This window comes from Ipomoea triloba, chromosome 9 (genome assembly GCF_003576645.1).
Source record: "Ipomoea triloba cultivar NCNSP0323 chromosome 9, ASM357664v1".
Classification (NCBI taxonomy): Eukaryota; Viridiplantae; Streptophyta; class Magnoliopsida; order Solanales; family Convolvulaceae; genus Ipomoea; species Ipomoea triloba.
In genome coordinates this window covers 10,905,353-11,007,395 of record NC_044924.1, presented here as the reverse complement: position 1 = coordinate 11,007,395, position 102,043 = coordinate 10,905,353, and the positions used below count along the sequence as shown (strand labels likewise).

At 34.4% G+C, this 102,043-nt stretch overlaps 12 protein-coding genes across 26 annotated transcripts; 6 read left to right on the top strand and 6 right to left on the bottom strand.

Moving 5' to 3' along the window:
* The first annotated feature begins 11,678 nt into the window (after positions 1-11,678).
* LOC116028538 (phenylalanine ammonia-lyase) lies at positions 11,679-14,108 on the top strand. Its single transcript, XM_031270271.1, has 2 exons — positions 11,679-12,058; positions 12,169-14,108. The coding sequence occupies exons 1-2, from the start codon at positions 11,679-11,681 to the stop codon at positions 13,916-13,918; spliced, it is 2,130 nt and encodes a 709-aa protein (XP_031126131.1). The 3' UTR covers positions 13,919-14,108.
* A 2,398-nt stretch (positions 14,109-16,506) lies between these two features.
* LOC116028336 (adenosine kinase 2-like) lies at positions 16,507-19,815 on the top strand. Its single transcript, XM_031270019.1, has 12 exons — positions 16,507-16,644; positions 16,988-17,041; positions 17,161-17,207; positions 17,331-17,362; positions 17,445-17,546; positions 17,760-17,827; positions 18,064-18,140; positions 18,218-18,315; positions 18,479-18,549; positions 18,637-18,703; positions 18,787-18,970; positions 19,438-19,815. The coding sequence occupies exons 1-12, from the start codon at positions 16,562-16,564 to the stop codon at positions 19,578-19,580; spliced, it is 1,026 nt and encodes a 341-aa protein (XP_031125879.1). The 5' UTR covers positions 16,507-16,561; the 3' UTR covers positions 19,581-19,815.
* Positions 19,816-22,168: 2,353 nt separating this feature from the next.
* On the top strand, positions 22,169-26,888 carry LOC116030187. Of its 4 annotated transcripts, XM_031272352.1 has the most exons (4): positions 22,169-23,720; positions 25,380-25,680; positions 26,128-26,515; positions 26,626-26,888. In XM_031272352.1, the coding sequence occupies exon 1, from the start codon at positions 22,266-22,268 to the stop codon at positions 23,628-23,630; it is 1,365 nt and encodes a 454-aa protein (XP_031128212.1). In that variant the 5' UTR covers positions 22,169-22,265; the 3' UTR covers positions 23,631-23,720; positions 25,380-25,680; positions 26,128-26,515; positions 26,626-26,888. The 4 variants fall into 4 exon arrangements, with proteins under 4 accessions (XP_031128212.1, XP_031128213.1, XP_031128211.1 ...); XM_031272353.1 differs by lacking the exon at positions 26,128-26,515 and having other exon boundaries at positions 25,450-25,680; XM_031272351.1 differs by lacking the exon at positions 26,128-26,515 and having other exon boundaries at positions 26,631-26,888.
* On the bottom strand, positions 25,367-25,744 carry LOC116029545 (auxin-responsive protein SAUR50). Its single transcript, XM_031271594.1, has one exon. The coding sequence runs from the start codon at positions 25,742-25,744 to the stop codon at positions 25,367-25,369; it is 378 nt and encodes a 125-aa protein (XP_031127454.1).
* A 5,883-nt stretch (positions 26,889-32,771) lies between the features above and the next one.
* Positions 32,772-39,252, bottom strand: LOC116028499 (telomere repeat-binding protein 2). Of its 9 annotated transcripts, none has more exons than XM_031270221.1 (8): positions 38,983-39,252; positions 38,034-38,115; positions 37,202-37,254; positions 35,848-35,920; positions 34,672-35,603; positions 33,925-34,146; positions 33,719-33,775; positions 32,772-33,195 (listed from the first exon to the last, which is right to left on the bottom strand). In XM_031270221.1, exons 2-8 carry the CDS (start codon positions 38,038-38,040, stop codon positions 33,082-33,084), a joined length of 1,458 nt encoding a protein of 485 aa, XP_031126081.1. In that variant the 5' UTR covers positions 38,041-38,115; positions 38,983-39,252; the 3' UTR covers positions 32,772-33,081. The 9 variants fall into 9 exon arrangements, with proteins under 9 accessions (XP_031126081.1, XP_031126082.1, XP_031126085.1 ...); XM_031270222.1 differs by having other exon boundaries at positions 35,863-35,920; XM_031270225.1 differs by having other exon boundaries at positions 34,672-35,701; positions 37,202-37,250; positions 38,983-39,250.
* A 1,366-nt stretch (positions 39,253-40,618) lies between these two features.
* LOC116030294 (translin) lies at positions 40,619-42,798 on the bottom strand. The gene is made up of 7 exons (XM_031272511.1): positions 42,404-42,798; positions 42,127-42,223; positions 41,931-42,046; positions 41,715-41,759; positions 41,475-41,500; positions 41,115-41,250; positions 40,619-40,922 (listed from the first exon to the last, which is right to left on the bottom strand). Exons 1-7 carry the CDS (start codon positions 42,747-42,749, stop codon positions 40,819-40,821), a joined length of 870 nt encoding a protein of 289 aa, XP_031128371.1. The 5' UTR covers positions 42,750-42,798; the 3' UTR covers positions 40,619-40,818.
* A 1,201-nt stretch (positions 42,799-43,999) lies between these two features.
* On the top strand, positions 44,000-45,343 carry LOC116028601. Its single transcript, XM_031270362.1, has 2 exons — positions 44,000-44,516; positions 44,909-45,343. Exons 1-2 carry the CDS (start codon positions 44,001-44,003, stop codon positions 45,305-45,307), a joined length of 915 nt encoding a protein of 304 aa, XP_031126222.1. The 5' UTR covers position 44,000; the 3' UTR covers positions 45,308-45,343.
* A 5,312-nt stretch (positions 45,344-50,655) lies between these two features.
* On the bottom strand, positions 50,656-58,869 carry LOC116030508 (putative white-brown complex homolog protein 30). Its single transcript, XM_031272768.1, has 14 exons — positions 58,360-58,869; positions 58,183-58,259; positions 57,402-57,674; positions 56,662-56,725; positions 56,413-56,559; positions 56,221-56,255; positions 55,170-55,243; positions 53,971-54,830; positions 53,106-53,402; positions 52,360-52,779; positions 51,696-51,844; positions 51,313-51,602; positions 51,087-51,220; positions 50,656-50,984 (listed from the first exon to the last, which is right to left on the bottom strand). The coding sequence occupies exons 1-14, from the start codon at positions 58,608-58,610 to the stop codon at positions 50,828-50,830; spliced, it is 3,228 nt and encodes a 1,075-aa protein (XP_031128628.1). The 5' UTR covers positions 58,611-58,869; the 3' UTR covers positions 50,656-50,827.
* A 6,343-nt stretch (positions 58,870-65,212) lies between these two features.
* On the bottom strand, positions 65,213-65,656 carry LOC116029544. The gene has a single exon (XM_031271593.1). The coding sequence runs from the start codon at positions 65,654-65,656 to the stop codon at positions 65,213-65,215; it is 444 nt and encodes a 147-aa protein (XP_031127453.1).
* A 7,142-nt stretch (positions 65,657-72,798) lies between these two features.
* On the top strand, positions 72,799-75,805 carry LOC116030827 (serine/threonine-protein kinase PCRK1-like). Of its 2 annotated transcripts, XM_031273169.1 has the most exons (6): positions 72,799-73,041; positions 73,187-73,208; positions 73,545-73,943; positions 74,155-74,415; positions 74,522-74,644; positions 74,929-75,805. In XM_031273169.1, the coding sequence occupies exons 2-6, from the start codon at positions 73,206-73,208 to the stop codon at positions 75,442-75,444; spliced, it is 1,302 nt and encodes a 433-aa protein (XP_031129029.1). In that variant the 5' UTR covers positions 72,799-73,041; positions 73,187-73,205; the 3' UTR covers positions 75,445-75,805. The 2 variants fall into 2 exon arrangements, with proteins under 2 accessions (XP_031129029.1, XP_031129030.1); XM_031273170.1 differs by lacking the exon at positions 73,187-73,208 and having other exon boundaries at positions 72,800-73,041.
* A 6,039-nt stretch (positions 75,806-81,844) lies between these two features.
* Positions 81,845-88,319, top strand: LOC116029374 (OVARIAN TUMOR DOMAIN-containing deubiquitinating enzyme 12-like). Of its 3 annotated transcripts, none has more exons than XM_031271352.1 (11): positions 81,845-82,095; positions 83,723-84,157; positions 84,244-84,416; positions 85,416-85,489; positions 85,655-85,709; positions 86,073-86,147; positions 86,567-86,640; positions 86,762-86,810; positions 86,905-86,989; positions 87,585-87,641; positions 87,991-88,319. In XM_031271352.1, exons 2-11 carry the CDS (start codon positions 83,842-83,844, stop codon positions 88,053-88,055), a joined length of 1,023 nt encoding a protein of 340 aa, XP_031127212.1. In that variant the 5' UTR covers positions 81,845-82,095; positions 83,723-83,841; the 3' UTR covers positions 88,056-88,319. The 3 variants fall into 3 exon arrangements, with proteins under 3 accessions (XP_031127212.1, XP_031127214.1, XP_031127215.1); XM_031271354.1 differs by lacking the exon at positions 81,845-82,095 and adding an exon at positions 82,131-82,265; XM_031271355.1 differs by lacking the exon at positions 81,845-82,095 and having other exon boundaries at positions 83,923-84,128.
* Positions 88,320-89,906: 1,587 nt separating this feature from the next.
* LOC116029543 (transcription factor PCF1) lies at positions 89,907-91,017 on the bottom strand. The gene is made up of 2 exons (XM_031271592.1): positions 90,835-91,017; positions 89,907-90,748 (listed from the first exon to the last, which is right to left on the bottom strand). Exons 1-2 carry the CDS (start codon positions 91,015-91,017, stop codon positions 90,164-90,166), a joined length of 768 nt encoding a protein of 255 aa, XP_031127452.1. The 3' UTR covers positions 89,907-90,163.
* Between the last annotated feature and the right edge of the window lie 11,026 nt (positions 91,018-102,043).

The window sequence follows — 102,043 nt, the reverse complement described above, 5'->3', positions numbered from 1 at the left end:
ACATCAGCACCTAACATTTAGCTAGGAGACAAAATTTTTTTTTTTTGACAATTTCATGCAAATCATGGATATAAGAAAAAGAAAGAAGAGAAAAGCGCCTAATGGCGCATGCAGCTATCTGCCTCATGGCCAGCAGTGCCATTCTATTGCTCAATATCAGCCATATCGTCGTCATAGGGAACAACTGTGCTAGTGAAAGTTCTAGCAATATCAGGTGGATCCTCCTTGTACCCATATTCAAGTTCTGCTATGTGAGAGGACTCTGGTACATCATTTGAGTGGTAGACCACTGTACTCATGATCTGTTTACCTCGGTTTGAACCCCTAACCACAGTATGTTCGGATTCGGCAGTGGCTCGCCTTGGAGCATCCCCGCGACCGCCTCTGCCCCTAGATATCCCACGACCAGCCGACTTGTATTGTCTTGTATGCTCCAAATGTGGGTTGAAATTCGGAGACACATTCCTTTGCCACTGGTTTGTCACCCTCTAGGGATGATGGTTGGTACGAATTCTCGGGAGGGATGAACTAGCATTCACGTTTGTCTTGGATTTGTCAGTGGCAATATGGGGAATGCCAGTCACTTCCTCCTGTAACTCGTCCAGTATTGCAAATCGTGAGCTAGTCTCCGGATGACTCGATACCCCATTGTTTGGTGTGGCTTGGTGTGAACCTGTATTACGGTGTCCAGCAGATGGCTGAATACCTCCTCTCCGCTGAACACTTCTTCCCTTTCTTGCAACCAACCCTCCTCTCCGCTGAACACTTCTTCCCTTTCTTGCAACCAACATCCAAGACCCAAAGTTCTCTTTATAATCTTGCTTTGGTTCTTTGACTGGTGGAAAATCTTTTCGAGCAGTTTCAGCGGGGGGATGATTTTCCTGCTCACCCATCGACATTGCCTCCTCTGTGTTACGACCTTCAGTCATCTCATCCCCACATTGTCCTTGCTTATGACCATACATGCCGCAATTAAAGCAAACGAGATGAATACCTTCGTATTCGATCGGCCATACCTCTTCATTTAGAGTGAATTTCGACAACAGTGGTTTAGTCATATCCACTTCAACACATAACCTTGCGAATTTTCCTATAGAAGTCAGGCTTGTAGTAGTATCAACTTTGATCGGACGACCTATCTCTCTTCCAATCTTCATCAAGAATTCCTCCTCAAAGTATTCAATCGGTAATGCCGGAAATCTAACCCATACCAGTAGTTTGTCTGTCTTATTGCGCCTGGGGTTGAAGTTGGGTTCCCATTCTTGAACAACTAAGTAATGATCCAGTATGATCCAAGGACCATCATATTTGGCATACTCATAGTCTCTAAGCGACTCAAATTTAGCCAAGAAGTAGTCAGAATGGAGGGCGATGAGTTCGAAGTTTGCATCTGTTTTCCACATTCGCTGGAGTCTCTGCAGCAGGTATGAATAGCTCACTCTCCTTCCGAGGACTTTTATGATTAGGGAGCGTCGCCATGGCCTTCGCAGTCTTTCTTTTTCCTCTTTGGTAACCAGAATCACTGGGTAATTCGGATCTTTCTTGGCTTCATCCATTTCGTCATCTTCAGACACTATTTCCTTCTTAGCTGAATCGCTCTGCAGTTTCTGGCCCCACGCTTGATTGGGTGTCTCAACCGGAGTCCGCCATTGGGACGAATCCGGTGATTTTAGCCCAGTTGAGAGGGGCGTTTCTTGGATGATTCCTACGGAGGGCAACAACGCAGCAGCTTCCATTGATTTCCTGTCTCTTTTCGTCTTCTTAGTGTTCCTTTCGAGTAGGTCTTGAACCTCCGGCGGCTGAGCGGTCGCCGCCGGTGAGGCCATCTCGGAGAGAGAATCCTATATAAATTTGATACTTATATTTATATTTTTATAAGTTGATTTGTTTAATTGTAACTTTTTAAAGTTTGAAGACCTAATTATTTTTCATAAAAAGTTCAATGGTATATTTGATTTATTTTATACTTTTTGTTATAATTTTATAAAAAGTATTACTCCACGTTTTTACTATTAAAAAATAATACATGTTTCACATAAAACGGTCATACACAAGTTTTTGTGTTGCCCTAATCTTATTCAATCATTATTGCATGGATCATGATCTACACGGCTATATAGACCACATTCCAAAAACACGTAAAGTACATTATTTTAACTCATAAAATACATTATTCTAACACATAAAATACATTGTCTTACCCCAGATCAATATTTATTATTCTAACACGAGTGCGAAACAATAATTTTTTTAAAAAAATCAAAACGATGTCGTTTTGGACCGTGGTCCACACAGCTGTGTGGACCTAATTTGCCAATCTTCTTATATGAATCACATTGTTTACCTACCTAAGTCTATAGGCATTGCATGTCTTAATCACTTTGGGGAAATTAAGCTTCCTCCATTAATATATAGTGCATGTACCAGTTCACACAAGGCAAGAACAAGAATGGGTAATACAGTCAGCCTATAACAAAAATGTAGTTGTTGTTTCATTGCGTAGTGATCTTTGCAAGTAACAACCACCAAGAACTAACAACCTCATCTCAGCAAATAATTACTTTACTTTTAATTTGTCCCTATTTAACGTTTGTGTTGTTTTCAAAAAAACGTTTGTGTTTGTTGGGGGGAGTTGTTGTAATAGTACTTGGTGGGAATGGTGCAGAAATAATGAAACAACCATTACTTCATTGAATTTATTATTCTTAGTTAAGCCAATCATCTCTCACGTACCTTAAATATGGTTAGGTAGTGTTGGAGTTTTTCTATATTACTTTGGAAAATTCAACTTACTTATTTCACAAAATTATATTCTTCCGTCATAGCATATATTTGTTGAGTAAAAAAACAGTTATCACTAAAATAAATAAATAACTAATCAATGTAAAAATATATATGTATCAAATCGAATTGTATTATTGTTATAAAGTTACTGGTCACGAGTATGTGTGTGACAAATATAATCTTCACCTTAGCAAACCTCTAGTATCATCTCACCAATATAATCCGCTAACAGCTAACTATTGATTGTCAACAAAGGGTCTTGTCATGTTAAATTAAAGATAAATGTTGTAATTGTCTTTTTGATGTGATCATCTAGGTTAATAGATAGTGTTGGTCATATTTACCAGCGGGTAATTCTTAATAGACACTTCATCTTCTTTAATTTTGGATAACCTCCTACTACTTGTTCATCAATAAAAAGATTTTTTTTTGTCCCCATAGACAACTCAATTGGTCACAGGGGTGAAGTTTGGGAGTAAAGATCAGAGATCGATGATCACCAGCGGTAGAGGGGGGTTCTTGTGCGCCTTTAAGGTTGGGGATTAAACCTTTTGGGAGCAAATAAAAAGATATTTTTCAATGCACAGTTTAATTGGTTAACTGATCCAAAATAATATTGAGAAATTTTACTTTGCTAGCCGTTGTACTAATGTACAAACATTTGGGGACATATAAATCTGTTGAGGCACATCCTACTATTTATGTTGTTCACCAATCTTCAAGACAAGATCAGACTTTCAAGTTTGAGGATCAAACAATTGTTTAATTTGTGGTTGTTATTATATGTGCATAAATGCCAAAGGTCTTGTGGTCAAGCGGCATGAAGTGATTCTCCCTAGTGGGAGGTCATGGGTTTGAGCCTCAGTGAGGGCAATGTTGACTTTGTTGGGCTTCAATAGATTGAGAAAGTATATGGACAGATACTACATGTAACAGGGTCAATAGTATTCAAATAAAAAATTATATGTGCATAAATAATTGTAACTAATTGGTTTGGCATAAATGTTCTGGTGTTTTGGTTTTCAAAAAAAACTGGTTTGGCATATTAATAACTTTAAAAAGATTATAATTCCATTATTATAAAATGGTAGGTACGCATTTATTTATTTATTATTTTAAAAAAAAAAAAACATTCATCATTATGTGTGTTTGTGTCAAAATCATTAAAGAAGTGAGGCTAGCAATTCGCCACAATGATCCTAGACATCATGATAGCTTGAATTAAGGGTGTGTTTGGTTGGTGGGTTTAGGCATAAAGAATGTGTATGAAAGTGATTACTAATGTTTGGTTGATAGGTTTTGAGAATGCTATTATGGGTTTGGAATACCCCGTTAATGAGAAAACTCATACCCTTATTAAATAAGGTTTCATTTCCCTTTCTCATTTCTTCCCCAACTATTAATAATCAATCTCATTACACCCAACTACCAAACATGCTAAATACGTTCACAAAAACCCATTACCCTTATCAAGTATTTGATACCCATGTCGATTCCGATTCCCATGTGCGAACCAAACACACCCTAAGTAAAAATTGGTATCTTTTATTTACAAAAATGTCTTTGTTGCCCCTCTAACTAATAAATGAGCACGATGAGTCAATGAAATAAATCAGTCTAAGCAACTCCTACAGAAAATAAACTTAGAACCTTGTGGTTGTTGGAATTTTTAATTAAAATGACTTTTTTAGTGGCTATTTTGTAGTACAAATATTTGTGGAATCCACTTTCGATTTGGGTCGGGTCAAGGTGGACCCGAGTCCTTCGTAATGAGACGAAGATATTGATATATTGTACGCTCAAAATGGATAATAAGTGAATGAGAAATTGATTCTTAAAGTGAACCTATCTGAGAGAAGTAAAATTTGTATTGCTAATTGTGTAGCAAATTCGGAGAATGCAAGAGGAATTAGCACTAAAATATGCTAATTTAAGTGCTAATTAAGCATTGTAATAGTGCCATTAAGCACTAATTAAAGTGCTTAATTAAGCACTTAATGGCGACTTTTGATTTGCCTTGGGCAAAAGCATCGTAGGTACGGCGCTTAATTTATCACCTGCAAAAGGTACTTAGCTTTGCTCAGCTTTGCACTTGCGAAAGATACTTAGAACATCTATATCAGTGAAAAATGGGTGGTTTTTGAAATAGTATTTAGCCTAGTTGAAAGAAAGAGAGGGTAGGAGAGAGAGTGAAGAGATACTTCTGTTAAAAATGTATATAAGGGTTAAAAATGTATAATGTAAAAAAGGTTATGAATTTTCCTAAAAAGATTTCACATTCCTAAAGGATTTCTATTCCTAAAATGAGGTTTTCCATTCCTTTTGAAAGAGTGTTTTTTCATCACATTTATAAATACCCAAGAAAACTCTAGGGATCATAAGGTTTATGATCTCTAAGTTTTCCAGTCTCCGGATCAGGAGGTGATTTAAGGGAGACATTCTTGATTATTCAAGTTAGAGATTACATCCTCAATGGAATCAAGTAAGCCTTTATCCTTATTTTTATTTTAATTAAAAATTCATGATCATGAACATTTTGGTTGATTGATTTGATTTACAAGCGATTCAATGTTAATTGTGCTTCTGCATTCAAGTTATAAGTGCATAAAGGATTTAATTAACATTGTTCTGATATCAAATGTTAATTAAATCCTTTATGCGCTTATAACTTGAATGCGGAAGCAATATTAACAATGAATCGCATGTAAATCAAATCAATCAACTAAACAATGTTCATGATCATGAATTTTTAATTAATTAAAATAAGAATAAGGATAAAGGCTTACTTGATTCAATTGAGGATGTAATCTCTAACTTGAATAATCAAGAATGTTTCACCTCTCTGATATGTATACCTTAATCACCTCCTAATAAGACATTGATGTCCCACTCGAAGGGCTTAATTAGAGTCATATAGCTGAGTTTAGTTTCATCTAATCTGCTTCTTCCTTTTGTTATATTACCAAACAAAAAATTCTTCAAATATATCAATGAATGGAGGAAGTTTGCTAGTGCTTGATTGAATGGATAAATATAGTGAAATTAAGGATAGGAATATAGAAAGTGGATGAAAGAAACAAATAAAAGTAAATTAGATAGAAGGAAGCTATTGAGGACTTATGTTCAAAGTGGTTAATTATATTGAAGTGGTGGGAAAAGATGCATTGCATGTGTTGACTGTTGAATATATACTTTGATTTCTGGGTCAAGTCATCACCACTTTGCAAAAAAGTTATAGTAAATGGAAAATGATGGGAAATTATCAAATGCTATTTGATGTGTGGACTCACTTTAATACACCAATAATGCATAACTATTTGTTTGGTGGAATAGATGCATGAGGTTGCTCGGAAGCACACTAGCTGAAGGTAGTTGGCTGGATCTTTTCTGTAGAGAGTATTAATTACTATTCTTTTCTTTTTATTTTATTGAAAAATATAAAATTAAAAATGTGAGTCAATTGTCTTAGTTAGTGGATTTTCTTCAGTTAAGATTTTGTCAATGGGCGTCATATTTTTTTTAGGAAAGTTCCTTAACAACCACCATGCCGTTGATACTCAGGTTGTTATGCTATAGTTCCAAATTTACCTTGCAATGTGGACTCATGTTCATGTTCACAATTTTAGTACTCTATGTTCATAATTTTGGAACTGTTAGCAGTTTTTAAACTCTATGTTCACAATTTTTTAACTATATATTCATGATTTTTGAACTCTATATTCACAATTACAGAACTCTATGTTTACAATTTCATAACTCTATAGTTACAATTTCATAACTCTATAGTTACAATTTCATAATTCTATATTCAACCGTATAACACAATTTTTGAATCTATATAACAAAATTGTGAATATAGAATTCAAATATTGTGAATATTAAGTAATGTAATTTTGAATATAAAATTCTAAAATTGTGAATATGGACCTGGGTCCATCTTGCAAGGTGGACCCGTGTCCATAGCATAATTTGCCTTGATACTCTCTATGGACCAATTGTTACCATGGTCCATCACCTTGGTCCAAAAATTATGTCTGCAAACTGCAGTTGATATATTATGTATTTGTAGTTAATCGTTTATGTGTCTGTAAATAAATTAAAGACACATAGCATATTAACTACATACGCATACAATGGTAACTGCAGACAAATAAATCGTTAACTGAAGGTATTAAATATATATTAGCTGTAGACACATATTATGTTCACAGTCATATTATGTGTATGCAGTTAACATACATATTATGTACCCGCAATTACCATTTTATGTGTCTGTAACTAACATGTTATATGCTTTCAATTTATTTACATGTATATAAATACTTAAATAGTTAACTACATCTATAAAATATCTCAACTACTCTTGACACATAATTTGAATATTATTTTGAACTAGACTCTACAATGCAAGGTAGAGTGGTAGACCCTGGTCCCATGAAATTAATTTGCCCTCCTTGGACCTCGGGGTGTCAAAATGCGACAAAATTCACTTCCCTACAGTTCCACATCAATTAAGCTTCCATCTATTCTTAATTTTTTTTAATATAATTATAACACTATATATATATATATATATATATATATATATATATATATATATATATATATACATCAATTAAGCTTCCATCTATTCTTAATTTTTTTTAATATAATTATAACACTATATATATATATATATATATATATATATATATATATATATATATGGATGAGTCCTAGGCAATTGCCCAGTTCACCCTTGCTTAGGATTGGTTCTGCACGTGTTCAGAAATGCACTAAGGTGTGATGTATTTGTAAATGTACAACACCCTGGTGAATTTTCGAAACACATGTTAGCACATTTGTGAATACATATTACATAGTGGTGTTAAACTCCACAACCAATAAAAGCTAAATTAAAAGAAAATTTTAAAAGAAAAATATAGGAACAATCCGAATAATCGTTTACGAAATTAGAATACGCGGGTATATGTCCGTGAATCTATAAAATACCTTTTCTAAAGGTGACAACGAAGATGGCATTGTTTTTAAGACACGTGATTTCCATGATTTGCATTTCATATATAATACTCTGTAATAAAAAATGATATATTCAACTCGGGACTCGTGATCTAAATCAATACAGGCATGATCGACATCGCAGTTGGATTTCAGTTTTGAATCACTGATTCACTTTTATGAAAAATATATAACAAATTGGAATCTTTTAGGAAGGGTTCGAAATTGACAATTTCGATTTGAACCGTGAATTAGAATCAAGCTTCTTTTTTTTTTTTTTTTTTGTAAATTATATTTTTTATTTTTAAAATAATTCAAATTTGACAACAATTGCTTCCATCGACGCTCGAACTCACTCCCATCATCCATGTGAGAGTGTAAATTGGGACACCAAGTGCTACTAGACCACAAGGTCTTTAGCACCTATATAGTTCTCTTACCTTCTCTTTTATTATATATTTTCAAGAGTCATTGACTTTCTCATAAATCAGAATTTGAAATCGTCCGTATGATTCTAGTTCAGTTTCTACCATGCACGGTTATGTTTGACCTAGATCGAATCGAACCATGATCATTCCTACCAATACTCGTAATTTAAAATTCTCTTTTTAATGTTTAATTTTATACTAATATATCAAATTTATATATTTTAAAAAATAAATAAATAAAACTTATTATTACTATTACACACCCAAAAAATACAAATTAAAAATGATAAGAAATAATTTAATGATTAAAAAAAGATAATTAATGAATAATAAACAAAACATGTAAAATAAGTAAAAGAGAAATTACATTTAGCAAAATTCTTAAGATGTCGACTATTATAAAGAAATTTAAAAAAGAATATCAATATTTTTAGTATATTAAGAATATTATAATTATGTTAAAACCTTGTGGTCTAGTGATACCTAATTGCATTTCCATATGAAAGGAAGTGGGTGGGTTCGAGCCTTAGTAGCGGAGGCGGGCGATATTGACTCTTTGTGTTTATTTTTTTTTTCTTTTTTTTTGGTAAAGACTCTTTGTGTTAGTAGTACTCAAAAAAAATATTATAATTCCTTTTTATTTTTAGTAGTTGTATCTTAGCTTTATCATTTGGTATTGTAGAATTTCTTATATATCTTATGGTACGCTTACATCGCATTATACTCATTGTTGGTATTATTTGAATGTCAAGTTAATCGTTTTTAGTTTTATTTTTAATTTATTATTTTAAAATAAAAGTTTAATATACTCCATATTTTATTTATTTATACATTTTATTCATTAATAGTAAATTAATTAATTTTAAAATATTAAAATTTATACTTGTTAATTAAATTGATTTTTTTAGTACTACTAACTCTCAAACCTGTAACATCCTATTTGAGAGAGGTACAATTATGCCGCTCAACCACAAAGTATTTGGCTATTAAGTTGATTTTTGTTAAATCAAATTAGACATATTAAATTGAATAGATTGCATATGTTTTTAAAGAATTAATTCTATTTTAAATCAATTATAAATAAAACAACAAAAGAGAATAAAACAAGTGTTCATATTTGATATTCATTTTTAAAAAAAAATTATATATATACTATATAGTTCGTTGTTTTAAAACTCAAATTAATTCTCAACCAATAATCTTCTGTCATTCTCAAGTTGAGGTTGGTCTTCATAGCCTACCTAAATTGAGGTAGATACATGCTATTGGCGCGTGCGTTTGGTATATACTATACATGCTATTGTTTATGGATCTTAGTTGTCCTCGTATATGAAGTAGGTATTTTCATCAATATTATAAATGTATGAGTATATGTGTTGGTGGTGTGGCCTATTTGGCACGGTAATATGGGACCATAACTTTTTTTTTTTTAGTACTATTAAATCTGCTACAATATAGTATTGAGTCAATGTCTTTATTAGTGTTCAGACATGTGATCTTTCATTTGTAAGAAACACAGTTGCCGCTTGACCATAATGACCACTACAATTGTTTGGGACCACTGCTATCATTCGGGACCACTACTAGTTTTTCATTTTCTTGAATTATGTATATATTGAACATTTTTATAATGCCGTGAATTACACGGAATATTTTGTTAAAGGTACAAAGGGTGATAAGTACCACCTCTAAAGTACAACTTTGTAAATGAAATGATTTTATAAAACACAATTTTGTAAATTTTTCCTTCTTTTTATTGCGTAACAATTCTCAAAATTTTATATTTCCAAAAATCAAATTAAGGACATAACATAACATTCTCATATAAAATGCTTAAATACATGACGTGAAATTTCAATTTTTTCTCAAAGTCCAGCTTTACCGCCGCCTCTATTTGGCTATTTAGGCTGATTCCAACAACATTTCGACGAGTAGTTTTTTTTAAAGAAAAAACAACATTCCTATCAAAAGATTAAAAAAAAAATAAAAAAGTTACAAATTCAACTCTACGGATAACGATCTATTAACATTTTTGGCTTAGGCAACCGAGTAAGTCAATTATGAGTAACTTTAGATTGCTTTACTCCATTATAGTCCTTTTTGCAAGCAAAAGTTACAAGGTGAGATTCATTCCGTGCGCACTTTCGAATAGTAATTGCGAATTTTTCTTGTCACTCAAAAAAAAAAAAAAGATGAAATAAAAGTTTGTCTTGAAAAGCCTAAAGGTGACTAAGTGAGTGAGATATGATTCTCGTACCTATAAATGAGATTTACTCATGAACTCACTGCATAAGGTCTCCAAGTATAATTTACATAGGAATGAGATTTACGAGATCATTAGGTGGCAAAAGAAAAAAAAAAGGGGGGTTATAAAACCAAACAACTAAAAATAATAAATCCAGTTTGCAAAAAAAAAAATAATAATAATAATAACAATAATAATAAATCCATGTTACATGCCTGGCAAATAATAAATACATCATACATGACGTGAAATTTCAATTTTTTCTCAAAGTCCAGCTTTACCGCTGCCTCTATTTGGCTATTTAGGCTGATTCCAACAACATTTCGACGAGTATTTTTTTTAAAAAGACAAAACAACATTCCTATCAAAAGATTAAAAAAAAAAGTTACAAATTCAACTCTTACAGATAGCGATCTATTAATAATTTTGGCTTGGGCAGTTGTTATGAGTAACTTTAAGTTGCTTTACTTCATTATAGTCTTTTTTTGCAAGCAAAAGTCACAATATAAGATTTACTCCATGTGCACTTTCGTATAGTAGTTGCGGATTTTCTAAGTCACTCAAAAAAAAGTACAAATTTGTCTTGAAAAGCCTAAAGGATGACTGAGTGAGATATGATTCTTGTACTTATAAATGAGATATACTCAATAAACCCCGTGCATGAGGTTTGTGATTTACATAGGAATGAGATGTACGAGATCATTAGGTGGCAAAAGAAAAAAAAAGGGTTTTTTTTTTTTTAATGCTATTGACCTTGTTACATGTAGTATCTGTCCATATACTTTCTCAACCTACTGAAGCCCACCTCCCACTTGGAAGAATCACTTCATGCCGCTTACCACAAAGCCTTTGGCAAAAAAAAAAGGGTTATAAACCAAACAACTAAAAATAATAAATCCATGTTACATGCCTGGCAATCTGAACCATTCAAATCTAGGGCGGTGATTAATCTTCCACCAACCCCCAATTTTGAAGAGTCTACCACGCCTACCAATATCTTTTGAGTCCTCTCTCCCTCTCCCTCTAACAGTCTAAACCCACCTACCAAAAATCCCTGTAGCTTCATTTCCCCCTATATATATCCTCTCCTCAGCTACCACTTCTCTCAGGATCCTCTTACCAGACATCCTCAACAACCATCTCACAATCTTACTAATCCAACCTCTTCTCTCCCCCCTGTTCTTCGGATCATCTCAATTTCACTCCTCTCTCTCAACTCAACAATGGAGGGCGCAATTGCAAACGGCCACACCAATGATTTCTGCATTAAGGTTGATCCGCTGAACTGGGAAATGGCGGCTGACTCATTGAAGGGCAGCCACTTGGATGAAGTGAAGCGCATGGTGGCGGAGTTCAGGAACCCCGCCGTGAAGATCGGAGGCCAGACCCTCACCGTCGCTCAGGTCGCCGCTATCGCCGCCCGTGATAATGCCGTCAAAGTGGAGCTCTCCGAGGCTGCCCGCCCCGGCGTGAAAGCCAGCAGTGACTGGGTTATGAACAGTATGAACAATGGCACCGATAGCTACGGCGTCACCACCGGCTTCGGCGCCACCTCTCACCGGAGAACCAAGAACGGCCATGCTCTTCAGCAGGAGCTCATCAGGTAATAAAAACTAAACTTCTTTATACTTTTATAATTGACCATATACTAAACTCCATTTCAAAGTAGCATTATATAAAACAAATTAATTAGAATCTTTATATGGATTGCAGGTTCTTGAATGCTGGAATTTTTGGGACTGGAACAGGGGCAAGCCACACACTACCTCACTCAGCTACAAGGGCAGCTATGCTTGTGAGGATCAACACCCTTCTTCAAGGATACTCCGGGATCAGATTTGAGATCCTGGAAGCCATTACTAAATTGCTCAACCATAATATCACTCCGTGTCTGCCTCTCCGTGGCACCATCACCGCCTCCGGTGACCTTGTGCCTTTATCCTACATCGCCGGATTGCTCACCGGCCGCCCTAATTCCAAGGCGGTTGGACCCAACGGTGAGGCCCTCACCGCGGAGGAGGCGTTCAAACTCGCCGGAGTCAACGGTGGGTTCTTCGAGTTGCAGCCTAAGGAAGGGCTTGCACTTGTGAATGGCACCGCTGTGGGTTCTGGCATGGCGTCTATGGTACTCTTTGAGGCTAATGTTCTTGCGGTGTTGTCTGAGGTTTTGTCTGCAATTTTCGCTGAGGTGATGAATGGGAAGCCTGAGTTTACCGACCATTTGACTCATAAGTTGAAGCATCATCCTGGTCAAATTGAGGCTGCTGCTATAATGGAACATATTTTGGATGGAAGCTATTACATGAAGGCTGCACAGAAGCTGCACGAAATGGATCCGTTGCAGAAACCCAAACAAGATCGTTATGCTCTGAGAACATCTCCCCAGTGGCTTGGCCCTCAGATTGAAGTCATAAGACAAGCAACCAAAATGATTGAGAGGGAAATCAACTCTGTCAACGACAACCCTTTGATCGACGTTTCTAGAAACAAGGCCTTACACGGCGGCAATTTCCAAGGTACCCCAATTGGTGTGTCCATGGACAATTCTAGATTAGCCCTTGCCTCCATCGGAAAACTCATCTTCGCGCAATTCTCTGAGCTTGTTAACGACTATTACAACAACGGATTGCCGTCCAATCTCACCGCCGGGAGGAACCCAAGTCTGGATTATGGATTCAAGGGCGCTGAAATCGCCATGGCTTCATACTGTTCCGAGCTTCAATTCTTGGCTAATCCCGTCACCAATCACGTCCAGAGCGCCGAGCAGCACAACCAAGATGTGAACTCCCTAGGTTTGATCTCTGCAAGAAAGACAGCTGAAGCTGTTGATGTGTTGAAACTCATGTCCTCCACTTATCTAGTGGCGCTCTGCCAGGCAATTGATCTGAGGCACCTGGAGGAGAATTTGAAGAACGCAGTGAAGAACACGGTCAGCCAGGTGGCCAAGAGGACTCTCACAATGGGCGTCAATGGAGAACTCCACCCATCAAGATTCTGCGAAAAAGACTTGCTCAGAGTAGTGGACCGTGAATACGTTTTCGCCTACGCCGATGATCCCTGCAGCGCAAACTACCCATTGTTTCAAAAGCTCAGGCAAGTCCTTGTAGATCACGCCCTGCAGAACGGCGAGCACGAGAAGAATGTGAGCACATCAATCTTCCAAAAGATTGCAGCTTTCGAAGACGAACTCAAGGCAGTCCTGCCCAAAGAAGTGGAGGGAGCAAGATCAGCCATTGAGAACGGAAATCCTGCAATTCCCAACAGAATTAGCGAGTGCAGGTCTTATCCTCTGTACAAGTTTGTCCGCGAAGAACTCGGGACGGAGATGCTGACCGGAGAGAAGGTCAAGTCGCCGGGAGAAGTGTGTGATAAGGTGTTCACAGCTGTGTGTGATGGAGGGATCATTGATCCATTGTTGGAGTGCCTCAAGAGCTGGGATGGGGCTCCTCTTCCTATCTGTTAAGTATGCTTTCCAATTGGTTTTCAATTTTTATTTTTTATTTTTGGGTGTTGGGAGCTATCCTCCAACATGTGCTCTCTGTGGGTAAAAGTATTGTAATGTTTGTGGGATGGCTCTCTATAACTATGTTTGTATGTTCTTTTCTTCACTGGTAAAGATAAATGACAAGTGATTGTTTACCACTTTATTTTAATTTCTATTGAGTTTGATTACATGTACTTACATTACATTACCATATGAGTGAACTAGAAACAACTCAGAATTATCAATTTGGGAAGATCTATAGCTTGCTTTAAAGCAAAGAGCCATGAAAAAAAGTCAAAAAACATGATGACATTTTAACAGTAACTTTGACTTGCATTTTTTTTTTAATACTACTAACTCTATTAGAATGCAGTATCTGTTCATAACTACTTTCTCAACCTATTGACGCACAAGAGTATATATTGCCTCCACTGAGGCTCGAACCCACCACCTCCCGTATAAAAGGAAGGATTTAACTTTGACTTGCAATTAAAATACTAGAATGTAACTAACAACACCATAAAGTGCACCCCTCATATGTGTAAGTGCAGTGAACATATACACTTTGTATCTTTGTTGCATTCTAATAGTTTCACTTTAACTTTAAGGGCCACACTTGTGTGAAACCGTCTCACGGATCCTTATTTGTGAGACGGGTCGAGTCGCGTCAAAACACCATGCAAATGTCATACTTATATGTGCAAATGTCATACTTATGTGCTCAAATATAACACTAATCAAGAATACAATTTTTGTTACTTATAAGAAAAAAAGTAATACATTTTTCATAATAAGTAATGTTGACAAGTAAAAAAGTAATACATTTTTCATAATAAGTAATGTTGACAAGTGAAAAAGTAATACATTTTTCATAATAAGTAATGTTGACAAGTGATCCTTACTTATAAGGGCAAATATAATACTTTTGAGGAAAAATGTAATACTTTTATATCGAAATATAAAAGTATTGTATTTTCCCTTAAAAGTATTACATTTACCCTTATAAGTAACAAAAATTTTATTCCTGATTAGTATTACATTTGAGCATATAAGTAGGACATTTGTTCATATAAGTGACACACTTGCATCTTGACCCGACCCGACCCGACCGTCTCATGGTGAGACGGTCTCATACAAGTTTTTGCCTAACTTTAAAGTTATTAACAAAAGTGTCATCGCATTTTTCAACACATTCACTTTGTAGCTTTGCTTAATTTCACTTTGTAGCGTTGAATGTTGCAACTTACAGTGTTACTAGTTGCACTTTATAATGAGAGTTTGTTTAAAAAATGGCATTGCGTTTTTTCTCTAATTGCTTCATATCCGTCAGATCTTTCTAATGGATAGTTTTGATTGGTTTCTAATTCTCTTTTAGAGTGGTTCTCACACGAATGTGCCTACATATATATAGGCGAGAGGCATGTGTGAGTATCCGATAGACGGATCAAGTCGGATTAATATGCAAATGTAATACTTATACTACCAAATGTAATATTAAATAAGAAATAAACTTATAAGATAAAATGAAATACTTTTGAAAACAAATGTAATAATTTTATATTTTGATGTAAAAGTATTACTTTTTTTTAAAGTATTATATTTTTCCCTTATGAGTAATGTTGCACTTATAAAAGAAAATGTTATACTTTTATGAAAAATATAAAAATATTACATTTTTCTTCAAAAGTATTATATTTTTTTTTCATATAAGTAATAAACATTTTATTCTTGATTTAGTATTATATATATATTTTTTGGTAAAGATTTAGTATTATATATATATATATATATATATATATATATATATATATATATATATATATATATATATATTTTTGGAAACATTTAGTATTATATTTGTTAGTATAAGTATTACATTTCATGTTGACTTGACCCAATCCGTGAGACGCTCTCATACAAGTTTTGGACACTTGACAAATGAGCCAACAAAAAGACTTGAAGAAAAAGAGAAGAGTAATTTAAAAAGAAAAAAAAACAAAAGAAAAACTCATCCATGGGAGATGCTCTTATGGTCATTCCTGAATTATTTCATGACATTTTTGTAACATCCTTAGCCATATACTCTTTGTCAAGTCGGGTTAGTTCATTTATTATTCTTGCATATTGTTACTTATGAATTGCTCCATGATTAGTTATTTAGTTACTTTTGGATTGCTACCTGATGCCACTAGATGAGACTAAAGTGATAGAATTTGATCGTGATTGATTCAGAATCATTATTCCATCAATTTAATTATTTGAAAATGTAGTTATTATTTAAAACAAAAAAACAGAATAAGTGAATATTGACAAAACTTTTCAAAAATAACCAATATCAGATTTAGAATTGAGTTGTGAAATGAGTGGAATTTATGGTATTATTATGTAATATAGGTATTAGGTAGTTTACCCAAAGCTAAATTAGCACTTTTGTCACAGTTTCGGTGGTGGGCACCCACTACTATTTCAGATCTGAAATCTGAACCGTACACTCAATTACCATCAACGACAAGAGTGCAGGACATGCAATTATATATAAATGCAACTATAGATTCTTTTTGGCACATTTCAAGCTTTGGCCAATTTCGATAGCGGCTGCAAAATCAGGGAAAGATATCAAGCATGGAGTTCGAGGGAATTCTATTGGGGATGGGAAATCCACTGCTCGATATTTCTTCAGTTGTCGACAATGATTTCTTAAACAAGTAAAATCTCTCCTTCACCCAGATCTTTCGATCTCCGATTCCCACTTTATTGGATTGTGCTTTTTCAAGCTTCATTTTATGTAAAGATTGTATCTTTTGTGTGTGTTCTAGAGCTGAATCGTATGATGTATTGTTTACGTTCAAGATCTGTCAGAATCTTATGGTGTTTTGTTTGCATATATCTGAATCTGGTGTGTGTTTTGCTCTTATGACCTTGCTCTCCCTCTCTCTGCTGATCTTGATTTGATTAGTGTAGTTTTGACTGTTTTTTTTTTTTTTACCAATGTTGTTTTTTTTTTTGAAAGGTTATCAATGTTGATGATACTGTTTTTTCCACCGACAGGTATGAAATCAAGTCGAACAATGCAATTCTGGCAGAGGAAAAACACTTGCCTATGTATGTATTAAGGCTGTTTGTTTAGTTGGTTTTCCCATTTTTACTAGGCCCTTACTCTCTTGAATAGACTGTCTTAGAGATTTTGTGAATGCTGATAAAAATTGTGTGCTCCCTACCAGGTATGAAGAAATGTCATCCAAGTACTCTGTTGAATACATTGCTGGAGGTAATTTTGCTATTATGCTATATTTGAAGCTTTGTGGACTTGTCATTTTGTCAGTCTGTGTCCTTTGTTAAAGAAGCTTGTGGATTTTATTTACATGAGATGTTCATTATTCTTTCATTGTAGGTGCAACTCAGAATTCGATCAGAGTTGCTCAGGTATATTAACGATTTCATTTTGAACTGTTTGAGGTGTGATATAAATTAGAGCCTGAACATGAATATGGTAATGCATTTGCAGTGGATGCTTCAAAAACCTGGTGCCACCAGTTACATGGGTTGCATTGGAAAGGACAAATTTGGGGGTGAAATGAAGAAGCATGCAAAAGAAGCTGGTGTTAATGTAAATATTCTCACTCTTCTGCCTATTTATATCCTTAAAACTTGTGCATTCAATAATCATACTATCATATTTTCATCGGCCCGTGGCCTTATTGATGCTATGTATCTATTCCACTTTGCTCGGGTTGTTTAACTAGAATATAGAAAAAATATTAAAGGGAATACATTACTGATAATGATTTATGTTCTTTTTGATGGGAATTGGATGTGTTAGGCTCACTATTATGAGGATGAGAATACTCCGACAGGTACTTGTGCTGTTTGTGTGGTGGATGGAGAAAGGTCAGTCCTTAATACATTGCTTGCCTTACCTTGGTTGCTGCAACAATGGTTCTGCAAATAACCTCTATTTTTTAAAATAAAACAGATGAAAGAACATACTTGCACCAAAAAAAAAATTAGTATACACTTGTTCTTAATGTAAAATTTAGGATCATAATAGACTGGGTTTTGTGTTACTTAACATGCTTATTGCTTTCTATGGGATTAATAAGATCATGAATATACTACACATGCAGGTCACTTGTTGCCAACTTGTCAGCTGCAAATTGCTATAAGTCGGACCACTTGAAAAAACCAGAAAATTGGGCATTGGGTATTTTTCCTGTCATTCAACTCCTAGATTGTTTGAGTTAATCATTAAAAGCATTAGGCTAATGCGTTTGTCTATAGTTGAAAAGGCCAAGTACTACTACATTGCTGGATTCTTTCTCACCGTTTCCCCAGAATCCATTCAACTCGTTGCTGAGCATGCAGCTGCAAAAAACAAGGTACTTGACTTTGGGTTGTAACCCCTTTGTTTTTTGTTGTTTGTTTTTTGTTTTTTGTTTTTTTGTTTTTTTTGTTTTTTTGTTTTTGTTTTTTGTTTCTTTTTTGCTGTTCTGCAGCTACTTCAGGATGAACAAAATCAATGAAATTTTCATATATATGCAGGTTTTCACGATGAACCTTTCTGCACCATTTATATGTGAGTTCTTCAAGGATGTACAGGAGAAAGCTTTTCCGTAAGTCCAATGCCTTACTGCTTTAAGTAAGACCTCATTGAGAGGTAGACAAGATATTAATGTAATGTTGCTGTTTACGATGTTCAGGTATGTGGACTATGTCTTTGGAAATGAGACAGAAGCCAGAACTTTCTCCAAAGTTCATGGTTGGGAGGTATAGTTTGTTGGAATCATATTTTCTTCATCTGTTTAAATTTTCTCCTCCATCTCCCCATTTGCACTGTTTTTATTGATCAGACCGACAATGTCGAAGAAATAGCTCTGAAGATCTCCCAGTGGCCCAAGGCATCTGGAACGCACAAGAGAATTACTGTAATCACCCAGGGTGCTGATCCTGTTGTTGTGGCTGAAGATGGGAAAGTAAAACTGTTCCCCGTTACACAGTTGCCAAAAGAGAAACTTGTTGACACCAATGGTGCAGGTATGTGATCTGCGATGCTTCTGGTAGTTTCAAATACGGAGTATATATTAAATCTATTGGGCGGAGGCCGATAAAGGGCCAAGTCCAATGGCTAGGGAGATTGTTGGACAGAGGCCAGTGAAAGGTCAAGTTCAGCACCCTGCCTCTCGAAAATGTGACGATATAAAGAAATAAAGTTATGCCTTCTCTACGAGTTATAGCTTTTGGCGTAGTAGTAAGCGCTTGATCCTAACAAAATCCACTACTAGAATGATTAAAGCCCATAAGGAAGAAGAAGAAATAATCATGTTTTTTTTTTTTTTTTTTGTCGTTATCATGCTATGTTACTAATCAATGAACTATTTATGTGATGGTTTGGCTTGATGTAAAATGCTTTTTTACTTTATAAATGAAGTTGATGAGGGAATTTATTGACTTGTAACCCGACACACGAATAGATTGAACATGTATGGTTTGCACTTGTGTAGGCGATGCATTTGTTGGAGGGTTCCTCTCACACTTGGTCCAAGAAAAACCCATTGCAGACTGTGTTCGAGCCGGTGTTTATGCTGCAAATGTCATAATCCAGAGATCTGGCTGCACCTACCCTGAGAAGCCAGACTTTCAATAGGCACTTCACACTTTCTTAATCCCAGTTTTCCTAAAAATTTTCGGGTTATTTTTCTGTACTTCTATTTATTATGGTTGCTTTCCTATCATCTTTATACAGCGGATTTCATAGTTGCCATTGGAATATTTATTTTTGTTGATTCTGCAATGATTTACATTTTACAGTGGTGATTATTAATTGCTTTGCTTGCGGCTTGAAGTAATTTGTTAATCCAAAACATGAATGTCTATTTCTATACGGAGAGTATTATATATTGTAAGCATTCCTCTATACAAATGTATTATGGCCCTGTTTGGTAAATGGCTGTTGGCTGATTGGGTTGGCTGTTTGTGTTAGAAGGTATGATTTGTTAATAACATTAGGGCCCTGTTTGGTAAATAATCAGCCTATCAGCCAATTTTTGGCTTATTTGACCACTAGTAGTTGGAAAATAATAAGCTTTTTGTAACTCCAAAATGCTAAAATTCAAAAGGCTACTCAAAGTAGCCTTTTCAATTAGCTTTTTGAGAAAAAAAATTATACCAAACAGCTAATTTATTAAACAACTTTCGACAATCAGCCAATGTTATCAAAAAATCATACCTTCTAACCCAAACAGCCAACCCAATCAGCTAACAGCCATTTACCAAATAGGACCTAACTGATTGTAAAAACTTGGCTGATTGGGTTGGCTGTTAGCTGATAGCTATTTTGTATTTGGCTGATTGGGTTGGCTGTTAGCTGATAGCTATTTTGTATAAATTTTTTCTCAAAAAGCTAATTGAAAATGCTACTTTGAGTAGCCTTTTGAATTTTAGTATTTTAGAGTTACAAAAAGCTTATTAACCAAATAGTGATCAAATAAGCCAAAATTGGCTGATAGGCTGATTATTTACCAAACAGGGCCTGTAAGTTTTATAAAACACTGCATGATTGGATATTTTAATCTCTTATTAAAAGTTGATGCAGTTAATCAATGTACAGTATTCAATGATTATAAGCTGAATCAGGTGATCTTGGGAAAAACATTACTAAAACCCTTTGTCACATACTCAACCGACTTGATTGAAATTATTTATAATTTAATTTTTTACAATATTAAATTTAATATTAATATTTAAAATTTATATATTTAGGGTTTAACTAATAAACTAATAAATATGAGATATAAAATTAAAATTTATATATTTAGCAATTACCAATTGGTTTAATAACTAATAAATACGGTGTAATAAATTTGAGATGTAAAATGAGATTTTTTTTTAGTAAGGCGGAGGGGGCGAGGCCCTCATTAAGTGATTCTGCAAACCGAAAGTTCCTCCGACGTCAGCAAGCGCTGAAGATCATCTTCTTTTAGGTGGTTTCTCCAGCACAAGTTCCCATCTTTTAGGTGATTTTTCGAGCATAAGTTCCCAATCATTCTTCTGAGATTCTTAATGAATCAGATCTTCTAAATTAAGTAATTAAACAATTTTAGGCAATTCGGTGATTTCTCCAGCACAAGTTCCCAATCATTCTTCTGAGATATATGTAAGAATGACTTAATGAATCAGATCTTCTAAATTAAGTAATTAAACAATTGCTATAGTTGGTTACACACTAAGTGACATGTAGCGACTCTCCCAAATAAGAGGTCATTAGATCGAGCCTCAATAGAAGCATACTCTCTATGCTTAATGTGGGGTTTGAACTTTGAATTTTGTACACAAAGTCCTTTTGTGTATTGAATAAAATTATCCACTTATAGTTTTTTTTCGTAATATGACGACACCAAAATAGAAATATCAAATATAAATTTTGAAAGAGAAAATATCATTTTTAGTCTCTCGATTATAATATATGTATCAATTTTGGTCTTTGACTATTAAAATTTTCAAACTAAGTGCATGACTATTCAATTTGTATCGCATTTGATCTTGCGATTAAATTTTCTACCCAAGTCACGGGTGACAGGCTAGTTTATTTAATTTTTATTTTAAAATTATTTTAATAATTTTTAAATTAAAAACTTAAAAAAAAAACAAAAAAACAAAATTTGTTGGCCACACCCACCCTCCTCCTTCGTCTCCGACAGAGATGAGGGAGGAAGGAAGCTCTCATTTCTTCCTTCGACTCTGACGGAGATGAAGTGAGATTTCTTTGTCACCAACGAAAGCCAAGGAGGAAGAAGGGGGAGGGGGTTCAAGAGAACTGGTCCCTTCTTTCTTCGAGTAGGTGGGGTCGGCATTCTTTATTATTTTATTTTTAAATTTTTTAATTTAAAATTTATTTAAATAATTTTTAAAATAAAAATTAAATAAACTAGTTGGTCATAGCCCTCATAGGTAACTTGGCCATAAGTTTGGGCGAAAAATTTAACGACAGGACCAAAAGTGAACAAATTGAATAGTCATGCACCTAGTTTGAAAATGTTAATACTCAATGACTAAATGTGATACCAAGTGAATAGTTATATACCAAATTTAAAAAATTTAATAGTTAAGGATCAAAATTAATACATGTATTATAGTCGATGAACTAAAAATGATATTTTTTCATTTTGAAAATTATTATAGTTATTAAATATTAATCTTTATTATGTGGAATAAATGTGGATGTAGAATCTAATGAAAATAGTTAATTGCTAAAAATAACCTCACTTTGACTAGCATTAATGGTTTTCAATTCCGTATCTGAAATCCCCCAATTTTGTCGCGTAAAGCCGCCATGAACCACCACCCTCGGCCGCCGACGCCGTCGCCACCGCCGATCAACCACCAAACCACCATCTCGCTCCTGAAGCACACCGCATCCATCTTCGTATCCGATCTCCTCCTTTTCCTCTTCCTCTCCCTTCTCATTTTCATATTCCGCTCTAACGTCCACACCGGCACTCACTACCTCACCTCTTTCATAGATCGCGATCCCTCTCTCAAATCCCTCCTCTCCCGCCTCGATCTCTCATCTTCCCAATCCAATCATCAACCACTTCACCACCATCGCCGCCGCCGCGGCCCATTTCTCCACCTCTCTCGTGTCGGAACCCTCGACGATGACTTTTTCTCCGGCGACTCCGACCTCGATCGTTCCCTGTTCCATCCTTCATCCAAGCCACCTCCCAATTCCACTTCCGTTATTCTCTCGGATTTCAACCCCAATTTGGGGTTTTCTCACCCAATCGTTGACAATGGAATTGATTTGCCCCAGGCTGTTCGCAATGGTTTCTTTTCGTTTAAGGCTCTCTCGTATGCGGAAAAAAACGATACAGTTCTCGATGCTCCTCGTAACGACTATAAAATAGATGATTTACCATTCTTTATCAAGGGTATGGAGCTGGGCCGTCGTGATGCTACGACATTGTTGTTTCTAGTGGTGTTACTATCCACAGCTTATGGATACGTTATCACGTCGTTCTTGGTTACATACACTTGGGTCCATGGCATTGTCTTCCTTAAGGTGCTGGATAATTTGTTGGGTAATTACAGGTCATTTTGTGGAACTGTGTGGCGAGGTTCAAATTTGGGGCTTAAAAGGCTTTGTGCATTTGTTCTAATTCGGTGGGCGGTGAGGGACGCGTTGGCACAGTTATTGGGAATTTGGTCATTTGGGGAAGTCGAGGATCAAAGTTCATTTTTCAATGTTTTCATAAGGATGAAGTTGATGCCTTTTTCAGATGTTGCTCCATGGATTACAGGGCATGAGAAGGAAAGTTTGTGCTTTATAATATCATGGTTCTTGGTCGAGTTGCTGGTGGGATTTATGTTTGCTGTGGATTCTTGGATTGTTATAGTGGACTCAAGGAAGAGTAGTTGGGAAGTTGTGAAAGAAGGGTGTCATTTGTTGGTGGCATTGCTAGGGCCTGCCGTTCAGATCAAGTGTTGGGAAGTGGTGATTTGTGGGTCATTGTCAAAGTGGATATTGGGTGAATATTTTGGGGATGAATTTGCAGTAGCAATTCTGTCAGCTATAGAAGTTTATTTCATGGTAGCTTGGCTAGTTTTTTATTTGGCTGCAAGATCCGTTGATGCCTCTTCACTTGGGAGGACATTTGGGCGAAGAGAGTTGGAAGGCTTCCTACTAGGTGCTAGATGATATGTATTGACTTTAGCTGTGGATTAATTCCCAGGCCTATGCAGTTGCATCTTAGAGCCTCTATTGTCTAATGGTGACACTAAAACAGCGGTAATGTTCTGATATTTTGTATGCTCAATGCTTAGAACTTTGGAGTAATGTGACACTTGTATTATTTGATGTTGCCAACTCTACTTTGTATTTGCTATTGATGAGGCAATATATAATGTGTAAATTTCTCATAAATTATTGAGTATACCATTCTGCTTTCAATTCTTATTCATTACAAAATAATGCTGTCTGGTGGCAAATATATAAATGCATACATATAGTTGGGCAATTACTGTCTTAAGGTGTTCTATCAGGGGAAGACAGAAAACTGGAGTTCCTTATCCAGCCAAGGGGGAAGGATAGAAAATGGGAGTTTTCTTTTTCTATTTGTCACCTTGGTGTTTATAGTTTTGAAATTGTTTAATCAAAATGAGTAGCAGCATTTCAGGATTTCCTGTAATATGTGAGAGCATCTTATGTGGTCTTTAGATTCCACAGGATTAAGTTTCCCAGTAAGCCTTCAGTTCATAGTTTGGTTCTAAATGTTGCTTGAAATAAATAAATTATTTGATTTTTTCTATATCTTGATCAGTGTATTTATATTAGCATTAGTATCTCAAGCTCTGCAATTAGTGTAATTTTTTTTTTTATTAAATCAACATTATATTATTTCTTCAGTTTCAAACTATCTTTAATGGGTAAATGTGATTTAGGAATGTTTATTCCCTTGTCTTATCCTGCTATCAAGTGCTTAGAAACAGCAATTTCAAGCTTAAGGTTTTATATTTATATTTATATTTTTAATTTACCATTAAACTTCTGTTAATAAAAAATACAAACAGGAAATGAGAATGTTTTACAAACTAATAATGGTTAAAATTTCTTCTACATCATTTTTCCTTCTTTACTACAACTACTGGAATCCTGTATCATAGTTCAGAGAACTGGCTTTTGTCCACCCAATTTCAGGTAATTTTGAGAGTCTGGATTTAATTTTAGCTTTGTGGATAATGGACAGGTTTTTGGCTCCATAATTTTATGTAATTGAGGCTAGTTGTAGCATGACCAACTTTAGTCCATTGCTTTCCTGTGCAATATTAATTATTATTCACAGACCCTATTTACTTCCAATGTGATACAAGTATTGTTTATCCAACATTCCAACATCAATCTGTACAAGTAAAAATGTTTCTAAATGGTTCCCTGTACAGTTTATGTTGGCAAAACTTTAAAGGAAGCAAATATTTAGATGAGGAGATTTTTCTATCTTAGATTAAGCAAATCAGTCCTGTTAGTCCCTGAAATATTGGACAAATGGTGTAGATAGGTTGTATCTTTAGAAACTCTCTACTGTCAAATAGCTTTTGTCTTTTGCCTGATTTAGTGACAAAGTGCTGTTTAGCTTTTTTTTCTATTGCCTCAATTAGATTGTTCTTCTAAATTTCATTCCAATTAATGAAAACATTAGAAGAAGGGTGTGTTCTTTCCAGTTAAGAACACCTTTAGTAGAAGGGGAGTGCCACATTAATTCTCATGTGCAAGTGTGCTAAGCAACTTAAGGTTCAGTTCTGTTTCTTTTTTTGGCCTCAGTGTTATTGATTTTGTGCAGCAGCATATGCAAAGAGTTAAGATTAATGAATTTTGATATACATATACTATAGTACACAACAGGGTCAATATATAATGTAATGAGTTTTACATCTGGATCAACAAATGCAGATTGAGATCATTTTGCTTCTAGGAGGTGTAGCACTTCTAATGACACTGATGAAGATTTTCTCATCACAAGGTATCCAGAATTTTGAGTCAGCTGTGAAATCGTATGCATCCTGAGCTTGATCCAACAATGCCTTGAATAGTGGATGCTGGAGTATGGTGATTTTGATAACAAATCTTTTCTGGTTTTCCCCTACATAGACCACCAAGTGACCCTTCGGAACATCGCTTGGGATCGTATTGTCTTCATGCACAAAAGACCACCATGCCCATTTACAGCACTTGTCGGCGGTGGCTGCAGAAGGTACAAGTCTGCTACCCACCCTCTGCAATTTGTTTAGGCTCACCTTGAGAAAATTCCCCTTCATGATTGTTTAAAATCTTTTATATTCTGTGCAAGATATACACTGAGAATCAGCTAGTTGTACTGAAGGGAAGAGAAATAAGTAGTAGTGCTCATAAATGAAACTAAGAGAGGTTTATATAAGTGTTGGAGAGACCCAATATTTTGGATCATTAAATGCTTGACATGGCGTGTAGCTATTAGGCAAGTGTGACTATAATATTTTAAGTATGCTAGATAGTGATTTTGCGTGCAGTACCTTACTACCTTTATTTCATTTATAGTATGCTTATTGATACGAAATGTACGAACATGCATTGCATGACGACCTCTAGTAGTATGTTTCATATACTTCCATAAAATCTTTTTTCACTCTTTTCTTGACTTATGAGTAGTAAATGATGCCAGATGAACAATTTTCGTAGCATCCAAAGTAAGACCCCACAGATGGAGAATGGAGAAGATAAGATAAGAAAGATCACTGACATAAGCTTATTGGGTGAAGTGCACTGCCCATTTCGCAGTTATAATTGTCATCTTATAATAAATCACATGTCTGGGATGAGAAAGAGTGAGAAGTGCATGTCAGTTTTGGATCTTCAATTTCAGACTTTTCAGTCATTTATGCTGTCAGGGAGAATGATTTAGCCATGATGAGTGAGAATTTAATACTTAATGATCTGCTTTAAAAATGCACTTATGGACCTAATTAAGATGGTTTTGCATGCAAGTCTGTTAAATTGTGTCATCTTCAACTGTCTGTCATGTGATTTTGGCTAGTCCTAACAAATGATGGGTGAGTGAAGGCTAAGATTACATCATTTTGGAATTTATTCTGCTGTCACTTTATCTATCTGTCTTTCTACATAGCTAGTGTACAATTCTGATAATCCATTTTGGGTTCAGTGCAGAACTTATTGTACTTGGTCAGAGTCTCTCCAACAGGTTAATTTCAGAACTTTTTGTACATGCCCATGAATGCAGACATGGGGGCTTGGAGTTCCAGGCATTAATAAATCCAAGAATAAAACAATTGCAGAATGATATGACACCTGAAAAAGCTTCTCCCCCTTTTGTTGCAAGAAATCAAGAAGTAACAACATGATATGATATATTGCTGGAGATCTAGAGTCCTTTGATCAAGGATTCGGAATTTCAGTTTACAGAAAGTAATACCCAAGTTGGACGAGATATACCCGACCTCTCATCGGGCCAAGAATAATAACGGTTGCAACGCCAATCTAATAGATGGGTACCTGTGAGTTTTCACTCATGGAGGTACTATCTTAGTAAAGAAAGTCACAATAGGTTGATATGGAAGTTGATGTGGTGATTAGTAGTCCAGAAGTCATGGTGATTTGGGTTTCCTAGCAGTAAAAAAAAGGTCCCCTTGTTCATGAAACTTCTTGAGCTTAGCTTCAGATCTCATCCCAATTCCCAACTGACACATGTCCCTTTGAAATGACAAGGTAACTGGGTTTTATTTTATTGGTTGAAAATGGTGCATGGAAGAAATGATTGCCAAATCTGAGCTGTAAGTCCAGATGAGAAGTATCCCTTCCCCGTTTGGTGTTACACACTGATGTGATGTGATGTGTCTGCGGATTGCAAATTGCAGAAGAATGAATGATTGAAGAAGCCAGCTAATGGCTAATGTTGATATCCATCCTCCATAGACGGGATACTTGATTGGTGGAAGAACATCCTTTTGCTGATTCTGATACATAGAGTGAGTGCATTATATGTTTGAATGTCAAATTGCAGTCCATATTGATTGCATCGGATGAAGAAGAGACGATGGCTTGCAGGCTTGGTGGCCATACTACCCAAACTTTTTTCTTTTTTATTAGTTTATTATCTACTTCAGCTTTAAAAATACACAACTCACCACCAAATCACTTTAAAAAGTCACACACCATGTCTAGTTACCAAGTTTTGGAGTATATGGTAACTTGTTGATTGTATTTTTTGTGTAAGTTTAAGGTCTAATTGAAACTTTTTTTTTTTTTTTTTATAATTTGGGGATTTAATTGTACAATTGTTACTAGTTTGAGTAGTTTGAGAGCCTTTTCCTTCTTAATAATAATAAATAATAGAGTTAATTTTATTTTTTATTCTAGATTTATAGATGGTAATCTATTTTTAGGGTTTTTTTTTCCAGAAAATTCTTATTATTATAGCATGATCATATTTGGTCATTTATTAACAAAATCATTGAAATACCGTTAAAAATGAGGACATTTCAATCTTTTTTATACAAAGTATATTGACCCGCTAATTTTTTATGTTTAATTTAAAAAAAATCATAATTAAAGACCAAAATACTTTTGTATTTAATAGTATTTAAATTGTTTTGTTGATAGAAGGATCCAAAATGGTCGTGTAAATGGATGTTCAGAATAAAAATGACTAAAAATGGACTGACACCTATAAATTAAAAAAATAACAAATAATAATAATAATAATAATAAGCGGTATACTGTGCGGCCTAGTAACAAACGTGGGGGTTGCCATGCCACCTACAGGCAATGATATTTTGGTTCATTCCAAAGCCAACCACACGAATGCATGTCTTAACTTCTTTTTTTTTTTTTTTTTTTTTTTTTTTTTTTTTTTTTGGAAAACATGCATGTCTTACTTAAGGAAGCTCAACTTACGCATTTGAATAACACTCCGCTACAAATCAGTACAATTATAAACTCACATAAATTTTCCCTTTTTGGAAACTATTACCCACATACAAACTTCTATTTAATTATATATCCTCATTTATACAATCTATTTTGAAAAAAAATGTCATTTAGTCTCTAATTGTGTTATAACTTAAAACTTTATAATGGTAACTCGGTCTTTTAATGTCGTTATAACAATTAAATTTGAAATTTTATTTGCTTCTCACAAACTACTAGCCAAATAAGCATATAATTGAATATGAAATATATTATAAGTATTTTTGTTATATAAAAATGTCAAAGGAATATATTATAATATTAGAATGTTCGATTCTCTAGTAATCGATAAGTTCTGGTGGTTATTACACGAAACATTCTACTATTGTCAATCCAAATGATATCACTGGATTCATTCTCTAGTTCCTTAATTCTCCATTTCCCATATTCTATTATGTTTAAGAATTTTAACGCAGAATTTTCTGACCAATCTGGTCATGGCCAGCTTAACAACTCGATCCCAACCTAAATTCGATCATCCAAAAACATAATTCTTTCATTGTCTTCCTTTTCTTGTGTGGCATAACAATGGAGAAATGTCTTGAACCTCTCATGTAGTACATGTTAAAAATGTATGCCCTGCTTAAGAAAATTTCTTCTCTGCTTGTTAAATATTGCACGTTTTAATTTGTTCTTGTGTGGATTCTGGTGTTTAAGTTCTTGAATTAGGTTCATATTGGCTCCCTTCATGTTGAGCTCTAGTATTATTAGGTTTTTTTATGGTGGGATCAAAATCATAGGCCAAGAAATCGATGAAGAAAGTCATTAGAGAGTAACTGGAAATGTTGAAGTAAATAGAAAATCAGTTGTTGAGCTAGTGGTAAACTATGATGAGCCTCTAAATGTATGCCACCAAAAGATATAAAAATGGCTTTAGTTGGCTTCTCTTCTCCGCAACGTCCGACTTATCAGCTGCACCAATTTGAATCACGGTATTGGAATATAATTTGTTGTAGTTAAAGTTGTAACCATTATATTTCTTACATATGAATATAATATATATTATTTTTCTTCTTTGTTTTCTATGCAATTTCATGTAAATCAATTTTCATATTTGCCCTTACATTAACATTAAGTTTTAATAGATACTTGAGGTGAGGGGTGAAAATGACCACTACACGAATAATTTAAGGACTAAATAGAGGTCACTTTCTTTCCTCAAAAAAAAAAAAATAGAGGCCACTTTCACATCTATTTTTTTATTGTTTCAAAATAAGTTCATAAGTTTTTCTTTGCTAGTAGCCGCATGTTACATGGTTTGAATGCTACCAAAGATTAAAAAATGGAGGTACATATTCATTTATATACTGAATGTTCACAATTTAAATTGTGAACATTCTATGTAAATTGTGAATATTCAATACGTAAATTGTAATACTTCATGAACCCATGTCCATAGTATAACTATTAGTGGCAATGAAGAGTGGGCCGAGAGGGGAAGATTGGAAACATCACATGACAATGATACGCATCTTAGCCTGCTGCTATGCCCATTACATTACACAATGATTATTGTGAGGAACATGGGACCATAAATAAAAACTAGTCCGTAAATTATTTGTATATGTAAAGTATATTATTTAAAAATATATTATTTGAGTATCGAAAGTATATTATTTTGTATACTATAAAATAATGTATATTCAATACACAAATAATATACTTTTAATATATAAAAATATATTTTATATTTTAAAGAAATATTTTTAAATACTAAAAATATTATTTTATATAATATACATACTAAAAATATTATTTTATATAATATACATTAAAAATACAAATAATATATTTTTAATATATTAAAAATGTACTTCACACATCACTACGTGGACTATATAGTCCACATCATATTTTGCCTACATTACATATACCAACAGGACAAACACTGATGGTGTATTAAATGAGGCGTCGTGCCAATCCCAATTATTTGATCCCACTCCATCCCTGCACGTGCACTTTTCACCCCACTCATTAGCTCCCACCATACTTAATTCCTAATCAAATGAGTTAATGCCTAATATAATCCTCAATTATAATAATTTTACTCAATTTAATCATAAATGATTTTTTGTGCTCAATTGAGTTTTTTACATTTTTAGTCTCACAACTATAGTGGCTTGGAGGATTGGTCCACGACTTTCAAATTTTGCAATTTTGATTCATGATTATTGTTTTTGTTGCAAAAATGGTCCTTCCGGCACTGGAAAACAAAAATCGACAGATTTTCAGGCAATTTTTCACCGGAAAACAAAATCGATATATTTTTCATTAATTTCTCGCCGAAAAAAAAAATTCTCCTTTCAAGTAAGATTAAAATTGACATTTCAAAACAATTAATTTAAGTTAAAACAAATTCATTTCTAAAAACATATGTAGTTAGTTTAATTATTTTTTATTCTGGTAAACTAATTAAAGTTCAAACTAATTCATTTCTAAAAGCATTCGTAGCCAAGTTAATCTTAGTAAAATTAAATACAAATTCAAAATTATTTTTACTTTTTCGTTTAAATTTAAATTATATTTACTTTTTAGCCAATTAAATACAAATTCAAAATTATTAATACAAATTCAAGATTAACAAAAAATAATAATATTAAGATTAAATTTAAACTAAAAAGTTAAAATAATATTTGAATTATGCTCGGTAGTAACATCTGCCAACACAAAGGAGAATTTTTTTAAAATGTCAATTTTGAATAAAAAGTAAACTAAATTAATTTTTTAGAAATGTCAATTTTAATCTTACTTGAAAGGGAAATTTTTTTTTTCCGATGAGAAATTGATGGAAAATATGCCAATTTTTTTTCCGGCGAAAAATTGCCTAAAAATCCGCCGATTTTTATTTTCCAGCGCCGGAAGGACCATTTTTGCAACAAAAATAATAGACATTGACCAAAATTACAAAGTTTGAAAGTCGTGGACCAATCCTGCAAATGCCACTATAGTCGTGGGACTAAAAATGCAAAAAACTCTGCTCAATTTAATCATCAACTTTGATGGTTCTGGTTCTACATAATTTAGTCATTTGTTAAAAATTCTGTTAGTTGACGGTTAGAAATATCGTCCTAATGGTAATTTCTCATCCTTCATCCCATTTGGGATGATTCCTTATTCTTCCCCTTATTAAGAGCCACGTAGAAATGCAAATTTTCATACCAAATCAACTTAAACCTTAAATAAATAAATACAGAGTAAATAAATATTTGTATACAAAGATTTACATTTCTGCGTGGATCTTAATAAGGGGAAGAAGAATGAATCATCCCAAATGAATGAAAGATGATAAATTACCATTAGGACCCTATTTCTAACCGTCCACTAACAAAACTTTTAACAAATGACTAAATTAGGTAAAATCATCAAAGTCAAGAACTAAATTGAGCACAAAAAATTAGAATTAAATTGAGATAAAAAAAATGAGGACTATATTGGGTATTAATTCCTAATCAAATTTTTGGGATGACATGCAACACCTGCCAACCATTTGAGAGCCCTAGCCCTGCATATGGAAAAAGGGGCAGAGGTAACACACATAGTTACGTTCAAATGAGAATCATGCTTAACGTAAGAACTGTATGAGTGCACACAGTTTACTACATAAATGTATATTAACTACTCCAGAGTCTTATCATGCCTGAAAGTAATTAGTGTGCATTCATGTAATAGAATGTGTGCAGTTATCCAACTTCATTTGAAGAACCAATCAACATCTATTGTTTTAGTTCCAACTTCATTGGAAGAAGCAATCAACTTCTATTGCTTTATTCATAAAGTTCTAATCCGAATCTATGTTGTGGAATATGATGTGATGCAACTAAGGGAAAGGGGCTGCAAAATCTATGCTTATGTTCTTCACATGTGTAAATGCAGTAGGAAGATGTGTTTAGTGGATACTTGGACAATGACCTATTTGGTAACATAGTTAACTAATCAGCCAATTTTAACTTATTTGACTACTATTAGTTATTTGACTTGGTTAAACAATCAATATAAATGTTTGATTAATTAGCCTTTTTGTAACACTTTATTGCTCAAAAATGCTAAAATTCCAAAAAGCTGCTCAAAGTCGATCAACTTTTTGGAAAAGTCATTTTGCATGTAATCAGTTATCAGCTATTAGCTAACCGCTAATTTACCAAACATTTTTTACAATCAGCTAATGTTATCAATTAGTCAAACTTACTATCACAATCGGCAAACAACTATTTACCAAACACCCCCAATATATTTCATGCACAACCACAACCAAAGAGGCAGGGGGGAGAGTCTGCATTATGATTTATGAGAGAAATAATAAAAAATATATACATGGCTAAAGGATACCAAAGACAAATAATTAGAAGCAGAAGAATGCCTAATGCATTACATGCAAGCTATAGTCAGTCGAAATTTGACAAATTATGCACACAATTCACAATAACAGAAAGTCAGATGGGTGAGAAAACAGAGGGTTAAAAGAGCCAAAGAGACTTTGAAAAAAAGGACTATCAGAGAATGGCAAACAACTATAAACCAGCCAAGAAACAATCAACCTTGACTACCAATAATTCTGTGAATCCTTCAGTTGTCACTAACTTACTTTGGTAGCTTTATTTAGGAGAATGGAAATGGAGGATATATGGGCAGGGCATTAAGTCTTGGATTTGCAGTTTCTTGGGTATGGATGAACATTGGCCAGTTCACAAACCTGGTTCAAGATGGACTTCGGCAAGGGACGCCAAGAAAGAGTTTGCTTTCCCTTATCCTGCATTTTATCATTTTAAGGGTTTCAAAATTATTATGAATAATCACAATAAAAGTTCTTAAGGGAGTACTTATCAATCAATAAATAAATCAGATTCTAATGGGGGGAGAGCATAGTAAATAAGGATATAAGAATGTTCAATCCATGGAGGTAAGTCATAGAGGAGGGCAAACAGAGAAAGGCACTTTAAAAATGAAAAAAGAAAAAGTAGCATTCAAGTTACCAAGTGAAAAATATCAGAGAGAAGGGCACTTCAAAAATGAAAAAAGAAAAAGTAGCATTCAAGTTACCAAGTGAAAAATATCAGAGAGAATACATGCCATAAAAATGTGAATTTTGTCTCCCTCTAATTTCCAAATCTAACAGGCTACTTGGTAGTTGGTACACATATCACATACCTTAATAAAGCAGATACATCCAGTTAAAGTTCGCCAGAAAATTCAAGTCTTGTAAAAATTGTGAAGCACAAGCAAAAAAAAAAAAAAAAAAAAAAGAGCTGAGTGAAAAAATAAAAATAACTGACCCCTTTCTTGCTTTGATTCTGAAGACGGCTTGCTTTTAAAAGATTTCTCCACTTGTCCTATTTAGTTTGTGAACAGAACATTTTATAATCATTAACAAGAAAGATTGTTTTTAACAGAATAAAAAGCTAGAAGATGAAAAAAAAAAAAAAAAAAAAGGTTTTTCGGCTGTTTACTATTGAATCACAGCTGATAAAAGGATGTACACCTTTAGATCTACTGGTGTCCGATAGTCAGATGACGCGAAGAAAAGACTCTTTATTTGACTCCACTTTCCAACTCCACATTGTGAAACACCATCAACTAACTTTCTGACCTCTGAAATAGTCCATAGCCTGTGGTGCTTTCTCCGAGCACAATTCCCATCAGATCTCATGATTGCGGCACTATCATCTTCTATCACAACCAGTGCCATTTCTTCAAGAGAATCCTGACCAGTTTTGTAAAAATGCAAACCACATTACTCAAAGAGTTAAGTAACCATGAAGAAGTACTGGAATTTCAAAGGATTAAGGCAAAAGATAATGGTGCATTCATTCTGAACTAGTCATACATGACCCAACTCAAATTAGGGTGCATACATGATACATCATTGACCATTTGACCTTCATAAAAGAAAATATTAACAAAGTTGAAAAATAAAGACAGTGGTAGTAGGACCACTCTTTAACATAATTGCCTAGCCTTTTAACAAATATACTCGTTAATTGTTATATTGATGTCTTTTATCAAATTTGACCATTCTCTTTATGCTTATAGGTAGAAGTCCTTCACCAGAAGATATCAAACACATGAAAGCACAGTGCAGTAGCACTTAGTAGTATATTTTGTTTGTGTTATTAAATGTGTAAACAGTGAATACATGAAATGAAGCATAGACAATACAAACTTCACTACATCTGAAAATTATGAACTTGCTAAAGAAACCAAAAAGGGTATATTTTCCAGCTTTTACCTTACTAACATTGGGTGCATGCCTCTTACGACATTCCTCAGAATCAAAAGATATGTGGTTTGACTTTACCATCTTCACAAGGGATGCCTGCTTCTTATCAGATATTTCAGAGCCAAAAGATGATACATAGTTCATCTTTACCTTCTTTGCATTGGGTGAATGCTTCTTACACAATTTAGGGTCAGCAGACGATAACTGGTTCAACTTTACCTTCTTCACATTAGATGCATGCTTCCTATCACACTCTTTGAGGCCAAGACGTGAAATCTCTATTGACTTCACTTTCACCACATCAGATGCAACATTCTTATCACATTCTTCAGGTACTAGAGGGCCAAATGGCACTTGAATAGCATTGAAAGTAGAGTCCTCAGAAAGAGACTCTATTGCTTCAGATTCAGGTTTGGGTTTCTTATTACATTTGACTCTTTGACTCTTACTCTTTGATGCAGAAGCAGAACCCTCTTTCCTTTTCTTGACATATCTTGTGTTAAGATCTGATGATTCGTCAATATACCTGCGAGTAGGTTTGCGCACTCTCCTTTGTGTATGAGAAGAGTCGGAGTTACTTGTCTGGGAAGAGTTCATTTTTGGTGAATCCCCAAGATATATAGTTCCATGGCCCCCATTCTGCCCTCCTAGATTAAACTCTTCACTTTGCTTGATTGTAGACATGCAGACCAATCCACTTGATGTTAGAGCAGGAGTGAAAATCATGTCTTCATCTTTCTTATTAGAAGATATGCTTCCTGGGAAGAAGCTTGCTACATCTTCCAAATAGTCAATATGTCCTGAAGTGAATGAAGTAGGGAATTTGTGACAGTTCCCCTCAACTGACATTTCACCCTCATCTATGTGGCTGGGGAGTCCATGAAACTCAGGCTTCGTCATCTGAAGTATATTGCTCCAGCATTCAGCTTCTTGAACTACACCTGTCAAATAGCATTCTTTAGACCATTAGTATATCATGATTTGAAGTTGGAATCGTTTTACTAAATTCATGATGGTTTCAGCAAATATAGTCCTGATCCTGAAAAAGACATGTAGAAACATAAAAATTAAATTGCAGAATGCTCATAATATTTATCGGGCAACTACAAGTATTTACTATCATATTAAAAAAAAGAGTAATATCTATCAAAAGGGTAGCAATAGTTAAACCAAAAGCAAGTTCACCTAAAAGATAACCACCATATGCATCCAAGGGATCATTTGGCACTTCAAAAGTTACAGCTTCAGCATAACTTGGCTTCAAAATGAAATTAGTTCACATAAAATTTCAATTGTTCAACGTTTTTGGACACAGAAGGAAACAACTAATTAAAGCAGATACTTTGAGCAACTAATTAAAGCAGATCACAGCTTCTCAAGAAAAAAATTAAACAACCCTTATCTTCAATATATTTATATGAACTATATATTAATCAAGCTTATCACGGCGTCCTGTTAAGTCGCAACGCCCCCCGACAAAAGAAAAAAAAAAAAAAAAACAGTGGCAGCCGGCAGAAAACCAAAGAAAATGGAGAAGAAAGAAGGACGACTCACGGACTAGGAGGGCAACGGCGGTGGGAGGGCGATGACGGTGGGAGGGCGACAGCGGTCCGAGGGCGATGGCTGTGGGAGGTTGACACACTAGGTCTAAAGAGAGGCGGCGGAAAATGCAAAAATGTTTCTTCTTCTCTCTCTTCTCTATTCTTATTAGGTCATACCTTTTTTTTATAAATAAAATAAAAAAAAATAAAATAAAAATAAAATAAAATAAAAATGGGTCGGGTTTACGGGTTTGGACAACGGGGCAGGGTCTATGGCATTATTTGGGACGCCTGGGCGACGCTTGAGCTCGCCTCGCCATTTTCAGGTGAGGCGAAGCCTCCAGGCATCCTGTCTCCACCGACAGGACGCCTAGGCAACACCGTGATAAGCACGATATTAATGTATAAACCTTAGGCTACTTTTCAGTTCCAAGTTTGGGTTTAAGAATCAAATAGCCAACAAGTAAACAACGCTGAGTTGGTTATGGGTTTGATGATTAAAGCTGCAAAATCTAACTTATAGATGATGGTTATTTGATTTTTAAAACTAAAAGCAGACTACCTATGTTTGAGCTTATTAACTTCAGCTTGGGTTTGTTCAGTTTGGAAGGTTATTCAATGCTTCTACTTCCCCTAGAAGGAAGTATCTCTTGCTGGGGAAAAGTGGGAAACAATGTAACAGCACTGTCACACCCCCAAAACAAAAACAGAGCCCAAAGACAAGCCTTTTGAGTATGCTTCACTTTTTAAATTTAAAAGTGTATGGATGTTATCTTTTTTCTTGTTGGTATAAGTATCCAAACAATAAATTTAGGCAAATACCAGGTCTTGGTTTCAATTAAATGTAAGAGGTATGTTTTCTTTTAAGGGACCAAGGTGTGCCCCCAGCCCCCTATTATACAAAGAGTGATTAACCCAATGAATCAACAGAAAAGCATCTCTTTCACAATGTAGTAAATTCAACCATTGGCCAGAAGGAAGGGCAACATCCAACATACCTCCTGAGTCAGCTCTTTCTCCACTTGTAATGAAATACTAGGATCTTGCCTGCCTTTTAAAAAATAGTGATTAAAAAAAAGGATTGCAATTAGAAGTGAGATAGATTTTATCCATGTTAGAAGAAATAAATGAGAGTTAGCTGAGAAGAAGCCAGATTACAGAGCAAGACCACAAAAATGGAATAAATGCATGCCATGACAAGAAATAAGTTAGTTAAGCCAAGTGAACAATTATTAGCCATCAACAGAAGAAAATTCTACGTTTATCCATTGACACAGAGTGTTAACATCTATCACAAAAGAAAATCATTACCTCAAACCTCGAATAGATCTCCTAACAAGTTTTGCTGACATATTACTATATTAGCCCCAAGACATTTTTTTTTCTTCGTTTTCTCACCTCACTCTTGTTGCTTACAGGTTGGAAATACTAAAGGATTAATAAGAACCAAGTAATTAAGAAGAAGGGGAAAAAAGAGGTACAAGAAGCCAAGTATTGCAGTAGCATTTAACTTCATTACATATGGGCCTACAACAGAATATATACAAGTATTTCAGTAGCATTTAACTTCATTACATATGGGCCTACAACAGAATATATACATACACACACACACATAGTTTAAGAAAGTTGAAGACAGAAAAAATCAAAGCATATGAAGTGTAGAATTGGCATGCAAATTTAAGTGCTAGCACCAGTCAATTATAGACACAAAAAGAATGCCAGTATACATCCACCAAACATAAGTTCCTACTAGCATCCATTTACTGCTGGAGTAGCAAGGAAGGGGATTGAGAAGGGACACATTAGTCTACTAAAACTAGTTTTTACCTTCCATTTTAGTGCACTTCCTTATGCTCTCCCTTGTCAAAGCATATGAACCCAGTTACAGAAACAAGCTTGTCTTTGGGCTCTGCAGGAAAAAAACTCAAATTCAATTGCATAACATTGAAAGAATGAAAAAGGGTTTATATTCTATACCAAGCAATGCCCAAAGCTCAAGCACAAATGATAAGGCAATTATAAGAGGTCTTCCTCCCCTAAGTTGAGTTGCCAATCATCAGTCAATGTATAATAAGAGTGAGAATGGAGTTGTATAGAAACTACAATCATGCTAAAGCAAACTTCTTTCAAAAGTATTGGATGAACCTGTTTCAACATAGTGCATTTTCCTATTTGGGAAGAAGTGTGAACACCATCAAGCCCATCATACTGAATTGGAGAATGATATGATATCTATAACTAAGACTCTTTCTTTAACGGGAAAATCACAATGCTACTGGTTACCTACTCTTTTTTTCTCTCTCTTTTTTTTCTAGGTAATTGCATTGACCAAAAAAGCTTGAACAAACTACATTGACTAAAAAGTTCAAATGAATTTTTTTTATGATCCGCTTGTGTGAGCAAAACCAATGTGTGAAACAAGTGCTGCAAAGTTGTGGCCCTGATCTAAAGGTATATAATCTTCTAAAGATTCGCTCCAAGTTGATAGCAAACTCATAAACGTAATCAAAATGATATCCTCAAATGATCACCATAATTCATAATTGTACAAATGCGAGAATTGAATATTGTTTCTTCCATTTCCAGTATAAACTACTAAACGATATACTTTATTATTAATGATTTCAAATGTGATTTCAATTAATGTGATTTCAATTTCATCCAGCATTCCTACAATATCCATAGCAGCATTACTGATTCTGAACAATGCAACGTGGAAGAGATTTGGGAGGAAAATGCAATCGTTGAGCGAGAGGGAATGGAGAGGAAAGCTAACCTGAATCATCATCGGCGGGAGATAAGTATTATGCGATGAAACGCTGCTGCTCGCTCCTCTACTACAAACTACAAAGTGGAGGAGAGTGGGGGAGTGAGAGTGATAGCGCTTTCACAGGGGAGCAGTTTTATACCACGGAACCCAAAGGAGTTATAGGGAGGAGTGTTGAAATGTGGTTTTGGCATTTGGAGTCCGGTGCGGTGACGCGTGGAGTACACTTGGGCCTTGTTGATTACGAGGACCGGTCGGCTCACTCCACGTTTTCACGTAACGGCTTTCCGCTCATTCCCGGGCTAAGGTTCAGTTCCGCTCAACACACTGGAAGCAACCACGCCATCCTTTCCATCTCCGCAAATTATATCGTGTACCGTGGTCCACAATGCATTGTGGACCGCGAATCAAAACGACGTCGTTTTGATTAATGAAAACAGACGGATGAATTCGCGCCACTCACTTTCAGTTCATATACATTGCAGTTACATTTCAACACAACTGCAGTTACATTTCAACACAACTACAGTTATATTTTGATATAACTATAGTTTCATTCGATAATATAAAAACATAAATGTGAAACTGTTATTTAGTATCAGTTCATATACACTGCAGTTACATTTCAACACAACTACAGTTAAATTTCGATATAACTACAGTTTCATTCGGTAATATAAAACACAATGTGAAACTATTATTCAGTATCAGTTCATATACACTACAGTTACATTTCAACACAACTACAGTTACATTTCGATATAACTACAGTTTCATTCGATAATATCAAAACAAATGTAAGGCAGAGTTTTTTGAGATGAACTGTAGTGTCAATTACGGGCTCCGTCTTTCACTTACTAAAACGACGTCTTTCAGTTACATTGTGGACCGCGGTCCACGATTATATTATTTGATAGATAAAAATAAAATGAATAAGAATTAAAAAAAACACTCATATAATAATAATAATAATAATAATAATAATAATGATAAAATAATAATTTATCATCAAATTACAATTCTACAGAATGTGAAATTGTAATTTCTGAGAAGTGAGAACCCTAGGAATTGCAATTTTATAATTGGAAGGAGTTGCAAATCCAATCAAACTCAATTCCATAGAGTTTAAGAAAAATGGAATTACAATTTCATTCTACCAAGCACTCCATTAATTCAATTCTTCTTACATTTTCAAAATGTGAATATTGATAAAATTCCTTTCATACAACTCCAACTAAAACTCAAATTCAAAAAATATTTAAAATGTCCGCAATAATAAATCTCTAAACATTAAAAATCAATGACTGGGTTTAAGAGCGCATTCTACATTCTATAATCATACACCATCTTTTCAAGGACCGGAAAGCAGATAACAAACGCAACATTTCAGCCTAATTGCCCAGATGTTAAGACATTCAAAACAATCTTAATCACCAGGGGAGAGAGATGGGCAATTGTTATACCATGGAATTAGAGTCCATCTTACATTGTAAACTTTGGTCCAAATTATAATGTCTACAATTAACATATTATATGTTTTCAGTTAATAAATTTGTAATTAACATGTTTAAGCAAAAGTGAACATTGGTCCATAATATAAGCCCACTCCATTTGAGGGCACTTTAAAACTGAACATGGAAAGGACTTTAAGAAACAGCTTGGGTATGACTAGCGCTAGAGATTTAGTTCATGACTAGTAGATCTCCACAAGGGCTCATTTGTAACAATTAGATAGTTACAGCAATCCAAGTTCAGTTGGCATTTTTTCAATTGTGCAAAAAACAGTAATACATCCTTAAGGAATCCAGAATTTCAGGAGAAATTGATATTGCAAAGGTCACAAAATCATGCTGCTTCTTCAGTTTCCTTTGAATTTGCATTGGTTGCCAAGCCTCGAATCTTTACATCATAATAAACCTCTTCCACTTTTCTGAGGTCATATTTCATTCCTGTCACAAAGTCAACCGTTTATGGTCAGCTTTCTATTCATTTTGAAAACAAGATTGGTAAGGATTGGTAAGTCAGGAGGGAGTAGAAAAGATAATCTTCAACTAATAACATTGAAATGAAATAATTTTTAAAATGCTTCAAGAGAGGAATAAGAGAGATAATGTAACTGAAACAACAAACTAAAACCATACCATCAAACTTTTTACGCAAGAAATCATTTCGGAGATTAAGCATGCGAAATGCAGCATGAAGATCTGTCATGAACTTTAGAACCTGGCGTGGGCAATCATAATCCCCAGCTGTCACTCTGTTCACCACATACCTAGGCTGCAAATTCCAAATAAAATTATCATTCTTCCAGCATAAAGAACATACAATCAACTCATAATCCAATTATCCTACATTGTTTAATGTAATAATGCCTGAGAATAATTTGGCTCAATTTAAACGGCAGTCTTTTAAGGTTCTCAAGTTTTATACAGCATACCAAACTTTCAAGCAAAAACTCATTCTAAAACTATGTCCAAAACATAAAAAAATGAGTATCTTACCAACTCATTAGACATGAAACAAATCCCTGACACAAAAATAACAAATGTTGTTAATATAAGATCTTCAAATACAGAACAGTGAAAAAATTGATAAGGTGAGAAACTTCATAGAACAGAAAAAACAAGAGAAACCCTAGGAGAATAGATGCATATGAGGACATATGAACTATTCATAAATCTAATCCCCATAAGTGTTTCCAGCATTACATTAGATTTTCAGAAAATGTTAAAGTCACTCACCAATAAGGTAATCTTCAGTATCAAGTCCAAAATCTGAAGGATTTACTGCAATTCAAAAAGTATCCCAATATCTCAGGTCTAATATCTCTTAAAAGAATTATGGAAAATGAAAGAATTACAGACATAATGTAACTATAACTCCCAGGTTCAACCAGTCAGTCTTAATATGCTAACACTAAATAACTTATTTGAATAGAAGAATAAAAGGAAACATACATCCCAATTTTTCCTCAACTTCACTATGAAGAAGAAGAGTCCCCTTCTCCAGCCAATGCATATATGCGAGCAACGACACCACAGTCTGTGTCTCACTCCTCCAATCACCATGATACCTATACATCAATAATGTCAATCAGTAAGCAAACAAAAGTTACAGATGGTGAGAAAAGAGACAATTGCAATTGCTACTAACCTATAATATTGTCCAGGGCATTCACGCAGAACTTCTAACAGCTTGCTATAGAGTTCCTTCAGCACCCCGATATGAACATTTGCTTTTTCTAAGACCTCTGATTGCATAAACATACTAAATTTAATTACTTCACATAAGTATTTCCGGGAGATGAATGTGCATGCATTTGTTTGTACACATATTGTTTTTCTATGTTTGAAATTTAAAAAAATGCAATTCACAGAGGCAAACTCTCCAATACATGCTTACAAAAAAATAAAAGTTCGTATATACCAACCGGGAACGGGGCGAGACTGGTGAACGAGGAGGAGGGTAGAGTGAATGAGCCGAGAGGTGGACTCCATCTCCATAGCCACAGCTCTAATTCGATCGCGTAAGCTCGAGGAGTCCAGCAGATTCTTCCGGAATTCCTCGAACTGCTTCTCAAGCTTCTCGGAAGAATGGGAGAGAGGCGCGTCGAGATCACCGGCCGCCATTGAAGTGCAGTATGAAACCGAAAGGGGGACGTTGCAGAGAGGGACTGAGAAATTGCGAGCGGGAATGAGAGTGGGAGGGAAGGTGGGTTTAGGGTTTAAGGCGGTGCGAGATAGTAGAGAAATGGCGTTCCGGTACACCGATTTCATTTTGGTATGCCCGACTTTGTGCTACAATATTTTTACGTACAAAATTTTGAAAATGATCAAATTTAGAAGGTTGTGTTACTTGTGAATATTTTTGAGAGCTATGATATACTCTTATCTTTCTTATTTTATTTATTTTGTTTATTGTTGATGTAATTAATTCGTTTTATTTACTTTTCTTTTAGTATTTTTAAATGTAATAATAATTTTTTTAAATATATTTTTAATGTCTCAATTGTTCTTTGAAATAATGATCAAATTGGTCATTCAACTGCAAAGCAAATTGCAATTAGGTCATCGAACTAAAAAAAACTTTAATTAGTTCCCTAAATAATGCAAAATCAAGCAATTCAACTTAAAATGAATTGTTGACCTGAAAATATGCTGATGTGGCGGTTACCGAAATTAAGAATATTTTTTAACATTTATTTTAATAAATTTAAATAAAATAATTATTTAAAAAAAAACAACAAAAACAAAAAATCCCACCTCGTATCTCGTTCGTTGACGGTCAATTACCTTCCCCGATAAGAAGGCAACCTCACCTTCTCACTGGAGGCCTTCTTAGTGGTCTCCTTCTCAGCAATATGATGACATAGCGGTTGTCGAATTTAAACATATTTTTAAAAATTTTATTTGAATAAATTTTAATAAAATAATTATTTAAAAATTAAATTTAAAAAAAAAGTCCACCCCAACCCCTGTACTTTCGTCAACGGCTAGAATGCCTTCTCCTGTTATGTTTTAAATTTTTAAATAATTATTTTATTTAAATTTATTAAAATAATTATAAAAAAATGTCAAATAGGCCACTGAACTTTTACACATTGTGCAATTGAACCATCAAACCAAAAAAGTATGCAATTGGACCATTAAAATTAAAAATTTGTGAAATTGTGAATATAGACAAATTTGTGGGGTACAAAAAGATGAGTCTCTTATTTTCCTCTCTCCTTTTGTGAGTGTCTTTTCCTCTCTCTTTCTGTGAGTGCGGAGTTCTGGTTTTTTTTTCCAAGGTTTTGTGCGGGTTTTCCCGAGATGGAGAAGGGTGGTTCTAGTGGATTGAGTGACGCTTATGAAGCGCTAACGATTGTGGATGACGATGACGGGGTCATTGTTGAGGAGGCAGACGCTCTGAAACCTACCTTTGATTACCGTTTTGCGGTGGTTGGTCGTGTGGTTACTGATAAGCCGGTGAAGTTGGTGGTGTTCCGGGATGTAATGGCAACGGCATGGCGTTTGGGGAAGGGAGTGATGGTTCGTGATTTGGGGTCTAATCGATATCTGTTTACTTTCTACCATGAACGTGACATCGCCAGGGTGCTGTCTGATGGCCCCTGGACTTTCGACCAAAATCTGGTCTTGCTTCGTCGTTTGGAGGATGGTGACGATCCGATGATAGTAGCCTTAACAAAGGCATCGTTTTGGATACAGATGCATGATGTTCCTGTGGGCTTTATGTCTGATAAAGTGGCGCGAATGATAGGCAATCATGTGGGCATCTATGAACAGTCCGATAGTCGGAGTTTTGATGGAATATGGAGGACTTTCATCCGAGTTCGCACAACGATCGATGTGACTAAGCCGTTGAAGGCTAAGATGAAGATGAAGAAGCCGGGTGGGGAGTGGTTTTGGGTCACCCTGCGTTATGAGCGTCTCCCATCATTTTGCTTTCATTGTGGCATTATCGGCCACGCTGATAAATTTTGTCCAGAAGCTTTTGACAAACCTATGCAGTCGACTGAGAGGCCGTTCGGGTCTTGGATGAGGGCTGTGTAAGAATTAAAACTGAACTGAAGTATATGAAATATAGGATCTAACCTCCAGCCATAGTTATTTGTTTGATGATTGCCTGATCTGCTTACTGTTGTTGCTTGAGCTTTCTAATTATTTTTCTCTCACTTGACTCAACTCTCTCAGATGGTGTACAAGACTGTATGTCAAGCAGTGAGGGGGATTTTGATGGCCTTTATATAGTTGCATTCCATCAATACACTAATCATGAAAATTTTCCTATTCTTAATTATTTGCACCACTTTCTGAATAAGAACAAAACATAAATTAGTGGATCCCTAATTTAGGTGTTAGTGTATCCCTGATTTAAGGTCATAGTGGAGTTTAGTGGACTCATACTTTTGACCTTTTATTATTTGTTCTTACAGGCTGGTGGTCGACGGGGAGGGACGACAACTCCAAATAAGTGGCTGGTTCTTGACCAGTCGACGGCGGGAATGTCGGCAAGAGCCTTAGGCAGATCGGGTTCTCCGGTGACGAGTAATGAGAAATTAATGCAGCAGGTCGTGGGTAATATGCCGTTACATGGATTGAATGTGGATAATGATGAGGGAGTGAGGGCATGTGAGGGGTCGGGTGAATTAAATGCTGAGGGAGGGTCTGAGGGTGTGGTCTTTACTGACCAAAAAAGGAAAAAAACGATTAGTGAGGGGGAGAGTGAGGAATCTGGGCCGGGTATTTGGAATAGCCCAATGATTGTGGAGGAAGTGGGACATTTTAATTCTGAGGAGGTGGGCTCTGGATTCCAGGCCCACCGGGCCCAATGAGTTGCTTTAGTTGGAACTGTCGTGGGCTTGGAAACCCATTAGCAGTTCAAGTGTTATTGGGCTTTGTCCTTCAAAAGAAGCTTGATATTTTATTTCTGTCTGAGACTTTATGTACTGCAACTAAGATGGAGCGTGCCCGTGTACGACTAAAATATGACAATTGTTTTACGGTTGACTCGGTGGGGAGGAGCGGTGGTCTTGCTCTGCTTTGGAATGGGGGCTTGGACGTGGAGTTCGTAGGATACTCGAATCACTATATAGATACAACGATAACGATGCCCGATAATAGTACGAGATGGAGGTTTACAGGCTACTATGGTCACCCAGAACGCTCTCGGCGTCGTTACTCTTGGAATCTATTGAGGTATCTGTCTACTTTAAATGCTTTACCCTGGGTTGTAATGGGAGATATGAACGATATAATGTGGAATTGGGAAAAGGAGGGTCGAGTCGGTCATCCGGAGTGGCTCAGAAGGGGGTTCAGTGAGGCGGTGAGGGAGAGTGGTTTGGGTAATTTTGCTTTTGAGGGTTGTCAGTTTACGTGGGAGAGAGGACGGGGAACTCCGGGATGGGTCCGAGAGAAGTTGGATAGAGTTCTGGTGTCTGGGACTTGGCAAGATTTATTTCCAAATGCTAGGGCTTGGGCACTGGAGGGGGGTTATAGTGATCATCTACCCTTGTTTCTACAAACCCAGGCCGTGGGGAATAGAGAGTTTGTGCGCCGCCCACGTTATGAAAATTCTTGGGGACTGTTGCCGGAGTGTAGAGAGGTGGTAGAATCTGCCTGGAACTGCTGTTCTGGGGAGTCTATTGGGGTGCGATTAGCACGATGCGGGAAGGAGGTCGCCGGCGAAATAAGGAGGAGGTGGATGATCTAAAGTTCTGTAAACATCGGATGGGTTGGCTGCGGGGACGGCGAGACGCTCAGGGTGTGAAAGAGTTTGGGGAGGTCCAGAAACAATATATTGGTTTAAGTCCAGGCTCAGAGCGATAGATGGAAACAACGAGCGAAGGAGCATTGGTACATTGGCGGTGATAGCAATTCTCGTTACTTCCATTCCTCTGTCAATTGGCGTAGGAGGCGAAATTACATCCATTCTCTGAAAGATAACAATGGCGTGAGTGTGACTGATCAGCATCAGAAGGCTACTATTATGGTAAATTATTTCCAGAATCTGTTTCGGACAGAGGAGGGGAATGATCGGCCAGTATTAGAATGCCTCTCAAATTGCATCTCTGTTGAGCAGAATGACAATCTGATTCGTGCAGTTACCCATGATGAAGTTAAAGCAGCAGTTTTTATGATGCACCCAGACAAGTCCCCAGGTCCAGATGGCCTCTCTCCGGCTTTTTTCCAAACTCATTGGGACGTGATAGGAGACGAGGTAGTCCATTTCTGCCAATCTTTTATTACTTCTGGTCACCTGCCAAATTCAATTAATGACACCCATATTATTTTGATTCCTAAAAAGAAACATTTTGAATTGATGTCTGACTTTCGTCCTATTGCACTTTGTAATGTTGTTTACCGCATTTTGGCGAAAGTTTTAGCTAATAGATTCAGGGGGGTGTTAAATAATGTAATTTCCAGTGCCTTTATTCCGGGTAGATCCATTATTGATAATGTTTTGATTGCTTTTGAATCTACTCATGCTATGCATAGGCAAAGAAAGGGTAGTGGGGGATTTGGGGCTCTAAAAATTGATATGAGTAAGGCCTATGACAGAGTCGAGTGGGGCTTTCTAGGTAGAGTCATGGAAAGGATGGGTTTCAGTGAGAAATGGGTGGGCTTGATGCGTGAGTGTGTGACCACGGTGCAATATAAGATTCTAGCTGAAGGTAAGGAGTGGGGGCCTATTATTCCCGCAAGGGGGTTACGGCAGGGTGATCCTTTGTCTCCATGTCTGTTTATTGTGGTAGCTGAGAGTCTGAGTGCTATGTTGCGAGTTCAGGAAGATGGAGGGGCCTTGCATGGGGTGTGTGTGGCTAGAGGAGCTCCTATGGTGTCTTATCTGTTCTTTGCAGATGATTGTTTGCTTTTCTTTAGAGCAAATAACCTCGAGGCTGGGCTTGTAAGGGAAATCCTTCGGGAATATGGGGAGGCGAGTGGTCAGCAGGTCAACCTTGAGAAATCTACTATTGTTTTTGGGAATAATGTTGAGAGGGAGGATAAGGAGGCTGTTTGTGAGGTTTTAGGTATCCACGAACAGCATTCGCGAGGGAAATATTTGGGGCTGCCAGGCTGTATAGGGAGGAGAAAGAGGGAGATTCTGGGGTTTATTCGGGACAAGGTTCGGGCTAGAATTTTTCATTGGGGTAATCGTTTCCTCTCAAGGGCGGGTCGGGAGATTTTGCTTAAGACTGTGTTGCAAAGTATTCCGAATTACGCAATGAATGTCTTCCTTCTTCCGAAAGGATTGTGTGATGAGCTTGAGAAGCTAATGAATGCCTTTTGGTGGGGGTGTGAGGGGCGTGGGAGAAAGGGGATTCGATGGGGTACTTGGGCTGATTTATGCCGCCCAAAGAGGTTTGGGGGTTTGGGTTTTAGGTCAGTGCGAGAGATGAATGTGGCTATGCTTGGCAAGCAAGGATGGAAATTTTTAAATGAGTCGGATGCCTTGGTGACAAAAATCTTTAAAGCCCGTTATTTTCCCAAATGTTCCTTTCTTGATGCTTTGCCTGGGTCTAATCCGTCGTTTGTTTGGACTAGTATTCATGCGTCTCAGAGTTTGTTGAGGGAGGGAATTAGATGGAGAATAGGGGATGGGGAGAGGGTGACTGTTTGGAATGAGCCTTGGTTGCCGGATGGTAGTAACCCATATGTTTCAACTGCTAAACCAGTTTATTTGGATAATGCTCCTGTGAAATCTCTGCTTTATAATGAAACAAAGCAATGAGATGTGGAATTGTTGACTGATATCTTTTGTGAAAGGGATATTAATCTTATTTTAAGCATTCCCATTGTTTCTATGGATATGGAAGACTCCTTATACTGGAAAGGTGAGGTTAGTGGTGTATATTCTGTCCGAAGTGCTTATAGAATTGTCAAGGGCTTGTATGTATCTGATCGGGGGGATGAGTGGACCGATATGTGGAAAATGAATTTACCTCCAAAGATTAAGAGTTTTTTCTGGGCATTGTGTTCTATGAAGTTGCCTACTAAAGACGCTTTGATTGTCAAACAGGTGCAATGCGATCCTATGCCCTTTGTGCGGTAGCGAAAGGGAGACTATTATCCATCTATTTGCAAATTGCCGGTTCGCTCATCAATGTTGGTCAGTATTGAATAAGGATTGGCAGTTAGGAAGGATGGAATCAATTAGAGAATGGATTGAGGATATGTGGAGTCATTTGCTGCCTTATATGAAGGAAAAGATTGTGACTGTCTGTTGGGCTATCTAGTCTAATAGAAATAATCTTATTTGGAATGATAAATCCACAGACCCCTGCAATTTAGTTCATCATGCATGTATGTACGTGGCAGATTGGCAGTCTGTCCAGAGGAATTCTCCCCATGCTCCACCTTCCATTCGACATCACTCTCAAAGGTGGATTCCTCTTCCATTGGACTTTTTTAAAGTAAACATTGATGCAGCACTTGATGTGCATTCTCGGCGTACTGGCTTTGGATGGGTGGTGCGTAATCACGAAGGGGTCGTGCAAGCAGTTGCCATGAAATGTGTGGAGGGATTATTTACGGTTCGTGAAGCGGAAGCTATGAGTGCTCGAGAGGCGTTGAGCTGGATAAAGGCGAGTGGTTGGCGGAAGATTATTCTTGAAACTGATGCCCAGGTGGTCACTACCGCGGTTGCTCAGGGTAGTGATAAATCTCCTTATGGTGGCCTTATAAAAGAGATTGTGGTCCTTCTTCAGGATTTTGAGTCGGCTACGATCGTGTTTTTTCCCCGTGGACTGAATATACCGGCTCACACTTTGGCAAAGACATCTTTTCATATTTCTAGTAGTAATTTAGTTGAGTACTGTGATTTTATTCCTACTTATTTGTCAAGTGCTTTGTTGAACGATTTTTAGTTTTAATGAAGTTTTGTTTGTGATTCAAAAAAATTAAAAATTTGTGCAAATAGCATTTTTTTACTAGTTACTTCCAAGTTTCTCTTAAATATGATGTCATAATGTCAAATTATATATAAAAAGTTATTTTAATTATTTTTTTAAGCGAATACAAACTAGCTTGTTTACGAGCTCTTAGTAAACGAGAATACAATTGTTCATACATATTTGTTTATGAACCAAGTTTTAAAATTTATTTATTTATTGATGTTCATTTACCTTAATAAACGAACGCTTACTGAATACGAAAACGAGTAATTACCGAAAGTTCTGTTCGCTAACACTCTTAATGGGGTGCAATTCCATTTTCCATATACACACCCATGAGCTTCAGCTCACATCTCTCTCTCATCTTCCCTCTATGATCTAGCAATTGTTCTATTTTCCATTTTAGATTCGAGATTGAATATAGCAAGAACGATTTGTTCTATCGGCCACTAAAGACAAGGGAAATTAACTCATTAGAAAAATAATATAAAAATTTGAAGGTACCAAAATATCATTGCCTAAAATAGGGTTTTACTGGACCGATCAAAAGTATCCAAAATATGATAATCTAAGATGTTAAATGACAAAAACGATAGTTTGAAACTAAATTTAAAATTACCACAAAATACAATGTGGTATCCAATTGTGAATATCGTTTATGAATATTAATATTTGACAATTGTAATTAATATTTATATGTAATTTGCATAATAATGTTTATATAGTAAGTACATTTAAATTATTTAAATTCGAAATTTTCAAATCGTGCGGGTGGTATCCGATAGCACAATGATTTATAATTTGAGTTGGTAAAATATTGTGACGATCAATATAAACAAAGAATTCAATAGTGCAAAAGAAAAAAATATATTTAGCAAAAAATTTTGAGGATTAATGCTTTACTCTATCATTGTTTAAAACCTTATCAACAATAAAGTTATTTAAATTTCATGCAGTGTGAGACACATACAAAATTTAAGATATCAACTATACTGAGTACAATAAAAAAATAATAGATCAAAGCTTTTTAGATGTTACCAGATACATTATACCGATTACAATATTCTTTCAATAAAGCATTAAATAACACTCTGTATAAAAAAAAAACATGTAGTAGTGTTATATTTTCCAAATATAATCCAAATCTTGATTGCTATTGCAAAATTGTTCATATCATTGAACCAAATATGATTAATACAACTTATACAAGTATACAACAATTCCTAGTCATTCGAAACTTAAAAATCTAATAATTGTATAATACAAAATTTACAGTATCTGACTGATATCATATCATGACTTGTGTGTAATGAAATGATATCTCTCTCGTTTCGTTAAAAGTAGAATGAGAGAATACATTTTCACCCAACATATATTGTACAATGGCATTTGTACAATGGCATTGCATGCATGCATGCATGCAGTAAAATATACCAAAGGAGACTAGTGTTATGAAATTTGTCATTTCTTCCCTATAGAAATCAAGCAAAGGTAAGCTACCAATCGACTAAGTACGCCAGTGAGTAGGAGCAGAGCTAAACATTGATTAAAGTCATGAACATCGAAACCTAGTTTCATTAGCGCCCCGCAGCGAGTTATCAGCCAAACTCCGGAGAATCTGAACACAAATTAAACCATAATCAAAATGGAAGCTCATAGCTGTGCTAGTTAAGGGTGGAAATTAAAATAATTAAAGACCTTAGCGAAAAAGAAAGCAAACCTTTCAGCATTTGCAGTGACAAAGGCTTCTAAAGCCCACTTTGGATAACAGAACTTTGCTACATACTTCCCAATTCTATCGTCTGGTTCCTGGTTCGCTATGAGAGTCAGAACGACAGGAACAAGAACGCACCACTGCATGTGTAAGGTGGCAGGCATACATGAGTTTTCGACGTGATATATGGAAAAACATATTATGAAGGGAGTGCAGGAATATATATATGTACCAGTTGTGCAGGACCAGGTTGAAAGCAGACAGCAAATACATAGGCCATTCCAGAAACACAGTACACGAGACACAGGAAAACAATATAATTCTCTGCAAAGGTGGATCTGGGATTGTTGAAGAAATAGAACATTGAAAGGAAAACCAAGGGCTTTATGATAGTATTGAAACAGTCCAGAACATCCTTTGACATAAAATATGCTAGACTGCTCATGCCACTTGATCTCTCTCTCAAGTATTCTAACCTGTCTGCGGTAAAGGATCTCAGAGCTGCAATCTTACATAGAAGTGCTGCAAATAAGAAACATGGCTGAAGAATGAGGAATTGTTGTATATGCAACATGGCTTAACTGTACTATATATGTTTTGTTAGTTTCCACTTACAGACTGCAATCACGCTATACATGTAGCCATAATATCCAAACGTGTCGCCCTTTGTCTTTGAAAGAGTTCCTAAGCATGCTCCAGCTACCAAAAGGATCATATAATCTGCTGCTTGTACTTTAGCTTCTCGCAATCGCTGCTTTAATACCCTGAACATAAAAATTTGCAAATCGAAGTACATAATTTTACCCAGGAAAATTTTGTGTTGAATTTATCAGGCAAATAAACTTCTACTACTAGATAATTGCTCACTTTCTAAAATGCATTGTGGTTTAATGATAACAAATGTCTTTGAACTGATCTACTAATCAGACTGATGAATGAAGAAATGTTTTGCATTTTCTATCTATCTCAAAAATGGGGAAAGCAGCATATGAACTCACCAAAAAATTGTTTGCCAAATAGAAACTAGTGTCATCATTGCAGATATTTACTAGATTTCAATAGCAATATCACTGTCATTTTTCAAGAATAGATGAACTTATAACTGTGAATACCCTGATTCAGTTAAGGCGTTTAATTATGATTCATTTTCTTCTGAGCTAGAAAGCATCTATGCAGACAGGCAAAGTTTCAGATGATTGACTTTATAAAAGATTCTTATAATATTAAATGATATAACAGATAGTAATGAAATTATATAGGAAGATTTTAAAATCAATACCTTCCAATATAGTACCTAAACTGTCGGGCCACACCAGCAGTGACTCGATTAGATAGGTCCTCATGGGATGCAAAGAAATTGGGATTAGAATCTTGCTTCTCATGCACCACTTCTGCTACAACAGGTGTAGCACCCTTTGATGATGCTTCCTTGTCACATAAATGCATCATGTCTGGGGGCACAGGGTACCCATTATAAAGCATCCAATGAACAGGAAGCTGCTCAATGCTCAGGCCATCAGGTGGTTTCTCAATTCCCTCAAGGATGTCAATGAAGTGATCCGGAGGATTTACACGCTCTGGGACAACGATTCCAAGGCCTTTAAAATAGTCTTCTACTTTCTTCACAGATCCATGGTACACAGTAAGGCCACCTTTGGCCAGAAGTACTAAGTCATCAAACATCTTGTACAGGGTGTAGCTGAATTAGAGAAAGATCATGACAACAATCAAACTGTCTGAACAATGATTCAATAAACTGAATTCTGTATGATTCATTAAAAATAATTTTTATCTATTGATGGAGATTTTGTTTTATCAGCATTCACTTGTATTTTAAATGATACCCAATGCACCAACTTCATGTGGCTTAAAGAGCATATATTTTTTGAAACTTCAGTAGAAATTAACAGAAATAATGTCAAATCGTGTATAGGTATCTTATTTAGAGATCTAAAGAAATTGATTACTTGACTTTAGTGAAAAGAATAGTGGCAAGTTGATTGTTTATTGCATTTAAATACCAACCTTGGTTGATGAAGAACCATGCAGATGTTTACCCCTTCAAGAGCTTCACGTCTAAGAGCTTTAAGAAGTAAATTGGAAGATGCACTGTCTAAACCAGATGTAGGCTCATCCAAGATTAGCAGTGAAGGTTCCATGACCATTTCCATCCCAACATTTACTCGTTTCTTCTGGCCACCTGAGATTCCACGCATCTCAACAGTCCCAACCAACGAATCCCTCACCCCCTGCAGGCCTAGTGATTCAATGACCCTTTCAATGATAAGGACCTTATCAGCCTTTGGCAGGTCTGCAGCTAGCCTTAATGATGATATAGATGGATTGTCCAATATAAGATGGATAAAACAGTCAGTATACAACATGAATCTTGAACATAATAAACAAGGAAGTATAGAGTATATAGACATTGCAATTCTATCCTTTAAAATTCAAACAAAATAAGGAGCCAAGTCATGTAATTGGTATTGAAGATTATTAAGTCACAATCAGCCATTGATATTTTGTCATGCTTTATAAAATAGTTCATTAGTGTAAACAAAGCTCTCTAAGATAGAAAACTTACCCCAAAAAAATCATTTTTCCTTACCTGGGAAAACACAGAAAAATCCTTACCTTTTCTCTCTATCGACTGATAATTTCAATTCCAAAGGGGTTAATAAATTGATTTTCCTAATGAATCCAAAGAATATAAAATGCATATTTGAAGTGTATCAACCTTACTGCAAACAAACTAAAAAAATACTATTCAACCTGATTTCTTAATATAAATTTAAGCCTGTCTATATCAACATGAGGAGCCTCCTCAATTAAAAGTAGATTTTTTATTTCTTTTTCCTGGATAGATGAAAAATTAACTGTTGCTAAGTACCTGCATCGTGCATTGAAGCGAAGGTTCTCTTCCACAGTCAAGTTCCCATGGACAATATCATCTTGGGCTACAAAACCGATAATTTTCCTGTAACACTGAATGGATACATCCTTTCCATTTATGAGAATTGAGCCTGTTATTGTGCATCCGGTTATCTTTCCTAGCACAGCAGTAAGAAATGTTGTCTTCCCTGCTCCTGATGGGCCCATGACAGCAGCGACTCGACCTGGCATCATTTTTCCTGTAACACTTCTCATCAAATGTATGTTCTTCTTTTTGAGAGTTATTGTTAGATCTTTGAAGGCAATCTCAAGTGTGGGCCTAGTCTTGATATCTTCATGTGTGGCCATTGAAATTAATCCTGAGAAGGTCATGTTTTGCTGTACCTGCTCCAAAGCTTTCTCTTTCTCAATTTGACCATATGCATACTTAAATATTTGGGTACGACTATGCAATTGTTTAGCCTTAACCGCTTGCTTTTTAATATTCTTATCACCAATCTCCATACTTAAGCCTTCTTGATTTTCTGGATCTTTATCAATTGACTCCATCATTTCGGTAAGCTTGTTTGGATCCTTTTTCTTTTCTGATGAAGGGTCTTTAGGTGGTAGTGATGAATCCGGCTGGTCTGATTGCTTTACATTATTTTTCTTTGAGACTGCACGTGAGAGCTGTCGTAATCCAGTAAAACCCCCAGCTTTGGCAACTTCTTTTGCAGACTTCCACCTTTCCCTTGCCTGGGCAGTTTCTCTGGCATGTTTTGCTGCAGCTTCCCTGGACTTAGCCATTCTTGCATACCGAGTTGTTATGATTTGATCAGAGAAATTATAGAAGATTATGAGTATAAAAGTCAAAGCGCCCTACATGTTCAAAGAAGAAGAGAAAGAAAAATCAGATTGTGTCTATAGCAGTTGGAACTGGAAATTTTTATCTGTGCATTTAACACTAGTAGAATCTACTTGCAAATTGCACTAAGATTTTTATAGTACATAACCCTTGATCTCTGTAAACTATAAGATCAATGAAGTGATACTTGAGAGATTTATCTGATAGGAAACATAACACATGGGGAAAAAAAGAGAGGAATATAAGCCAAGACAACTGCAAGAAAAAGATTATTATTAGCCCAAAAAAGATGAGCTCATAAGCTCATAACAAGGCAATTTTCTTTTTATTCCAATAAAAAAAAAACCACTTACAATTAACATGAACCCAAAAGCATGCAAGTTTTGTATCTCTGATTTTGGATTGCATGTACTCAACTTGAAGCATGCTGCAAAATTTTGTTCAAAAGGTTAATTCCAAAGAAAGGTATTTATCTACAGGTCTATACAAATAGAATCGAAGTCATATTGTTTGTTTGAAGAGGATAAAATGCAACAGGGATCACCAAGCTAGAAAGGATGCAATAACTGAAATGGATGGAGTATATCACTCACAACTGCTCCAGATATTGCATACAAAATGAACTCCCTAGGTTGGGAATGAGCTATATGTTTCTAGCTACATATTGAAGTTTTCACGAGTTCAATTACAGGCCAGGCTTTCACTTGATATCTGAAGATTTACTGATTAATGCCATAATCAAACTAAAGAGTAAAGAGTATGTTCAAGATCTTTTTTTTTTTTTTTGGGAATCCTCTTTAAGGGTGGAGGTCATTCTTTGACTTCAAATATCTTACAAGCTTTTCTTTTTCCAGACGAGCAACTTCTGTTACTGTTTCTGATCCTTTCACTTTTACCTCTTGCTATGTGTCTCTTCCTTGCCATGTACTGAAGGATGAAGTGGAAACATTCAATTAACTAAATTGCTATAATTTCTTAATTGTTTCTTGTACATAAACTAGATCCACTATCTCATTTCTCGGAAATTTTTATCCCTTCTGATGCACCTGAAAAGGGAAAGTATGGCTGCACTAGTACTTTTTGCATGCTACACCATAGAAGATGAGAGTTTGTGTACTTGCATTTCCAAGTAGACATATTTCATGTGTGTGCAAGGACATATGTTTTTGGTACCAAAGTTCTTTATATATCTATTATCTCTTGAATGTTTTGGTAAACCAAAAAATAATGGTCATGTATAAGTATACTTTCTTGGTGACAAAAAAATTGTAAGGGTAAATGCAAAGATTTAGGAATTTACCACTCTAAAGCTAAACAGATAAACAAGCTAAGTAAAACTTTTAAAAAAATAAAGATTGACACTAACAGAAATTTTCAGCAATTTGGATATTGATGAGAACTAACCTTTTGGCTTTATAGAACCTTTCATGCAGTAATGCCTGAAGGTGAATTAAGTAGATCATCAGTGAGTGCATAACCAATCATCAATAACAAATAAAATTCATTGAGTTTAGAAAACGTCATGTTAGGATTTAGCTAGAGGGTAATGCAACTTGTTAACACAAATGCACATGACTGGGGAATAAATGTTAATACCCTTTAGAGCAAGGAATCTTTTGGATAGTAGAGGGACAATAAGTTCCTGCTGAACAGAATACCCCCTCACTACTGGCGTCACCAGCCCATATATCAGCTCCGCCACAGCTATGGTTTAACTCGCCAGGGGGTATTTGGTAATGATACCTGAATTTTATTTACCAAAACTTGTGTTAACTGATGATGTATACAGTAGAAGAAACTGTAATGGATTAAATAAACCTTAAATTAATTCTAAGTGTAACTTACGGATCACATACACCAGTTGCTTTGTTGAGTGTGGCAAGAGGGCAGTAAGAACCTCTGGGGCAAGCTATAACAAGGTGACAAAAGAAAATCATGCAAACTAGTAATGAATTCCTACACTCAACAAGTTCTGCATGATTACTGAAAATTTTAGCTTTAGAACTAAAAGAAACTGCAAATCAAGAAAAGCCAGAAGCCCAGAAGTAGTGGAATTAAAACACAAAGAAAATGCTGAAATTGCAGGATCAGACCATTTCTGCAGACTGAGGACAATGGATGCAAGTCAACTTGATACTGCCTTGTGATTTTAATTAGTGTCACTGATTCATATCTATTAAACGGCAAAGACATACTATCTTGTTTAAATGTTGGTTTTTAATGTGTAAGTGCATACATCGTTTTGCCATTATCTTCCCTGCTGTACTTTGTCAGCTTGCAATATGCATAATACATCTCATTTATTCATGATTTATGAGCCTTAACACAAGAGACTTCTACCAAGTTAAAGTATTAAAAACTAGAGTAAAAATGCCTGCGTTTCAATACAAAGATTATATCATAATTTTCAGGAGATTTAGCTAGCATTCTTTTGGTCCTTAAATTCATTCAACAAAAACAATGAAGCTAACTTGTATAAAGCAAGTCCTAAGATAGAAAACCCAACAAATTATCACTAGTTACTGGGAGCAAACAATTTTGATGTATTTTACTCATATAGAATACAAGTGTTTAGATAAACTTACGTATCATGCAAGTGAGACCTTTAGGGCAAAAAAAACCCTCACAACAAGGCTGACTATCAAGAGTTCGATCAGGGATAACCTTTGAGTTTCTAAGATCCACCTTTTCACCTTGAGGAATACTGCAAGCCCATCCAGGTTCACATCCAGGAACCCATGAGGTCAAATTACAGTTTGGGTTGGGTTTCAAGTATTGAACATCGGCTGATTTTGTATCCAAAAATGCAGTGAAGTAAAACTTTATCTCTGCAGCGGTACATAGTCGTTGTCTCAAATCTGTCAACATGACCAACCTAACGTTAAAGACTATGCGAGATGGAGAAGTAAGGCAGAGTAGACTGTCTAAAGAGCTTCTATGCTGAGCTATAAAGTAAAAATAATGGAACTGGTTGCTTTTGGCTTCTCTTACAACATAATTTCCTTTTCAAGTTTGTTTCTTAGTTCTTGGTTTCTTATATTCATGACTGAAGTCTATTTTCAGTTCAAAATGCAGTTGAGATGACAGAAGTACATCCAAATTATTTACAGGGCATAGGGCCAATACATATAGCATCTAAAATGGAATGGTGTTCCATGAACATTTGCAGCATAAATTTTCTGAAAGAAAAGGTTCATTTATAAAAATTGGTAATGGAAAAAACAGACATTCTCAATGCTTTTCTCCAGAGCAGCCATGAATGTAATTATGATACTAACATTGATCTTTATTAAGCCTTCCAATTTAATGCCTGATCAACCTATGCCACTACATTGTCCCCTAGATATGAATATTTGAATACCGTACCTCTTCTCTCTTTATAACAGTTACTCAGAAAATCCAAATTTGTGGAAAAATTGAAGGCTTCATTCACATCAGCATCTCTGCAATCAAATAGAAGAAAAGGATGATGAAAATGCAGAGCACTACTTAATCATAAAAGGAGATACATTATATAGATCGACCACCTCAGATAATACTTACACATCGTTAATGCAATATCCCAGCGCCTGGTTTATTTCTTTGTTATAAACCTTTGTGATGTTTGAAAATTGGGAATAGATGAGAGATGAAACAATTGGTGCAGCAGCAGCATGATTGCCTTTATTGGCGTCACTAATCTCAGAATCAGGTTCATCCCCATCATCACACCAAGCAGGCCACGAGGACCACAAAGTAAGAATCAGAAACAACAAACATGGAACGGAAATCCTCGTTCCACTCATCTCAATCATTTCTTATATCATAACTCAGTACTAATCAAAAATTATATCTAAACCTAGGTTTTCCCCACAAAAGCGTCTAGGATTGCTAGTTATGTTTTCCTTCTTCAATTCAAATTAAAGCTTCAGGAAACGATGGAAACTAGCAATGCTCAAGTAAAAATCTGAAAAAAACAAGGAAAATTCTATGCACATATAGTTGTAATCTCCAAGCCTCCAGAAAAAATAAAAGATTGGTAAGATGGAAAAGAAAGAGGTTGGTGATTTGTTATGTGGGAAGCTGGAGATCGAGTTTGATGAGAAAAACGAAGAAAAGAGTTGAGTTTTTGGTGAAGCGCTTCATGCATGGATGAGGTCCATTGTTTCTGGAGCAAGAAATGGCGGGGAGAGATTAATGGCTAACTCTGAGGTAGAGAAATAAATGCTTTCTTCCTCGTGGAAATGTCGTCCAATGCATGAAATGTTTGGACTGAAAGTCTCAATAAGGGAGAGGTCCTTCTCGTTGGGTAAATTTTACGAACACGTTTACCTCATACTCAAATTTCCTTTTTTTTTTACCCTTCTCCGGACCCAAACTCTAGCTGAATCAAACATCTGGAATATTATGATTTATTAAAAAACAATAAAAAAAATAAAGTTTTAAAATGTAAGAAAATATATATATATATATATTTTTAAAAACATTTTTTTAATATAACTAACCCTATTACATTGTAGTATATGTCCATACAGACTTTCTCAACCTGTTGAAGCACAAAGAATCAATCATGGGAGGTCACAACATGCCATCTGAACACAAGGTACTTGGCTTAAAAAAAAAACAATTTAGTAAGCAAAGGAGAATTATATTTTGCAGTAAATATGACTAGTAAATAGAATAGGTGAAAATTCACACATTTTGAAACTTCAAAAAATAATTTATAAAGGATCATTCCCCGGTTCCAAAATAGGTGATTGAGTAATGGAACATAATTATTATACTTAAAGATCATGAGTTCAATTATTGTCAACATCCTTTCGATCTAAGAGTGACTCTCATTTGAGACGTGTCAGGTCAATATGAAATGCAATACTTAACTAGAAAATGTAATGCTAATCAATAATAAAGTGTTTGTTACTTATAAGGAAAAATGTAATACTTTTGAAAAAAAAATGTAATATTTTAAAATTAAAATGTAAAAGCATTACATTTTTTCCTTCAAAAGTATTATCTTTTTCCTTAGAAGTAATAAACATTTTATTATCGATTAATATTACATTTTTCAGTATAAGTATTATATTTTCATTTTGACGTGACATGTCTCACAATCAATGATCCGTGAGACGGTCTCACATACAATTATCCGTGAGGCGGTCTCACAGACAATAATCTGTAACACGGTCTCACACAAATTTGTGTTCAATCTTAATTATTTCACTTATTTGTCCGAGTGATGAAAATAAGTTAATGATTTTTTTTTGCCCATAACATGTATTTATAATTTGAAGATATTCAAGATATTTTATTTACTATGAAATGAAGAAATGAAACACTGTAGCCCATTCCGGGCATGCTCAAGATTGATTCAAATATAACTCAATCAGCATAGAAAGCATTGTACAACATTCATAACAACTTATTTTGGCAGGGTGGCACATTAATCCCAAAGCATGAACCACCAATTTGGATACTTAAGCATTATTTATGAATCTTGTCTAAAAAAAGCATTATCTATGAATATTTGTTAGTAGTATTATCATAGCGAATCGGTGAGATAACAATCATCAAAATTTACTATTTGAATGGATCTAGAATATACAACCCACCTTTGCACCCTTGTCATGGCTTACGGGTTTTGAATTTTTGATGACAAGCTAACCTGTCAACATTATTTTTAAAAAATTAAATATAACAAAATATTAGATTTTAAAAATCAATAGTTAGACAATAAATTAGCATAGATAGTTAAAATATAAGTGTAAATTTCAGCTTGTACCCTTCGATTATGATGCATTTCCACTTTAGACCATAAAGTGACGAAACGACCACGCAATGCCTACATATTTTCCAAAAGTGATCATCGTGTGGCCTACGTTAGCCTAACTATTTATGAGGTATAAAAGTTGATGTAAATGCGTAAGAGCATACTCAATAATATTCCTTCTGTCTCATTTTACCTGTCTTATTTACTATTCATTGGCAAAATCAATTCTTTCTTCATTTCTTATTTTCTTTAGTAATTTTTTTATTTTTAAATTTAATTTTTTGTGTTTAATAGTACTTTTAATGTAATTTCTAAATATATAAATTTTATATATTAATGCTAAACTTAATATTATAAAAAATTAGATTAAAAATAACTTCAGTCCAATCTCGTTAAACAAACCAGACAATCAAAATGGGACGGAGGTAGTAGTATTTTTTTTGTGATTTTTGAAGTGCCAATTACGAGAGAGATATTATGGCAAGACAAAAGGGATAAAAAAGAAAGAAAAAAAAGGGCTGACAATAAATTTAAAAAATATATATGAAAAAGCTTAAAATATGTGTGTGTATAACACGCGCCTATTGGGCGTGATTCTTGCGTTCCACGCAAATTCAACTGCATTTCTTTTCCCTTTTCTCTCTCTTGGCGAGTCCCACAAAAAATAAAAAATTGCTGGAAACAAAATCAACTAAAAATCACTCTTCATATTTGACAAAAACCAACCTTTTAGTTTTTCTTTTTATTGTTCCAAAAATCATGAAAAAACCCCTATTAGGGATGCTAATCATCTATCTCCTTCAATAGTAACACTCATATTAGTCATATATCATCCATTAAAAAAAAACTTAGGTTTAGGGAGTTGGTCCTCATTTCATTACGGGTCCATTTGAAAAATCCAAATATGACTCATTTTTTGGATTTTACTATGTTTGATTATCTATGAATTGAAAAACGAAGTTAACAAAAAAAAAATACACATTATAATTGAAAGAAAAAAATTCATTTTCATAGAAAATATCTTTCAAGATTTATACTCGAATTTTTTTTTCCAGATCTCTCTCTCTCTCTCTCTCTCTCTCTCTCTCTCTCTCTCTCTCTCTCTCTCTCTCTCTCAGTGACCAATTGATGAAATTGGTTGGATCGGTTATGTTTTCTAATGTTTTCTTTGCTTGAACATGTACATTTATTTGATTATAAGATTAGTGTAACAGTATCACTCAATTAATTGAATAATATATGACTTGTTTGTCTACAATTATTTTAAAAAGATCGATATGTAATATGACTTATGTAATTATATTATTACTGAATAATAGTAGTAGTAGTAGTAGTAGTAGTAGTAGTAGTAGTTGATGAGCACAAATGATGAGTGTAAAAGGGTGTAATGTCGTTCCGCTGAGGATTGGGGTTATGGCACGCAATTGTGTGAATTACCAGGCACTAGAGTATATGAATTAATAGAATCCAAGCAACAAAGACTGAATGGTGTAAAAGAAAACAATTGATTAAGGTGTAAACTGTATGATAAAAGTATGGGTCAGATTAGGGGAATTGTAACCTTGATGTTCTAACAAACTCAGGATTAGAGAAAGAATAATTAACCAAAGGATATATTGGCAATGCACAAAAGAATTCTACTCATCTACTTTCGTAATCAATAAGAGAATTAGGCTAAGATTGTCCCACTGTCGTGATGCATCAATCATAACCTAAAGCACCTAAGCATTGTAAGCCCCCAAAATTACCTCTACTTTCATAGCAGGAAAATTAGGTTGAAATTGGTAAGGCTCGAGGTCTCCATCCAACTGTCGTTGTAATGAATCCCTCTCCTAGACTAGCAATTAATTGTGGCCACAAACCAATAACTAGTACAAAGAAATCCCCAAATCAACATAAACCCTAGGTAAAAGATTTAATCCCTTTATGCAATAATCACCAATTGAAAATCAAGATTAACAATAGATCTCTAATCCAAACCCATAAGCGAATTACTCACGCATGATTAAAGTAAACAAAGCAAAGCAATAATAAATAACCATAAACATTGCAAGAAATAAAAGGGAAGAGAAACTTAACTGATAAAGAACAAATCCAACTTCAATCCAAGATTCCAAGCTTGAAAGTAAATAATCTAATGTAAAACTAATCTAAACTATGCTAGGGAAATATAAAGAGAATAACTAAAACTAACTAGGGTTTTTAACTCTGTAAGGGGAACTCCTTCAATTGTAGATAATAGGTAGAATATATAGGAGGTAGATAGGCCTTGGCCCATTAGGCAGCTTCCAATTCTTTTCCAACTTGTATTCTTCCTTGTAATTCCCTTTTCTTCTAGAACTTGTCCAAAATGTTCCAATATTCTTCCTTTGTTGTTCCTTGTAGATAATTCAGCACTTGGACAATATAACACACAAACAATTCCCAATTTCACTAGGATACAGAAAATAACCTTCAAAACAACTAGAATAAGGGGTAAATAATTGTACAAAATAGCAGATATCAACTCCCCCACACTAGAACTTTTGCTTGTCCTCAAGCAATTACCTAGGATAATCCACCCTCCATGCACTGCAACTGATCACACTACCTTCCTGCTCAACCGAACATACCACCAACCGACTTGTACAACCTAACCTGCTTCAAGAATCATCTCAGAATCACAAGTGAGTTCCACTCTCAGGCTAATAACCGGGCACCCGAAATTAGGTAGATTAAACCATGTATGCACATGTACTCATTTAAGATTATGCAAGACTTGACTTAAGATGAACTCCCATAGACATGCCCTTCATACTCACATAGATCACTCTAAAACTGCATGCTAAGATCAAATAGGTCTTTATTTGGCTTGTAATGGGGCTAAGGGTGAGTGGCTAAACAAAGAAGGGGTATGGAAAAATAAACAAAGGAGAGAGAATTTCACACCTATTCGCAACTAAACCTAGAGGAGATATGGAAAATATGAATCAAGAGAGCAAAATATAATTGGAAAGACAAGAGTATTCTAAACTAGTGGGGGTGAAGACAATTATTCCAGCAACCTGACTTGTACTTTTATTCATCATTCTTTTTCTTTCTTTTCTCAAACCTTTTCTTCACTTTCAACCTTCTTTTTCAAACTTTTCTTTCACAACAATTTCTCACTTTTCTTTTCTTTCTTTTCAACCAACAAACATTTCATTTTATTTCATTCAACCAACCAATAAAATCCTTCACAACACCCCCACACTAGAACAAAGATAACAGGAATAACTCTATCAAAAGTAAGCTCAAAAAGGAAAATCTCCTCTAAAGTAAAGAACAAATGCTACATTCTCTCAAAGGGTGAATGGAAAATATATGGCTTAGGGCTAAGGGTCAAATAATAGGGTTAAACAAAAAAAACAATACAAAGAACGGGGTTAAGTGCTTTTGCACTTATTAAACAAAAATAAGGCTCAAAGGTGACAACTAGGGAAAATAAATGTAACACAGAGTAGGTTTAAAAGCTTGGTCTAACAACAATGGCCTAAATCACTTCAAAGCATGCAAATTCTAGACTTCACTATGAGAGCACTGAGACGAGCTATGACAGAACAAATATCACCGAAATCCCACATAAGCCTTCACTAGCAATGCATAACACACAGGGTAAAGCATTTAGGTTAGAGGTTAACCAATTATTGGCAAGAGACTGAATTAAACACAAGCTCAACCTTGAATCATCCCTGACAAGCTAGGCTTTAGCTGCAAATTGAGTCCTTCAAGCAAACTTCATCCAAAATTCATCAGAAATAGTACCCCCCACACTTAAACTGGACATCGTCCCTGATGGACAAACAAGGCCTCACGAACTAGAAAAAAACGAACTAGAAAACATAACAGTTTTTTTTATACTCTTTTTTTTTTTTTTTGCTTTCGTACGGACCGCCATCGCGGCCTGGGTCACGGCCGGGATGTGGCCCGTGACCTAGAGGCCTCTAAACCGCTGTTCAACACTGGAAGTATCCTGGAGCCATCACGGCCTGGGTCACGGCCGGGATGCGGCCCGTGACCTAGAGCCCTATTTTGCCTGTTCGGTACTGGAATTTTGCCGCCGCCATCACGGCCTGGGTCACGGCCGGGAGGTGGCCCGTGACCCAGAGCCCTCGTTTGCCCTGTACACACTGGAAATTCTAGATGCCCCTCACGGCCTGGGTCACGGCCGGGATGCGGCCCGTGACCCAGAGCCCCATTCTGCTCTATAGCTACTGGAATCGACGCCCAGGCATCACGGCTGGGGTCACGGCCGTGAGCCATAGCTCTCTTTTCGCACTTCTGTTCTTTTCGCGCCCAAGTTCGGTTTCACCTGCAAGTTAGTCCAAAATATGTCCTAAAGCTATTCTAAGGCCTAACCTCTTCAATTCTAACCATTCCCCACTCTCTCAAAGGTAAAATAATGCAAATCTCTCACCAAAATAACCCCAGGAATTCCCCGTAAACAAAGAAAAACTCCTAACTCTACTTCGAACTAAAAATAAAAAGAAAAATGCAGTAAAATAAAGTGCAAAAAGTAAAGGATAACATGGGTGCCTCCCATGAAGCGCTAAGTTTACTGTCGTCAGCTCGACTCAACCTCATGGATATCAGGTGGGATTGTGGCCCACGCGATCTGGTGGCCTTTTGAACTTAGACAGCTCCTTCATCCATCTTTTGTAGAACCCCAGGACCAGAGAACTTTTTCTTTTGTTTCAGCACACTTGACAGTTCAGGGGGTCTAGGATCAATAGGGGAAACATGCAAATCCCCTAACTCAATCTTTCTACTTTCAGTAGCGCACTCACCCAGCCCTTCTATCAAGTAACATTCATCCACATACGAGGGCTGGTACTTCGCCATTTTGAATATGTCAAACTCAATCTTGTTCTCAGCCACCTCCATCACTAGTTTTCCTCTCCTCACATCAATAAGTGCACCAGCAGTAGCTAGAAAATGTCTACCAAGTATAATAGGAACCTTGGCATCCTCCTCTATATCCATAACAACAAAATCCCCCAGTATAAAGTACTGATCAATCATGACCGGGACATCCTCTAGAACTCCCACCGGACGCTTTATGGAGCGATCCGCCATCTGTAGGGTCATGGAGGTGGGTTTTGGTGTTCCCAGGTTGAGCCTCTTACATAAAGAATATGGCATAAGACTAACACTGGCACCTAGATCACACAGAGCACCCCCAACTACAAATCCACCAATGATGCAAGGGATGGAAAATAATATATGACTTGTTTGTCTACAATTATTTTAAAAAAATCGATATGTAATATGACTTATGTAATTATATTATTACTGAATAGTAGTAGTAGCAGCAGCAGTAGTAGCAGTAATAGCAGCAGTAGTCTCATTTCCTTCTTCCATTGCCCAGTAATACATTATTTTTAATTATTTGAATTTAATAATATTATATCTTATTTATAAAGTGATAATATGATTTATTACTGGGCAATGGAAGAAGGAAATGAGAGAGCCACCAGCATAGGAAGATGAGGGAGGCACTACAAAATGAAGAATGTATTTATAGGTAGAGAATGTGAGAATTATAAATTTGTATAATTTTTCAAAAAAGGAAAGTGTAATTAGTTTTTTAAAAGTTTTTAAATAATTTTTAGTCAATTAGTAATATCCTTTTCCTTTTTCAATTTGCCTAATCTCCGTTTCCTTTTTCAATATGATCTTTTTATATTTTCAATCAATTGTAATATCAGTTTTCTTTTTCATTTTATCTTTACAATTGTTTGGGCAGGGATTTCACAAAGGATGATTTTATTTTTATTAATAGTAGTATCTACATTTATAATAAGAGAAAATAATGTTAGACCCTTAACTGGAACTAAAAAAAATGTCGGTGTAATAGTCTGCTATAACATATTGTACATTGTGTTCTTCTTATTGTGCAACCTCCAATTAAATTCCTAATATATCATAATCTTTTATAATTTTACCAAATTTTTCCGTTAAATATAACGGAAGTTTAACATTAAATTCTTTAGGCAATTTGTTTCTTTATTGCAGTTTTCAAACAAATTGGCAATATTCTATGATACAATTTTTATAGATTCCTAACTTAAAATTAGAATATTGAAATCTTAATAAGATTCTATAATACAATTTTGTATAGATCCTTAACTAAACCATTATTCTACCCAAAAACAACAGTATATAAACCCCTCCCCTCCTCACTGTTATTCACTCAAAACTAAACCTAACATATTCTGCAACACACCATCTACTTGGCATTCTAAAAGTATGACTGTCAAAATATTATCATGCTAATTCTATTATTTGTATTTGTATTCATAATGATTACAGTTTTTTTTTAAATCAATGATGGTATACTCATTAATTAATATAACTTCAATATCGTTATGTAAATATATCTATTGTATAATCTGTTCATCTATACTTGTATCATTGTATGTAATATTGTGGTTCTCATTATATTCCTCTATAATCTACACATTTTAGTTACTCCTTATTCCATAATCTATGGTTTTTGAATTTATGTTGTGGTTCCCATTATATTATTTCATAACATCCTTTATGAACAAATTTTCCATGACACAAGGATATTAGTAATGACAAATGCAGTAAAGTTAATTGATATTGACACACAAGCTGTGGGCTGGAGTTGTACAGTTTATATCATTAAGAAAAACGAACCAAAAAACGCTATTGGAACGTTTGAGAAAAAGTATATGTTCATCGTACTTGATGACGAAACAGTAAGTAAATAGTAAAATTTTTCTCGCTTTATTATTATTATTATTATTATTTAATTTTTATCATTATTAGTGTTATTGTTATTATATATGAAGATGCTCTCATTCACCACCAACATCATTGTAAATGTTTATACCTAAATGCAAGAAACTCAGGTTCAATCAATAGTGTTTAATTTGATAATGACATTGGAATGTATGATATCACTTTACAAACCAACGAATGGTACATCATCTCAAATGCCATTGTCAAACATGTCCAGACGAACTATAAAGTACTTGATCACAAATACAATTACACATGAATTTTAAATGGTCGGACCGGTGTCCAAACAAGTGACAATGATGACACGTCATTTGCTCCCGTGTAAGTGGTTTATTTGTTTCTACTTATTTTAGTTGCAACTTAGCTATTTACAATTTACAATTTCGTTATGTTTTATTAAAATATATAAGCATTGAGACTATTTCTTTGATTTTTATTAATTTAGCATTTTTTCTCTCTCATTATTATATGACTACTTTAACTAATTAAGAAACACTAATTTAAAAATACGCATTGGGCATTGGTTTAATCACGCAACGCGTGTGTAATAACTAGTAGATATAGAATTATAGACAAGTATTCAAATTATTATTAACGGTGTAAATAATAATTAATAAATTATTATTTCTTATAAAATTACGCAGAATTTTCAGGGAATTTTCTTATTTATTACGCAGAATTTGACCAAATAAGCTCTATTAATTATTTGACCGATAAAATATTTAATTAATTAACTACAAAAGTTTGGGTGGAAAAATGAAATAAGAGGATTTTTACTTTTATATATAGTATATAGATAGTATAGATATAGATTTCTTAGTTTGTCATGTTCTAGATCAATCATTATTGCATAGAACATGATCCACACAGCTGTATGGACCATAAATAAAAAGTACATTTTTTTTAGTACTTTCGACTCTGTTACAATGTAGTACATGTTCATAGCTACTTTCTCAACCAAATGAAGTACAAGAGCCAATATCGTCTCCACTGAGGCTCGAACCCACCCTCTTCCATGTGGGGTGTAACCAAGTGTTACTAGTAGGGGTGTAAATGAATCGAATCGAGTCAAATACTTCAGTATTCGATTCGAATTCGATTATTTTGATGAGTATTCGAATTCGAATTCGTTTAGTGTTCGAATCCTAAATTCCGATTCGTATTCGATTCGATCAATTTATTCAAATATATTTGATCCGACTCGAATATTCGAATTCGAAATGACTATCTTAAATTTTTTCTAAATTTTTCAATAAATTAAGATAAAATATAACAAAAATTGTTGCGGCTGTGAAGATTGTTGCCTTCGCCAAACGACAATGGATGTGAGGAGTTGTTGCACTTCCTTGCTGAGTTGCTCTCCTTGTTGCTGTGGTTCCTTGCCACGACAGTGGTCTGCCGCGAAAAGGGGAGGACAAGAAGAAGGTGAAGCAGTTGGTGGAAGAAGCGAAGTTGGGAATTGCGGCTGCCGAACTGGGAAGACTGAAGGGTGAAGCACTGAAGCGGTTGCTCTCACTTTTATTTTAGCTTAGGGTTTATGCCTTTACTAGTTTAGTTTCTTTATATATATATATTCGAATATTCGAATACTATTCGAATCGAATCTATCCTGATTTGTATTTGGATTTGAATAACATTCGAATCAAAATGTGTATTCGAATTCGGATTCGTATTCGAAATATTCAAATTCGAATATAACTATTCGAATTCGAATCACGAATCGAATCAAAATTATTTGATTTGTTTACACCCCTAGTCAATAGACCACAAGGTCTTTGACAAAAGTACATTTTTAATATACTAAAAATACATTATTTTTGTACATAAAGTACATTATTTAAGTACGGAAAGTACATTATTTTATATATACAATGAAATAATGTACCTTCAGCACAAAAATAATATATTTTTAGCATAATAAAAATGTACCTTATATTCATGATTCACACAGATATGTGGACCATGGTCCACACAATAATTTGCCGTTTTGGATGGGGTTGTCCAAACAACAAATATTTGGGCCTAACTAGCCCATTGTCCATTTTTAGAATTAAGTTTTAAAAAAAAAATTATAGTTGTTATTTTTCAATTATTTATTTAATTTGGGTTGGGTTTAGCCCAACATTTAAAATATTAGTTACTAGTTAATAGTATGTATGGTTATATTTTAAATAAGTACGAGACAAGCCCACAAGTCCAATATAACGATATTTTTATTATTTGCACAGTACAAGCCCATAAGCCAAACACTGTATGTCTTTTGCTTTATCATTATTATTATTTAGGTTATATTTGGCAAACCTAGCTGAAAACTATAAGCTCGAAGCTGAAATCTGAAAAGCTGTTAAGTTAAGTGTTATGTTTAAAAGTGTTTGGTAAAATTAGCTTTTTGATAAGCTGATAAATGTAAAAAAAAAAAAAACAAAACAAAAAAAAGGGACATCTTCATAAAATTTAAATAGTTTTTAATTTAAATAGGTTTGTTTACATATTAAAATATAAAATAATAAAATCAATATATTTTAATAAAGGCCAAAACTTGTGTGAGACTGTCTCACCGTGAGACGTGTCGGGTCGGGTCAAAATGCAAACGTAATACTTATACGCACAAATGTCATACTTATATGCTCAAATATAATATTAATCAGAAATACATTTTTTGTTACTTCTAAAGGTAAATGTAATACTTTTAAGGGAAAATATAATAGTTTTACATTTCGATTTAAAAGTATTACATTTTTCATCAAAAGTATTATATTTTCCCTTATAAGTAAGGAGCACTTGTCAATATTACTTATTATGAAAAATGTAATACTTTTTCTCTTATAAATAACAAAAATTGCATTCTTGATTAGTATTATATTTGAGCGTATAAGTATGATATTTGCATTTTGCTTCGACCTGACCCAACATGTCTCACGAATAAGGATATGTGATACGGTCTCACACAAGTGTGACCCTTTAATAAAATATAAAGTAAGAACATATATTTGAAAATATATAAAGTAAACCAAAATGTTTATAATTTATAAAATTAGTTCATACAAAAATTATTGTTCAAACACAAATGTCAAATTGAAATTACAATAAAACATATTGAAGAGAAAAGACCAAAGAGTATTAATTGAGAGAGGTAAATGATGTCATTTATTTAAAATAATATGGATAAAGATGGAAAAAAGTTAAGAAACTACTAGCTTATTTTTGAAAAGTTGCCTAAATTAGCTTTTCAAAATAAACTTCTTTAAAATGGGCTCAAAAAAGGAAGGTGTTTTTCGGGGAGAGCCAAAAGGCAGTTCTGTTTCCCTTCCAAAAATTGTTAAAAAACAAACGTCATCACGAGAAGTTAGCGGTTTAGATGTGTGCCAAGGTTTCAGATGGAAAGGATATACAATCTTGATCTGAATACCTTGTGTCAACCAATTTTCCGGAAATTCTGTTTCGGATAACGGTATTTTAAATTACTAATTTATTTTGAATACATTACTAAACAGAGCTTATAGCTTATTAGTAACTCAAAATAAACTATAAGCTCCTAAATAAGCTATACCAAACAGAGCCTTATTAATATGTATGGTCATTATTATCGTTCAGTAGTCTAATTATATTTTTAGGTTACATTCAACGATTAATTTAGAACTTATTAATAACTAATAATTCTACTAAATAATAATAATGATGATGAAGAAGAAAAAGACATGCCCATGTTAGAAAATTAGATAAACCAAACTCACATGATGAAAGAAATAAGTTCGTTAGAAATTAGAAAAATAATCAAAGCATTCATATAAAATTGATCTCAGAACACTAATGACCTGTAATAACATGTCATTTATCAGTTTTTAAACTTCATTACCTCATATAACATGTTAAAGTGTGTAATTGTACTTTTTAAACATTTAGGAGCTAATTAACTTTTGAAGTAAAGTTTATGAGCTTATTTGATCATTTTATCTGAAATTATTCATGTAGAATAACCGACTTGTGCAAAGTAGATAGAGTAATTCTTTGCTCAATAATAATAATAATAATAATTCTCCGTAATAATTAATAATATGCACTATGCTAAGCTGTCTTGGGGTTTGGTCTACCGGATGAGAGGGACTTGGTTTCATATTTCAAAGGACAACATCTGCCATCTAGTATTCAATAACTTGTTCGACAAAATTATTAATTTTATATTAATAATAATGTCTGTTTGTTTCTGAAAGTTATATATAACGCCATAGAATATGCATGGCTTGGGGGTGGGGTGTAAGATATGATTTAATTTTCTTCTTCTTCTTCTCTAATCAACGTCTCATTCTCATTTAATTTGCTCAGCCGATGACTTTTTCGCCTCTGCTCTTTTGTCCCTTCCCACCTTTCAAATGTGAACGCAACTCCACCTTTCTCTTGTGCTGCGGCCATCTACCTCCTTTTATATATATAGTCATATATAATCCTGAGATCCAATCATAACATGCAAATCTGCGAACTTTTAAAGGATTGTACGGCAATTATTATATGATTGCACTGTCGTAAAGTGCATCTATATAGTAAGTGTGGTGCAACTGCAGTGCATTTTTTTAAAAGTTCTCAATTTTACACGTTATAAGGTCAATTAGTACCTGATTATATATATATATATATATATATATACTCTTCTTAGATCTTTCCCCGCACTTGGCTCCAACTTTGACCCACTCTCTAGTTGTTGTCATTCTATATGTCAACGGAACTTTCTTTTTCCTGTGTAAATAATTTCCTTTAATTTCAAGATTCCATTTTTGACGGGTTAATTAATTAGGTGGAGACTGTATATCTGTATTTATACGTTCGTATTTCTCATAGGTTGACTAATTGAAAAAGTTAATAAACTTCACATCTTACAATTTTTTTTTTCAACTAACTAATTTAAGCCAATTCGTGCCCAAAAGCTGTTAGAGGAGGTAAATCACGAGTTGCTCTACTTCTTACCTGTAAAGTCTACTTTGTGCACAAGACAAGGTCTTCATCACTTCTAATCAGTCAATGTCTTCCAATGACTTTGTGAAATTTGAACGCCCACAATGCTGTTAGAGAAAGATTTTAGAGTGACTTGTTGAACCAATTGAACTAACCTCCCAACCCACATCTTATAATTTTCTTGGATTTTTTACTAAAATGTGTAAATTTTGCTAGGAATGGACACAAATGGGCAACTTTAAAATTTGAACAAACTGTAAAAAAAAACTCATTTGAAACTTGAATTTCTGGTAAAAAAAAATACAAGTCTAGAGTAAACTGAGTCTCATTCTAATTTTTTTCTTTTTTTTGTCCAATATGGCCATATGCCCATTTCAGTCAAAAAAAACACCCCAATTTTCTTCATCCATCTAAGATTTGAGGGTGGTGGGGGCTTTGAGATTGGGAGCAATCAATTTTTTCATATTTCTTGTACTCAGTATTTTGTTGGTGGGGTGGGGTATGTGTCCACTTGTTGTAGAGCGTGGACTAGTAGTGCAGCCGTGTGTAGACCATTATTGCGATTGGTTTTTCACTTTTCAGGCCCTTGCTCTTACCTGGCAACTGAGGTGGCTAAATTCAGCACTTGGTTTTCTAGGATTTGATCAAAGATTGAGTTTTTATTCACTTCTTTTTGAACCCACCACCAGGCTTCCTAGAATCCTAGGACCCATTCATTATCTTCAATCAGATTGAGAACCCCAGAGGTATGTTTCTTTGTTTTGATATTTAATGATGTCTGTTCTTGTTGGGTCTACAACTTACATATCTTTGCACTGTCGGAACTGAATTTTATCTACTTTTTTTTTTTTTTTTGGATGGATGGATGGATGAAAATGAAAATCTTGCTAGTATCTGGGGTTTTGTAAACATGGTGGGTCATATATATTTTATACAATTATATCTTACTAAAAGTTTATTCTATTTCTGCTCTGCCATGGTTAGTAGTTTTGTGTGTAAAGATTGTCTTCAAGAATCAAGACAATGAGATCTTGTATTTTGTGTTAAGCTCAGATGATTTATTTTGGTAGTTTGGTAGATCTTCATTAATGGCTGTTCAATGGAATTGACTTAAAACAAAACTTGCTGTAGGAAAGGGACTTTCTTGAATTGATGGGTCTTGAAAAAGATTTGCACAAAATTAATATCCCTTATCTTGTAACCATGATGATGATACTAAAAGCTTCAATTCTTCAACCAAAAATTGCAGTTATGGTGCTGTAGTTCATTGAAGGAAATGAAGTGTTTCAGGCCTTGCAATGCTGAAAAGAGGGAAGACCCAAAGATATCAAAGTCAAATTTGGGCATCTCTTCCTGTTCTGGCTTTTCTGAGTTTGATGTTACACTTGCATCTGCTTCTCTCAATGCTTCAGATACTAGTACAGATTCCCGGGGCAGGAGCCAGTTCCCGAATCTGTCTGACCGCCCCTCCGATCTCAGGGTGTTTACCTTCACAGAGCTGAAAGAAACCACGAAAAACTTTAACCGCTCGACCAAGATTGGGGAGGGTGGATTTGGATCTGTGTACAAGGGGACAGTTAAGAGTCCCGAGGATCCAAGTGCAAAGATTGATGTGGCCATAAAACAACTTAGTAGAACCGGGATGCAGGTAAGATAGTTTCTCCTATGATTTTCCTCGTTATATTTCGTGGATTATAGTGTACATCAAAAGTCTTTATGTCGATTATGGATGAGTATCTATAAATTGCATATGATTTCACCCTTAATCATTTCTAGGTTTTCTATTATCACAAGTGTTTTTACGGTCTCTAGTGTATAGCTTTCTGTATAATTTATTATGTTCTTGCTATGTGCAACAGGGACACAAAGAATGGGTGACTGAGGTTAATGTACTAGGTGTGGCTGAACACGAAAACCTTGTTAAATTAATTGGCTACTGTGCAGAGGATGGCGAGAGGGGAATTCAACGCCTTCTGGTATATGAATATATGCCTAACAGAAGCGTGGACAGTCATCTGTCAGCTCGATTGGGAACACCTCTGTCATGGGCAATGAGGTTGAAAATAGCTCGAGATGCTGCTCGTGGCTTAGCGTATTTACACGAGGGAATGGACTTTCAGGTGTGTGTGTGTTCGTGTTCCAGATTTTTTTCGCCTTTATAGCTGCAATAGAAATTCTTCGAAGTTCCATAATTTGAGTGTCGTGTCTCTTTGCTCTAAACCGCAGATCATCTTTAGGGATTTCAAATCTTCGAACATTCTCCTGGATGAGCAATGGAATGCGAAGCTATCAGACTTTGGGTTAGCTAGGCTCGGGCCTTCTGAAGGACTTACTCATGTCTCAACCGCGGTATGCTTCCTTTTACCTCGTTTTTGGACATGTTTAATTCATAAATCCCTAGTTTTTGCCGGTGTTGTGAAACATAGAACATGGGAGTGACAACATCTGTCCAAATGGCATGTAGTGGCTCTCCCATACGGGAGGTCATGAGATTCTCGCCTCAGTGGAGGCGACTAACTCTTTGTGCTTCAACAGGTTGAGAAAGTATGTATGAACATATACTACAATGTAATAGGGTTAGTTGTATTCAGAAAAAAAAATGTATGTGTCTTTTAACTTCTCTGCTTCTCCAGGTTGTTGGAACCATGGGATATGCCTCTCCTGAATATATTCAAACCGGTCATCTCACGTCCAAGCACGATGTGTGGAGCTACGGGATGTTCCTCTACGAGCTCATCACAGGGAGGCGGCCATTGGACCGCAATCGTCCCAAGAACGAGCAGAAGCTCTTGGACTGGGTAAAGCCACACACAACAGATCCTAAGAAGTTTAGGAAGATATTAGACCCGAGACTCGAAGGGAATTTCGTAAGGTCAGCTCACAAGCTCTCTCTAATTGCCAACCGCTGTTTAGTCAAGAACCCCAAGTCACGCCCGACAATGAGCGAAGTCCTGGAGATGGTGAGCAGTGTTGTCGAAGCGCCAGCAGGAACGGGGAATCCTAGACCGGCTATAAAATCCCCCAAACCGGTTCGTGCTAAAGAAGAAACTGACAGGAAAGGTAAAAGAAGGATGATTAATATCAGAATTGGAGACAGTGGGTGGTTGGTTCGTATGCTGTCGCTAAAGCGTGCTAAGATGACCTCCTGATTGCTGCCGCATTTGCATAACATGGAAGAACACTTAACTCTAGAAAACTTCCCTTTAGGCGCGACACCCTATGTTCTTATAACAGTAGTGATTCTCACTAGTGTGCAGAATCTCACAAGAAAAAGCTTGCACTTTGTTAGCAGATTCTGAAGCTTTTGCAGATATGCAGAGTGTGTGAGGGTGTGTAATGGTTTCTATTAGTGGCTTTCATCTTTTCAAGCTTGGTGTAAGTTCTGCCTTGAGATGAAAAACATTGTTAATTCTTGTACTGCCTGCAAACTGCAGAATTTTGTGAGATTTTGTACTCCATTAAACAAGAAACGATGAAAATATATTATTAAGTATAACTCGGGATGGATAATAGTTTTTGTTTTTTTTTTTTTGGTGAGGAGTTAGCAAAAAGTTATAAGGAAGTAAACTAACTTAGCTTGTCCATAACTGATCGATTCAAACTAAGAAAGTTAATAAGCTACTCACACTGAAGTTGAATATGTAATTTTGTGGTTATTAAGTCAATGAAAAAAAAAAGATAAAGTATGAACTTATGATTTGAAAATGAAAAGAAAAAACATCTTTCTTTTTCTCTTCTGCTTTCCAACTTCATGGAAAGGGAAGGTCACCATGACGTTGCACTTTTATTTGTTATTGAGGAAATCATCTTTGATTTCTGAACAGACAATTTCTTCTGTGAACTGAAAGGTGCTGAAATATAATTTAACCCTTTTATGTTTTAACACCTTAGGGCATCACCGGCCCTACCCCTTACATATGAACATTTTTCTCTCATCAACAAGATAACATCTTTTCGACAGCCAGCACGTTGCATGTTGTGCACGTAACCTACTGGCTAGTATGTGCGCAACATGTACCCGGGCCCATTTTATTGAAAAAAAAAATATTACTTCTACTCTTAATTTTTGTTTTATTTTACAAAATTTTGATTTTAACATTTTTATTGAGTTATGAAGAAAATTAATCACTATTGACATATTGGCACCAACCATTATTTACTCGTGTGAAAATTGGTGGATCTAGATAATTGAGCCTTTTCTATTCTATTTACTGACACCTTCTCAAGGGTAAAAAAGAGTCAACAGTTGTCTTTACTGAGGCTCGAACCCACCCTTATCATCCATGTGAGAATGTAAATCGGGACATTGGATGTCACTAAATCACAAGGTCTTTGGCTCTAGTTTGAGAGTTCAATTGTACTATGAATAGTTCAAAAGTCTTTTTTTATCCTTATCCTACTTGAAATTAATTTTTCTTCCCCGTGAATCAAACATATCTATGTGCTTGCGCTGTTTCATGGCACTCATCATTGTCTTATATTCTTATCTATATGCGTCAGCTTCACGAAGAATGGCATGGAAGATCTATAAGAAAAGCACTAAATAAACCACAAATGAGAGAATCTTAATTTGGTCCATTGAAAGATGATTTCTGTCTTTCATATTTATATTTATAATATAGAGTTAATTTCACCAGAGCGTGTTCTCTTTAGTGATAATTTCAAATTTAGTTTCAAACTAACGTTTTTACCATTTATCATCCCAAATTATTATTTTTTGGACACTTTAGTCATTTTAATGACTTTTCCTATTTTTAGTAAAGATATTTTTTTTTTAAATTATTTTTCCGATTTCAATTGGTTTAATTGGTATAGAACTTTAGGTAACCTCTAATTTTTAGTAACCATATTTTTCAATCGATTTTTAGTAAAACTATAAAAAATCATGAGAAAAACTAAAAGTATCCAAAAAATAATAGTTTGGATGTTAAATGACAAAAACGATAGTCTGTAACTAAATTTGAAATTGTCACCAAAGACAATGGACCTCTGGTGAAATTAACTCTTTGTGTGTGTGTGTGTGTGTGTGTGAGATAACCACTCCTTAGGTGACAACCTACGACTACTGCATGAATGCAATAATCTAATAATACTCCAGGTGCACAATGCACACAACACACAACACAATCTACCAATGGAGTAGATTTTTTACATTTGTGTAGTAAATTGTGTCTATTTATGTAGGTTGGCAAGTTCTCACCTAAGGCATGTTTTTCATTTGATATTGAATATATATATAAATTTGAAAGTTTGTATATGTTAACAGTTGGGAGATGTTGAAAAATGAGGAGAAAAAGTGGGTTATTTCTATAAATATTATAAATATAAAAATTTATAATAATTATAAAATTGGCGACACGTATTTTCTTTTTATTAAAATCTTCAATCATTAATGAACTTTGATTAATGACTGAGACTAAGAATCTGAGATTAGCCATCCCTTTTTACAAGAGGGGTTGTTCTAATTTGAACCTACCATATGTGTGTGTATGTGGTGGTGGTGGGGATGTTCAGTTCAAAACATGCTCATATATAAAATGTGAAGGATGATACGATATGATCAATCCATTTAAGTATATTAATGATTGGTCATTATTGAAAAATAAGGGAAAAATGTGGGGTTACTTTCATAAATATTACAAACTTGAAAACTATAATAATTATAAAATTGGGCTCATATTTTTTTTAAATAAAACAATCAATTGTTGATGGATCTAATGGCCGGTCCACGTCAATCTTCACTTTTGTAGGAGGACCCTATTTGCATTTAATCCTACATCTGTGTGCGCGCGCGCTGTGTGTATGTTCAAATGATAACCACTCCTTAGGTGACAACTTATGAACTACTGCATGAATGCATATAATATAATAATACTTCAGGTGTACAATGCACACAACACAATCTACGCCTGGAGTAGATTTTTTGCACTCGTGTAGTAAATTGTGTGCATTCATGTAGGTTCGCAAGATCTCACCTTAGGCATGCTTTTCATTTGATCTTGAATATATATATATATATATATATATATATATATATATATATATTTGTGTGTGTGTGTGTGTATGTATGTATGTATATTTGAAAGTTTGTATAGGTTAACAGTTGGAGTTGTTGAAAAATGAGGAGAAAAAATTAAAGCGGGTTATTTCCATACATATTATAAATTTGAAAGTTTGTAATAATTATAAAATTGGTGACGTGTATTTTTTACTAAAACTTTCAACCATTGATGAATTTTGATTGATGACTGAGACTGTGAATCTAAGATCAGTCATCACCTTTTACAAGAGGGGGTTGTTCTCATTTGAACCTACCATGTGTGTGTGGGGGGGGGGGGGGGGTTTCAATTGAAAACATGCTCATATGTAAAAGGTGAAAAATGATATGATCAATCCATTTGAGTAGATTAATGATTGGTTGTTATTGAAAAATAAGAGAAAAATGTGGGGTTACTTTTATAAATATTGTAAACTTGAAAAAGTTTATAATAATTATAAAATTGAGCTCATATTTTTTTATTTTTTACTAAAATCATCAATTGTTGATGAATCTGATGGGCAGTCCAAATCATTCACTTTTTGTAGGAGGACCCTATTTGCATTTGATATTATGTATGTGTGTGTATATATAGGGGTGGAAATAGGCTAGACCGAGCCGAGTTTTAGAAATTTAGGCTTGGGCCTGCTATGGAAATCTAGAGCCTGAGCCTGCATGTAGGCTTTTTTTTTAGGCTCAAACCTGAGCCTACAGTTGGTCTGGCCTGGCCTGAAGCCTTTTTAAAAACCTATTTAACATATATAAGCTTTTAAAAAGGCTTCAAAATAGATCATAAATAGGCTTTGAGTCTGTTTAAGGCCTCCATTTTTAAGCCCTTTAAAGTATACCTGTACAAAATTTACAAAAAAATACATAAGTTCAATTGTATTATTATTTGTTATTCTATATAATATCATAAATAATAAACAATCAACTAACATAATTAAGTTGTGATATTTCATTAAATATTACTCCCTCCGTCCCATTTTACCTGTCTTACTTTCCTTTTTAATTTGTCCCAAAATGATGTCTTCTTTCTAAAATTGAACATAACTATCATTCTACATTTCCCAATTTACCCTTTTGACTTTTCAAATTTTTAGACCATTAATGAGGTAAGTACAATTGTACTGTGTACAAATAACACCTACTTTTGAAGGGTAAAATTGGAAAGTTAGTATCATTTGTTATGTTGTATTAAAAACCGTGCAAAAAGTAAATGAGACAAACAATTAGGGACGGAGGGAGTATAATAGTAAGAACAGTTAATACAAAATTAAAGAGTTAATTACCGATTTGGTCCCTCGACTATTGGGATTTCACCACTTTGGTCTTCGACAAATTTTCTTGCCCAATTAAGTCTTCGACTTTGAAAAAATTAACCAATTTGGTCCTCCGTTTATTTTGGTGTTAAACAGCCGTTAAATCAGGACCAAATTGGTGAAATCTAAATAGTCAAGGGACCATTTCGGTAATTAATTTTGACTGAAATGGTCCCTTGACTATAGTGAAATTACTAATTTGGTCCTGATTTAACGGATATCAAATGGTAAAATAAACGGGAGGACCAAATTGGTTAATTTTTTCAAAGTCGAGGACTTAATTGGGCAAGAAAAATTGTTGAGGACCAAAGTGGTGAAATCCCAATAGTCGAGGGACCAAATCGGTAATTAACTCAAAATTAAACAATAAGAATACATACAACATGATTAGCAGCAATGTTTATAGGTGAATCATAATTTATAATGAGATTTTGGAGGTGGAGGGTTAGAGTTTGGTAATTATATATACTTGCGATTGTATTGTAAATATAAAAATATATATTAGGTATAAAATAGAACATACACATATATATATATATATATATAGGCTAGGCTTGTAGGCCTGAAGGCCGAGCCTAGTATATATAGGCCTGACCTGTTTAGTTTAATAGACTTTTGAAATTGGCTCAAGCCTAGCCTTTTTACTAACCGAGCTAGGCCTAACTAGGCTTTAATTAGGACGGGCCATAGGCCCCTACAAGGGGCCTGGCTTATTCCCACCCCTAGTCTTACCTTCAGATTTAGGTAGGAGTGAGATTCCAATTCTCTTCAACCAAACGAATTGTTAAGAGTTAGAATACATTTTTTTTTTGAAATAAGAGTTAGAATACATTTAGAAACAAAAATAATGGCTTTTCAAACATATATTTACTATTCATTTATAATAAATAAAAGTTTAAAATATCACTAAATTAGAACTTGAAACAATCATAAAAAAAAAAAAAAAGAACTTGAAACAAAACCTGGATATCAATGTAAACTTTTAAAATAAAAGTGTTTATCATATAAAGTAAAAATGACATGATATTTATTTATATATCTATATAATAACAAAAGTATTATCAATGTCTATTTCTATCCATTTATGTATACATAAATTATATTTATAATATTTTGTACAATATAAAAATATGTATACTTTTTTTTTTTTAAAATATAATTGTGAATAATGCTATAATTATACACATCAATTGCTACAATGGTTACTCAGTAAGAAAATTTATTTTAAAATCTGTCTAAACACAGCTCTTAATTAAAAATTTCGTAAATATTTAAAAATCTGCCTAAATACATAGATGATTAGTAATTATATTAACCATGCAAAATTTTAAATTTTAATTTTGTATGCTATAAAATAAATATTTGATCAAATATATGGAAGCCCAATTGTATTATTATATTATACATTTTAACATTTTTTAAATTTAAATTTTTTTTATTTAAATTTATAATAATATAATTTCTTCCATGCATCGCATGGGTAAAGCACTTGTTATATAAATATAGAAAAGTGTCAAATAAGCACTTTAAGCTGTAGAAATAGTACACTTCAGACTCATACTGAGAAGGTGTCATATAGAAAAAGTGTCAAATAAACACTCTAAGCTGAAGAAATAGTATAACTGAAACTCTTAACTAAAAATGTTTCGTTGTAAGCCCTTTTACATATAAAAATTGCAATTATATTACTATAAAAAATAATAATTTTACATTTTTACTTAGCAAGTTATTGTTGATTTGACACTTACTAAGCTTCTATATATACACTTATTCATATATGACTATGACTTGAGTTATGACTTATGATTTGATTTGAACGTTATGTCTTTCTATCACGCATCGTAGGATATACATGACTCCCCTATTATATTGTACAAAAATTTTAATTCATAACCTAAGTCACTAGTCACTACTACATATGAATAAATGTATACATGAGAAATTAGTCAACAATAATCTGGTTAAATATGTAATATTTGAATTAAATTATGTTATTTTTTAACAATTTAAAAAGTTTTGATAAAAATTGATTAATTGAAAGCTCAAATATACTATTTATTTGACTTATATGACATTTTTTTTTCAACATAGGTACTTGAGGTGATTGATGCCGTGGAAGGATTCCATAGTGGTGAATTGGTGATGTAATTGATTTCCCCTCCTTTACTTTATTTATATTGGAAAATGCAAGATGAGGCGTTCAAGAAATGGCCGCCTATCGGCCTATATGAAACGTTTTCTTCGAATACACACAAAACCCATACATTCAGAGTTTCTGGCTTTTCCGTACCTTGTACTCCATTATTCCTTCCCCCATTTTCTTCTTCTTCTTTTTCATCCAAATTTCCTACCAGAATACACGCACATATACATACACACAGCTTTCTCGCTTTTCAACTACCAGTAACTTTAGCCGCAGCCAAAGCTAATTTTGCACTGCTGTACGTATTTAAATCTATCTTTCTTCCTTTACAATCATTCTCCTTTTCTCTGCTTTTTCTCAACTTGATTAAATACTTATTTTTCTTCATTTCTTTATGAGACGAATATTCACTTGTACTCCGTAATATATTTGTATATATACATGTATAATTGTGGAGTTTTATTCAAGGTGGGTTTGGATTCGTCTATTATGCTGTTTTGATATCAATTGGTTTTCCTCTTCCTCAATTCTGTTTAGTTTTTAGCTCGGTTTCTGTGTTTATCTATTTATTTATTTATTTATTTTTATTTTATTTGGTTAGCTGCTGTGCGTGGATTTAGAATTGCGTTGTGCTAAAGCTTTGATTATTTTTTTTCTTTTTCCAATTTATGTTTTTAATTTATTTTTATTGTTATGTTAATAATCTGTATAATAAAGATGCTGATGCTTGAGAAATGAGGATATATCTATGGCTGCTGATTACTTTTGTGATTCTATTATTTTTCAATCTGCTATATGTTACTTTATTAGAGTGCTGATTTTGCTCCTTTTTAGGGTAAAACTGTAAAAGAGTGTTTTATGCCCTTAAGTATCTGTATGTCTCAAAATGTAATCCCTCATATAAATATATTTGAAGCTCTAAAATATATTGGACCCTTGGAAGTTGGAAAGGAGAACTCAGAAATATAAAATTGAGGGTTTAACGTGTAAGATGTATTTGTTGTGTTCTTAGGGCAGAAGTGTCTCACTTTATGCAGTTTACGGATATTGAAGTTAGTTCAAGCCCTTAGCAGCTATGTGTAGAATGGAAATGAACTTGCAAATGAGTGAACATAATGGAGTGTAGATTAGTTATTAGGATAGTTCATCAGTGCTTTCAAGTGTCTTATAATTGTAGCTTAGATATTTAAATGCATGTTTAAGGTTTTTGAATTATCTATATCTACATATATACTATTATGTTCAACCATGGAATATACTATTATGAAGACCAACTTGATTATTCCACTTCATGGTTCAGGGATCCTGAATTATTAGTGAACAAAAATTTATTATGGAGTGTTAGCTAGCAGATAGTGAGCTAGAACTGCGTAAAATATCCTCCATTTGAAACACTGCAGTTGTAGATTGTATAAATGTTACCTTTTTGATGCTTTTAATGGAAACTCTTTGTGAATATATGTTTATGCTATTATAAATGCAGTTAGAATTTGGAAAGATGTTAGGTGTTTTGAGAGAAATATCACTTGAAGCATCACCTTCATGATGGAATATGGTGCTTTTGAAATCATTGTGGATTTTTTTTTCCATCTCACCTATTAATATCATGACTAGTTCTCACTAGCTTTTACAATTAATTGCATGAATGGAGTATTTTCTTTGCTAAGTTTAACTGCAAGGCTGCATGCCATCTTTAGAAAAATCATTACTAAAAGATATAAGTAGGTTATTTATGTGAAAATGAACAAGTAGGCTTTCCCTGGTTCTTTTATGGAAACTGTCATGATTGGGCAACATTTATTGAGTAATAGAAGATTTAATACCTAAACATACTCTGAGTCCAACGTCTCTTTCCTTCTCTCTTTGTGGGTACTAAATATTCAGCAGCTAATTCTTATCACTTTAATTTTGATTGTGAATCCTAGTTTTCAGAAACCTGCACTGAGCTTAAATGGAAGGCTAAAATACTTTCAAACAAACAAGGTTGATTCTAGCACTTTCGAACTTTTAATAAGGAAGTTGACAATTCTGCTGAGAGATAAGAATGTATGAACCGGAATCAGATTCTGCTAGTGGGGTTCTTAGGTTCCTTGGCATGGATGAACTTTTCAGTTGTAATGGTTATGGTGATAGTAGTCAGCATGCTGTTGAAGTCTGGCATGAACATTATGCCAGAGAAAGTTACAATGACACATTGTATGGCGAGATTGATAATGATGAGGTTATTGCACATGCTCTCCAAGAAGAATTGTCAGAGTTGTCAGTTACAGAAGCTGCTGAGCCTTCACATAGGGATACATATGTACAAGCCTCGACTGATGTCCAACCTTGGTCTAGCCCATCAAGAAATTATTACACTGGCACATTTCTTGCCTTCAGTATTATCTGTGTGCTTTCTACTTCTTCAAAACATTATTTTGATACAAAGAGTTCTGTAATTTTGCAGGCCATAGTGGTGTTTCGGATGCCATTGATGATATGGGATCTTCAAGCTCTTGCTCTAGTCCTGGAGATAGATCGTGTGATGGGGACGAGGTTGCTCATACATTAGAAATAATGGATGAGTCAGAGACTGATGGAGAAGTTGCCAGGCGATTGAACCAAATGACTGCTCTAAAAGTATGTTGGGCTTTTGAATTTACCATCTCTGGAATGCTTTTTTGACTGAGTGTTCAATTTTATCCTTATTACTACATGCAAATCAATAGACAATAGATATGTGAATGCATCAACTTTCAGGTTTTAGTAAGCACTAGATTTTGTAACTCTTGGCTGCGTACACGTGGCCTAAATATCACTCATTTCCATATCTTGGCAGGAAGCATCATTTAATGTTTGTAAATAAATAGTTTTACACAATAATGGTTGCACACAAATATGCAATTCCACTAAAACAGTATGGTTAAATTGAGAGTTTAAGGGCCTGTTTGGCTGCTGGAAAATTTTCCTAAATTTTGGGAAAATAGAAAACAAAAATGGAAAATAGAGTTCTTGTTCAAGTTGTCTCTGTTCTCCAAAATTGAAAAAGGAACAATGTTTTCCAACTTTGTTAACGAAGTTAGAAAACAACTTTTGGATGTTTTCCATTATCTGCATTGTAATGAAAAGGAAGGGAAACTGGTCCATCCTTTAGAAGATGAAATGGGGAAGATATTTGGGAATTACAAAGCTCCATGGCCATGTGGATGACATTAGAGGGAGTGATTGGAGAATTGAGAGAGGATGTAGAGAAATTAGGTTAGCGGCAGCAAGAATTGGTCTTGAAATGGTGAATTTTCTGGAAATTTGGTGGTCCACGTTTGGTGAATTGGGCCTTTAAAAAAAAGATCCATTTGGAGAATGAAAACAGTGGAAATTTGTAATTAAAAAAAGTGGAAAAAATGAGAAATGGTTTCCTTTACTAAACGGTCCCTTAATATACTATATATTCATGTTTTGCGTTGAGTCTCTAATTGTTGATCAGGGATATTTCAAAGATGTCAAATTCTCAAATGCAATATCATGGATTAACTTTGGGAATCTCCCTTCTTAACAGTGAAAAACTTTCTAGTTTCATTGGATTTAAAATTCTCAATAGTGGTTTTTAATGAATTTGAGTTTGTTATTGTTTTCATTCAGCACATCCCTCGAATAAATAGAGATATACCTTCGGTAGATGAAGCAACTTCTGATCATGAAAGGCTGCTAAATAGGTAGTTGTTGACACTCTATGAAGTTGCTTTATTAAACAAGGAAAAAATATTGCATCATACAACTTTATGTAATATCACATCTTTGTAATTTGTACTGATTCTTTAAACACTTTTTTAAACTACTAAGATGCTTCCTCAAAGCCATAATGGTGTTTCTGGTTTCAGATTACTGCAAAATGGTCTGGTTGAGCACAAAGTTGAAGGGGATGGCAACTGTCAGGTTACTTCCAATTTAGCTTGTTGCTGCACATTGTAATCAAATTCCATTAATCTTATTTATGAGTCATGACCAAAAATCTGTATGCTTGTTGACACGTGCCTGGGAAGTGAGTAGGCTAGGTGCTAATCTTGGATTCTTGGGAATATCTTGTTTCTTCCTGCTAATTAGGCACACTCACATACTTATCATATGTTATATACATTGAAGCATCATATATGATAAATGCTCACACAATATAATGCATGTGATGATGTGAATATGCGATCTATAATACGTGAAGTTTACTTGGAGTAACTTGATATTTTATGATGTCAACATTCTATCGAGTAGTAAGCATTCATCATTTTTTTTTTCTGTTTTCAGTTCCGCGCTTTATCAGATCAATTCTATCGTACACCTGAGCATCACAAGTTTGTCAGACAGGAAGTTGTTAATCAGGTGATTGTTAATGGAAATTACATTTTGCTTTCAGTCAGTTTGGTTTGTGGAAAAGAATTGAGAAGGAATTGAATTTTAAATTCCATTGAAATGGAATTACTTGGAATATTGATTTCATTGTTTTGTTGGTGAAATTGTCGGGAATACTTAGTATAAATACTCAAATGCCCCTACATAATAAAGATATGTGAGGGTAATATAGGAATTCTTGTTGCATCTTCTCTCCCATAAGGTGTGGAAATAAAATACCTAAGGAGGCCAAGGAATTCAATTTCCTCAAATTAAATTCTCCCATGAATTTATTTTCTGTGAACCAAATGTGTCATTAATAATACTTTGCTTGTTACATTTAAACTCCCGTGTGCTTTCTTGTCCAACTTCTTTTCACATTTCACATGTGATCGTTGGGTTTCCATCAGCTTAGAAGTCACCCGGAGACGTACGAGGGATATGTTCCCATGGCATATGATGAATACTTGACGAGGATGTCAAAGTACTATTCAAGTCCCTTTTTGTGTTTCTCATATTGTCCATAACTTCATATTTCTTTGATTAGTATGTATGTTTCTTTCGTTGTTTCTCCTTTACACTTACCTTTATATTAATGGTTCTAGGAGTGGGGAGTGGGGTGATCATGTTACATTGCAGGCCGCTGCTGACTCGGTAATTAGTGCTACTATTTATACTTTCTTCCCGTCTGTTTAAGGCTTTATTTTTTGTTCAGAGGTGGTCTGATATATTTTCAATAAATTGGCAGTATGGTGTAAAAATTCTTGTCATAACATCATTTAAGGACACCTGTTACCTTGAGATTCTTCCAAAGATACAGAAATCAAAAAGAGGTGATTTCTGAACCTTTTACGTCTAAAACTAGTGATCTTGCTCTGCTCTTTTCTCTACTAATCTGTATTTATTTAGTTAGACTTGGTGAATGACATACTTTTAGTTCATCACTTTGACACATTAACTAGAATGCACTGCTGAGTTAAAGAAAATGATATTATGTGCTCATTTATCTTAAAAAGATGTTCTCTTGAATATGGTTTACATTGTCATTCCATATTAGAAGTATGCCTCCCAAGAAAAGGGCAACATGGGCAGCAGGGGATTGCAATTGAAAAAATTGCAATTATATTGTGGTTATTTTAATGCATTAAAGGTTCATTTTTAATGTATTAAATGTTCGTTTTTAATGTATTAAATGTTCATTTTCAGGTAGTATATTTAAAAATGAACTTTCAGTTAAAATTAACATTCAATGTACTAAAAATGAACCTTATGTCAGTGGTCTACAGTATAATGATTGGTTTTTTTAATGCGTCTGGGTTTCAAGTTTCAGTCCAGCAGCAAAACAGACTAAAAACAATGACATTTTATGCCGCCTTAATACGGATTTCCCTAATTTTGCTTTATTAACTTCTGCTGTTCTTTCTGCAGTTATTCACCTAAGCTTCTGGGCCGAGGTGCATTACAACTCCATCTATCCTGAAGGAGGTAATCATTTGGATACTAAAATGAATCATTATTCCATGAACGAATTGTATAATGTTCATTTTTAGTATACTGAAGATTCATTTTCAGTAAATTGAATTTTCATTTTTTGAAAACCCATTTTTAGTGCTTTAGTATGCTGAAAGTTCACCATTTTGTATACTAAAAAATGAACTTTCAGTATATTAAAAATGAACCTTCAGTATATTAAAAATAAACATTTATCAATGGTCCACGTTGCAATGTGAACCATAGTGCATAGTATAATTTGCCACAGACACCATACTTGTGTTCGAAATGCATTTTTGGGGTGTCATAATTCTCTCTGTGCTCAAAATGAATTGGTTTGCAGAGTCACCTCCGAGAGATGTGAAGAAGAAGAAGAAGAATTGGTGGAGTTTTGGAAACAAGCATTAGTAACATAACATTACATCTTTCAGGGGAAAATTTACCCATACTTTCTGCAGCAATTGATTTCAGTAGTAAAGAATAAGGTACCAAAGAAGAAGAATAAGAAAAAGAAGAAAAGTTAACCCATGTACGGATAAAATAAAAGATTAAAAATTATATATAGACAGGTTAACAATGGAAGTTATGAATAATGTTATATATTCTGTTGATGTCACAATGGAATTATAAATAATGTTATATTCATCTTCACCTTTTACTTGGTGTTTTTTATTTGGGGTGTTTGGTAAATAGCTGTTAGTTGATTGATTTAGTAGAGTTGACTAGTTAATTGTAGAAAAATATTCGGTAAATTAGTTGTTAGTTGATATTTTATTATATTAAAATAATTCTCTTAAAAAGTTGATCGAAAAAATTGTTAAACAGTGTCAAATAAGTTAAAATTGGTTGATAAATTAACTATGCTATGAAATAGACATTTATGTTAACGTGAATCTTTGTTTATACATAATGTTACTGTTTTGTTGACGTGCGGAGCTGTATTTGATTTGATTCATAATATGTGGTGATGGTTGGTAAATAATACTCATATTTGGTCCTGAAAGTATGCCGCAAGTACTCTTTATTTTTCAATTGTGATCATGAAAGTTTGATTTCTCTCCTTGTACGAGAAGGATGTGAAATGTGCGTTATGGTTGTGTCTTAAGGGATAAGTTACAAAAAAGGGTATTATACGCTTGAATCTAACGGAAAGAAAAACGAAAATTTGAGCAAAACACGGATTATGCTAAGATATCATAATTTGAAAGGCTAGAAATGGTGGTTTTGAAATGTGAATAGTTTAAAATTTGAAGAAGGTCAAAAATGATATCAACTCTATTTCAAATATTTTAATCTCTTAGCTTATGACCATTCATTTGGAATGATAATAAAGGTATCACCGTGTACACTAGTTACAAAGTAGTTGGTCCAATCTCTTAATTATTATCACAGAAATTTAATTTAATTTATTACTTTTTTTTTTGTGATCCTAATGGGCAAAAATCACAAAATGTACAATAGATAAGCTCCGCATTGTGGCCCGAGGCAACAAATTACCACGAAGTGATTGTGCTGGATAAACCACACAGTATGACACTAGTCAACAAAATACTACAAGAAGATAAACCAGCTTAGGTTGTCCACAGTTCATCGGTCCAAACTAAGATCATCCTTATCAGCAATTACTGTAGAAATAATTCCTTCATTGTAGATGATGCTTGGCTTTCTCTCACCTCTCTTCTCTCTCTTTCGTGATTCTCAATAACCGTGAAAGCTCTACGGGTGTGGATGCTCTAAGAAGGCTAATAGACTACTTTCATTGGGAGCTGAATTTAAAATCTTGTGGTTATCAAGCCAATAGTCTAACCAAGGGTTAATCCCATTTCATCTATATGCAGGGGATAAACTAGACATTGGCCCTGCTTGGTAAATAATTAGCTTATCAGTCAATTTTGGCCTATTTAACCATTTTTAGTTATTTGACTTGGTTTAAAAATCAATATAAAAGGCTATTCAAAGTAACATTTTCAATTAACCTTTTGACTAAAAGAAATTATACCATACAACTAATTTACCAAACACTTTTCTATAATTAGCTAATATTTTCGTTCTAAAGAGAGCTAATATTTTCAATTAATTATACCTTTTAACCCAATCAGCTAACAATATCAACTAACAATCATTTACCAAATAGGGTCATTGTGACTCTAAAGTATTTTTTAGTTTTCCAAATTCAGGGTTAATCCCATTTCATCTGTATGTTTCAAAATTCAGAGTTTAAAATTTCATATGAAAAAACAAACTTAGAAAATCATAAAATGATCACAAAACACAAAAAAGTATTTTTTATTTTTCCAAAATAAAACTGCTCTTTCATTTCATTTTTCATAATTTGAGTATCTAAAACCCAGAATAACCCCTAAACTTTCATTTCTTTCTGAATTTGCAACAAATAGAAAATTAGATAAGTTTTTTGTCCATGAAACCCTAACCACCTACCCCCCGGAATACGCCATTTTCAAGAAACACACAGAGAAGCTAAGAATACAGGAGAGAGGTGTATGTATATCTAACGACTAATGTTTCCCAACATCTTCATAGTGCCCCCCCTCCACATCATTCATCGTCGGCGACGTCTGCATCAGCATCGACGTGAACGACGGAACGTTGCCTGAGAAATCATGCTGTGCTGCTGATGATGATGGCTGAATCAAGTCGAACCGGCAACACGGCCGCGTGATCGAGAACAACCCCATCTCCGCCGCCGCCGCCGCCGCCTGCATGTACCTGCCACCGCCATTTCCCAGGCAAGGCACCGACAATTGATGCACCCGGTTTGTCGGCGCCGCCGCCACGTACCTACTAGCGCCGACGACGGACGGAGAAGGGATAGGCAGGGGCAGCACCCGGCTCATCCCCGCCAGCGGCGCCATCGCGGACGGCGGCGGCCCGGAAGCAATGACGGCGCCGGACGGGGACGTGGTGACCGCCGACGCCGGAGTAGTTCCCGTCCCCGTGGCGGCGATGATCGCCGGCTCCGCCTGGCGAAGCAACCACTGAATCGTCTCCCCCTCGGTGCGGTGGCCGAGCTCCCTCGTCAGCTGGAAGATGCGAGCGGCGCAGAGCGCCGGCATCCTCACCCGCCGTCCACGCCCGTTAACCTGTGAGGTTATGAATAAAGTTATGTTTATTAATCACAAACAAAGAGAAGAAGTAACAAGAAACACATTAGAACCATTAACATAACCTTGGTGTGGCGGTCCTTCACAGCCGCATTTCTCCCCCTGGAAGCTTCCCCGTTATCTGCCGCGGCGCTGCCGCCGACAAGGCGGTAAAGCGGGGTTTGGGCCGGGGCCGAAGTCGGAGAAAGAGCGTTTGGGGACTGAGAATCAGACACAGAAAAACCACTGAAAACATTCTCAGAACCCATTTTTATGATCAAAGAAAAGAAAAGGGTTTCCTTTGTGATGAATAATATCTGACCCCACCACAGAGAACGAAGCCCCTTTTATAGTTCGGAAACCTCAAACCGGTATACGGATTGGGATTGCTGACAAGTGTAGACCGGGCCCACAAACATCTCTGTATTGTATAGTATATACCTGGATTTGGGTGGTCCCACCTCAGTCAAACCATTTCTCAAATGGAATTACATTACCTGCGCCTTTAACGTTAAAAATGTGTTGCATCTTACTCACACTGTCACAGGATACAGTATGTGTCTCACTGGCAACAAATTAAATTTTCTTACCTGTACTCCCTCATTCTCATTTTCTATACATATTTATCCGGTTAATATCATATACAGTTCTTCGAGTATAGTAATTTTGTCATATTTAGTCTTAAACTTTTAAATTGATCACTTATGTTATTCAATTATCAAATTATTATCATCTGTGGTCTAAGTTAACCACTTATAATCTTTCAACTTTTAAAATTTAACCCGTTGCAGTCTTTCAATGTGGCAAAATTACTATAGTCGGAGGACTCCATATGGTATTCATTTCTTAAAGTATTGTTATATTCTCTTGCCAAAATTACGTTCTAATATTTTAACTTTTATTAATTCATGATAGGTCGACTAATTTACAGTAAAAAGAATTTTTTAAAACTCATGGTCCGGTAACATTATTGCACATGAAATTAATATTTTATACTAATTTTAGTAGATATTTTCTATGCAAATAATAAATGGGCGACATAATTTAGTATATATCTTGGAATTAGGTGGCATTAAATTTCTTTAGATATTATAATCTTATTATTCTTATATCAAATAACTAAATTTATATGATATGATATTATTTTGATTAACTCATAATGAGATCTCAAATATTGATAGACAATTAAGTAAAAAAGTAGCAATAATTGAAAAAAGTCGCTCTATTTAATATACTACTCCGTATTTGATATAGAAATCAAGCAATTTAAACTAGATAGATAATGTCACATAAAAAAAAATATTATGAAACAAATATGGAAAGAGAAAATAACAAATTTAGTCTACTATATGTAATTTTCTTATACACGGATTAAATTTGAATTTACCGAGGCATGTCACTAGTATTAAAATAAATATTAAGTAATGCTACATTTTCCTACAAAAATCATGATTTAATATTCACTTTTTGACGTCTATAAATTTTAATTTATGAACCGCAACCGCTACCTAATGTGCACTTTTAGGTGAAGAGCAAAGTTGGAATCTTATGATTAATTCAGTTATCTTTTTGGCCAACAATTTGGCTGAGATTAAGATTGTTGCCTTAATGTCTATAAACTCTTATATTTATATTAGAACAAAATAACATTTGTTTTATGAACACTTATCCAAACCCCAAAAATGAATCTATAGTTAAATCAAGAATTAACTTTGCTACAATCAGACGAAATTGATTAATATATATATATATATATATATATATATATATATATATATATATATATATATATATATATATATATATATATATATATTTGATTTTTTCTGAGTTTTCATACAGACCCTTTACTTTAGTTTGTACAAGATATTTTTTTGTCTCCCTAAAATTTGATAATTAAAACAAAAAGGAATTATTTTCATGTTTAACATCATGATGTGACACAGGTGATCATAATCATGAAGTCTTAAGAACAGCACATTACATGTGAACTCATCAATAAATTAAAATTGTCTCAATTTGAACGCCTTTGGCTTTTGATGTTATTTCGTTACAAATGTCTACAATTCCACTCTAAAAATATGGTATCCAATAAAGCAAACTTTGTATGTTTACTAATTGATTTTTTAAACTTTATTTTACGACAAATGAAAAATTGGAGAAAGAAAAAAGAAATAAAAAAATGAGCGTTAATAAAAGTATTTTTTAAGTTAAAAGTGGAGAATGAAAAATAAATAATTGAAGTGAATATATAACATAGGCAGGTCAGTAATATTAGATATATACAAAATTTTATACGTCTAAATTAAGGTTTTATATGGTTACTAGTTTTATACGCGCATTACGCGAATGAGTTAATGCCCAATGTTTATATTTAAATAAATATTTGAAAGTATATCAATGCAACATTATATAGGAGAAGTTTATACATGGGTAATTGAATGTCGAATTTTTTTATTTAAATATCTAACTCAAAGTATATGAATCCAAGATAATATAGAAAATTCATTATAATTATTACTAAAATAAATGTTTGCAACCTTGTAAAATCGATAGTCTAAATATTTGGTCTAAAAATGATAGCCTAAATAAATACTACTTTTAATTTGAATTTTTTAAGTGTTCTTAATTCTCTTTTGAGTAACATTGTCATTGTCTTCATTTTTACTATTTGTTCTCTTCCTTTTTGTTGGTAGTGTGTTATTTGCAATTCGGTTGTTGTTGGTAGCATAGATGACAACGTCATGCAATGAGATTATGATATAGGAGCTATGGACTTTCCTTTAGGTGTTCTGCTTGGGGTTCATTTGGTTCAACCATTATTGTTGAATGAGTTATTGTGGATAAAGAAATCTCTAGTTTAAGAAAAAAGAATAAATAAATTAATAAAAATTTAAAAATTTAAAATATTATGTATTCCAAAGATAATAAAAGGTAGTTTCTCGCTTCAATTTGCTGGGTAATGGGTTATTTGAGTACTTTCATTGTCAACAAATCCCTCAAGTAGTTAATATGATTAGTTTCAAACTATTCTTTTTTATTTTTTCATGGTATTAAAGAAATACATATGTATAATTTTTTTTGTGTAACTACTAATTTATTTAATTCAATAAGAGTAAAATAGAGTGATTCTGCTTCAATTTGTTGAGTTATTATTTGAGTACTCTCTTTGTCAACCAATCCCCAAGTAGTTAATATAATTAGCTTCAAATTATTTTAATTTTTTTTTCATAGTATTAATAAAATATTTGGTAAATAAATATATAACATTATTTTGTACTATAACTTTGATATTTAATTACAAGATATTGTAAAAATAAGATAATGGATAATGCAATGAATATCAATTAATAAATTCGAATGTAAAGAATCTTTGCATGAGAAAAAAAAAAGACAATATAACTAATGAAATTATTTTCTCTTATTTAATTTAAATTTTTGATAATGAATAATTTTTTCAAATAAAGGTATTGTAGACACATAATTCTAAATTAAAGAAATACATATGTATCATTTTTTGTTGTAGCTACTAATTTATTTAATTTAATAAGAGTAAAATAGAGTGAGAAACTTAATTATGTCAAATTTGATTGAGATGAGGTTCGAACCTAAGACCTTTCTTATAGAAATTAATGGGTAAGTTAAAAGTTAACGGAATATTAACGGAGAAGAGAATATTTAACGGAAAACTTAACGGATAATCATAAAAGTAAGGTTAAATTAGGTAATCTCTATTAATAATATTAATCTGAATTATCTTAACCATTTATTTGATCAAATAATTCATCTGAACAATCCATTTGATTAAATAATTTGACCGCCATTTTTTCTACCCATTTTAGGCCTAACTCTCTTTGACTCTTATTAGTATAGTAGATAGTAGATATGGTTCCATTTAATTAATTTTTAATTGAATCAACTAATTTATAGGTGATTAAATGAATATAAAAGATTGTGAAATTGTATTAGTTTCTTGAGTTATTATACATCTTTTTGGAGTCAAAATTATCACGCTTCACATATATCATAACAAAGTTCAATCAAACATGGGAAACTTTATTTGATTAGCCCAATGCATATATTAATATATTGATGTAATGATATTTGAATAAAATTACAATGCTTTATAAATTATATACTGTATTGATTAGTACTCAAAAAAAAAAAAAAATACTGTATTGATTAGATTATAATATCACAATTGCAATTACAATTCCAATGATACTAGCTAGAACTTAATCATTGTTGATGATATAAATATTTTTAAACACAGATAAGATAAGATATACAAAGTAATTATCAACGTTTAATTAATTAAGAAATATACAATAGTTACAATCTCGAAATAACCAATAATAATCAATTAGTACCTAATTACAATACTTTCTTCCCAATAATTACAATACTTTAAAGTAAACATGATAAAGTATACTGTATAAGGAAGGAATGGAATAATCTGCCCTTGGGCCAGTCTTAAGTCTTAATCATTACACTTAATTTCATTTTTGGTCTTAAATTTATATGTGCCAATTTATTTTTAGTCATTTTTTATTAGAACATCAACTTTTGGCCCTACCATTTTTTGTCCTTTATCAATAAATCAGTTTAAATATTGTCAAATACAAGGACATTTCAGTCTTCAATTATGAATTTTTTTCAAAAAAATGAACATAAAAATATAGAAGTACAACATACTTTGTATAAAAAAAAGATTGAAATGTCTTTGAATTTAACGATATTTCAACGATTTTGTTGCTGGAGGACTAAAATTGGTCATGCCACAATAATATTAGTACCAAATAAGGATGTTCTAATAAAAAATGACTAAAAATGAATTGTCACCTATAAATCTAGGATAAAAATGAAATTAACTCTAATCATTATTAGTATTAGTTCACACTTAGCTTACAAGTTACAAAATTATATGTACATGAATAAATAACAAAGCATGAACCTAAGAAGCAGGAGACAACACCTCACAACAGTCCAACTGTTCATTTAGTTCAGTTGTCTCTCAATGAAGCTTTAGAGCCATTTCCAAGAACTCTATGAAATAGAGAGACACTACTCACCATTGTGTTTTGCATTTCAACCATATATACTGCAAATTGTGAATGACCTCTAGTTGGAGCAATGATTGTGTTGTCAATGAATCCTAGCTTAGCTGGTAGCGCATCCACATTAATAGATTTTGGTGTAGTTTGAGGAAATGTGGCTGATATGGAGGTGAGAGATAGTGGAGACAAAAAAAAAAAAAACACCCTCCTTCAAGGAGCTAGTTTTTATAAGAAAAGTGGATCCTACCATGTGCAAATATGGTTTAATTTGCATGTGGTTGCGTGTTGAGCAACCATAGTGCCCAGTGCACGCGTCCACTGGGCGCGTTAATCTGATGTGTTTCTTTTGTTTTCCAAATGTGACAACAGAAAAGACGACAAACAAGCATTATATGAGGGTTCTCAATAAGTAAGTACTATACAAAGGATTACCACAATCATTTGAATTTGTGTTATGTTGCTAGAGGTATCAAATGGATGGGTTTTGGCTAGCCGGGTTTGACAAACCATTGACCCGTCCCGCTTATTCTTTGGACAAGGCCAGTTCAATCCTATTTATTATTATTTTTTGGAGTTATGGACTAGGTCAGCTATTTTTTATTATTTAAACCGCTCCGACTCAATTTGAAATTTAATTGAATTGAGATAGCCTTTTATTATTTTTAAAAAGTTTTAAAAAATATTTCAAGATATAAATTATTATATATCTAGATACATGTACTCAAAAATATATCTATTTACATATTTTTATTATAATTGATAATTGATAATTTATTATTTGAAACATTATAAATTTACAAATACATTTAAAAAATAATTATAAAAAATCTCTTTCTAAAATTAAATTTATATTTTATAACTTATACACATAACTTAAAAATTATGAGATAAGGAATTGAACCCCTCAACTTGCCAAATTAGTGCAATCTGACCAATTAACCTAAAATCTTTTGGTTAATGCTGAAGCAAGCCACATTGATATATATATATATATATATATATATATATATATATATATATAGTAGAGTTTAGGTGCAGCCGCGTCTTCCCGTGCGGTCGGTGTGGTTTACACCACTAGTGTTAACAAAATACAGCACTCAATGTTAGGAAATGCACAACACAAATATACACCATTAAGTACACATCATAAAAAAACACATCACTAGGTATGCAAATATATACTCCATAGTGTTCGAAAATGCACATTAGAAACATGGGGAGTTATGAGAGTGTTTTGTGCATTTTCATTGTCGTTCATTTTCCTGTTCCTAGTGATCTATTTTGTTAATAGTAGTGGTGTAAACCGCGCTGACCGCATAGAAAGGCGCAACCGCATTTGAGCAGCAATCTCTTTCTCTCTTTGTCTCCGTCTCTCTCTCTCTCTCTCTATATATATATATATATATATATATATATATATATATATATAAATATAAAGATTACATTTAAACTATGCTATAAAGACCACTCTGACAATTTGAGATTTATATATACATTCATTATCTCATCCAAAGGCATCAAACAAACTAAAAGCAATCCCATTGACAAACTAAGGGAATTTTTAACAAAGCGATTATGAACTAATTGGATACCATCATTTCAGTACTTCTTGTCACACTACAATTACATCAATAAAGTAAACTTAATCAAAAAAGTAATTTACAACTACTTAACTAAAAGATTAATCTACAACAAAGGGGTTTAATCCGGTTCTTGGACAAAGATTTCTTTGACACGTTCAGTCCAGTGGTTAAGCCCACTACAATCAGGTTACTTCTTTCCCTTGCTCTTTCCTCTGGTTGGTTGGTGAGTCAACTGGATGTTGATAATGCATTCTTGAATGGCAACTTGAGTGAGACTATTTATATGTGTCAACCTCCAGGCTATATTGATCTTTAGTTTCCTGAACATGTCTGTTTGCTTAAGCGGTCTCTTTATGGTTTAAAGCATGCTCCGAGTGCTTGGTTCAATCGTCTTTATGGTTTAAAGCATGCTCCGAGTGCTTGGTTCAATCGTCTGCAAGGTTTAAAGCATGCTCCGAGTGCTTGGTTCAATCGTCTGCAAGCATTTTTGTTGTCTGTTGGTTTTAAGGCATTTTTGTTGTCTGTTGGTTTTAAGGTCGAACATGTCTTTATGGTTTAAAGCATGCTCCGAGTGCTTGGTTGGTTCAATCGTCTGCAAGCATTTTTGTTGTCTGTTGGTTTTAAGGCATTTTTGTTGTCTGTTGGTTTTAAGGTCGAACATATCTTTATGGTTTAAAGCATGCTCCGAGTGCTTGGTTCAATCGTCTTTATGGTTTAAAGCATGCTCCGAGTGCTTGGTTCAATCGTCTGCAAGGTTTAAAGCATGCTCCGAGTGCTTGGTTCAATCGTCTGCAAGCATTTTTGTTGTCTGTTGGTTTTAAGGCATTTTTGTTGTCTGTTGGTTTTAAGGGTGCTTGGTTCAATCGTCTGCAAGCATTTTTGTTGTCTGTTGGTTTTAAGGCATTTTTGTTGTCTGTTGGTTTTAAGGCATTTTTGTTGTCTGTTGGTTTTAAGGCATTTTTGTTGTCTGTTGGTTTTAAGGTCGAACATGTCTGTTTGCTTAAGCGGTCTCTTTATGGTTTAAAGCATGCTCCGAGGGCTTGGTTCAATCGTCTGCAAGCATTTTTGTTGTCTGTTGGTTTTAAGGTCGAACATGTCTGTTTGCTTAAGCGGTCTCTTATGGTTTAAAGCATGCTCCGAGGGCTTGGTTCAATCGTCTGCAAGCATTTTTGTTGTCTGTTGGTTTTAAGGTCGAACATGTCTGTTCTTCCCGTGCGGTCGGTGTGGTTTACCACTAGTGTTAACAAAATACAGCACTCAATGTTAGGAAATGCACAACACAAATATACACCATTAAGTACACATCATAAAAAAACACATCACTAGGTATGCAAATATATACTCCATAGTGTTCGAAAATGCACATTAGAAACATGGGGAGTTATGAGAGTGTTTTGTGCATTTTCATTGTCGTTCATTTTCCTGTTCCTAGTGATCTATTTTGTTAATAGTAGTGGTGTAAACCGCGCTGACCGCATAGAAAGGCGCAACCGCATTTGAGCAGCAATCTCTTTCTCTCTTTGTCTCCGTCTCTCTCTCTCTCTCTCTATATATATATATATATATATATATTATATATATATATATATAAAATATAAAGATTACATTTAAACTATGCTATAAAGACCACTCTGACAATTTGAGATTTATATATACATTCATATCTCATCCAAAGGCATCAAACAAACTAAAAGCCAATCCCATTGACAAACTAAGGGAATTTTTAACAAAGCGATTATGAACTAATTGGATACCATCATTTCAGTACTTCTTGTCACACTACAATTACATCAATAAAGTAAACTTAATCAAAAAAGTAATTTACAACTACTTAACTAAAAGATTAATCTACAACAAAGGGTTTAATCCGGTTCTTGGACAAAAGATTTCTTTGACACGTTCAGTCCAGTGGTTAAGCCCACTACAATCAGGTTACTTCTTCCCTTGCTCTTTCCTCTGGTTGGTTGGTGAGTCAACTGGATGTTGATAATGCATTCTTGAATGGCAACTTGAGTGAGACTATTTATATGTGTCAACCTCCAGGCTATATTGATCTTTAGTTTCCTGAACATGTCTGTTTGCTTAAGCGGTCTCTTTATGGTTTAAAGCATGCTCCGAGTGCTTGGTTCAATCGTCTGCAAGCATTTTTGTTGTCTGTTGGTTTTAAGGCATTTTTGTTGTCTGTTGGTTTTAAGGTCGAACATGTCTTTATGGTTTAAAGCATGCTCCGAGTGCTTGGTTGGTTCAATCGTCTGCAAGCATTTTGTTGTCTGTTGGTTTTAAGGCATTTTGTTGTCTGTTGGTTTTAAGGTCGAACATATCTTTATGGTTTAAAGCATGCTCCGATGTTGTCTGTTGGTTTTAAGGCATTTTTGTTGTCTGTTGGTTTTAAGGTCGAACATATCTTTATGGTTTAAAGCATGCTCCGAGTGCTTGGTTCAATCGTCTGCAAGCATTTTTGTTGTCTGTTGGTTTTAAGGCATTTTTGTTGTCTGTTGGTTTTAAGGGTGCTTGGTTCAATCGTCTGCAGCATTTTTGTTGCTATTTTTGTTGTCTGTTGGTTTTAAGGCATTTTTGTTGTCTGTTGGTTTTAAGGCATTTTTGTTGTCTGTTGGTTTAAGGTCGAACATGTCTGTTTGCTTAAGCGGTCTCTTTATGGTTTAAAGCATGCTCCGAGGGCTTGGTTCAATCGTCTGCAAGCATTTTTGTTGTCTGTTGGTTTTAAGGTCGAACATGTCTGTTTGCTTAAGCGGTCTCTTATGGTTTAAAGCATGCTCCGAGGGCTTGGTTCAATCGTCTGCAAGCATTTTTGTTGTCTGTTGGTTTTAAGGTCGAACATGTCTGTAGGTCTCTTTATGGTTTAAAGCATGCTCCGAGGGCTTGGTTCAATCATCTGCAAACATTTTTGTTGTCTTTTGGTTTGTTGTTGTTCACTTTGTATTTAAGGTGTTGTCTCTGGTTCAGAGGTTGTTTTGTTGTTGGTTTTAAGGCCTCTAAGATTGATTTCCCATGGTCTTATGCTTTCGCGTAGATACATGAACGGGCTTGTATGATGATTATATGATAGTGACAACCCCACTTGTAATCAACAGTTGTCTCCACTGAGGCTCGAACCCACTGCCATCATCCATGTGGGAGTGTAAACCGGGACACCGGGTGCCACTAGACCACAAGGTCTTTGGCATTACTACATTATTTTCTACTTCTTAGGTTCATGCTTTGATAATAAAGTATTTTAATCTAAACGTTAGAACTAAACTTCATTTTTACAATTTTCTTAAAATTTTAAATTTCGCTTTATGAATTTTGGTCTCCAATAATATAGAGGTACTCACTCTACAAAATGAAATGATAGTTCATGAAAATTTTTGTATTAGGAGAAAATAAGTTTTTTTTTTGTTTGTTTTTGTTTTTGAAGATTTATCCAAAATAAAAAAATTAATCTATAATCATAAATCAAGATTTATTTTCACTATAATTATACAAAATTGATTACTATATTTGTTTCACTTCAGTTTCTGAATGATTTCTTGTCTCACTAAAAATTAATAACATGATGCTTTTTCTTTTAAAAATTAAATTCACGTTTAGCACAATGTATCAATTTTAATGGCTATATATGGTTTCTAGTGCGAGTCCATTAGTTAGTTACAAATGTCTCAACAATCCTTGTTGATTTAAATATATTATTGAGAAAGTAGCTATGAACAGATACTACATTGTAATAGAGTCGGTAGTACTTAAAAAAAAAATGTTGTTGAGTCGGGTATTGGTGCAGGGAATCTCCAAGCGTATAAAAATGTCTGGTTGGACGAGATCTGTAAGCCTTAATTACCAAATATTTTTCGAAATTTGTTTCCTTATGTGTGCTACTATCCTTTTATGTATTTGGAAAATATCTTGTATTTTTGGTAAGCAAGTTTTACCAAATTTGGCGTGATTGACCCTCGATTTGTGGATAAAATTTTTAGGCGATTTATTTTCTAATTTAGGCTGAGTACCAACGTATAAATACCTTGCGGGAGGGCGTGTAAAAGGGTTTCGAATTCTTGAGAGCTTTAAGGCATTCTTGAATTCTTTGTTTTAAGTGCTAATTCTCTTACTTTGCTTTTCTTTGTTATTTAAATATTTCGTATTTGACCGGTAGTGTTAACTAATCGGCAACATGTCCAAAGGTTGCAAAACAAACATTGGCGCCGCTTGAGAAACGGGATCGAACAAAAAGTTGTATGCTTTTGAGGTTTGAGCTTGTGTTGAATTGAAATAATTTTCATGTGTTTTCGTATATTTGCGTTGTTTGAGATGATGGTGACCATTAGAAAGGGACGTATAAACCAGTGAAAATTATGGAGTGTGACTGGTTGTGCAATTTGGGTGACTTTAATGAAAGATTCTCCATTGCGAGTTGCGACAACCTTTTTGTGTTTAGGATAAGAATAAAAAAATCTAATTAATGTTCAACAATCAGAGTGGCGCAGCGGAAGCGTGTGGGCCCATAACCCACAGGTCCCAGGATCGAAACCTGGCTCTGATATTGAGTGGCTTCCATCTCTGAAATTCCTTTTCCCCATCCTCAACACTAAACAGACACAGCAATAAGTTGTTTGAAATAAAAGGGCATTGGAAATTTAACCAATAAATACAAACGCACTATA

What these genes read in the sequence shown, in the direction of transcription:
- LOC116029545 (XM_031271594.1), bottom strand. Translation starts at nt 25,744, where the DNA reads ATGAAGGGGAATTTTCTCAAGGTGAGCCTAAACAAATTGCAGAGGGTG.
- LOC116028538 (XM_031270271.1), top strand. Translation starts at nt 11,679, where the DNA reads ATGGAGGGCGCAATTGCAAACGGCCACACCAATGATTTCTGCATTAAG. An exon ending in CTTCAGCAGGAGCTCATCAG is followed by an intron (nt 12,059 to 12,168) that starts GTAATAAAAACT and finishes TATGGATTGCAG; the next exon opens with GTTCTTGAATGCTGGAATTT.
- LOC116030827 (XM_031273169.1), top strand. An exon ending in ACGAGGGAATGGACTTTCAG is followed by an intron (nt 74,416 to 74,521) that starts GTGTGTGTGTGT and finishes TCTAAACCGCAG; the next exon opens with ATCATCTTTAGGGATTTCAA. An exon ending in TTACTCATGTCTCAACCGCG is followed by an intron (nt 74,645 to 74,928) that starts GTATGCTTCCTT and finishes CTGCTTCTCCAG; the next exon opens with GTTGTTGGAACCATGGGATA.
- LOC116028601 (XM_031270362.1), top strand. Translation starts at nt 44,001, where the DNA reads ATGGTTCGTGATTTGGGGTCTAATCGATATCTGTTTACTTTCTACCAT. An exon ending in CGTTCGGGTCTTGGATGAGG is followed by an intron (nt 44,517 to 44,908) that starts GCTGTGTAAGAA and finishes TTGTTCTTACAG; the next exon opens with GCTGGTGGTCGACGGGGAGG.
- LOC116030187 (XM_031272353.1), top strand. Translation starts at nt 22,266, where the DNA reads ATGAACCACCACCCTCGGCCGCCGACGCCGTCGCCACCGCCGATCAAC.
- LOC116029543 (XM_031271592.1), bottom strand. Translation starts at nt 91,017, where the DNA reads ATGGGTTCTGAGAATGTTTTCAGTGGTTTTTCTGTGTCTGATTCTCAG. An exon ending in TGAAGGACCGCCACACCAAG is followed by an intron (nt 90,749 to 90,834) that starts GTTATGTTAATG and finishes ATAACCTCACAG; the next exon opens with GTTAACGGGCGTGGACGGCG.
- LOC116028336 (XM_031270019.1), top strand. Translation starts at nt 16,562, where the DNA reads ATGGAGTTCGAGGGAATTCTATTGGGGATGGGAAATCCACTGCTCGAT. An exon ending in TGTGTGGTGGATGGAGAAAG is followed by an intron (nt 17,828 to 18,063) that starts GTCAGTCCTTAA and finishes CTACACATGCAG; the next exon opens with GTCACTTGTTGCCAACTTGT. An exon ending in ACCAGAAAATTGGGCATTGG is followed by an intron (nt 18,141 to 18,217) that starts GTATTTTTCCTG and finishes GTTTGTCTATAG; the next exon opens with TTGAAAAGGCCAAGTACTAC.
- LOC116028499 (XM_031270221.1), bottom strand. An exon ending in ATATGGTGGTTATCTTTTAG is followed by an intron (nt 35,604 to 35,847) that starts GTGAACTTGCTT and finishes GCTATTTGACAG; the next exon opens with GTGTAGTTCAAGAAGCTGAA. An exon ending in AGAATCAAAGCAAGAAAGGG is followed by an intron (nt 33,196 to 33,718) that starts GTCAGTTATTTT and finishes GATAAAATGCAG; the next exon opens with GATAAGGGAAAGCAAACTCT.
- LOC116029374 (XM_031271352.1), top strand. Translation starts at nt 83,842, where the DNA reads ATGTATGAACCGGAATCAGATTCTGCTAGTGGGGTTCTTAGGTTCCTT. An exon ending in ACCAAATGACTGCTCTAAAA is followed by an intron (nt 84,417 to 85,415) that starts GTATGTTGGGCT and finishes GTTTTCATTCAG; the next exon opens with CACATCCCTCGAATAAATAG. An exon ending in GATACAGAAATCAAAAAGAG is followed by an intron (nt 86,990 to 87,584) that starts GTGATTTCTGAA and finishes TTCTTTCTGCAG; the next exon opens with TTATTCACCTAAGCTTCTGG.
- LOC116029544 (XM_031271593.1), bottom strand. Translation starts at nt 65,656, where the DNA reads ATGGCGGATCGCTCCATAAAGCGTCCGGTGGGAGTTCTAGAGGATGTC.
- LOC116030508 (XM_031272768.1), bottom strand. Translation starts at nt 58,610, where the DNA reads ATGATTGAGATGAGTGGAACGAGGATTTCCGTTCCATGTTTGTTGTTT. An exon ending in GGATATTGCATTAACGATGT is followed by an intron (nt 58,260 to 58,359) that starts GTAAGTATTATC and finishes ATTTGATTGCAG; the next exon opens with AGATGCTGATGTGAATGAAG. An exon ending in AAGATTCCTTGCTCTAAAGG is followed by an intron (nt 56,256 to 56,412) that starts GTATTAACATTT and finishes ATTCACCTTCAG; the next exon opens with GCATTACTGCATGAAAGGTT.
- LOC116030294 (XM_031272511.1), bottom strand. Translation starts at nt 42,749, where the DNA reads ATGAAATCGGTGTACCGGAACGCCATTTCTCTACTATCTCGCACCGCC. An exon ending in TGCCCTGGACAATATTATAG is followed by an intron (nt 42,047 to 42,126) that starts GTTAGTAGCAAT and finishes ATTGATGTATAG; the next exon opens with GTATCATGGTGATTGGAGGA. An exon ending in AGTTGAGGAAAAATTGGGAT is followed by an intron (nt 41,760 to 41,930) that starts GTATGTTTCCTT and finishes TTTGAATTGCAG; the next exon opens with TAAATCCTTCAGATTTTGGA.